Raw genomic sequence first — 122,167 nt, 5'->3', positions numbered from 1 at the left:
ACCTGTTCCTAGCCCTGTGCTCATGCAGCCATTCACTGACTCACTCAACTTACATAACCCGAGTGTCCGGCACGTGCACGGCCACCCACAGGCCCCTGAATCCCGGAGTCGTCTTTTCCCAGACTGTAGGGACCACGCAGCCCTCACCTGGAAAGCTGCTGCCCCGCTCATGCCGGCTCCCTCTTCTGTGATAGAATCCCATCCAAACTAGTGAAGTCTCATAGCTTTCAGGTAAGTTTTCCACCAAGCCACAGAATTTTTCTTCCAAAAGTGAGTGTACATTTTCCTGTGAAACTTGACTCCACAGTCACAAGGCACTAATGTTTCTCAAAAAAATGGAAGAATATTAAATTATGAACACAAGCTCAGATTAAGTAAGGAAACCCACCTAAATTGATATTTTGATACCTGCTACAAATGATGCTAATGAATCAGGTTAAAAAAAAAAACATTTTCAAAAAGCAAAAGGACCCATAGAGATAAAAGCAATGAAATATTTTTTGTTGCTTACATGTCATTACACTCTCTAATCTCTTAAAAGGATACAAAGTATGTAGTACAGAGAATCTAAAAGCAAGGTTAATTTATACCTACAAACACAGGATTTTTTTCATTATTCATGTCAATATTTTGAATTTTCTAATATCTTTGTATATCTAGCAGTCCCTACAGAATATTGCATTATGTCTCCTTTAAATTGATATCATAAAAAGGATGATGGTAAGAAATGTTTTAAGTAAAACTGGTCCATTGGGGTATAGAAGCTTCAATCAATCTAGAGTGTTTTTTAAATGTATATCTTTATTCAAAATGATTTGACGCGCATCTGTAAATATTCTATCCTACATAAGAAGATGCCTCTTTTGTAATCAAGTTAATAATCACTGGTGATTTGGATTTATTTTAAATATTTGATTAAAATTTTTGTTTCTGCCCACATTTCCATTATGAATACCTTCCCTAATGAGACAAATTTATGCTTTTCAGGTTGATTTGAGTATATAACATTCAACTGGAAAGATATTGAATAAATATGTTCTTCCGCATAGGAGAAAAAAGACTATTTATAGCAATAGGACTCCACTGATTTCTGGCAGAACAGGGGAAATATCCCTTCAACCTTTTTCTCAAACAAAATATTATTCAAAATATTTTGAGCAGGTAGAGCATTATGGCTATTTTTATATTGTTGGGCTGAGAATTTCTCCAACATAGGTAATTACCTTTCCAAGGATCAAAATGAAATGAAATATACATTATATAATACCTACATCGATTACAAATGAATATGTTTTTGATGAGGCATTCAAACTGCTAACATTCCCCAATTATCATTCCAAAGTCCTGGACTTCTTGGACTCTCCAGATGCTATGAGCGCAGCGGAGTGCATTTGCCTTGAGGTCTGGAAGAGGATATTCTCCGAGAATAATCTCAAAAACTGCACCATTCTCTGCGCATGTCTCCACACTACAGAGAAATACTCTTCTTTTTCTCTTAACCTTCTCTTCCCAGATGGTCTCATCTGCTTTCATATTAATGTCCGGTTCGCAAAGTGTGTTTTCAGGACTGCAGCATCAGCACCACCTGGGAAATTGTTGGAAATGCAGATTTACACAGTCTGAGTCTAATGAGCCCTCCAGGTGATTCTGATGTGTGATGATGCTTATTCATGTGGCAATTTGACAAAGAAACCCTAAAACTAAGAAAAAGAGAACTATGTTCAGGGACCACTTGTATAATCTTTTAAAGTGTATTTTTAAAAGGCTATCACAAATCATGCAGTAAAGAAACTGCTCAAGTTATTTAGTCCGTCTTCCAGCCTTTTCTTCTGGAGCCTCTGTCAGCATCTCGCAGTCTAGGAAATGCAACACAAGATCATGGGGCTCCTTAGTTCAGCATGATTAAGAGAACTTTCTGTTTGGGTATTTCTTTTTGAGAACTTCCAGATCTGTAACCCCATTTATACATATTTCCTCCCTCTCTTTTCATTCCCTCTGGGACCTCCTGTTCAATGGAAGTCTTCCTCACAGAGGGAGAGATGGTTTTCAGGGCAGCATTGAGAAAGGGGAGTTTGAGTGTATTCTGATTTGGCTCTCTGGTCTCAGGATTCGGAGATGCGTAGTCCATCCCTGCCCTCAGGGGGGGCCACCTAGCAGGGGAGAGCAAGACAGCAAATACCAATTACTGTGCAGTGCCAGAAACGCCCTCGCGGGCACAGAGCAGAAGCCCAGGGCAGGTGACTTGAGACGGGACCTGGTCGCGTTCTGAAGAAGTAACGGAAGTGAGATGGCCTGAGTTGGGGATGACATTCTAGTCAGAAGGAGCAGCCGGCACAGGAGGTACAGGAGCCTGGAAAGGAGAGAGAATGTGCCGAAGAAGCTGCAGCATCCAGTGTGGCTTCCGTAGAGACTTCAAGTGCGTTGAGGGGTGAGGAAGGGCTCCAGGCAGAAGCCAGAGCAGAAAAAGCCTTTCTCATCATGCTGGAATTCCGACTTTAACTTGAAGGAAAGAGGAGCTACTAAATGGTATTAAGCAGAGGAAATAACTTACTTGGATGTTTCAGAAAGGTAAGACTGACCCCATGAAGGGTACTTGAGGCAGGGCGGCCGCGGAAGCAGGCAGTGACCCACTGGGAAGCACGTGTGAGTAGGGTGACAGCAGTGAGGAAGGATATCCGACGGCCAGAACTGGGGATCAGCAGGCTGTTGAGGCTGGGAGTCATCGAGAATGGAGAAGGGAACAATGCAAGAAGCCAGCAAATATTTACTGCGTGCCTCCAACATGCAGGAACCTGCTCTTCTCTTAGACAAACCCCAACACTGAGACACTATGAACTACCTTCCAGCATCTCATCAGAAATGAAGATTAAATTCAAACCAAAATCTTGAGAGCTATTTTCTTAGCTTTAGATACTGTTCCAAATCCCACCAAATTTACTGATCCAGAAAGAAAGTTATGTTAACAGGGATATTTTCATCTTATTTCAACATTAGTAATTTTTCAGCTTAATTTTTCAATGTACACTTGTAGGATTCAGGACAACACAACATATTTATATTCCCAATACATGCAACTCCTTTATATTGTCACAAAAGATTTTTCATTCCTCAGTAAATAATCATTCTAATTTCTTTGTCAAGAGGAAAATGAGTTTAATCAATCCATCAATCAATTTAAAATTTTGAGACTTTTTTTAAGCTGCTGGTTTTGTAAAAGCTTTAAATTGGGACAATAATTTAAATAACTTATGAAGAGAAAGTCCAAAATAAGATATTGTCATACAAGTGAAATTGCATCAAAATCTAATGCAGTGTGTAGATAATTATTGGCTGAGATAAAGAAAATGAATCATCACAATATCTCCATGTAATTTAGTCAGTAAATATGAAACATTAAGGGGGAAAAAAGAAATATATTTAAACTCATTTCATCTATGTAGTATATCATTCTGCTGAAGTCCATCTTTTTGGAAAAGATAAGTGTAATGTAGACAACTTTTATTTAAATTAAGAATGGGCATCAGGCCAAAGCGTCAGAATGCAATATTCCAGCCAAAGATTAAAGACTGAAAGCCAATATGACTTTCAGAGGTATTGACCTACCAACAAACATCAATATCAAACTTTATGGCTTGTATTATTATCTACCTCTTATTGTCCAGTCTCTCCAGGTACCTATGTTGGATGGTTAAGTTCATGGTCAGCTTGGCTAGGTTGTGGTGTCCAGTTGTTTGGTCAAGCAAGCACCAGCCTGATTGCTACTGTGAAGGTATTTTGTGATTTAAATCATTAGTCAGCTGATTGCATCTATGGCTGATCACATCTGCAATTGCCTTTAGCAATTAGAGAAGTTTCATCCAGTCTGTTGAAGGTCTTAAAGGGAGGACTGAGGATTTCAGCAGTAAGAAGGAAGAATTTCCATCTCTACTTCATCCAACCAGCTTCTCCTGCAGAATTCGCTGCCACCTCATTAGAGGTCCCAATTTGCAGCTGTGCTACAGAATGTGGACCTGCCCATTCCCACGGTCGCATCAGCCAATTTCTATAAATCTCATAATATCCTATCAGTTCTATTTCTCTGGAGAACCCTGATTAGTATACTATAGAAAGCTCCCAACCCTTGGTAGACCTGCCCTCGTCCAGGAGTTAAGATTACTGATACATTTAAAAGGGGCTCTACGGCAGGAAGCAGCAGTGTGTTGAGTGGTGAGAGCATGCGATTTAGGGTCACAGAGACGTGGGTTTTAATCTCATCTCCCATACTTCATTCAGTCTGCAAACATTTATTAAATGCTGTTTGTCTGCAAGCTATGTTGGTAGGTACTGAGGCTTCAGAGATAAAATATAAGCATCTAGCCAAGTGACTCTCAACCTGGTGTGATTTTGTCCCCAAAGGGCACTTGGCAATCTGAGGACATTTTTGATCATCACAACTCAAGGAAGGGGGTACTATCGGCATCTAGGGAGTCCAGGGGTGCTGCTGAATATCCCCCAACATGCAAGGAAGAACTTACAGCCCAAATGTCAGTAATTCCGAGGTTGAGAGACCCTGAACATTAGATGTGGGCTTTGTTTGTTTTCAACATTCTGCACACCCGAACCCCAAGCTTCTGTTTCCTCCCCTTTAATTGTGAAAAAGAACTTCCTTATATTATGAGAGAAACTCTGCACTCCATGTAGTACACGGAATATAGCGGACGCTCCAAACATGCCATTTCTCATTTCCCTAGAAAGGCGGCCTGTCATTCTAAATTACTATCTGAGGATATAGTATGTGTGTGTGGAGGGGAGACTGCTGAAAAGGGGTCCTCCTGTGTCTCTGTGACAGGTCTCCCCTTTTTCCAATGCTCTAGCTGGGCCTTGATCACCTCCCTCCCCAAGACACGAGAAGGGTCCTAACTGCTGTGTCTTCACCAATGCCTCTTTCATTGACCCATCCTCTGACCTATTATAGACATCGTTCTGAAATCCTGACTACAACTCCTCGTAGTGTGTCTTCAAAGCCTACGCAAGAGCTAGCTACTTTCTCTTCAAAGCGTTCCCCGGCTCTCCCAAGCTGAACTGACAAATACCACACAACGAGTTGGCATAAGCAACAGGCATTCATTGGCTCACAGTTCTGAGGCTATAGGAAGTCCAAATCAAGGTGCATGGGCAAGACCACGCTTTCTCCTGGTCTTTGGCCTTCTGGTGCTGGCTGCCGGCAATGCTGGGGTTCCTCCACTTTCCTATCACGTGGTGATGTCTTCTTCTTTCTCTTCTAGGTTCCTGCTGACCTCTGGTTTCTGGATCCTCCCCACAGTTTTCTCTATGTCTGAATTTCTTCTGCTTAAAAAGGACTCCAGTAATCTAAGTCAAGACCCAACTTCCTTTAGTCGAGCCACACTCCAACTCAAAATATCTACAAAAAATCCCATCCGCAGGGATTGCCAGCAATAGCTCCCCAGGACCCTGAAGACTCTGGGAAAAAGCATGGCCTTGCTATGCCTTGATGTTAGATTTCTTGCCTCCAGAACTGTGGAGACAATGAATTACTGTTGTCAGGCCGACCAGTCTGTGGTATTAGTCATAGCAGCCTTGGCAAACTATGACAGTCAGTCTGTGAATGTGTTCAGAAAATGTACAAACTGGTGTAGGAAATTAAGACCTGTAAAATGTTAACTTGATTATAAATAATGAAGCCTGTATCAGAAGGTGCTGAAGAGTTCATTTTGGAAAGTGGAAGGGAGCTTTTACTTTATATATTTAAATTTTAAAATTCATTTTAGCTCTGCTTGACAATTGTCCAATTTCATAGCATTTCAAGCTGGACATAATGCCCATTTAATAATACGATGTTCATTTTAGGTCCCAGGGAAATGTTTGGAAAGAACAGTCATGGGATAACACGTTTAAGTGCTGTGTTCTAGCCACACTAACTCCACGCTTTTACACACGGGTGGGTCTGTGCCCACAGACACCTGAATGTGGGCATCTTGCACTCCCACTCTGCCTTGGATGAAACAGTGATTCAAAGAGATAAGTGAGTTGCCCAAGGTCATGCAGCTGGGAAGCATTGGAGCAGAGACTTTACCCTGTCTTCAAACTTTCGGTTCATTCCACTAAAATGTGACAAATACACAGGGGGCTCAGAAGTCCTCCACCTCCAGTGCAAGATATGTAAACAGTGCTTGAACGTGGGGCACTGGGAAAGAGGAGATCTGAGAGTCTAGTCGGTGCTAAACAACAAAGATAGCAGAATTTGTGTCCTTGTTCCCATCCAGATTCTCCCCTCCTGTCCCAACCATTACTTTTCTCTTGATGGCATATTTTTTAAAACTAATTTTGCCAATATAGACTCAGGACACTAAGGAATAGGAACATTATGGGGAAATCTACTGAAGCTTATGACTCCAAGTCACATTTATTATGCAGTTTTGAGACATGCAAGTAAACTATTCTCTGAATATTACAAGGGCCACTGTTACATGCCAGTTTTAAGTACGAAAGTAGTGCTATAACACTTTCCTGCCAGGGCTTTAAAGGAGAAATAGACTTGAAGAAGTGATTGGTCTCCTCAGTATCTGTATCTTCTCCTAATGTGGCCGACATAGGACTGTGGGTCCTATGAAGCCAGCTCAGACCACCCTCAGCTGGGGACACCCTGCCTTTATCTCCTCCCTCATAACAAAAACTACTCTCCACCCCCAAAGAAAGACCAAGTGTCAAATGCATGGCTGTCTCACGACCGTACCAATGGCAGCACTCATGTTCATCAGGGCCCAATAACGACCGTGCAAACTCAGTCTGTAAGGGATCATTGTGGTTTTATGATGCCAAGGAAATGACCCTTCCCCAGCACTGACCACTTGTGGACTCTCAGAGACTTCGAATGGATAGTCACATGTATCAGACAGATGCCTCCAAATTTTAAGTTAATTCAAAGGTCTTTGGAAAAACATGGACTGTCTTAAAAATATTAATTTTGAGATATTAATCTTAAAAAATCAGTCATCATTGCAAACATCTTTGAACTAATATCTTAAGACATTCCAGGTATTTTATCAATGCCGAAAAGTTTCCCAAAGTATCATCTACAGTATGACTACTCAATGAAGAGTTTTGTCAAACAATATTGTGTTTGCTAAAGCCTATATTTGTGTTTTATTTTCCATTTATTTTCATGATTGATGTTGGCATTTTTAAGGTAATAAATGGGTTTCCAGGAATGGAGGCCTAGCTTTAAACACTGAGGATACAGGAAAAAAGTGATTTCTATGAGCTTGATTTTTAACCATCCAGGAACCAATTAGGTCATATGTTGAGGACCACCTGCTCAAGTGAGGCTCAAACATCTGTCCTTGAATTGGTTTCATAACAATTACCTGAGATGGTTGGAATTCAAAAAAAAAAAAAATTTCCCAGGAGCTAGCAGTCAAGGTGGAAGCATTATGACATATGGACGTATGCTACTACTGCACATTTGTACCTAAGGGCCCAGCAAGGAGTTCAGGACTTTCTAGAATAATTTTGCCTTTGTCACAAGAATTGACATCACCAACATGGCCATGCTGAGTCTGAATCTGGCATCAACCTTCTCGTGGACAGTCCTTCATTCCTTGGTAAGCATAGTTTTATGTTTACACTTATCAATAAGCTGCCTTGAGGTTTTAGAGTCATTTTGAAAGTGTTACATCACTACTTTTGTACTTAAAAATAGCATACAGCGTGGCCCCCAAAATATTTAAAGAACGTTTTATTCATAGATCTTGAAACTGCATGATAAATGTTTGAGTTAGAAGCATCAATAGATTTACCCACAATATCCCTATTCGTTAATGTCTTGAGTCTATATTGACAAAATTAGTTAGAAAAAAATATGATATCGGGGAAAAAGTATGGTTGGGGAAAGGAAGGGAGGGCCTGGGATGGGTCCAAGGATGCAGATTATGCTATTTGTTGCTTATGACTGATCTTTTCTTTCCTTGCAGACGCAGATTCAAGTTTCTCCTTGCTTTCACCAGATTTACAAGCATTGCTTTATTAACACCCAAAACAGATACCTAGGAAGGAACAGTAAATTCTCTGCTTATGTCATTAGTTCACATCCAATGTGGCATTCTGTATACACATTACACATTTTTGCCTTAGAAATTATGAGAGGCAGAAGGGACACAGCTTGAGTTTTCAGTTTGCAGGTTGAGCTTGCAGCAGGGGATTTCTAAATAAATCTGACCTGCAAATCACCAAGGAAGAATACAATTGGAAGCCGACAGTGAGACCCACCCAGGGCTAGCCTGGAGCAAAGCTGTGATGTTCAGAACAGGAGGATTTGTTCTTAGGTCACACACCTCCTGCTCTACAATTGCACCTGCTCCCGCAAAGCATGCCTGATGCCCTAACACCTTTTTTTTTTTTGGCCTGACACCACTCTTTCACCAGTTGATCACCTTCCCTGCAGGCACCAATTTTTCAAAACCTTATTTTGACCTCCCTTCCCATTAGCACTGCACACATTTTATCAGGGGCTCTGGACACAGCAGTTCATCTCGGAACAGCGACTTTGACCTGACACTTTCATTTGTTGGGCAGGAGGGAAAGCAGTCCCAAGACAGGCTGGTCATCAGTGACACTGGATGGCCACCTGCCTCACTTGTAGAGAGCAGGGAATAAGCATATATGTAATAAAATTTTCAAGCAATTTATTGATGATCTTCCTATTGAGCAGAACACATGGCTGGGACTGAATGTGTCACCAAATAATTGCACACCTCTTACCTTCTTCTTGCTCATGCCAACCTAGAAAGATAAACGACTAGATTATTTATCTTGATTTGAGAGGCAGCACAATTTAGTATTAAGAGGCAATGAACAGCCTAGACAGGGGAGTCAAGGTGAGATGTAGGGCCCGCTGTTTTCTTAACTGTGACCAAATCATCAAATTTCTCTGTGCTTCAAATTCTTCTGTAAAATGGAAATTTAAAATGTCCCATTTAGTGTTCTAAGAATCACACGGGAAAGGAACTATGAAAGGGCTTTGCAAACAGAAATCCATTAGTTATCACCTGCTTCTGCCTCCAAGATGAATTCATTTTGCACTAACCCATCTACTCCCTCTCCAGAACAACTTACAACATCCATTTGTAAAACAGATGAATTGAACCTGGGGGTGGTGAGAATAAAATGTACTGTCCTCAAGAGACTGGAGCAATAGTTTTGGCCTAGTGAAACCACGCAGAACGCAAGGGGACTGACCACCTACACTGGTCTGAAACTGTTGTGTATGCCAGAAAAGTCATATTCTTTAGACCTCATTCAATATTATTGGGTGGGATCTTTTTATTGTTTCTTTGGCTATGTGACCCACCCATTTGTGGGTGGTACCTTTTGATTAGGTGGTTTCCATAGACATGTGTCTCACTCATTCAAGGTGGGGTTAAGAGTCCTTTAAGAGGGAACCATTTTGGAAAAAGCAGCAGAGTCCAGAGTTAGAGACCTTTGGAAATGCAAAAGGAAAACGCCCCTGGGGAATCCTTATTAAATGAGAGGCCAGGAGAGAAAGTTAGCAGATGTTGCCCTTTGCCTTTCCAGCTGACAGAGGTGCTCTGGACGGTATGAGCCTTTCTAGAGTGGAGGTAACTTCTTCTTAGTGCCTTAAAAAGGACATTTTCACTGCCTTACAACTGTAAACTTGCAACTTAATAAATTCCCTTTTAAAAAGCCATTCCATTTCTGTTATACAGCCTCCTGGCAGCTTTAAGAAAGTAAAACACCACCCTACGTTTATACTTTCAAGAAGTTGTTGAACTGTATGAACAGTGAAGGGTTCACCGAGATGGGTTTGCTTCCAATCAACTGCTCCCTGGCTGCTGAATGCCATGATCGCCAGCATCTTTCCGTGCATGAACCCAGCGGTTCGCCAGGGTGAACAGCATGTCTGGCAGCTGGAGAGTGCCGAGGGAGCCAGCAGGCACGCTGGAAAAGCATTTTTTGAAATCAGGTCTGGTGATTTTAATACTGAGACATTACTCCACAGAGGATATTTTCAAAGGATTCAACGTATCATTAGACGATCGCAAAGGGGAGATTTGTTTCGTCTTGCCCACCGCATGCTCTGTAGAATTTCATCTCCATCGGATGGTCCTTTGGATTCCTGCACAGGATTACGGAGCTGTGTCTAGACTATCTTAGAAATGAGCAAAGATGAAATGATGCACTGCTTAATATTCCTGCCTGGCCAAACTGTGAGCCCAATTCTCTGCTCCCGTAGTGGGAACTGATATAAAAACGATAAAATAAATAAATAAAAATAACCTTCTACAGCACAATATATCCGTTTAAATACTGCGGTTAAATCACATTTCCAGGGGAAAAAAGGCTCCACGTGGCTTCTGCTTGCACAGGGACCTGCTCTCCCGGGAGAAGGACTCTGCTTCCTGGGGGGCCTGGGGGTGGGATGGGACGGCCCCGGGGAGACCCCAGGGAGCCCCGGAGCGCCCTAGGCGAGCCCTGCTTGAACTTTGCACGAGCCTCACCGACTTTTCGGGCGGGGTGAGTCCACGCCCCAGCGATGGGAGCGGCCCGAGCTCGCCCAGGGACACAGGGGTGGACACCGCTTCCGGCCGGGCCCCCGCGTGCGTCGGCGGGACGTCCCGAGAGGCGGGGCCGGTGGACAGAGCGCCCCTGCGTCCGAGCGGCGGCTCCTCCCTCCTCATTAAGGCCATCAACCGCACGCCGTCGCTCCGCGCCCCGCCACGCCCACCTGCGCGGAGGCCCCGCCTATACCCGCCCCGAGCCGGCTCCTCGGCTCCTTCCAATCCGCTACTCCCAATGGCGTGGCCCGGTGCTATCGCGAGACCTCGGCAGTATTCCGAGAGTGTGGCTGGCCATGCGCACTTGCGCAGAAGCGGCTCCTGAGGCCACTGAGGGAGGAAGAAGGTGTGGCGTCCGACGTGCGCGTCCACCTGACCCGGCGCTCCCGCGCGCGCCCAGCAGCCGGAGCTGGGGTTTCCGGGACCCCCGGGCCCTGGCCCGAAGCTTCACAAGCGTGCCCATCCGGCGGACATCAGGGGTCGGCGAGCGCGAGCCCGGGGCCCGCGGCGCCTCGGAGGGCCCGGCCTGGTGCGGTGAGGCCTGAGCGGCTTGGAGCATCCGCTAGGTAGGCGCTGGGGTGACGGGGTCAGGGGTCAGAGGTCGGGGGAGGCCGGGAGGAGGCCAGGACTGGGACTCGGGTTGTCCCTGGCCGGGGAAGCCACAGGGAGGGGAGGGCGTCGCCGCGCGAGCTCTCACCCGTCCCGATCGCGGGGGCGCGGGCCCTGGGAGGGAAAGCGGGTCGCGGGGGGGGGGCCGTGCTCCTTCCCGTCCTGCCCGGGACGCCGGGCCGTGCTGCTCGCCGGGTTAGGGAGCAGCTGCGAGGAGCCGAGCACGAGCGCTCCCGCGAGGCGGAACCGGCCTGCGAGGTAGCGAGGCCGCCCGCCGGCACCGGGTGCTGCACCCCAAAGCCAGAGCCGGCGGGGTGGCCCCGAGGCACGGCCCAGTGCGGAGGGACGCGGCCTCCTCCGGTTTTCGCCGTCCTTAAAGAGCATCCCTCAAGCCCGCGCCCTCCCAAGTGACCGCACCGTCCGGCAGGTGGGAGGCCCAGATGTTGGCTGTTTTCCCACGTGTGCTCAACTTGAAACTTTAGCTGAAAAAGATAAAACCTTTGTAAGTCATTGCAGCAATCTTTATTCCAGTGGATGATGGCAGGAGTGACAGAACTCCATGCATAGAAATGATTCATAAAACCTGGATTGTCACCAAACAGACGATTTGATTTTGACATGACTGAGTTGGACGCAGGGAAGAGGTGAGGGGCCTGGCTCGGTGTGCCTGTGCTGTGACCTGGGGTGGGACCCAGTGCCAGCACCCTGGGGTGGGACCCCGTGCCGGAACCCCAGACCCTGTGCCAGCACCCTGGGGTGGGACCCTATGCCAGCACCCCGGGGGTGAGACCCCGTGCCAGGACCCTGTGCCAGCACCCTGGAGTAGGACCCTGTGCCGGGACCCTGTGCCAGCACCCTGGGGTGGGACCCCATGCCGGGACCCTGTGCCAGCACCCTGGAGTAGGACCCCGTGCCAGCACCCTGGGGTGGGACCCCCTGCCGGGGCCCTATGCCAGCACCTGGGGGTGAGACCCCCTGCCGGGGCCCTATGCCAGCACCTGGGGTGAGACCCCATGCCGGGACCCTGTGCCAGCACCCTGGAGTAGGACCCCGTGCCAGCACCCTGGGATGAGACCCCATGCTGGGACCCTGTGCCAGCACCTTGGAGTAGGACCCCGTGCTGGGACCCCATGCCAGCACCCTGGAGTAGGACCCCGTGCCAGCACCCTGTGCCAGCACCCTGGAGTAGAACCCCGTGCCGGGACCCTGTGCCAGCACCTTGGAGTAGGACCCCGTGCTGGGACCCCATGCCAGCACCCTGGAGTAGGACCCCGTGCCAGCACCCTGTGCCAGCACCCTGGAGTAGAACCCCGTGCCGGGACCCTGTGCCAGCACCTTGGAGTAGGACCCCGTGCCGGGACCCCGTGCCAGCACCCTGGGGTGAGACCCCATGCCGGGACTCTGTGCCAGCACCTTGGAGTAGGACCCCGTGCTGGGACCCCATGCCAGCACCCTGGGGTGGGACCCTGTGCTGGAACCCTACGCCCCTGGAGCAGGGATGGAGCATAGAATGCCTGGGACCAGTGAGCTTACAGGCTGCAGAATAGAATGCTTTACTTGTGAAAATAGTATTACATAGCCCTCTTTTTGCCAGCCTGAAAGAATTGTATTTATAGTATTATCTAACAAATCAGGTATGAAGAACTAGGCCAGAAATATTTGGGGGAACAGAACCTTCTGGTATAAAAGCTTGTGGTGAGGGCCTGTATTTCAGGGTTCAGTGGTGAACTTGCTGTCACCCGGCTGGAGTTGTCTGCTGTGTGCTGCCCCATGCATTTCTCCTGTGTGGCCTCGTGGAAACAGTGTGGCAGGCGCCGCTAATGCCCTTGACAGACCAGCCCCGGCAGGCAGCACTTGTGTGATTCAGGATGTTTATGTCTGTTTAACAAGAGATAATACTTCGGAATTTAAGTTTAATTGGTGTCCATTTGTTGCATTGTCTTGGTAACATTTTATTTATTCTTCTGGCAGTCTGTCTTTGTTTTCTGTGAAACAAAGATACAGGTGAGTTAGTTCTCTGTCTCACTTTGGGCCAGTTACAGGAAGGAATGGTTTCACATCACCTGCAGTCTTCCAGAGTGTGGCTGAGGGAGGCTCCCCCAGAAGAAATGTGAGCACAGTCTTGCTGGGGCATTGGCTGGGAAGTGAGAGGTCTTCATTTGCCTCAATCAAGTGCCATTCGTCAGCTGGCATGGCCCTGGCGTTGGGGCACCACTCCCAGTGCCGTTCCCGCCTGGCCCCCAAGTGGGCCAGTGCCCACAGCTCTGGGGCCCAGAAGGAGGGCCCCGACACAGCTCCCCTGGTCTGGAGGGCTTTCCAGGGAAGACCAGGGCAGCAATCGGCAGAAAAGAGCGAAGGGGCATTTCAGGCAGAAGGCATCCTGCGTTTACATGCAGAGGGTAAGCGTGTGGCCCATGAACAGAGTTGCACATGCCACATGCACCTGACGTTCAAGGTGATGTTCTCAGGGTGTGGTTCATGAGACATGAGGAAAAGTAGGAGAAAGATGCGGAAGGTGATTCGAGATAGAGAATTCTCCAGGACTCAGCCTATTAGTGCCAGTTAACATCACAGTTACAAGCCACTTTGTCCAAGTAATATCTTCTTTAGTTCAAGAGGTTGTCCCTGGAGACTTCCTGGAAGATGGCGGCTTAGTAAGACGCGCGGATCTTAGTTTCTTCTCCAGGACACCTACTAGAGGAGTAGAAACGATACAGAAAGCGCCCAAAGCCACAACAGAGATAAAAAAGACAGCGTACCCCATCCTGGAACGGCTGGCTGGCTGAGAGAAGCAGCTCGGGTGAGATCGCCGAGGCGCGCGGGCCTTACCAGGCGGGGTGGCAAGCGGCCGGAGTTACTCCCTTCCCCCTTCCCGGGCCGGCTGGGAGAATTGGAGAGGTGGTCCCCTGAAACCAAGGCGGCTGGTGCCGACACCACGCGCAGCCCCCGGACCAACTGAGAGAATTGGATCGGAAACCCCCAGGCCGTGGAGAACGGTGACGGGTGCGGGAGGCCCCTTCCAAACCCGTGACTCCCGGGGAACGTGCACTCTCTCGGGCGGGCCGCTGCCGCTGGCGCCCTCCCGCCACGCTTGTTGCCCAGGGCCGACTAGGAAATTCGGACGGGCTCTTTCCCTGGCTGCGGCGACCAGCAACCCTCCCTGCGTTCGGACCCCGGGCCAGCTCAAGCCGCTTCGGCTAGCGAACCCCCAGGACGGCGAGAGTTTTCCAAAGTTTAAGGTCCCACAGCACCTTTTACTGGTGGGCCCCGCAGACAAACGTGTGCCACGAGCGCCACCTACTGGGCAGGATAAGAAAAACAGAACCCAGAGATTTCACAGAAAAATCTTCCAAACTTTTGGATCCAATACCCAGGGAAATCTGTCTAAATGCGCAGACGCCAACAGAAGATAACGGATCACGCTCAAATAATTGAAAATATGGCCCAGTCAAAGGAACAAACCAATAGTTCAAATGAGATACAGGAGCTGAGACAACTAATGCTAAATATACGAACAGAAATGGAAAACCTCTTCAAAAACGAAATCGATAAATTGAGGGAGGACATGAAGAAGACATGGGCTGAACATAAAGAAGAAATAGAAAAACTGAAGAAACAAATCACAGAACTTATGGAAGTGAAGGACAAAGTAGAAAAGATAGAAAAAACAATGGATACCTACAATGATAGATTCAAAGAGACAGAAGATAGAATTAGTGATTTGGAGGATGGAACATCTGAATTCCAAAAAGAAACAGAAACTATCGGGAAAAGAATGGAAAAATTTGAACAGGGTATCCGGGAACTCAAGGACAATATGAACCGCACAAATATACGTGTTGTGGGTGTCCCAGAAGGAGAAGAGAAGGGAAAAGGAGGAGAAAAACTAATGGAAGAAATTTTCACTGAAAATTTCCCAACTCTTATGAAAGACCTAAAATTACAGATCCAAGAAGTGCAGCGCACCCCGAAGAAATTAGACCCAAATAGGCGTTCTCAAAGACACTTACTAGTTAGAATGTCAGAGGTCAAAGAGAAAGAGAGGATCTTGAAAGCAGCAAGAGAAAAACAATCCATCACATACAAGGGAAACCCAATAAGACTATGTGTAGATTTCTCAGCAGAAACCATGGAGGCTAGAAGACAGTGGGATGATATATTTAAATTACTAAAAGAGAAAAACTGCCAACCAAGACTCCTATATCCAGCAAAATTGTCCTTCAAAAATGAGGGAGAAATTAAAACATTCTCAGACAAAAAGTCACTGAGAGAATTTGTGACCAAGAGACCGGCTCTGCAAGAAATACTAAAGGGAGCACTAGAGTCAGAACCGAAAAGACAGAAGAGAGAGGTATGGAGAAGAGTGTAGAAAGAAGGAAAGTCAGATATGATATATATAATACAAAAGGCAAAATGGCAGAGGAAAATATTATCCAAACAGTAATAACACTAAATGTTAATGGACTGAATTCCCCAATCAAAAGACATAGATTGGCAGAATGGATTAAAAAACAGGATCCTTCTATATGCTGTCTACAGGAAACACATCTTAGACCCAAAGATAAACATAGGTTGAAAGTGAAAGGTTGGGAAAAGATATTTCATGCAAATAACAACCAGAAAATAGCAGGAGTGGCTATACTAATATCCAACAAGTTAGACTTCAAATGTAAAACAGTTAAAAGAGACAAAGAAGGACACTATATACTAATAAAAGGAACAATTAAACAAGAAGACATAACAATCATAAATATTTATGCACCGAACCAGAATGCCCCAAAATACGCGAGGAATACACTGCAAACACTGAAAAGGGAAATAGACACAAATACCATAATAGTTGGAGACTTCAATTCCCCACTCTCATCAATGGACAGAACATCTAGACAGAGGATCAATAAAGAAATAGAGAATCTGAATATTACTATAAATGAGCTAGACTTAACAGACATTTATAGGACATTACATCCCACAACAGCAGGATACACCTTTTTCTCAAGTGCTCATGGATCATTCTCAAAGATAGACCATATGCTGGGTCACAAAGCAAGTCTTAACAAATTTAAAAAGATTGAAATCATACACAACACTTTCTCGGATCATAAAGGAATGAAGTTGAAAATCAATAATAGGCAGAATGCCAGAAAATTCACAAATACGTGGAGGCTCAACAACACACTCTTAAACAACGAGTGGGTCAAAGAAGAAATTGCAAGAGAAATTAGTAAATACCTCGAGGCAAATGAAAATGAAAACACAACATATCAAAACTTATGGGATGCAGCAAAGGCAGTGCTAAGAGGGAAATTTATTGCCCTAAATGCCTATATCAGAAAAGAAGAAAAGGCAAAAATGCAGGAATTAACGGTTCAATTGGAAGAACTGGAGAAAGAACAGCAAACTAATCCCAAAGCAAGCAAAAGGAAAGAAATAACAAAGATCAGAGCAGAAATAAATGAAATTGAAAATATGAAAACAGTAGAGAAAATCAATAAGACCAGAAGTTGGTTCTATGAGAAAATCAATAAGATTGATGGGCCCCTATCAAGATTGACAAAAAGAAGAAGAGAGAGGATGCAAATAAATAAGATCAGAAATGGAAGAGGAGACATAACTACTGACCTCACAGAAATAAAGGAGCTAATAACAGGATACTATGAACAACTTTACGCTAATAAATACAACAATTTAGAGGAAATGGACGGGTTCCTGGAAAGACATGAACAACCAACTTTGACTCAAGAAGAAATAGACGACCTCAACAAACCAATCACAAGTAAAGAGATTGAATTAGTTATTCAAAACCTCCCTAAAAAGAAAAGTCCAGGACCAGACGGCTTCACATGTGAATTCTATCAAACATTCCAGAAAGAATTAGTACCTACTCTCCTCAAACTCTTCAACATAATCGAAGTGGAGGGAAAACTACCTAATTCATTCTATGAAGCCAACATCACCCTCATACCAAAACCAGGCAAAGATATTACAAAAAAAGAAAACTACAGACCAATCTCTCTAATGAATACAGATGCAAAAATCCTCAATAAAATTCTAGCAAATCGTATCCAGCAACACATTAAAAGAATTATACATCATGACCAAGTAGGATTCATCCCAGGTATGCAAGGATGGTTCAACATAAGAAAATCAATTAATGTAATACACCATATCAACAAATCAAAGCAGAAAAATCACATGATCATCTCAATTGATGCAGAGAAGGCATTTGACAAGATTCAACATCCTTTCCTGCTGAAAACACTTCAAAAGATAGGAATACAAGGGAACTTCCTTAAAATGATAGAGGGAATATATGAAAAACCCACAGCTAATATCATCCTCAATGGGGAAAAATTGAAAACTTTCCCCCTAAGATCAGGAACAAGACAAGGATGTCCACTATCACCACTATTATTCAACATTGTGTTGGAAGTTCTAGCCAGAGCAATTAGGCAAGAAAAAGAAATACAAGGCATCAAAATTGGAAAGGAAGAAGTAAAACTATCACTGTTTGCAGACGATATGATACTATATGTAGAAAACCCAGAAAAATCCACAACAAAATTACTAGAGCTAATAAATGAGTACAGCAAAGTAGCAGGCTACAAGATCAACATTCAAAAATCTGTAGCTTTTCTATACACTAGTGATGAACAAGCTGAGGTAGAAATCAAGAAACGAATCCCATTTACAATCGCAACTAAAAGAATAAAATACCTAGGAATAAATTTAACCAAAGAGACAAAAAACCTATATAAAGAAAACTACAAAAAACTGTTAAAAGAAATCACAGAAGACCTAAATAGATGGAAGGGCGTACCGTGTTCATGGATTGGAAGACTAAATATAGTTAAGATGTCAATCCTACCTAAATTGATTTACAGATTCAATGCAATACCAATCAAAATCCCAACAACTTATTTTTCAGAAATAGAAAAACCAATAAGCAAATTTATCTGGAAGGGCAGGGTACCCCGAATTGCTAAAAACATCTTGAGGAAAAAAAACGAAGCTGGAGGTCTCGCGATGCCTGACTTTAAGGCATATTATGAAGCCACAGTGGTCAAAACAGCATGGTATTGGCATAAAGATAGATATATCGACCAATGGAATCGAATAGAGTGCTCAGATATAGACCCTCTCATCTATGGACATTTGATCTTTGATAAGGCAGTCAAGCCAACTCACCTGGGACAGAACAGTCTCTTCAATAAATGGTGCCTAGAGAACTGGATATCCATATGCAAAAGAATGAAAGAAGACCCATCTCTCACACCCTATACAAAAGTTAACTCAAAATGGATCAAAGATCTAAACATTAGGTCTAAGACCATAAAACAGTTAGAGGAAAATGTTGGGAGATATCTTATGGATCTTACAACTGGAGGTGGTTTTATGGACCTTAAACCTAAAGCAAGAACACTGAAGAAGGAAATAAATAAATGGGAGCTTCTCAAAATTAAACACTTTTGTGCATCAGAGAACTTCATCAAGAAAGTAGAAAGACAGCCTACACAATGGGAGACAATATTTGGAAATGACATATCAGATAAGGGTCTAGTATCCAGAATTTATAAAGAGATTATTCAACTCAACAACAAAAAGACAGCCAACCCAATTACAAAATGGGAAAAAGACTTAAACAGACACCTACCAGAAGAAGAAATACGGATGGCCAAGAGGCACATGAAGAGATGCTCAATGTCCCTGGCCATTAGAGAAATGCAAATCAAAACCACAATGAGATATCATCTCACACCCACCAGAATGGCCATTATCAACAAAACAGAAAATGACAAGTGCTGGAGAGGATGCGGAGAAAGAGGCACACTTATTCACTGTTGGTGGGAATGTCAAAGGGTGCAACCACTGTGGAAGGCAGTTTGGCGGTTCCTCAAAAAGCTGAATATAGAATTGCCATACGACCCAGCAATACCATTGCTAGGTATCTACTCAAAGGACTTAAGGGCAAAGACACAAACGGACATTTGCACACCAATGTTTATAGCAGCGTTATTTACAATTGCAAAGAGATGGAAACAGCCAAAATCTCCATCAACAGAAGAGTGGCTAAACAAACTGTGGTATATACATACGATGGAATATTATGCAGCTTTAAGACAAGATAAACTTGTGAACCATGTAATAACATGGATGGACCTAGAGAATATTATGCTGAGTGAATCCAGCCAAAAACTAAAGGACAAATACTGTATGGTACCACTGTTGTGAACGGACATTCGAGAATAAACTTGAAATATGTCATTGGTAACAGAGTTCAGCAGGAGTTAGAAACAGGGTAAGACAATGGGTAATTGAAGCTGAAGGGATACAGATTGTGCAACAGGACTAGATACAAAAACTCAAAAATGGACAGCACAATAATACCTAATTGTAAAGTAATCATGTTAAAATACTGAATGAAGCTGCATCTGAGCTATAGGGTTTTTTTTTGTTTTTGTTTGCTTGTTGGTTTGTTTGTTGTTGTTGTTTTTTACTATTACTACTACTTTTATTTCTTTTCTTTATATTGACATTTTATATCTTTTTCTGTTGTGTTGCTAGTTCCTCTAAACTGATGCAAATGTACTAAGAAACAATGATCATGCATCTATGTGATGATGTTAAGAATTACTGAGTGCATATGTAGAATGGTATGATTTCTAAATGTTGTGTTAATTTCTTTTTTTTCTTTCCGTTAAAAAAAAAAAAAAAAAAAAAAAAAAAAAAAAGTAAGACATATAAAATATATCAGAAAGCTACAACTTTTGAGACCTTGCTTCTAGGCATCAGTTCATTTTCATTTATATCAACATTATTTTTAGCAGCATACAGCAGGAAAAAAAATCAATTAATATAAATCTCCTAAAATATACTGTGTTAAAAAAACAATGTTGATATAGGTGATGAGGACCTAGGGCCAAATTTTAGGATGTCAGGCGATCTGAGTCCAAAATTTGTTTCTCAAACAAATGATAAGGAACATCTTTTAAGCTTCCTATATATGTAGAACCAATACCTTCTTACATATATTAGAATTCCCAATTGCTGAAATTTTAGGCATACACTATGCCTAATATGTCAACTGAACAATATTAAATATTTAAATAAGCATAGCAGTGACATGTTATGAAGAATGAAAACCAAAATGTATTTTATTTGAAATATCTGATAAACACTTCTTCAAACTCCAGGAGGAAACTGGACATGGTCTGGTATAATGCAATCCAATTTCATATCAAATTTGTAATTGAATTTTCTAACCTAAAAATGCTATAAAATTACACAGCCAGTTATAGTAGTTTTCCACCTGCTATGGTGTGAAAGTCACATCATTTTCATTTTTGCCTTCCCATTATGAAAGATTGTTAGTGCTAAGAGTTCTATTTTAGGGAGAAATGTGAGGTGAAATAGTAGAGTCAGTTAGTCAATGGACTACCCACAGTTTCATTTGCTATAAAATTGGTAGTGAATCATTCAATTTTCTTGAACTTATGTGCAACTGTCATTTTAACAATAGGTTGTTTGTTGTGTACTTTGTTTTTTTTCCAGATATTTTGAAAAGAGCATTTGTAATTCACACAATGACCCTGTTGTATGCATGATTCCATCGCCTTTCAATGTCCAAACCACAACAGATAATAATTTAAGCCAATAAAGATATTTTCAGTCACCTTAAAAAAAAAAAAAAAAAAAAAAAAAAAAAAAAAAAAACCAATAAGCAAATTTATCTGGAAGGGCAGGGTGCCCCGAATTGCTAAAAACATCTTGAGGAAAAAAAACGAAGCTGGAGGTCTCGCGCTGCCTGACTTTAAGGCATATTATGAAGCCACAGTGGTCAAAACAGCATGGTATTGGCATAAAGATAGATATATCGACCAATGGAATCGAATAGAGTGCTCAGATATAGACCCTCTCATCTATGGACATTTGATCTTTGATAAGGCAGTCAAGCCAACTCACCTGGGACAGAGCAGTCTCTTCAATAAATGGTGCCTAGAGAACTGGATATCCATATGCAAAAGAATGAAAGAAGACCCATCTCTCACACCCTATACAAAAGTTAACTCAAAATGGATCAAAGATCTAAACATTAGGTCTAAGACCATAAAACAGTTAGAGGAAAATGTAGGGAGATATCTTATGGATCTTACAACTGGAGGCGGTTTTATGGACCTTAAACCTAAAGCAAGAGCACTGAAGAAGGAAATCAATAAATGGGAACTCCTCAAAATTAAACACTTTTGTGCATCAAAGAACTTCATCAAGAAAGTAGAAAGACAGCCTTCACAATGGGAGACAATATTTGGAAATGATATATCAGATAAAGGTCTAGTATCCAGAATTTATAAAGAGATTGTTCATCTCAACAACAAAAAGACAGCCAACCCAATTACAAAATGGGAAAAAGACTTGAATAGACACCTCTCAGAAGAGGAAATACGGATGGCCAAGAGGCACATGAAGAGATGCTCAATGTCCCTGGCCATTAGAGAAATGCAAATCAAAACCACAATGAGATATCATCTCACACCCACCAGAATGGCCATTATCAACAAAACAGAAAATGACAAGTGCTGGAGAGGATGCGGAGAAAGAGGCACACTTATCCACTGTTGGTGGGAATGTCAAAGGGTGCAATCACTGTGGAAGGCAGTTTGGCGGTTCCTCAAAAAGCTGAATATAGAATTGCCATACGACCCAGCAATACCATTGCTAGGTATCTACTCAAAGGACTTAAGGGCAAAGACACAAACGGACATTTGCACACCAATGTTTATAGCAGCATTATTTACAATTGCAAAGAGATGGAAACAGCCAAAATCTCCATCAACAGAAGAGTGGCTAAACAAACTGTGGTATATACATACGATGGAATATTATGCAGCTTTAAGACAAGATAAACTTATGAACCATGTAATAACATGGATGGACCTAGAGAATATTATGCTGAGTGAATCCAGCCAAAAACTAAAGGACAAATACTGTATGGTCCCACTGATGTGAACGGACATTCGAGAATAAACTTGAAATATGTCATTGGTAACAGTTCAGCAGGAGTTAGAAACAGGGTAAGACAATGGGTAATTGAAGCTGAAGGGATACAGACTGTGCAACAGGACTAGATACAAAAACTCAAAAATGGACAGCACAATAATACCTAATTGTAAAGTAATCATGTTAAAACACTGAATGAAGCTGCATCTGAGCTATAGGTTTTTGTTTTGTTTTGTTTTGTTTTGTTTTGATTTTACTATTATTACTTTTATTTTTTTCTCTATATTAACATTTTATATCTTTTTCGGTTATGTTGCTAGTTCTTCTAAACCAATGCAAATGTACTAAGAAATGATGATCATGCATCTATGTGATGATGTTAAGAATTAATGATTGCATATGTAGAATGGTATGATCTCTAAATGTTGGGTTAATTTCTTTTTTTCTGTTAATTAAAAAAAAAAAAAAAGAGAAGGGATAATTGGAGCTGAAGGGATACAGACTGTACAACGGGACTGGATATAAAAACTCAGAAATGGGCAGCACAATACTACCCAATTGTAATGCAATTCTGTTAAAACACTGAATGAAGCTGCATGTGAGGTATAGGTTTTTTGTTTTTGTTTTTTTTGTTTTTTTTTCTTTCTATTATTGTTTTAATTCTTATTCTGTTGTCTTTTTATTTCTTTTTCTAAATCGATGCAAATGTACTAAGAAATGATGAATATGCAACTATGTGATGTTATTAAGAATTACTGATTGTACATGTAGATTGGAATGATTTCTAATTGTTTTGTTAATTCTCTTTTTAATTAATAAAAAAAAAAAAGAAAGAAAAAAAAAGAAAAAGAAAAAGAAAAAAAAAAAAAAAAAAAAAGAGGTTGTCCCTGGAAAGAGATCCCTTAGGCTAAGGGTCAACCCAAACCAGATTTTTTTATTCAATTGGATCATGTGACTTTGTTCATGGGAAAACTGGATAAAGGGAGATCCTTCCAGAAATCCTGGTGTGTACATCTCTCCAGATTATCATCCTAATTGATAAATACCTCGGGTTCTGATAGAACTGGATTGGAAGCAAACACTGAAGGAATGTGCAGATGATTAGTGGCAGGCATGCTTCAGAAGGTACCAAGTGGGTTTTATCGGATCAGAATACGGAGTTGAAGGGATGTGTTCTGGTAGGCTGGTGCCTGGGTGCTGAGATCCTTGAGACACACACTCACAGGGCACAGGCCCTCCCACTGCCTTTGCCTCCATGCAGCCCTTCCCCAGCTGCTCTCGACTTTTAGGAAAGGTGGATTCTCATGGGCACCTGGTTATCTCTAGGCATCCACCTAGAGAGCGTGGAAGTCATGCCTGGGTTCTGCCCACACCTGTTGTCATTTAATTGGCTGGCATGCCACCTGGGCAGCAGGATTTTTAAAAGCTACCAGGTACCTCTAACATATGGTGAAGTTTGAGAAGCACTGACCTGGCTCCCCATCCTGCCACACTGGGGAGTGTTCTGTTACTGCAGACGCGAGTGAGAGGCCTCAGGATGAGGAGAAGAGCACCTGCCACTTACTAAATACATACTAAATTTCTGGAGCTGTGGTAAATATGTTAATTATACTGTTTCACTGTCTTGCAGTTTAGCTGCTATTGACCCCCCATTTTAGAGATAAGCAAGCTGGCACAGAGACATTAGGTAATTATTCCAGTGCTGCACAGTTAGTAAATGCCAAAGCCAGAATCTAGGACTCCACGGCTCGCACGCCCTCCATTAAGCCTCACAGTTTTGCAGTTTGAGACCATACAGACAATTGCGTTTGGGCTTTCAGAGTTCCTGATCCATAATTACTACATTATCCATACTATCCTGGGTATGACAGATGCCCTCAGTGGTCCCACCTGCAGCCCCCAGACCCCGCCCTTGGCCTTGCATGGCTCTGCTCAACGAAGAGGTGTAGCTTCTTTCTGCACCTTTTAGCATTGGGCCAGTCTGTGTGCTGAAGCCAGTGGGGCCTTGCTGGTTGTCATGTGACAAGTGCTTTGAGAAGTGCGGGTGTGATTGGGTCCATCTGCTTGTCCTCAGCCCTTGCGAAGAGAATATTCCAGGTGCTGAGCTGCTCCCACAGCCAGCCCTGGCCGTGACAGCAGCCCTCTGCTGACCTGCAGGTCTGGGAGCTGCATGCGGGCTGTTCCCTCAATTTTGGGAGCTGCGCCATGCAGCACGTTCGTGGCTGCGGGAGTAACTTCTCAAGGTTCTAGCACAGGGATCCAACTCTGTGTCCCGACCTGTACTCTGGGAGAGCTCGATGAAGAGCAGCACTTAGGAAATTGGGGGCTGCCTGTGTTCCTCCTCCGGGATAAGGGGGGGATGAGATGCTTGAACAGTAGTGGACTGAAGTCAGAGGTTAATTTCAGCGCCACCCCTGGCTAAGGGAGAGGCTTGCTCATGATGTGAATGTCCCCTGCCTGTGCTGTCCAAGGCAGTAGCCACTGGTCTGTATGGCTCCTAAGTGCCTGAAATGTGGCTGGTGAGACCAACAAGTAGAGTGTATAATTTGGTTTAATCTTGATTAATTAAAATTTAAGTAGCTGCCTGCCATCTTGATGAACTTACCTGACTGTACAGACAGAAATTAATCAGGGTCTGCTATGAGTTGCAGGGCACCATGTCCCTAGGCACAAAATAAGAGTTTGCTGACAAGGAAGTGGGTAGATCTTAGTGAGGTGAGTAGATTTACTTCTTTTGTGGTTATTTGTCGGTTCAGATTTTCTCTGCCTTCGGCTAATTTTGTTCATTTATATGAACCTGTATTATATGAACCTGTATTATATGAACTTAGATTTCCAAGTTCCTGGAATAAAGCTGTTCTTAACATCTATCTTTGCTTTTAAGTCAGTTTCGCTGAAGTATAATCCACATATAATAAAATTCAGCAATTTTAAGTATTCCGTTTGATGAGTTGTGGAATATATACTCTGTTGTAACCCCCCACCACACCCCAACGCTTTCCCCGCTGCCCCACAGCTGTTAATACCACTCCCCTCCCGGCCCCTGGTAACAGTTCATCTGTTTCTGTCATTACGTTTTTGTCTTTTCTCCAATTTGAGATAAAAAGAATCATACACTTGGTGGTTTTTCACATCTGGCTTCTTTCCTTTAGTGAATGATTTAGAAATTCATCCGTGGTTTTGAATCAGTAGGGTGTTTGTTTTTTTAGTATTCTGTTGTAAAACATGTCACAATTTGTTTATCTGTTTATCAGTGGATGGACATTTGGGTTGTTCCCAGCTTTTGGTTTTTATTAATAAAGCTGCTGTGAATATTCAGATTTAAATCTTTTTGTGGATCTGTATTTCTTTTTTCTGCGATAACTACCTAGGAGTGAGATTACTGGGCTGCACAGTAAGTGTGTATTGAACCACCCAAGAAGCTGACAAACTGATTTCCAGTGTGATTCTACTGTGTTGGAACGTTTGGGAGAATGTTCAGTTCTTATTCTCCACACACTCACCATCACTGAGCGTTGTCAGTTTCTTTCACTCTAACCATTCTGGTTGATAATGTATCTCAATGTGTTGTGTGGGTGGAATTGGCATTAATGACTAATGATGTTGAGGATATTTTCATGTGCTTAGTGGCCATTAGTAGATAATTTTTTGGTGATGTGTCTGCTTACAATTTTTGCCCGTGTGTTATAAGGTTATTAGTCTTAGTATTAATAATATAAGAATTTTTTATTTAATCCTTCATCAGGTGTTTATTTTGCTAATATTGTTCCCATCTGTGGCTTGCCTTCTCATTTCCTTGACAGTGTCTTTTGAAGACCCAAAGTATATAGTATATAATTATGATGAAGTTTACCTTTTTTTTTTAGTGTCTGCTTTTTGTGTTCTATTAAAAAAAATTTTGCCTAATCCAAGGTCACTTAGATTTTCTCCTCTGTTTTTTTCCAGGAGTTTTATAGTTTTAGCTTTTATAAATCTCACACATTGCTGATGGGAGTGCCAAATGGTGCAGCTGCTAATAGTTACACTCCTAGAGAAATGAAAACATATGTCAGGGCAAAAACTTGTCCATACAAGTTTTTAGAAGCGTTGTTCATAATGGTTAAAAGAGGAAATGACTAAAATGTCGATCAGCAGACAAATAGTATGTCCACACAGTGGAATATTATTCAGCCATAAAAAGAAATGAAATACCAATACATGCTGTAACAACATGGGTAAACCTTGATAACCTTATACTGTGAAAGAAGCCAGACAGAAAAGATCATATATTTTATGATCACAATTATGTGTAATTTCTACAATAGGCAAATACATAGAGACAGAAAGTAGATGAGTGGTTTCCAGTCTATGGAAGGAGGGGGAATTGGGAGATACGGGGTTTCTTTTTGGGATGATGGAAATATTCTGGAATTAGATTGTGATGATTAGGTTTATAGGTATTCATTATAGCATTCTCCCTACTTTTACATGTGTTGGAAATTTTCTAGAATAAAAAGTCTAAAAAACAGTAGTTGTATTTTAGAGATTTAGAAACAAGAAAAACACTTGTTATATTTATGCATATTTTCATTTCTGATGCTTTTCATTCCTTTATGTATATTTAAATTTCCATATGATATCATTTTTATTCAGTTTAAGGAACTTCCTTTAGGACCTCTTTTGTTGCTCAGACATGGCTTCTCTCTCTCTATGCCCAACTCTGCAAGCAAAACTGTTGTTGTCCCCCTATGTGGAACATGACATCTAGGGATGAAGGCAGCATGAAAGATGACTCCCAGGGATGAGTCATTATCCCTGGCATCTTGGGATCAACAATGCCATCCTGGACAAAAGAGGGGAAAGAAGTGTAACAAATAAGGTATCAGTGGATGGAAGAGTTCAAATAGAGTTGAGAGACTACTCTGGTAGTCACTCTTACACAAGCGTCAGTTAGACATTACTACATATTGTAACTTGCCAAACCCCAACCAAAACCACTCCTGCCAATCCTAAATAATACCTAGGGCATTATATAAGGTTCTACAAAGATTCCATGCACTAGGGTAATTTTCCAGAAACCTACAACCTCTAGATGGGTCCCTGGACCAGATAAATCCTGAAATGCAGAGGGGCCAGTCTCTCCAGAAAATCAACTAGTTCCATCCCTCTATCCCATATTATCGACAACTCCTTCCAACATGAAAAAGTTAGAATGGCTATAGCTCAGATATCCCCAAAGAGTGAGAGAAAGAGCAAAGGTGATGGTGGAATTATACAGAGAATGTCGGGTTTAACAAATGCGTATGAGTGCTGAATCAGTATATTGATATTTCTTTTAGTCTCCAATACCTTAGGGCAGCAAGAAATCAAAACCTAAAATTGTGAAATTGTAACCCATAGCAAACTCTGAAATCTTTTCTACAACTAATTGCTGTGATGTTTTCTAAATAAATTGCGTTTTTGAATATATGTTATTTTTCACAAAAAAAGAAAAAACGAAATAAGGGAGAGTATAATAGAGATGATGAAATTTGAAAAATGCATAAGACTCCTGAATCAGCATATTGGTATTCCTTTCTCTAGTATCTTGGAACAGCTGGAAGAAAAAATGAAAAATCATGGTACTGTAACCCATACCAAATTTTAAAATCTGTTGTGTAACTACTTGTTAGAATGTACTTGGAAATATATTGCTTTTTTGTATATCTGTTATTTTTCACAATAAAAAAGCTTTAAAGAAAAGAACTCCCTTTAATATTTCTCATAACGTAAGTCTGCATGTGATAAATTGTGCTGTCTGTTTTTTTGTCTGAAAATGTCTTTTCTCTGTCTTCATTTTTGCAAGCTTATTTGGGAGGAGTGCGTAAACTGGCGTGAGGGCTAGCCTGGCCAGACGTCCTTGCTTTGGGTCCGTTTTGTGGTGGTGTGCCTTGCTGTGGCTGTGGCTGTCTCTGTGCTTGCTCTGATAGCTTTCATCGAGCTGCTTTGTTCCGTGGGTTTACACTTTGTCAAATATGGAAATTGTTCAGGCATGATGGTTTCAAATATTTTGTATTCCCCTCACAATCCCCCTTCCTTGCTGATGTGCCAATCATATGCATGTTAGACTACTTCTTGACATTTTCCTGTAGTTCTCTGTTGTTTTTCCAGCCTTTTTTTCCTCTCTGTACTTCATTTTTGATGGTTTGATTCCTTCAGTGCTTGCTTTTGAAGGTCTGTTAGGGTGGGTCCAGAACAGCCTGTATTGGAGGACATTTGGAGCCCACCAGCAAGGCAGCTCTGACTTCTGAGACTACATGATGCCTCGTGTGTCAGGGTCTTTGTGCAAACTACGCCCTGCCACGCGTGAGCTCCAGGGGTTGTTCCACCTATACCGGTGCTTCTTCTCTAATGCAGATCGCTAATCTCTCAAGAGACTCAAGGGGCTCCTCTGCACTTCTCCAGAGCCGCTCCTCTATGCAGCTCCCACCTCTCTAGTATTTCCCCCAAACCTCCCACGATCGTCTAAATTCTATTTCCTCAACTCAGAGAGCCCACTGGGCCCTGTCTGAGTTGTCATTCCACGTGCTGAATCCTGGAAGCAAGCTCAGAATAGGTGGACCACCCATCCTGGTTGTCTGGGGTTTGCTGGGTTATGTGACTTTTATTGCTAAAACCAGGAAAATCAGAAAGCGTTGTTTTTCCCTAACCAGGCTAAGGTAGAGCGACTTCCTTGGTTTAACTTCCTTCAGGGATCATTATAACAATTGCTCTGTAGTTATATTCATTCTTCTCTTGAGTCATAAACCAAGTTTTTATTTTTTTTCAAATTTCAGCCATATAATTTTCTAAGATTGCTAAGCAGTTGTTTCTTATAGCCATCTTTTTTGTGTTACGACTTCCTGCTTCTACTTCATGAAATCAGTATACTGTCTACCTAAGGTGGTGATTGTATATTTTTAAAACCTAGCAGATTGCTTCCTTAACTCTTTCCTTGAGTGAAACTTGGTCTTTGTTATTTTGTTGGAGCTCTCAAAATGTTTAGTTGTTGATTGTGAGCTAATGTTTTCAGTTGAGATTCCCTGCTTTGCCTCATTGTCTCTCCTTATGCAGCTGGGGCTTCTGGGCAGGGTCAGAGGCTGCTTCTGGCACTTGTTTTCTGTAGTGTTTAGAGAGAGGGGGATTGGCAAGAACCCTCCATAGACAGAGTTGTTTGTCGCATACTTTTTCTTCTATAGCCTGTTACAACAGATATCTCTCTAGTTTAGCCCCTGCTCCCACCAGAAAGTAGGTACTGCCATCAGTGCATTGCCTTTAGGAGAGGAGGGCAAGTGTCCCCACTGTTACTTCATAATTGTGTGTGCCCTGGACCCACTGGGGCCACCCGCAATCCCACTCCCCGACCTGCCACAGGCCCATCCCCAGGCCCACCTCCAAGTCCACCAAAGGCTCACCCCCAGACCCATTTCCAGGCCCACTTCCAAGCCCACCTCTAGACCCACTTCCAGACCCACGTCCATGCCCACTGCAGGCCTCTAGGCCCCCCTCCATGCCCACCACAAGCCAACCACCACTCCTACGTCCAGGCCCTCTACCATTGAGCCTGAAAGTGGTCATGATGATGTGCCCATCCTTTGTGCTAATACTTTCACACAAGTAATCAGTCACTTACCTTTTCAGTTTGATTCCCTCTGTGTTTTTAAGAATTTCCTCAGATGTTCAGCTTAGATTTCCTTTAGTGGTTTTGTTTTGTTATGCTTTCAACAGGTCTGCATATTCCTGAATTGTTTCTTTAAAACCCATCCCTCATTCCTGCTTCTGTTCTATTCATAGCAGGATAGGTAGGCAAGGGGAGTTGGCGAGGGAACAGTGTAGACTGCTCTTTATACTCAAATTGTCATCAGTAAACACAGCTTATTACCTACACAGAGTTAGAAACCATGATTTGATGTCTGCTTCTTTCGTATCCTCCCCTAAAATGTAGCCCAGTGCTGAGTACTAGTGTGGACTTGTAAATACCCAATTGGGTTTTATTAAAAAATTCAGTTATTGGAAATATTTATTCAGCTGCACATAAAGCCAGATTTTACTGTTTACATACCAACTTTTTTTTCAGCTACGCGGTCATAATAGGCACTAACCATTGTTATGACTATGTATGATTTAATCTCCAAGTTCTGTTTCATGTAGGAATTGGCTATTGTTTTGTGGGAAGTGTAGTTTGGGCCTTTGTATAGGCTGCTTTCAGTCCATTTTCTTCCTTTGAGATGGCCAAACCTTCTTTTCTTTCTGCTTTATGTTATTCCTTCTCTTTCTTCTCTTATTGCCTTTGCCATCTTTTTTTCAAAAATGCAATTTTATTGAGATATATTCACATGCCATATAATTACCCAAAGTATTCAATCAGTAGTTCATAGTATCATCATATAGTTGTGCATTCATCACCACAATCAATTTTTGAACTGAAAATTTTCATTACTCAAAAAAAATGCATACAAGAATGAAAATAAAAATAAAAATGAAAACACTTAAAACATCCCATGTCTCTTATCCGTCCCCCCTCATTATTTGTTTTGTTTTTCTTATTTTTTTACTCATTTGCCCATACATTAGATAAAGGGAGTGTCAGCCACAAGGTTTTCACAATCACACAGTCACACTGTAAAAGCTGTATGTTTATACAATTGTCTTCAAGTATCAAGACTACTGGATTAGAGGTCAGCAACTTCAGATATTTCCTCCTAGCTATTCTCATACACTAAAAACTAAAAAGGAATATCTATAGAATGTGTAAGAATAAACCTCCAGAATTACCTCTCGACTCTATTTGAAATCTCTCAGCCACTGAGACTTTAGTCTCATTTCTCTCTTCCCCCTTTTAGTCAAGAAGGTTTTCTCAGTCCCATGATGCCAGGTCCACGTTCATGCCCAGGAGTCACGTCCCATGTTGCCTGAGAGAGTCACATCCCGTGTGTGTTTGTGTGTGTGTGTGTGTGTGTGTGTCCCATGTTGCCTGAGAGAGTCACATCCCGTGTGTGTTTGTGTGTGTGTGTGTGTGTGTGTGTGTGTGTGTGGTGGGGGGGGAGGATAATGAGTTTACCTCCCGAGTTGGCTGAGAGAGAGGCCATCTGAGCAACAGAAGAGGTTCTCATGGGGTGACTGTTAGGCGTAATTATAAGTGGACTCAGCTTCTTCTTTGCAGGAATAAGTTTCATTAAGCTTTACCCTCTTTTTGCTGGTCGCTGATACCACCTTATTCCCTGCCCAGCTATCCCTCTTACCCTTTTTATCCTCTAATCCTTAAAAAAAATACTTTTTTGTTGTTTCCATTTTTCCTTTTGAAAGAGAAGATATGTTTTCAGGGTTTTTTATGTTTATAAGAGTCAAGTGAAGTTTTAACTCTTTGGTATGATTGTAAAACAAATTTGAAATTCTGTACTGGCTATGTGAATTTGAATGTTACTGATATAGTTCAAATAAATGTCTCCAGTTTATTTGAGAGAGTTCCCTTATAATTATGCTGCTTATTAAATGTATTTTGAGACTTTATTTTAATTTAATACAATGAGCTATCTTAACTAAATGCATCCATTAAAGACCAGTAAGTAAGGCCCATAGACCATATTTGATGTACAAGATTGTGGCCATGTTCACATCTGTGTTTGGCGTATTTGAAAATGATCCATTGCTTTGTTTGTCTTGGACTGTTCTGTGGGATGTGTGTGGACTGTGGGCTTCTGCTGTGGGTCTCAGCTGCTGGCATTTGTATACGAAGTGGAATTTAGTGGAATGCCCACTGTGTTCTTTGTCTTCTAGAGTTCACATCAACCAATCAAGAGAGCGTGACAATGAGCAGCCGACGGAAACGTGCTCCTCCGGTGAAGGTGGACGAAGACAGGCAGCGGCAGCTCTGCTGGAACATGCACGAAGACAGGAGGCACGAGCCCCTGCTGTTCGATGAGGATGTGCAGCTGTGCCTGGGCTCAGGCCCCTGTGCTGCTCAGGACCCTGTCTGCGAGGACAGCGTGAGGGGGGACGCAGCCCACAGAAATAAGAGGCTGTGTTCAGAGGTGGTCAGTGTTTCTGAGCCCACCCAGGGGGAAGAGACCTTGGGTGTTCCCCCCCCACTTGTCAAGTTGGAAATTGCAGTTTCTCCCTATCACCTTGATAACTCTTGGAAAGCATTTCTAGGAGAGTGGACACTGCAGCTTCTTCCTGAACAGAGCTTAGTTGAGCATTTTTCTGAAAGGAGTTTGACATTGATGAGTTCAGAATCCAGCAATCAGTTGCTGGTCTGTGTTCATTCGGAATGTGGAGATGTGGAGAAACCTGTCAGTGTTTGTGGCGGGGGTATCCCAGTGGAATCATCCCTCAGTGCAGATCTGCTGGAAGATTTGGGGTGGCTGCAGAAGAAGCAAAGGATAAAACTGTACCAGAGGCCAGAAGGAAGCCAACTTATCAAGGTACTCTGTTTCTACGGCATCTTCTAAGGCTGTTTGCATTGGCTGTCCATTCTGAAGTTAATGTAGGTGGAAGAAAGGCTTGAAAAGCCAAGAATAACTCTTGTTGCTTAGTTTTTGAGTGTACTTTATTTGGGGCTTTCAAGAACCATTAAAGTGCATTATAACTAATGCATAAGGACTCTTCCTTTCCATCTCTTCTCTCAGTACCTAGTTCTACTCTCTTGCTCGGGCTGTAGTAACCGTTTAACCGTTTTCTTGTTTCCAACCTTGCCTTGTCATGTCCTTTTATCTACCTTGCCTCTGGAATGTTGTAATAAAAATGCAACTTGAATTGTATTCTTTACTGCTTACGGAAATAAGTATAATCTTTGTAATTGGCACGCAAGTGTCTCCTTTGATAGGCCCTTGTCTATTTCTCAAGCCTTTTCATTTAAATTCTGCTTCATATTTGTCCTGAATTGATTTGTTTCTCGCACAGGCCTTGTTTTTCTTTGCATTTTTGCTTTTGCTCTCACTGTCTCTCCACCTGGGTTGTCCCCTTCCCCCCTTCCTGGGTTGCTCCTGGTCATTCTTTTGTGTTCTGCTCAGAGTTCACTTCATCCACAGAGACCTTCCTTAGCCCTTGGGGCGGCATTGTGTGCTGGTTCCCGCAGTGCTGGCTGCACTTGTTGACTGTCGCACAGGCCACTGCTGTGCACTTGTGGGTGAGCACTCTCCCCACCCGCTGGCCCGGGGCTGCACCTGCTACCTACAGGCTTCAGAAAAAGAGTGACAGCACTTATAGTTCATTCTGGGCTCTGCCTTCCCCTGGTCAAGTAACTTCGTGTGAGTCATTTAAAAGCTCGAATCTCAGCTTCTTTTTCCATATGAAATGTAAATAATACCCACTCTTCTTACTTCCTAGGATTGTGTTGAAAATTAGGTAAGATGATATAAATAAATGTACTTTGCAGGGAGATTAATGAGTGAGTCTTCATGCTAAAATTTGAAAGGAAAAGAAATTCTAAAATTAAGTTCACCTTTATTCAATTGAAAACAGTCTTAATTCTCACATTTAAAAGGACTGGTTATGATTTCAGAACAGACAAACAGAAAGAAGGAAATTTAGAAACATTGCGTTGCATTTAGCTCTCCCTGCACGTCAAAATTGTGAGGCCTAGTGTGCCCTGTCTTTACTGAAGGCCAGTGCGGGAATTCCCACCTCACTGTCTGCCTTCGTTCACCTCCCCACTAACCAGGTCCCGACCTATTCCAGTCTGTTTTCCCCAATCCTGATTTTTATAAATATTTAAACATTTATTGCCTTTCTGGTAAGCTGTTTCATCCCAGGTGTATACAAGGCAGGGTACAAATAATAAAATAAAATCATTGCCCGTCGATCCTCTGTGTAATGCCTGTTGGATTATTGTCTTTTCATGAAAAACTGTGAAATCTCTCAGTGGCTACTGATGGGAATCTGGTTCCAGGTCATCTCAGTAAATATGTGGAACTAACCTTCATTGTACATCCACCATTAGAACCTTTTAAGGCGGTTTCATATAGATCAGCTCATTTGGCCTTTCTCAAATGAGAACATTTGGGTCAGAATAAATTTGCCAGTTTATCAAGTTGCTTAGCTCCTAAGCGTCAGTGCTGGTGTCAAACTCAAGTCCTGCACTGCTTCGCCGGACCCAGGGTGCATGGTGGCCGTCGGGGCCTGTTTTCCTCTGCATTTGAGGGGCTCCAGGCCTGACTGTGCCTCAGAACCGCACGTGCGGCACAGCATTCTGGTGGGAGCTGCGCTGTTCGCACACTGCACTGGTGGCACACTGGTGCTGGTGGCACTGACACGTGCCAGGGTTGCGGCCATCGACCTGCAGGTAGAATTAGGGTCTCATCAGATTCTCCCACATTTAGTTCCGGTCGGGGAATGTGTTCCCTGTCACCTTAAATGCTGCACTGCGTACACTGCATGTGGTAGGCACATGCAGTTGTGCGAGGAGTTCACTGTGGACGGTGGAAGTGTGGGGGGAAGGTGGGGGAGGTATCCATTCAGTACTTGTGGGGAAGGGCTGAAGACCTTGAAAAATGGTCATGTCAAAAATGATTTTTCTTGTGTCCTCACGAAGACATAAACTAATTAGAACTATTCCAGTTAAAACTATCTTTATGTTGATCTATCTTTGTAGATTGGAATTTATCTTTTGGAAGCTGGCCTAGCTAAACTAGACTATTTGAGTGATGCAAACTCAAGAATGAAAAAGTTCAATCAGCTCATGAAGAGAGTGATGGAAAAGTTATACAGCTTTATCCCAGGTAATTTTAGAAGTAACTTTACAATTGCTGTTACTTAGGAGTGATTTTTTTTTTCCCTCCTATGCATGACAGCCAGGTACAGCTAATGAAACTGGAATTAAAATTAAACTACTTCCATAAAAATCACTCTTTGAAAACTCATATTTGGCTGAAGTGTCTCGCTGATCTGTTTTGTTGCTGTGCCTTATTTGGTGAATGGTGTGGTGAGCTCATGGTCATGCTCCAGAGATGTTTGAGTTAGTGGGCATGCCGACGGGCGGGGTCTGCGGCTAGAACTGCTGCACGGTGCCTGCACTTTTGCTTGGCCACGAGCAGAGGCTGCTGGCTGACAGGTCAGCTCAGGAGCCCGGCTTCATAAAGACCCATGGGTGGCGCGGTGTCTCGGCAGGCCACAGCCCTGGGTCAGAATGGCGGCTTCAGAGCTGGGGAGAGGGGTTGGGTTGGGGAAGCCCGTGGGCACCGCTGGGAAGACACTCAGCCGCCATGGCCTCGTCATACTAGAATCAGCTCCTGAGCATGGTTAAGCTGTTCCTCTAGTTGGTTCTTTGCAAAGCTTCATAATGCTATTACTAGTAAGTCACTTTGCATGTGAGTGACAAAGTAAGGTTAGTGTCTGGTTTCAGAATTGGGAGGAATGCTTTTAAGCACATTTAGAGTTTTTAAAATTATAAGATACCCTTATTCAGCCTTGTAGAAATGATACAATTGAACTTTTTAAAGTATAAAGTATAAAGAACATGGGAGCACCCGTGTTCTTCTCAGACCCTGGTGCCCAGCAGGCCGCCGCTGCCACCCAGTACTGGTCCTTTCTTAGCCTTATGCATGGACCTCAGAATTTCCTTCCTTAGCATCCTTGGCCACAACTCATGTATGTTTAAGGAAAGCAGACATGATGCCTCAGAGGAAGTAGGATGAGGACCCTTCCCTATTAGATGTGGAAGAATTATGTCTATATCAGGATTTCCTTGCCTTTTAAGATGTAAAAGTGAAATGAAAACCATGAAAGATGTTCACAGCTGGCTCCTAGATGTTTATAAGTGTGCACAGCAGGCACGCGCCGGCTGCTGAGGGCTGTGGGGACTGCAGCCTCGCCTTGCCCTCCCAGACTCTGCAGCCCAGCAGAGCAGGGCCAGGTTTGTGTGTAGGGCTGGTACCAGATGGGCGGTGGTGACTGCAAGTGGCCATGCCCAGCGGTGACAGTACTGTGCAGACATGGCAGAGTGTAGCTCCAGCCAGGGGACACAAGACAACTCATGAGAGAAGCAGCAGTGGGACCCCTTCAAAGGACGGCTGGGTGGGTTTGTGGTCATGAACAGCCAAGCATAGGGCATGCCCAGCTCGAGATGCGAGGCAAGCCCCGAGCTGGGGGAGCACCTGGCCCGGCTCCCGGATGGGAACTGCGTGCAGCTCTGAGAGGGGTCGGGCTGCGTAAGCCTTGTGTTTGCCATTGCATGTGCAGATGCCTTGGAGGAGGAGGAGGAAGGTGTGGAGAGTGAGCCGGAGGGACAGGACATCGATGAGCTCTACTGCTTTGTGCGGCAAGCACATCAGCAGGAAGCCCGCCCTGTCCACGTGGATGTCCAGCACCCTGCGCTGATCCCCGTGCTGAGACCCTACCAGAGAGAGGCGGTCAGCTGGATGCTGCAGCAAGAGCGTTTCAGAAGTGCCCCTGCCAGCGGTGAGGACCAGAGCTGAGTAAGGGGCAGCGGGACTCGGGCTCCCAGGATGGTAGGCAGGTGGGGGAAGTGTGCTACCTGAGAGGACGGGCAGGGCAGGCTGGGTGTCATTTTCTGAGAACTCCCGCAGAAAGGGAGACCCCCGCTTGTCAGTTCCTTTATCCATAGAAGTTTGCACTGGTTCTTCTGGCCAGAAGGAAGGCTGCCTTGTTGGAATTTTAAAACCCACATGGTATGTTGCCCTGCCTTCCCGCTTGGGGGTGATTTTAGACCCTGAGCAGCCAAGGGTCTTGCTAGTCATCTGCAGGGCACTCTTCACAGCTGCAACCGGACGCGGATTTACAAGGGTGGGGCTTGTAAGGGGCTGCTCTGCTTTTCCTAGGTTTGCATTTATTTTCTTTATTCCACAATGTAAGTAGTAAAAGAAAGCGCCTACAGGGAGTTTTCGTGAGAGGCTGATCTTTGGAGCCACGTGTGCCGCCTCTGTCTCACTGCCTTGCGAGGGCCCCAGGTGAGGTCCACGTGGGATTCTGGGCATGGGACCCCGACCCTTCCTCTCGTACAGATTGCTTTTCGTTTAATTGTTATTGTACATTGTGTCTTCCTGTATTCATTCTTTAACATTTTTTATTGTATAATGTAACATATACAAAGCTAAGAAAGAAAAAAGCCATAGTTCTCAAAGCCCTCTCCAACAGGTAGTTACAGGACAGATCCCAGAGTCTGTCACGGGCTACCGTACGATCCTCTCAGATTTCTCCTTCTAGCTGCTCCAGGATTTAAGAGGCTAGAGGGAATAAATATTTTTCTATAATCACCATCAACCCTTTTTTTTGTATATGATAAATAACATATACCAAAAGGCAATAAATTTCAAAGTTCTGATTTCCGAGTTTGGTATGGGTTACAGTTCTACAATTTTAGGTTTTTATTTCTTGCTTCTCTAAGACCCTGAAAGCTAAAAGAAATAATCAGTTTAACAATCAGATTGCTTTTTGTTTGTTTTTTAAATAGTTCAAAGTTTCTTTAATACAGTGTTCAACCTATGTATAACAAACTCAAGTCTGCCTCCAGCACAATGTTAGTATACACTTTTTCCCAGCTTTCACCGTTAACATTTTTACTAAATTTACGTGATCTAGCCACGTAGCTATCCCTCTATCAATCCATTAATTCGTCTCATTTTGGGTACATTTCAAAGTAATTTGTAGTATCAGTTTATATGCCCCTAATTACTTAAGCAGTCACATAATCAACTACAGTTCATTGTTTGTTTTCAGTGCATTTTCATTTGAAGTAAAACTTACGTAAAATGAAATACACAAATATTGAGGTTGTATTTGCTGAGTGTTGGTAAATACTGACCCCTGTGCAGCCCAAACCCCTATAAGATACAGAACTTAGCCTTCACCCCAGATCACTTTCCTTTCAGTCAGTCATTCCTCCTGCCCTCCACAGGCAGCTCTGTCGTGATTGTTTTCCGCCACAGGTGGATTTCGCTAGTTCTTGGGTTTCATGTGAATAGAATCCCACAGTCTGTACTCTTTCATACATATGTAGTATGTGTTATATATTCATATATCATGTAGTTATCCAAAGTGAACAATTGGTGATTCATAGTATCATCACATAACTGTGCAGTTATCATCACAATCGACGTGTGGGTGTGAAAACTAACATATATACAATAAAGCAATAAATTTCAGTGCACAACACAACCATTAGTTGTGGAACAGATTTCAGAGTTTTGTATGGGTTACAAGTCTACAATTTTAGGTTTTTACTTCTAGCTGCTCAAAGATACTGGAGACTAAAAGAAATATCAATATAATGATTCAGCAGTCATACTCATTTGTTAAACCATACCTTTTCTGTGTAACTTCACCATCACCTTTGATCTTTTTCCTTCTCTTCAGGGATATTCGGACTATGGCCATTCTACCTTTTTCATGTTGGAAGGGGCTGTCGGTAATATGAAATAGGAGATGGAGCTAGTTGATGCTCTGGAGAGGCTGGCCCCTCTTCATGCAGATTGCTTTTAATTGATGATAATAACTTACCTGTTTATCCCATGTATTCTGGTTTAAACTGTTTTTATCCCACAAACCTCATGTTTGTTTTAATTTTTTTTTACTGGGTAGGTTGTGTGTTCATAGAATAATCATGCATAAAGCACAGGATCCCCATAACAAACTTTATGTGTTTTAACTTTCCATTTTTGAAAATAAATGCAAATTCATACCAAATATTATTTCTTCCCACTCCCCTCACTCCATACTCTGAATTATTTTTTAAATAAATACCACATGTCTTACTATTTCAATTGCTAATGTTTCAGATCATTTCATTAAATAATATGGGCTCTTTTAAATAAATATAAAAATTATATCATAATGGTTTTTAAGACCCATTAATTATTTAGCAATACCATCAAATCTCCCTGCCTTTCTTTCTCTCCTTTTCTTGCAGTTTGTTTGGACCTGGAACCTAATGACCAAGCATTGCAGTTGGTTGCTGTGTCTTAGGTGTCTTTAGCCCGTGGGTTTTCTCTCCTGACCCCCATCTCCTGCTCTTTTTTTTTCTCTTCTCATTTACTTGTTGAAGAATAGATTTTAAGTTCTAGAGATTTTCCTGCAGACTGGATATATTTTCTCCAAGATGAAATATTATCTCTTTAGTTAACTAGCTTTGTTAAGGTATAATTTACATTTAAGGTCCTGGTTGATGAATTTTGACACTTGTGGGCATCTGTGTAACCAACAGCCCTCTTGAGACACAGACCTGCCCTCTCTGCCCAAACGGCAGCTCTTGGCACGGGTATCCTGAGGCTTGAAATGGGGCTGTTCAAATTGAAATGTGCTCTAGGTTTAAAATACACACTGGATTTCAAGTAGTACCAAATATAAAGAATATAAAATGTCTCACTAATAATATTTTATATTGATTACATGTTGAAATTATGTTTTAGTTATATTGGCTAAATTGAAAATACTATTTAAATTCATTTCATCTGCTTGTTTTTTTAATTATGACAACTACAAAATTTAAACCCCCGGCGTGACTCACACTCTGTCTCCTCCAGAGCGTGTAGACACCGTAGTTGACCGCCCGAGAGAGTGCCCTCAGGAACCCTTCCCAGCACTTCCCTGCCTCAGCCTCTTCACAGGCAGCCAGCATCACTTTGCATTAGTTTAGCCTGTTCATGAAGCGTGGAGTCATGTCACTCCATGTATCCTCCCCCAGCTTCTTTCTACCTGGTGCTTCTTGAGATTCACTCCCACTGCATGTGCCAGTGGTGCATGACTATTGTCTGCAGCCTGGATTTTGTTGGTTAAATCCTCACGTGCCATCTAGCATGTCCTTCTGTCCCTGTGTTCCCATAAATTGGCATATTTTGTCCTTTAACTTTTCCATTTTTCTTACTTCATCTCTTCATGCCTTAAGGAGGCACTAAAGTATTACTTGGTATTACCGCATAGACACACTTCTCATTGGCAGTTGGTTTAAACAAGTTAAAAAGTGAAAAGGGTGGTAGAAGATTCTGGTTGAAACAAACTCAGTACTTTTGTCTTACAGTTTTAGAACTTTTTCCTCAGCTACATAGCCCTTTCCTTCCCCTCCCAGACCCAGAAGAGAGGTCAGGTCTGATTAAGTAAATGTCCACTAGTATTGGTGAGTGATTTAAACACTTCTTGCTAATTTTTGAAGGATTAATACTGTTAAGTGTCTCAGTTTACTAAAGCTGCTGAAATGCAGTATACCAGAAATGAGTTAACTTTTACAGTGGGGATTTATTGATTTACAAATTCACAGTTCTCAGGCCTTGAAAATGTCTAATTTAAGACATCAAGAGAAAGACACCTTCTCTGAGAAAAGGCTGCTGGCATCCGGGGTTCCTCTGTCACATGGGAAGGCTCATGACGATGTCTACTGGCCCTTTTTTTCTCTGCGCTCTTGTCAGATTCTAGCTCTTTCAGTTTCTGTGGTTCCTTGCTTAGCATCTCCAGGTGTTTCTCTCCAAGCTCTCTGGGCTTTTTCTGTCTTTTTCCTCTTCCCAGTGGGCTCCAGTGGAGGACTGAGACCCCCCTTGAATGGGCAGGGTCACATCTCAATGGAAATAGCCTAACCAAAAGTTCTCCCACGGGAAGGAGTGAAAAGAACGTGGTCTTTTCTGGGGTACATAACAGATTCAAGCCAGCACACTCTAGACCCCAAAAAGACATGTTCTTGCCAGATACAAAATATATTCATCCCTCACAATATCACAAAAGCGTTAAATTGTTTCAGTAACAATATTGAGTTCAAAGTCTTATCAAATCAGTCATAGGTGTGGTTTGTCCTAAGGCACAGTTCTTCTCTGGCTGTCAGAACAAGTTAACTGCTTCCAATATAGAAAGGAAGGACAGTCATAGGATAAATGTTCTTATTTCCATAGGGAAAAATCGGAAGGAAAACAAAGGTCAGAAGCCCCAAATGGTTCGAAAATCCCACAGGGCAAACTTCATTAGACTTCCAGGTCTGAAAGTCATCTATGGAATAACGTTTTATCCTTGGGGCTTGAGAGAGTGGCAATCCCACCCTCTCCAAGGGTTTGTGCAGCAGCCCTGTTCCCTTCAAACATTGGGATGAGGATTCTAACATCTCCATGGGGCGAGGACCTTTTTCTCCATTCCACCCTCTTCAAGCATCAAACTGGCAACTGGACTGTCTGCCATCTTCAGAGCACGCTCTCTAGACCCCATTAGAACAGTGGGATGGTAGTCGGCTCTCCCAGTCTCTGGGGAATGTGTTCCACCCTCTTTGAAGCCTGGAGTGGCATCATTCTGGAAGAACAACAGGGTGGCTGAGCGCCTCTCTATCCCCCGGGAATCTGAGATCCCTGGGGTGGTAACTCTCTCCCTGAACAACAGGGCAGAAGGGCCACCCTCTGCAAACTCCAGGGAAAACTCACCCTCTCTGCGTAGATGGGGGGTCCACTCTCCTGGCCCGAGGTGTCTTGGCACTAGAGCTTGACTTCCATGGTTCTGCCTTTGAAGTCATTTTTCCTTCAATCTGTCCCTTTTTCGTCCCCTTTAGTCCAGGTTGGCAGTGGTTCTGTTCATTCGGATCTTGCAAAAACTTGTCAGTATGACATGCAGCTCATAGGAGTTCCTGCCATCCAACAGTAGGACTTTCCACAAATCTTTTCTGGATAGCTCTGTCTCTCATTGGAACGGCATTTGGTTCAATTCTCTGGGGACCTGCTTTCTGGATCTCAGAATTTCCAAACCATCAGTTTCTCATTTCTTTGTACCCACGAGTTCAGTTCTCTCACATTTTGCTATAAGCTGTAGGGAAAAGCTGTATTTACCACATTTGGTTTGGGAATTTAGATATCCAAGCTCACCATGTTCGAATTCAACATGTTACTCTCCTTTATTGTGTAGGAGTTGGTTATATATATGTGTTAGTTTTCTTTTCCTGTTAACCCCTGTAATTTGCTGTACTTTGCTTTTCTGTCTTATTTCTTGCTACTATTTGGAACATATTTGTGTCCACAGCACAGAAAGCTAAAGAATGACAACAAAAGAAAGAAATTAGGCTTTTGCTGTGTGCCTCCAATGTTGGTGTTTTTGGAGTGAGACTTTGAAAGAGTGTGGGTTTCCTGCATCATTTTCCCAGGGTGTCCTGAAATTAACTTATTTTTATATTAATGTGATTATCTTGCAGAAAGGAAAGCAAACAATGAACAAACAAAAACTTGTTCTTTTGATTATGTTTTTCTTTAGAAAATTCCCTGCACTTCTTATGGCGAGAAATTGTTACATGTGAGGGCTTGAAACTCTACTATAATCCATATACAGGCTGGTAAGGCAAAAATTTTATTCATGTATTTGATTTGAAAAAATAAGAAAGAAAACAATTAAACATTACATTATAATTTTATTATAAAAGTTTTGGGAATAATTAAACATAATTAATGAATCAGTGCTATACCCCTTCATAATTTTTACTCAGAGATTCGTGAGGGACACAGAAGAAAGGTAATGTGCCTTTTTCATCATAGAAGAGAGATGATGGGTATTTACCAGCCTCTTGTTTCTGAAAGCTTCGTGGCCAGCTTGGTTCATTTTGATTATCATGAATCCTTCATTCGTGCAGTAGGGATTTGAATGGTTTCGCCCCAGAGTGTAGTCTCCGAACACGCAGACCTTTCTGCGTTTCCCCTCCCTGCGCCTGTCAGGAGCAGTGTGGACTTCATTTGCCTTCCTCTGCGGCTTCCCTGTCTTCCCGCAGCTTCGTCCGTGAGCGCCCCCGGGCCGGGCCTCCGTTGCTGGGCGGGATCTTGGCGGACGAGATGGGTCTGGGGAAGACTGTGGAGGTGTTGGCTCTGATCCTCACGCACACCCGGCCGGACGTCCGACAGGACACCCTCACGCTCCCCGAGGTAAGGGGCTGCGCCCAGGGCAGGCTGCCTGGCGCCCTCACTGGCCTTCACACACGTGTACAGTGGGTGGGTTTTGAGCATTTGGGGGGATTTTTTAAGTGATGTGGCCAACCTGGAAGGGAAGCTCACTTGTCAAGCTTCCTTGTAGTTGGCAGAGAGGACACTTAAGAAGGGACGATTTCCTTCCTCAAATGCTTTGTTGCTTACCACAAGTCTCCATGCTATCACTAAATTTTTCTGAAAGCTAGTTAAAAAAAAAATGGCACACATCTCAGGTATGTGATCTTAGAATGTAATAATCAGAGCTTTGTTAAAGAATGGGTTGCTTGGTAATTAGGTTGCTAGATGAAATAAACTATAGTCCTTGTCCCAAAATGTGTAATTGTGTTTTAAAATAAATTTTAGAGTTTACAAAAAAATATATAAATCTCTGCCGAGGTGAATACAGCTTCATAGCGCTCATTTTCCAAAAATGAAATCTGAAATCACATTAAATCCTGCTGAAATGAGGCTACTAGTTGAGGGTATAACTAGTTACCTGTAGGCCCCATCATGCTCACAGCTTCGGTGATTTTGTGATCCTCTGAGAGGGTTAAGTTTGCAAAATCGATCTGAGTAGGCAATGGAAAAAGTTCCTTTGTAGAAAATTGACTGGAGTTTGTAGTTTTAGCTCTCAATAAATTCTTTCTGGTATTTTCTACTTTGGGGATATTTTAATGCTTAGTATTTTCAGCATTCTTGTCAAGTCAGAGGATTAATTCTAGATTTAAATAAGCTTTGAAATGTTAATTTCAGAAGTTCTACACTAACATTTAACTTAATATGCATGATTTTAAAAAATGATGGCTAGCTATAAAATCTCAAATGAAAAGGTTAGCATAAATAGCGTATTTAGCCCTTTCTTACGTAATTTTTCTTTTACAAATGTTCTGCATCTCCTTAATAGAAGGAGTCTTAATTTTCTTAAGCAATTCAGTGTGGAAAGCAAGACCCTATGTGACTGCCAACTGTTGTTCACATCAGGGAAAAGTGGTGAACTATTTCATTCCATCTCATTCTGGAGAAAATGTGAAAAACACAGAAACCCAGCATATGGAATTTGAACCAAAAGAAAAAATTCAGTGTCCCCGTAAGTATGACATCTCTTAAAGAAATTACTGCTTTATAGTGATGTTTGTTATGGTGCTTTGCAGTGCTTTTTACAGCACTTGTACTATAAAAAGTACAGACTTGTACTTTGTATAAACGGACTTAATGACAAGTCATACTCTCTTAACAAAAGCAAAGATTTCTTCTTTTCTTTGACTCAGTCCTGGCAGCTCTTGCTTGGTCTGTTCTATGTAGTTTTCTTTAGCTTACAGTTTAAATGAGCTTTGTTTATTCTGCATCTCAGTGGCTCAGACCCTGTTAGCAAATGTTTCCCTTCCTGAAGGTGGGATAATTGTGAGGCTTGGTTTGGTTGCTTTTATTTTGAATGATGGTTGGAATGTGAGATTGGCAAATTAGCATCAATAATTCTTCCTTATTACTTTCTTTTCAGTAATTTATTTCTTAGTGGGTTGTGAGAATGTTTTACTAAATATTCTTCAAAATGGCACTGTACAGACAGGATATCTGCAGTAAATCTTTTTCCTCCTTAATAGTGCTCGATGTGGACTAAGTTAGTTGACTTTTACTTTCTTTTAATTTTAATGATTTTGATTGAGTTAGCATGTCCTGTTGCCTTCAGCCTCGCGTGTGATGATACTGACAGCTGTGAAGGAAATGAACGGGAGAAAAGGCGTTTCCATCTTTTCCATCTATAAGTTTGTCCGTGCTGTGTATGGATTCGACGTCCAGAGGCACAGGGCCCTTCTGAAGCGGGTGCTGAAAGGTTTGCTTGTTGAAGGCCTTGTGAAACAGATCAAAGGCCATGGCTTTAATGGGACTTTTGCACTGGGGAAGAATTACAAGGAAGAGGATATATGTGAAAGAATGAGAAAGCAGGTAACAGCATTTCCTGAACACTTATGCATGACGCCTGACCGCGCGTTTGGCAAGAGTTGGTTTTGGTGCTGGGGGGCCACACCGGCTCACAAGCCCACTAGGGAGGCCGCCGATGGCCGGCGCACCCCCACTTCAGTTTTCTCCCCTCAGAATGTGAGCTCACGGAGAGGAGAGGCTCCGTTTTGGTTACCACTAAGTCTACAGAAGATTGCTTGGCACAGCGCAGGCACTCAGTAAATATTTATTGAGTGAATCAGAAGGATCAAATGGTTTAGAGCATAAATTAACTTCTCTGTCCTAATCCTGCTGTTAGCAGTAATCAAAACATTTATTCCAAACCTTAAAATAATTCACAATACTTTAAATTGCGTAGGTCTTTGATGAACATTTTGTAATTCTCATTTTCCCCACATCGCCATCTTGTACAATTTTTATATTTTATTAGAAAACTTCTGTTGGACCAATGCATTTGATTTGCTTTTAAGAAAAGTTTTACAGTGTTTATAAATATAAAGAAAAGTCTGTTACAACCAGTCAAATTGTAGAGCTACCAGTGTGGCTCCCGTGAAAGAGAGGATGGTCACAGGAGTTCATTTACCATGGTGGGGCATCACTCTGTGCTGACCTGTGTCAGGGCAAAGTGCCATGAGCCTCTGCCTGCGGGTATCCTCCTGCCCCCAGAGAGGACGCACAGTCCAGCAGCCAGGGCCTCCGGAGCAGGAGCAGCCCAACAGCCGGGGCCCGGGGAGCATGCACAGCCCAGCAGCCAGGGCCCCCGGAGCAGGAGCAACCCAACAGCCAGGGCCCCGGGAGCACACGCAGCCCAGCAGCCAGGGCCCGGGCCCCAGGAGCACGTATAGTCCAGCAGCCCAACAGCCAGGGCCTGGGGAGCAGGAACAGCCCAGCATCACTTCCACAGGCTTCTGTGGTGCCTGCCCCTGCACCTCCCCAGCCATGGCAGGTTCTCGTTGGCACTCCATAGCCCCTACTCAGCAAGGCTGGGGCGTTGCAGCTATCTCTCTCTAGCTCTCTCTCGCTCTCTCTCTGTCTTTGAGACTGGGGCCAGCAGTTACTGCATTTACAGCCCAGCTGGCACCAACTCAGAGTTGCTGCTCTGTTAACATTTGCAGGAGAGCAGCACAGACAGAAGAGGGAGGGGAAGAGGGAGTTTATTGGCTAGTTGGAGCCACTGTTAGATTACTTTTTACTTTCTTTAAATGCTGTGTTTTAATTCTCAGTAATTTTGCAGTTGCCCTATATTTTGTATTTATGCATGTAAGTTATTAAAGCCCCTTATTATATTAATAAGTATACTATAAATTATAAGTTACTACCAGAATACCAGTAGTTCCCTTTGTCTTTCTCCTCTTAGTTATCTCCAAACCTCCCCTGGACAGTGCTCTTGCTCCCTTTCAGGCTGGATCTGCAGCCTGCGGTGGGGGAGGGGGGTGCTGGGGGAGGCTCTTCGGGCAGGGTGGGACATGATTAGGAGTGAGCCTCTTCAGGGAAAAGGGTGGCAAAGACTGACTGCTGAGAGTTTATGTAAAGCATATCAATAATTTCATAAATTTATCTATATTGAAATAACTATTTTTTAATAGGCAGTTGGGAGTCCAAGGAAAATTCAGAAAGAATCCAGAAAATCAGGGAACAAGGATGCAGATTCTGAATACCTGCCATCGAACACCTCTGACGATGATGACAGTCCTTATTATTATTACTATAAGGCCAGGAGAAATCGCAGTAAATTGAGGAAAAAGCCTGTTCTATTTACAACAAAAGGAGACAGTGAGGCGAGTGTCCATCCCGCTGCCCAAGGCCACTGTCTGGCTCCCAGCGACCCTGCAGTCACTGACGTCGCCGGGTCCAGAAGCCCCCGTGTGGCCACAGCCAGGCAGGAGCCCGAGGCCAAGGCCCACCCTGGCGCTGACCAGCTACCCTCTGCTGTCAAGAGCCCCTTCTGGTCCCCCGACTATCGCTTCGAGTGCGTGTGTGGCAAGCTGGACCAGCTGGACTGCAAGCCGCGCGTCCAGTGCCTGAAGTGTCACCTGTGGCAGCACGCGGCCTGTGTCAACTATGCGGTGGAGGACCTGAAGGTCAAGCCCTTCTACTGCCCCCACTGCCTCGTGGCGATGGATCCCGTGTCTACGGGGGCCACCCTCATCATCTCGCCCAGCTCCATCTGCCACCAGTGGGTGGAGGAGGTCCACAGACACGTGCATGCCTCCTCGCTGCGTGTGCTGGTGAGGGCTGCTGGGGGCAGGTCCCCGTGGGGCTGGGGACGCTGTGCGGGCTGGTGGGGGCTGCTGGGGACAGGTCCCTGCAGGACTGGGTACACTGTATCTGCTGGTGGGGGCATGAAAGTTGCCTTCCCAGGGTAGTTTCCCTTGCTTGCTCTTGCTCTCTTTGCCTAAAATTGAACTCAGTGAGGCAATGAGATAATCACATTAAATCAGAGCTTGACAGGGACAGTGAGAATAAGGCGTGGAAGAGTAAGCTGCTGCTTTTCTGACATCAGAAGTTCAGGAGTTCAACCACTTTGAGTGGAAACTTAGAAATCCAGATGAAGGAGCCTTGGCATGGGCATCCACCTCCTTGGAGAGAAATGCAGCCCAGGGCGGCTGTGATGGTGGCCTCCTCCCACTGCCCTGTGCAGTGCAGGCCTCAGCTAGCTGCTCTGAAAACTGACTTTGCTCACTCATCCTCCCCACTCCCAGCACCTCCTGTGTGCCAGGTGCTGCAGGAAGCTCAGAAAGCAGAGCCCCTCCCAGGCCTGGGGGTCATGCGGGGGAGGGGATGGGGAGGTGCTGCACGTGGCCCTGCCTCCATCCTGCGCCTCAGTGATCACCCAGCATCCACCTTTCAGGTGGCTGCAGACATGGAGGGCCAGAGCGCACCAGGCAGGGTCTTGGCCTTGAGGAGCTCTGTTCTGTGGGAAAGCAGACTCTGGGCTGAGCCTCCTCGCTTGGTTTCTCGTGGGAGGGGTGGGGATGTGACAGCCATTGGCAGGGTTGTGGGAGAAGGGGGAGTCCGTTTTTAGCGCAGTGCCCGAGGCAGAAAGGGCACTACACTTCCTCCTGCCCCCATGCCCTCTGCATGCCATGAGCTGAGACACCCGGAAGTCCTCTTCCCCTTCCCTGCTTGCAGGGACCCTCGCTGTTCTGCAGGACCCACCCCACATCGCTTCTCCCCGAGGTCACCTCCTCAGCCACAGCACTCGAGTTTCCTCGACACTAACCACGCGCGCGATGGTGTGACTTACACGCCTGCGGGCATCCTTCTGGGTGCCCATGTGCTTGGGGGGCGGGATCTGTCCCATGGCCAAGGGGGCCTAGGCAGACAGAGGGCTCCGTAGCGCTTGGATGAGCGAGTCTCGTTTCCCTTCAGTGACCCCTGTGCCCTGTGTCCTAATGGCTGTCCCCAGGTGTATCAGGGTGTGAAGAGAGACGGCTTCTTGCAGCCCCACTTCCTGGCAGAACAGGACATAGTGATCGTCACTTATGATGTGCTCCGCTCAGAGCTCAACTACGTGGGCATCCCGCACAGCAGCAGCGAGGACGGCCGTCGCTTCCGGAACCAGAAGCGTTACATGGCCATCCCCAGCCCCCTGGTCGCTGTGGAGTGGTGGCGCATCTGCCTGGACGAAGCTCAGATGGTCGAGTGTCCTACGGTCAAGGTGACCCTTGGTGGAGTGGAATCACAGTGCGATCCCGGCCCACGCTGGCTCTCCCCCTCCATTTGTTTGTGCTGTGAATTCCACCGCCCTGCGGATCCTTTTCCTACTCCGTGCGGTGCCCCTTCATATCCGAATACACAGTCTGTGTGTGATGCACGTGCAGGTGTACTGTGTCTGGCTTTCTTACCCCTCCTGCCGACTGGGAATCTCATCCCACAGACTCTGACAGCTTTTTGCCAGAGTTGATTTTGGCAGTTTGGTGCCAAAAAGGCTACACGGTAGCAGGACATGGCCTTTGAGAGGAGAGAGTTCTGATTCAGGTTCTGTCTGTCCTGCTCATGCTCGTGTCTCCTTTGGCCGGTCTGCAGCCTGCACTGAGCACCAGCCGGGGCCGAGAGCCATGGTTCGCGCTGGAGGGTGGGACAGTCCAGGGGAGCCTCACTGCTCCCCACACCCACTCCTGAGCCACCGGCCTCTCAAGGGGCCCGTGGGGCTGCAGGGCCCACCTGCTGGGAGGCACCCTGGAATGGGACCCTCGGCTTGCATGTGGACCCTGGCTCCGGCCTCGGGTGCAGCTTGTTGTGGGCTGCTTTCCTGGGTGAGCTTGGACTGACCACTGTGCCCCTCTGGTTCTTTTTATCATGTTTTCTCTCTCTCATTTCATCAGGCTGCAGAAATGGCTCAGCGGTTGAGTGGGATCAACCGGTGGTGCGTGAGTGGGACGCCAGTCCAGAGAGGCTTAGAAGGTGAGGTGTGGCTCCCACACTGTGCTGTGTGCTGTTGAAAACCCCAAGTGTTCCAAGGGAGCGTTGTCCTGTTTCCCTCTCCTGAAGTCCTTGTTAAGTGGTTTATTGGCGACACGTGTGTTTATAATCGGTTCCTAACAGTCGCAAGCATTAGTCTTTGTAAATGGAGTCGTGTGCGTTCGTTCTCATTTCCAAAGCCGAGCAGCTGTGGGCCATCTGAACAGTGTAGACACGAGTCTGAATCGGACTCAGTGGTCTCAAGTGGTAGGTTAAAAACAGATGGAAAAAGAAAAGAAACAGTTTCAGCGTCTGTCTCTGTGAGTCGTGATTCCACATCTTCATAGGCACTGCGCCTTTCCAGTTGTAAGGTCGTGAATTACCCGTAGTGCTGTATCGCCACACAGGCGTGTGCCATTGTACCTTTATCTGGATGGCTTCTTGTCCCCCCACACACACACCCTCCCCAGTGCTGCTGCAGGGATCTCTTCCACGCCACTTACCTTTCACGTCGGACCTACACTGCACCTTTAGAACCTTTTCTCAAGTTGTGCACATTTAAATCTAGAAGGTCAACTAGATGTTGTTTTATATACTAAATTTCCTACAAAGCTGTAATTAAATTGTGGTTATGTTTGAATATCTGTAGTAAATATTCATCCTCAAAACTTACCTTTTTGAAAATTCAAGTTTTCAAATATTGTGTTAGTTTTCAGTAAGGTAAACAGTCATTCTGCCAAAATAAAAATATCAATATCTATTACTCTGACCTGAAAAACAATATATTTTGGGGAGATCATTTTTAGGGGAAAAAAGCCTTATAGGAATATTTTTAAGTAGGTATTTAAAATTGGCATGATTTTAAAAAGTTACATTAAAAAAACAATATCAGGTTCATTTAAAGGCCAAATAATTTAGGGGACTTCCTTCAGATTTGGAAACTCTCAAAATTGTAAATATTTAGGTGTTATCAAGATCTCCCTCAGCTTAAAAGTTAGCTGACAGTATAGAATAAAGAAAAATAGAATTGACGTCTCTTTTTTATCATTTTAATGCTGAAAGAGTGTGAGCTCTGGTTCCTTAGTTCCCTGCGCAGGTTGTTTTAGGTATGGAAGATGGTGGCAGGTGATGTTAGCACTTGGATCCATTCAACAAAGTATTTTCTTTGAGTAATTTTTTAAACAGCTTTATTGAGATATAAATGACATAATGAAACTAAATCTTTATAAAGAAGTGTAAAATTTGAAAAGTTTGACTTGTGTGTGCTTGTGAAACTGTACCATGATCAAGATGCCCTTCTGCAAGTTTCCTCACTCCCCATCCACTTTCCGAACTTTCTGGAATTTTCGTTGATGTTCCCTCTTTGCTGCCATAATAACTGTTAAACAGTGCGATTTATTTACTGTGTGTCTGTTCTTTCCTGGCTGTTGCACTGGGAATCTTGGGCTGCAGTGACTCACGATACTGGATTTGGAAGTGGAGGCTGGACCAATTTCTCCTTGTGCCAGACCAAGGGTTTCGCAGCCGTTGGCCCTGCTGGGATCTCGGCCCAGAGAGCTGTTGTATTGCACAGTCACCCTGTGTGCTGTGGGGAGCTCACAGTTCCCTCCACCACTAGTCACCAGCAGCTCTTATATGGTGGTATCCAAAGTGCCTGCACATCCCACATGTCCCCTGGGGCAAAACTGTATGTCTCCACTCCCAGCCGGGGGGTCAGGAGCCACTGTGCTAGACGGTAAGGGGCAAACCCGACAGCTCGCTGAGCAGCACCACCCAGGAATTTGAGAGTCTCAGGCTGGCTGCACCTTGGGCAAGGAAGTTTGATTTTGTGCAGGTTGAGTTTGAGGTGCCTTTGGAGCCCCAGTGGAGAGGTAGCACAGAGACAGTTGGGTTCATTTGAGCTGAAAATATAAATCTGCGTGCTTCTGCGTTTAGGCAGCTATGTGTGGGTTCTTCAAATGTTGCATAGCTCCAGGAACCTAGTTCAGCCTGGATGTTTGTTGGTCATCTTCAGAATAAACACCATTGGCAGCTCATGGCATCTATTTTTTACATTTACTTGTATTGCTTGCTAAGGGAATATATGCCCACTGTGAATGTTTTCAACAGTACAGAAAAATATTAAGAAAATTACCCTGAGCCATAATCTTTATTTGAGGGTGTAACTGCTGATTGGTCTTTTCTACACGTTTACACACCTGAGCTCAAATCGTATGTGTAGTATTCCTTTTTATTCTTTCCATGTAACAGTGTATCCTAAGCAGTTTTCTTTATGTTAAAATATTTATCATAAACATACGAAAACTGCCTTGGATACAATGCTCCGTAAAGAAAGTATGGAATGTGGGTTTGAACGTGCCTGATGGAGAGAGCCAACAAGGCGAGACCTACAGATGACGACAGAAAACTTGTTCTCTTAGGGGGCACTGTGCTAGTTTACTTAGTTTCTCCTCTGTTTGGGTTGCGTTTCCTCTGAGTGTTGTTGATGTGCACGATTAGATGCATGGGTGCTGTCAGCTCAGACGCCCCAGGCTCGCCGAGATAAAGAGCACTTTCTTTTCTTTTGCCCAGCGGCCTTTGTGTCTCTTGGCTTCACAGCATGGCTCTTTGGTGTTTCTGGATCAAGCATTCTGAATTAAGTAGTTTTCTGGTTTTGACTCCAGTGAAAATTTTAGACTTTAGAATTAAGTACAAGTTTTGTGTAATGGGTCCATAAGCTTCATAACATGCTAACACCCCTGTGGGATGTAAGTTGGCGTGGCATTGGGTCTCAGATCCAGAGCGTGGCGCACGGCGAGCCCTGTGTGCTGAGGGGTGTCTGTGCAGCTCAGATGGCGGAGGCGGCGTGTGGGAAGCCTGCTGGTTCTCGCTTCATGTGCGCTTTCTCTCTCCCTCCCAGACCTCTTTGGGCTGGTGGTCTTCCTGGGTGTGGAGCCTTTCTGTGTCAGACACTGGTGGGCCCGTCTCCTCTACCGGCCATACTGCAGGAGGGACCCTCAGCCACTCTACAGCTTCATCGCCAAGATCCTCTGGCGCTCTGCGAAGAAGGACGTCATCGACCAGGTCAGTAGATGGCCTTGTCCGTGGTGGATGCTGTAGCAAAGAGAGGCCAAACCTGGTGGCAAGTTAAATTCTCTCTCCCCTGCAGATCCAAATCCCGCCGCAGACGGAGGAGATGCACCGGCTCCGCTTCTCCCCGGTGGAGCGCCACTTCTACCACCGCCAGCACGAGGCCTGCTGCCAGGATGCCGTGGCCAAGCTCCGGAAGATTGCCGACTGGGCCCTGAAGCTCAGCAGCCTGGACAGGCGGACCGTCAGCTCCATCCTCTACCCTCTGCTTCGGCTCCGGCAGGCCTGCTGTCACCCGCAGGCCGTCCGTGGGGAGTTCTTGCCCCTCCAGAAGAGGTGCCGTGATCCCTTTCCTCGGGGCTGCTTGTCCTAGAGCACTAACAGATGGCGCCTAAGCACTCAGCTTCCTGGCCCCCCCGAAGTTCCCGTGTCTCCCCCCAGACTCAGGTGCGAGAGCAGAGCTGCCCTGGTGCCTGTGGTGTGCACAGCCGCCGCGGCGTGGCCTTGACCGCCGAGCCTCAGAGGGATGGGCCCGTCAGGTAGCCTGTCTGCCCCTGCGAACCTGGGTTGTTCTGGAGAGCAGACCCGTTCATGTATGCCAGGACTTGCGACAGCTCAATTTTGGTTTTTGTGATTTTTTTTTTCCCCTAGTAACAACTACATTGTAGTAGTATTAAGGAATCCTTCTACTGGAGATTTTTTTTTTAATTAGTAGAAATTTACCAGTTCTTTCAGAAATACAGAGTTTAAATACTTAACTATTTTGATCAGTAATGTAGAAATAACTTCCATGCTAATTAAGTGTGGTTAACACATATTATATCAACAGTTTTTGTCCATCACATTTCTCAAGGTTGTCTATGAATAGTGTGCCCTGTCAGATTTAGTTTTTTTCAACACTTTTAGCAAAGAACATTGGACATTCTCGCAAAGCAGCGCCACCCTCGTGCTCGTGAGAATAATGAGTGGTGTTTTGAGGAAGGTCTTGGTGCATCTCTGTGAACAATTTCCTTATTTCTGTGGCCGAAGCACGCACGGCAGGGGTACAGCCCTTCCGCTGGGAAGAGCATTTGCGGTGCAGCACAGTGCACCCCCGGGCAGGACCGTGCCGGGCAGGCAGGATGCAGGCAGGGCCTTGGAGCCCCATGGATGTTAGGTCTCCTTTTACTTTTCCATTCCCCACCTAAAGAAGCATCATTCAATGTTGTTTCCAGAAGTCGTGGTCATTTCTTTTAGGTCCCTTAAAAATGTTAGACTCTTCCCTGTCTAAAAGGAGTTATTGGAGTTTTCTTAGAATGAGAAGGGAGAATCGTGGAACAGGCTTCAGGGCTGAAACTGCTTTCCCACCGGGTCAGTGTGAAGTTGGTCAGTGCGTGGCACAGGTCCATGGCCAGGGGCGTCCGGGACAGGCCCTTTGCGGGCACTGGCTCATTGCATCAGCCCCTCGTGCAGCCGGGAGTGCCGAGGAGTGCAGGTGCACTGCGGCCCTCCTCTGTCCACAGGGTCTGAGGGACACCACTCGCAGGCCGAGGTACCATCCGGCTCCAGCACCCACAGCCTCTCAGGCCCGCGGTCGGCAGCTCAGGGCGCAGTGAACTGGAGCCGAAGCAGACATTTGCCTATTTCTGGCTGAAGGTTTTTTGCGGGGAGGTTAAAACCTGGTTATTAAATTTTTTTGTAGGGAGATTCTGAGTAAGCTAGGCAGTCGTATTTATGTGCCTCTGAAATAGTCTAAACATGAGCTGCTTTTTTAGAAACAGTATTTCTGGAGTGTAATTGCTTAACAGATTTAATAGAAGAGGAAAAACATTAGTTAAGATACCGAGTGGAATTGCCCTGGCTCAAAATTGACAATTTTAAGGTGACTTTTGTTCTCTTCTTTTCCCTCTCCCTTCTTTCATATCTGTAATTCATTTGGCTGTTTGCTTTGTTTTTTCTTGTGTGACTCTAATCTGATGCAGATTTATCCTCAGAAGAGCTGTAGCTTAGTAGAATTTCTTGTTCTGTTTTGTCAGGTTAATATAAAATACAATAAATGACACTGAAGTTATCAGGGCAGTGGGGGAGACAACCTTACATAGAGGCATTCCTTTGTAGGCATTGATTAAATAAGGCAAGTTATTTTGGGGACGCCTGCCGACTCTTAACTAACCACTCCAAGGCTGGCCGGAAGACTTGGCTCAAAGCATACGTACATTTGGGTAAATAACGAAAAAGAAGATTGTTCTGTAGGACCCCTCGGTGCACAGCAGTGAGATGTGAGAGAGGAAACTGGCTGCTGCACCTTCCTCACTTCAGAACCTTGCTGTTCTCTCCGCCCCCCAGGAAGCACCATGCCTGCCTGTCTCTTCACATGAAGCCTGCTGGGGCGGGGCGGGTGGGGCGTGCAGGATAGTCACACCTGTAGAGTATGGAAAGGTGACATTTAAGCTCTGTTGGCCCTGAACATTGAAATTTTGCAGTTTTATCGAAGGGAAAGTCCATTATAGTTTCATTCAGAGACTTGTAATTGAGCTATCAGTTGGCTTTGGCTGTGTGGTGATGTTTCTCTTGTTGGAACCCCAGCTCTGAAGGAGAATTGCATCATCAAAATTATGTTCGTGGTTTTGAACAGTTCTTTTAAAATTAAAAATATGCCATTTTCATTGCTGCACTCCAGATATGAAAGTCTTTTGTTCTTTTTTGTTGTATTTCTTGGTTCCCACGTCAGAGAGTTAGATTGCCATTAAATATTTTCTTTATAATTGTGTTAAATATATATGTGTGCAGTTCTTCCTCAAACATTGAGGCATTTTTGTCCACAATTTTCTGGTGTCCCAGAAACTAATTTCTTTGTTTTTGAATCAGACAGTGACTTGAGAACTGTTTGTTTTGGCACCCAGTATTATCAAAATACCTTTTGAGGAACTAGAAGAAAATATAAAGAAGAATAAGATTTTGTCTAATTATAGACAAGTAGGAAAATCATGAGGTTATTGATTTATCAGTATACAGCAAATATAAATTTTGCAACAGATTCGTGTAATGCTATGGACTGTTGCAGTAGGGAAATAGTTTTTGATTAAGTAGTTAGGGTTTGACAGCCTTCCTTGGAAGTGGCATTTGAGCTGAAGTTCGGTTCAGGGAGGGTAGTTAAGCTGTGCTGCTGGGTTTCCCAGGCGACCACCCACTCTGTTTCCAGTAGATCACATAGTCCTTTGGGATGATTTTTCTAGTTCCATTCAGCAGTATTGACTAAAGTGGGAAGAGCTCTAAGTGAGCAGGAGCCTCTGAGCTAAAACGCCAGTGATAGAGGCACTGGGGGAGCAAGGTGGGGGCGTCAACCTGCGTGGAAGCTGCACTTCCTCTGAAATAGCACCTGGGCCTCTCCGTGGTGTTGATCCGTCTGCCTTGTCTTCCAGCACCATGACAATGGAGGAGCTGCTGACGTCCCTGCAGAAGAAGTGTGGGACCGAGTGCGAGGAGGCGCATCGGCAGCTGGTCTGCGCGCTCAATGGCCTGGCTGGCATCCACATCCTGAAAGGTAGGCGGGCTGCTCTGGGGGCTCCACGTGCCCCTGGATGCTTGTCCCGAAGAAGGTTGAGTGTGGTAGGCTCCAGCCTCAGGCATTCCCACACGGCACTGATGGTCAGCTTCACAGAGGGCCCTGCACAGAAAGCTTCGAATCCTTAAAGATAAGAACACTAATGAAGATTTGGCTTTATATTTGTTAACATGGTCTATAATTGTGAACAACTGAAAATAACCTAAGTATGTAGAAATGGAAGAGTGTTTAAGTTTGAACATATACATTCTATAGAAGACTGTTCATTTATTTAAAAGGTAATACTTTCTGTAAATCATTCTTTCAACAAATATTTTATTTCTTGTTGTGTACCAGTTATGATCCAGGTGCCAAGAATGATGCAGTAAACAAAATAAGGTCTCTGGTTGTGTGGAACTTAAATCCTTAGGAAGGGAGAGAAATACACATATATGGTGTAGGTGTAGTGTCATGGAAAATATATGTGCTGTGCAGAGTTAAAGAAGGCTAGCAAAGCAATTTCATATTTATTTGTATGGATAAACATTTGTGTGATTGTTTCTTATCTCTCAGGGATCAGTGTCTTCTGTTTCCTGATGTCCAGTGTCATATATTTTGTTTGTTACTTTAATTGTTTCAGGAAGGAGGTTAAATCCATTTTCTGTTGCTTTACTTTGTCCAGAAGCAAAAGTTATGTAATTTTAACAAGGAGTATTTAATAAACACCTTTCCCTATAAATATGAGATTTTTAGAACAGTATTTGTAGGTTCAAGAGTTAAGGTTAAACACATCAAGTAGAGACATGAAAAACAAAATCAAACTTCTGAGGAAGAAAATTTCAGTGTCTGATATAAAAACTATACTTGGTCAGTAGCAGATTAGACACTGCAGTAGAAAATATTATTAAAGTTGAAGACTAGAATTGCTAAACCTTGAAACAGAGAATAAAGATTGAAAAATTTGAAAAGAGCATTGTGAGATTGTGAACTTCAAGTGGTGTATTAAAAATTTTATTGGAGTTCTTGAAGAAAAAGCAAAGACTGGGATGGATGTAGAGGTAAAGAAAATAATAGATAGATATATAATAGCAATGTATTGTGGGATTTATAACACACAAACATAAAATGTCCCACAACAACACTCAGAGGCTGAGAGGAGAGGAATGATATATAATGTTGTAAAGTTTCTGACAGGGTACATGCAGGGTTGTAATATCACACGAAGGTAGCTAATGGAGCTAGAGCTCATGACAGAAAAGAGATAAAATGGAATAATAAAATGTACTAAATTTGAAATAAAGCAGGGAAAAAAAGGGAACAAAGAGCAGATGGAACAAGTGGCTTACGAATGGCAAGATGATGGATTTAAACCCAAGTACATCAGCAATCACATTGGAAGTAAATAGTCTGAACATCACAATTTAAAAGGCTGAGATCGTAAGATTGGGTGAAAAATCAGTTCCCAGCAATACGCTATCTATGAGAAACCCACATGTATTTAAAATCTAAAAGGTTAAATGTAAAAAGTTGGGAAAACATAAACCATTTAACTCCACCCCAAAGAAAGCTGAAGTGACTATATTACTTTCAGGCAAAGTAGATTTCAGAGTAAAGAATATTATCAGAGATAATGAGGGTCATTTTATCACTAAAAAATAACAATTCTACATACTTATACACCTATCAAGATAGCTTCAAAATAAGTATAACAAAAAACTGATAGAACTGCAATGAAAAGTAGACAAATCAACAATTGTATACAGAGAGCCTTGTACCTCTTTCTCAGTTACTGATAGAGCACGTGGACAAAAAGTGAGTAAGGAGATAGAAGACTTGAACAACACTATCAAGCAGACTTTAACCTAATTAACATTTATGGAGCGCTTGAAGAACATATTCTTTTCAAGTACACATGGGACACTTACCAAGATTGGGCATGTGCGGGGTTATATAATAAATTTTAGAAGCTCCAAGTCTTATGAAGTATGTTTTCTGACTATAGTGGCAGTAATTAGGTATTAGTAGCAAAATGATAAGTTTTTGGAAACTAAATGACATACTTTTTAATAAATCTTGGATCAAAGAATAAATCAAAAGGGAGACTAGCAAGTTTTTTTAAAGGGATAAAAATGAAAGCACAGCATATCAAAATTTGTGGGCTGCAGCGAATAAGTAGTTAGAAGGCAATTTATAGCTCTGTACACCTAGTATTTAAAAGGAAGGAAAGCTTCAAATCAGTGACTTCAACTGACACCTTTAGAAACGAGGAAAAGAAGAGCAAATGAAATACAAGCTAACCAAAAGATGGGAAATAGTAAAGACCAATCTGGTATTGAAATTGAAAGCAGTAGAGAAAAACAGTGAAACAAAGATTAATCTTTGAGAAGATCGATAAAATTTATAAACCCCTATATAGAGAGCTCAAGATAAAAGAGAGAAGACACAGATGACCAATATGAGGTATGAGACAGGTGACGCTCCTATAGATTCTACAGATGTTATAAAAGAATATTATAAGCCATTCTATACCAACAATTTGATAACTTAGATGAAATGGACAAATCCTTTAAGACAAACTACAAAGCTTACACAGAAAGAAACGGGAGTTTTTCGTTGGATGGATAGCCCTGTATCTATCCAGTGAAATAGATTTTCTGCTTAAAAACCTTCCCACAAAGAAAATCTCAGTTCCATATGACTTCACTGGTGAATTCTACCAAACATTTAAGGAAGAAATAATATCAAATCTATACAAGCTCTTCAGGAAATTGAAGCAGAAGGAATATTTCTCAATACAAGTTATGAGACAGCATTATGCTGATACCAAAACTAGAAAAAAACGTTTCAGAAAAACGAGACTTCAGACAGACCAACCTTAGTCATGAATATGGGTACAGAACTCTTTTTAAAAAATCAAATGGAACGTTATATAAAAAGAATAATACATTATAACCAAGTGGAATCTATCCCAGGAATGCAAGATTAGTTAAAATCCATTAACATAGTTCACTATATTAAACTAAAAATAAATTGATGCATTCATATCAACTAACGCAGAAAAGCATTTGACAAAATCTTACAAAAATGTACAGGTAATGCCATATTTAATGGTTAAAAACTGAATGCTTTCCTCCTAACATCATGAGGAAGTCCGTTCAAGAATATTCCCTCTCACCACTTCTACTTAAAATTGAGCCTGAAGTTCTCTCCAGAATAGTAAGACAGAAAATGAAAATCATTCAGATTGGTTAGGAAAAATAAAACTTTTTATTCACTGCAATATGATTGATTATCTATGTGGGAAAACCACCTAGAACTCTGAGTTTTGCAAGGTTGCAAGATACAAGGTGACTAAATAAAAATAAATAAAGTTAATTATAACAAGCCAGTCACCGTGGTGTCAAAGAATCTGAAATACGCTTAGGCATATAAGACCTGCACTCCAAAAAGGACAAACTATTGATAAGAAAAATCAGGGATCAAAAAACCAAGTATTGGGGGTGGGAGGTGAAAAAAAAAGGACTCAGTATTATTAAGAAGTCCATTCATTCCAAACTGACCTATTGAGTTCACACAATCTCAATAAAAGTTCCAGCCAGCTATTTCATAGACATAGACAAGCTGATTCAGACATTCATGTGGAAGTGCAGATGACCTAGAATTGCCAAAACAGCTTTGGAAAAGGAAAAACGGTTGAAAGGAGTTACGCTACCTGAGTTAAGCCTCTTACACTGAGCAGCTGCCTACAAGCTCTTCCGTGGAGTAGAGCAGAGCTGGGAGGTATGTGTCACCGCCCGTGAGTTATGGAGACTCAGCATGGAGCACTGGCCTGTGGGCCTGGGGAGGGGCTGCCAGGTTGAGCCTCCGGCCTCCCGCCGCTGCCCTCCCCACAGCTCCCCTCCGCACGTGAGGGAACGTGGACGCGCGGCTAGAAGTCTGGGAGGCTGCAAGTGAGAGCAGCGGCGTTGTGCAGTGGCTGCCACTCTTGCCCTTTCATCCACCTGCTCCCCGGGCAGGTTTTATTACCCGAAGTCAGTAACGGAGAAAACGGCCGTCTTATGTTTTCCTTATCAGCTGGTCAGATGCAGCTCAGGAGGCTTTTTCTGAGCACACCTCCCTTTGGCCCTCCCTCGTGGGTGCTTGGCCTGCTGAGCGGTGCTTGCAGGCCTGCATCTCTCCGATACTCCGATACTCAGCCCTCGCTGTCACCATCCCGCTGCCCTGTTGCTTGCCGCGTGCCCTGAGGTGCTGCCGTCTTGCAGGCAGCTGTCCAGAGCCTGACGTGGTCGGTGCTACACATCCCACTCCCAGGCACAGTGGTACGGGATGGAGAATGAAAGAAGTACGTTGGAAATAATTAGGCCAATTTCGAAATCTGTGTACTGTTTAAAGTATCTAAAGATCATTAAAATTCAGCCTCACATCTGAGAAACGACTCACACCAGAGGTTTCTGAAATGGAACGGCACCGCCATGTCCACTGCCAACCTCCCCTCGTAGCCTTAGCGCTGCCCTTCTCTGGGTTCCCCAGGCAGCAGGGGCATTTCCTCTCAGGGTCGCTGTCACCCTCTCCCTGCTGTGAGATTGCACTTGATAAGGGCAGTGGGCAGAGGCAGGGTCAAGGGTCAGTGTGGGCAGAACACCTGGCCGCCATGTGCAGGCCTCACCGCAGCACGTGCTTTCTGCTGTCCAGAGAGCCCATTAGTGCTGGAGCCGCCTGTTCTAGTTTGCTGGCTGCCAGAATGCAATATACCAGAAACGGAACGGCTTTTAAAAAAGGGAATTTAATAAGTTGCTAGTTTACAGTTCTAAGGCTGAGAAATTGTCCCAATTAAAACAAGTCTATAGAAATATCCAACAAAGGCATCCATCCAGGGAGAGAGATCTTGGTTCAGGAAGGCCAATGAAGTTCAGGGTTTCTCTCTCAAGTGAGAAGGCACATGGCGAACACAGTCACGGTTTCTCTCTCAGCTGGAAGGGCACATGGTGAACACGGCATCATCTCCTAGCTTTCTCTCCTGACTTTCGGTTTCATGAAGCTCCCCAGGAGGCATTTTCCTTCTTCAACTCCTAAGGTCACTGGCTCGTGGACTCTCTGTTCGTGGTGCTGCAGCATTCTCTGCTCTCTCCGAATCTCCTGTTCTCCAAAATGTTTCCTCTTTTATAGGACTCCAATAAACCAATCAAGAAACACCCCAGTGGGTGGAGACATGTCTCCTAATCCAGTTTAACAACCACTCTTGACTAAATCACATTATCCAGGGAGATGATCTGATTACACTTTCAAACATACTATATTGGATAGGGATTATTCTACCTTTATGAAATGGGATTTTGATTAAAACATGGCTTTTCTAAGGGGCATACTTCCTTTCAAACCAGCACACCGCCCATTCTGACTTTAATTGTCATTATAGAACACATCTAGAGAGACTTGCTGCTTTAAGCTTCCTTTCCTTAGCATCCTAGAAAACTGGTATGTTAAACAATACCACTTTTTAAAGTGACATTACCTACGTTAGCCTACGTGGTTTAATCTCTTCCTATGTGGAGGTCAGACTTCTAGTGAAGATCTGATTTTTAAAGGAAATACAAAATTTCAAACTCAAAAGATTTACTTCTATTATCAGCAAATGTATGTGTGATATGCGGCTTATTTTAAGTTTCTCGTTGGAGTAATGAACACAGTCCAATTTAAACATTGTTTTCTGCAGATGTTTTTGGAGAAAATTAACTTGGCAATATCAAATCTGGTAGAGTTGGTTTACTTGGAAATGTTAGTGCCATCCAGTGGGTAAGAAGGGTATTTCCAAATTTGCCTTAAACTTGTATAATTTATAAGTCTGCATATTTTCTGTGTTTTTGTTTTGCTTCAAAAAGTATGTCTGTTTTAATTTGAAAACCTCAGAGTGAATAGTCCAAATTCAGCTGCTCATAGTCTAGTCACTGTACCTCCCGTAAAAAGGATGATAATTATTTAGGTGAATCATTAAATTACCCATCCCTATAAACAATAGTGTAAATATTGATAGAATCCATGTCTTTTGAAAAGCTTTAATCAAAAATCTTGAAGATTACAGAGAATACATGAAATAGTATAATAGAATTAACGCAGTGCCTGGCAGAAAGGACTCAGGAAACAACAGCTGGTGCTTCAGTAGAGCTGTAGTGCACTCTCCTCCCCCCGCAGCTCATTTTCCAGATGAGGCCCAGAGAAATTCAATAATTTGCCACCCCCCCCAATAAAAACAGATAAAAGAGAAGTGATTGTGCAAAAATAATGCATTATTCCTACATCATAACATGATTTTATTATTGTGAAAATAATCTCTGTCATGAAAGTGAATAGACATTGACCGACACTGAAAAACTGTGAGCATGGGTGTTTTAGGAACCTTGTATTAGGTAACTGCTAGAACTACACATGAAGTAACCGTAGAAATACAAGCATATGAGACAATTATGGAGAGAGCATTCCGTCTCTCTCTTCCCTTTTTGGAGCTCGTGTTTCTGCCACTGTTACAGAATAGATTTTCAAAGTAGGTTATGAATTTTCCTCCAGGCAGCAAATGATTTAGGGTCTGTTGTCCAAGCTACTAAGCTTGTCTTGGTCCTTCTGTGATCTGGGCTTCAGCAAGCTATGTAACTGTCTCAGAAGGGCCTGCAGGCTGTGGACCCGGCGTGCAAAACCTGCCCCACCGTTGCAGGGTGCATGGGACTGGTTCTGTTGTAGTTTACTAGCTGCCGAAATGCAGTATACCAGAAACAGAATGACGTTTAAAAGGGGGAATTTAATGAATTGCTAGTTTACAGTTCTAAGGCCGAGAAAATGTCCCATTTACAACAAGTCTATAGAAATGTCCAATCTAAGGCATCCAGGGAAAGATACCTTGGTTCAAGAAGGCCGATGAAGTTCAGGGTTTCTCTTTCAAGTGAGAAGGCACATGGCAAACACAGTCACAGTTTCTCTCTCGGCTGGAAGGACACATGGCGAGTGCAGCCATCATCTGCTAGCTTTCTTTCCTTTGAATGAGCTGCTAATCATGGACAGTAGAAAACAGTATGCGTCTCAGGCCACTTGTGGTGTGTGTGACCAGAATTAGAAAGAATTCCCAAGTTTTTAAGATACAGTTATTAATCGCCAATAAGAACATAACCCACAGAGTAGAGTATATTATTTTTCTGGAAATGATGTATGGATTGATACACTGTCTTAGAGATTTGTTTGTAAATACCACCAACCTCCAGTTACTTCAAATGAATCCTTGTTTCAGACGTCGTTTTACTCCCCAGGCGAGCCTGCCTCAGCAGCGGACCTGTACAGGGAGGTGCTGCGCTCGTCGGAGGAGCACAAGGGGAAGTTCAAGACGGACTCGCTGCAGGTGAGCGTGGTGTCCCGGTGTTGGGCGCGGCCTGGGGGCTGCACAGCCGGCTTTCAGGGTGCTCAGGAAGCCCAGGGTGGGGGTGGACTGAGTGGTGCTCCTGGGAGAGATGCTGGGGATCCATCCCTCGTGTGTGCACAGGCCATGCCCACAGACAGTTTAGGGGTGTTGTCTGCCAGGCTACTGTTAAGGCTGATGAGAGATTGTGTGCCACTGTCCGAGAAAGCACTCGAAGGATGTGTGCTGCAGAGGGGGTCAGCTTGATCACTTCTGTGTTCAAACCTCAATGTACTTATTCCCATGGTTTTCACCAAAAAAAAGAAAATGACTTCTGCTCATTAGTGTAACTAAGTAAAGTAAAACACAGTAAGTGACCTCATTTAGTTTTTAGAGGTCTTTGTGGGATATTTGAATTGTGACTCTTCTCTTCCCCATCTCGGTTCTGCCCAGCAGACTGTCTAAACAAGCTCCCCAGCCAAATGGGGCCTGCAGGCAACAGTGCTTGACCTCAGCACCTGGGGCTCGAGTCCTACTTGAGGCTCCCCTTAGCACTGAGCATTGCCCCCTTGGGACCACCTGCTCACAGGTGCCCAGAAAAAACTAGCAGGCCAGATTATACCAGGCAGGCCCTGGACCTCAGGCAGACTTGCTTGGCTACGGGGAACGGCAGACGTGCCAAGGCGTCTGCTCCTGAACAGAGGAGACTTAGGGGGAGAGTGGGCAGGGACAGGCAGTCCAGTAGGCCTGAGGTCGGGGTGCAGGGCTGAGCAGAGAGCCAGCCTGGTCCTCATTGTGGTGGCTCTGATGAGCCAGGTAGCCTTTGGTCCCCTCGGGAAATGGGGGCAGGGTGAGGGAGGAGGTCCACCTCCTTCCAGGCCCACCTTCCTTCCTGCAGGCAGGGCACAAGCCCCTCTGCAGTGCCTGTGGGTGCGGGCCCTCACCCCACACTAACAGCTGCGTCTGTTAGGGACGCCTCCAGCCAGCTGCAGGCAGCCTCCCAGCAGGGACGCGGTGTGTGTGGGTGCACGATGCAGGGCACAGCTCTCTCCTTCCATCGCACCACAGCCCCTTCCCCTTGCGGCTCTCATGTTCAAGCTGTCCTCCTTAGGTTAGTGCACAGTGACCGTGGATTCTTTTGCCTGACGTGCTTAATGGCCAATTCCTGAGACTCCGGAAGAAAGAGTTTATTACTACACGTGTAGTAGAAGAGCAGACAGCCCAACAGCCCAAAATCTGACTCCCCAAACGGCAGTAATTCGGGTAGTTTTATTAGAGAAAAGGTGGGCAGGGTTTAGGATAGTGAGCACAGTGTCTCCAGATGATGTAATTACAGGTGATCTGATTACTGAACATGTGCAGATTGATTACATGTTTAGTCACCGAGTGTATGAAAGAAAATGGCAGATTGAGGTATAGGTGACTTGTGGGCTAAAGTCTAAGCTGCTGTGCATGTCAGGTGGGCTCACTTAGGTTAAATACAGTTTTGGGCATCAAGATAATTTGGGACTTGGGGTAGGTTAGTTCTGGGTGGACCCAAGACCCTTCATTAACGGCCATTAGGGGCTATCTTTAGTGATTACAAGACTCTAAAGTTGAAAAACTGGATACCTAGGTACAATGAAGGTTATTCAGAAGGTTTTTGCAATCACAGGGGCAGAAGATAAGGGCTGTACAACCATTATCAGAGATTAAGGCAACAGCTGGATTACAATTCAAAGATTTCAGATATTTCCCTATCTACTCCAATATTTCAGAAAGCAAAAAGAAATATTTATATTATAATTCACTAATCAAAATCATCCCTTAAGTCCTGATTTCTTGGTTACACTTATTTGTATCAAACTCTGATCCCTGGGTTCTTGCAGTCTGCATAGATGGGGCATGTATGATGGAACACACATGCCCATGCTACGTTCTCCACCAAGCCAAAGAACATTTAATTCAGGAAAGCTCAGGTTATTCTGAAGTAAGGCCTTTGCTGTAACACTGATGTCCATTTTCTCTGAAAAGGTTGGCCCTTAGTTTGGGGGTCGAGCGGTGTTGGGCTGAGTGGAGCGTATCACCAGCAGGCTGTCCATCGGTCTGCCTCGGCGGCCGTAGTCACTGCCTTTCGCGTGTTTGCAGAGGCTCCATGCCACCCACAACCTGATGGAGCTGCTGGCCGCTGGGCACCCGGGGATCCCACCCACCCTGCGGGACGGCAGGCTGGAAGAAGAGGTGACGCTGTTTCTCTTTCACTCTGGCGGTGAATGTGGCTTTTTTTCTGACTTTATGCCCACGGAGTTGCTATTCCCCATGCATACAGCTATTCCCCATGCATACTCTGCACCCTACTCCCTACTGCCCAGAGCGGCTTCCACCCACTGCCCTGACCACTGTGGTTTTAGGGGCGCAGAGAGTGCCCCCCGCCCCAGGCCACCTTTGCCCTGAGCTCTGCATTTTGTCGCACAGTGACTGCCTTTTGTAGACACAGCTGTTAGCAGCCACCAACTAAGGATGCTGATAAACAACAAGAAAGAAGACAGATCTCCTGGTAATGCTGCAGAAGTTGTAGTTTAACTGTAGAAAAAGAAAAGCTTTGCTTTTTGTCCACCTTTCTGTGTATTATTAAGGTAGTAAAATACCTCAAGTTTTCAGTTGTATTTCTCATGTCCTCTCCGAGAAGTTTCTTTTACAGTAAGGAGTGCCTCTCTTTGGAGACAGTTATAATTTAAATTAATTCACTGTAAATTGTTAGTAGCTTATTATGCTAATTTTCTCCAGCATGTTGGCCTTTTTAAAGATCAAAGATTTAAGGACAATACTCAAAGCAAAAGAATAGATTAAAATATATTGAACCTTTAAATGCGTTTTGCATTTAAGTAAAAAAGACTGAAAGAGTTTGTGTGTATAAGCACAGTCTTTTGTGTCCCTCTTGATGTTAGAAGGGGCTCCTGGAGTCGATTTCACAAGTGAAATCTCTTTCCTAGTTCAGGCCTCCACTTCAGAATATGGGCAGCACGGTCAGTTTAAATGCCTTCAGTGGCAGGAGGCTATAGGGGAAGGCAGTTCTGACCACCAAGGGGTAGAGGCTGACAGTGCTCACTGGAAGACTGTGTCCCGGGGAGAAGGTTTGCACTGCCCAGAGGCGTTTCCAGGGAGGGCCCTGGTCCCTGTGCCTCTCTCTGGAGGCACAGTGTTTCAGAGGCCTGAGCTGGGTGAAATCCCAGACATTCTCTGGGACCACTCCTTTGCCCAGGGGTGGAGTGGCTGCTCCAAGGACACACGTCCTTCAGTGGAACCTGATGAACTGCAGATTCTGGCAGTCTCCTTTGGCTTTTTCCACTGGTAAATGGAAGTGTCACGATTTGCGGTTTAGTAGTCTTTCCAGTTTGCCTCCCACTGCCCTGTAGCCTCTGATCCCTGCTCCCTATTCATTAAGTATTTCCTGGAGCCAGTTAAATATTTCAGTGGAACGGAGGAGAGTGAGCAGTTTTCTAAGTCTTTCTAAAGCAGTGTATATGAGTAAAGGTCCCATTGTCTCTATAGTTTATAAGTTCTGTGATCATCACTGTCTCGAAAAGGGAAGAGAGTTTGCATGTCTAGTTTATTACATGTCCTCAAATGTTTTTATTTTTAAACTGAAGTAATTCCATGACACTGTGCCAACTAAAACTGACAAAACTCTTAAAGGTGTCCTTGCTCTGCCTCGGAATTTGTTCTCCCCCCTCCCCTTGTTGTTTTTTAATTAAGAAGCTAGCTAGATAGAAAACTTGGGGATTTCTCAAATTGTGTGACTTAGCCGTACATTTTATTCTCTTCACTATCCGCCTGACCTTTCACTTGTCTACCAGCATACTTGTAGAGTTTTATGGTAACATCAAGTTAAGTAGCTTTCGCCGTACAAAGCATGTGTAAAGAACGCATCACTCCTGAGATGCGCCAGGGCCTCGTGTTCTCGCCTCGAGTGACCGGCTTCCCCTTCCGCGCAGGCCCAGCAGCTGCGAGAGCACTACATGAGCAAGTGCAACGCCGAAGTGGCCGAGGCCCAGCAGGCGCTGCAGCCCGTGCAGCAGGCCGCACGCGAGCTCCAGAGGAAGGTGGGCCGGGGCCTGCTCGCCCCGAACCTGGGCCTGGGCCTCCGCTCCCCGCAGAGCTCCTGCCCGCGCCCCTCCCCACGGAGCTCCAGCCCCCTCCCCTCCCCTCTCCACGGAGCTCCAGCCCCCTCCCCTCCCCACGGAGCTCCAGCCCCCTCCCCTCCCCTCCCCTCCCCTCTCCACGGAGCTCCTGGCCACACAGGGTGCCAGGCCCCGTGAACAGTTTACCTGCTGTAGGTTGCGTGACTGGTTGGGTGGACAGACGCTTGGACGGACCACTTTAGGGCTGTTCTTCATCTCCTTGCACTCCCCTGGGTCTCCTGCCTCAGGAGGCTGACAGGTGGTCGTGAAGAGGCAAAGGCTCCCATAACCTCTTTGACCTTAGATGCATCGCTGTCCAGAATCTTTCCTTTTAACAAGTTAGAACATTGAAACTACATGCCATTTTTCTTAGGGAATATGTACCATTGGTTATTTATAAAATTTGCTTTTTTTATGAATTAAGTGGTAAAGTCGAAGGAGGTAGGTAGCCAAATACAGTGCCTTTTACTTTTTCAATTTTTTAGTCATTTGTTTCGCCTTTTATTTTTCCTAATTTATTAATTCTTGTCAGCTAAGGGCGAACCTAGTTCCCTTCCACAAAGGTTAGTATGAAAGCTATCCTTACCATACTGTGGAAGAGACCTGTTACCCCTCTGAATCCAGAGGGAGGAGGGGAGCTTTGTTTTGGTGACCACCTTCACTTGGCATCACGCAGGCGCCTCCAGTGACGCGCATTCCTGACGCGGGAGTGCCAGGGCCAGGTGCCTGCTTCACCGAGTTCAGGAGAGGTGCGCGTCTGCTGCGGGGAGCCCTCGTTCTGCCAGCAGCCCTTGGAGAGTAGATCCGTGCTGCCCTTGGGCTCTTTGAGTCACCTTTCCCAGTGTAGTAGCTTCGTGATCAGCTGATGTCTTTCTCTTACAGATTCATGCTAATTCTCCTTGGTGGCTGAATGTGATCCACAGGGCAATAGAATTTGCTATTGATGAGGAGCTTGCCCAGAGAGTGCGAAATGAAATAACCAGCAGCTACAAGCAGCAGACTGACAAGTTATCCATGTCAGAGAAGTAAGAAAATAGTGCAAAATAGAATGCCTAATATTCCCAAATACTCAGATCATTTTGTAGGAAGAGGTGCAGTTGAGTGTCAGAATGCACTTCGGTAATGAGCATCTGGGTTTTACATAATGTTCAGGGTACATTTCAAACAAAAATAATCGGTCTCAGGCTGAAAGAGAAACCTTTTTCTATGTATTAACCATTGTATAATATTCTCTTCTTGGTGCCATCTTTAAAACTCTCTTTAAGGTGTTTCCTCTGTGCCCAGATGCCCATCTTGAAATGATGTCTTTGTGGCTTGGTTGGGTGTCACCAGTGCTGGCTTCAGCAGGGGCTGTGCTTAGGGCCTCTGTCCTTGCCAGAAGGCTCTGGGCCCCAGGCCCTGTCCCCCAGGCAGGGCTCTTGCCACAGCCCTGGGGGGCGTTTGGTCATACCTGGTTTCTCCACCTTTCCTCTCGTCGAACCCCTCCTTCTGGGGTTTAGTGGGTGTGTGGCCCATCCCTGTTGAAGCATAAGCAGTAAATAATTCCTCCCCAGGAACAAATGTCGTTTCCATCAGCCGTGCTGTGGGCGGCTTGGCCCAGGGCAACAGCTGGCATGTGGGCTGTGCGTGCCAGTCGGCCCCATCGGGCCTGCACCAGGCCAGCCTTCCCGGAGAAATCCCACATAAGGATGGAAGAAATTTCGAGTTTTAGTTTACCCCTGAACAGCTTTTCTAAGTACCTGCTCAGACACTGACAGGAAGCACCGTGGCCCCTCATCCTGTTCTTGGGGCGCCTTCCACTGTGCTCACCCTCCTGGGGCCCTTCAGGACGAGCTGTCATGTCAGCGCAGGTGCCTCCCGCCTGGCCGGGAAGCCCTGTCCCGGGTGTTGCACCAGCACTGTGGAATTGACTAGGAAACTGTTTAAAAGATGTAAATCCCCATACTAGCACTTACTCTCTATTGTATTGAGACCCAAGGTCTAAACCGAAACTCAGTGCTCACTAAACAAACGCTCTTTTCAAAAGCTTTAACGCAGATACAAAATAGCAAAGCACATTCCAAAATGTGTGAGGGCAAACATGATAAACAAGATCTTTATCTTACACCAGAGATCCTTCTGGCTTTATTGTCTGATTTTGAATGGGATTCATATGTACGGCAAAAGCCACATGACTCGATTCTGCTTGTTCAGGGATTGTGGGGAGGGCTGTGTGGCTTAGTGACTGAGAGCCAGCGCCTCAAATCCCAGTCCTGTGTTCCCATCCTCAGTTGCACTTAGTGGCTCAGAGATCTGGGGAATACTAGCTACCCTCTTTGTGCCTTAATTTCTTCATCTGAGGAGCCACCATTGTGTTAGTTGGCATTTGTGAAGTGTCTACACAGAATAGTGTCTGTCATTTAGTTTGGTATATAAGAGTTACCTGCTAAATTAGCTTAACTTAGCAGAGGGAATTTTTCCAAAGTCACTTCTTCCCCTAGTCTAAAAGTTAATTTTTGAAGGCCAATTTAAATGTCTGTTATTTTAAGAAATAATAAAAACTTGGTTTCTATTAATATTGACCCAATTTTGTTCAAGTATCTCTGTGCAGATTCTTTTAGAATTTATTTGTTGAGTAGCAATTCTGTGCATAAGCTAAGAAAAGGAGATGACATAGTCATTAGCTTCTGAAAATTAGTTTAATGAGAACAATTTGAGAGATAAGTGTATGTATAAATATTAAACGCAAACTACTAAAATCCAGGATAATGTCAGTAAACTGGACAAATAGAGAAGCAACATGCAGATTTGTGTGGGGAGCAGCAGGGAAAGCCCCAAGAATGAGGGCAGGCTCTTTGTACTTCTGAGCCTTCTTACAGCTTGGAGAGGAGGTAGGGGGCAGTGCAGGAAAGGGTGAAAATATTCTTAGCTTAGAAGGCACACACATCCTCTCTGCGCTTTGCGTTTTCTCATTTTTCATCATTCTAGCCTTTTTTTCTTTTGTAAACCCATACACGCACATACCTCCATTTTTTCTCTGCCCTTTTCCCGCAAGTATAGAATGTTGTTGAGAACAGAGTGTTTGAGTAGAACACCTAACTCTGCCACAAAATCTTTGTACCTTTAGGTAAATTGCCTTAATTTGTTAGGCTTCATCTGTAAATTGACCATTTGGGTAACTATTGAGATTGTACAGGAGAAGTGCTTGGCAGAGTGCCTGGCACATAGTAAAGACTTATTTAAAGACACATACCAATCCACCTTGTGGCAAGGAATTTGACTCTTTGCTATTTTTCTCTTTCTCCTTCATTTCTGTCTTTAAGTTTTATCCTGCAGTCACCTCTCCAGAGAGTGAGGATGTCGGAAGGGTCAGCTGTAGTTGGTCAATATTAGAAAGGAAGACTGGCGGTTGGGGTCTCCAGGGACCTTGGTTTTGGTGTCTTACTGGACACCCCAGCGCTCTTGTGCCTTGAGGACTGTAAATACCAGTTGGGTACAGCTGAGGGAAAGCTTGTGCGAGGGGGACAGGCCCCATGTTGTGTGCATCCCCAAAACACTTTGTAGGCCACCGCTCCCTTAGTTTGCGGAAACTGACCTCTGCTCTCTCTGTGTGGTGTGTGGTGCCTGTGCCGGAATCAGGTTCCGCGACTGCAGAGGCCTCCAGTTCCTGCTCACAACCCAGATGGAAGAGCTCTATAAGTTCCAGAAGCGCGTCAGAGAGGCCGTGCGCAGCTTGGAGGGTCCCCCGTCGCGCACTGCCATCGAGTCTGCCACGGCCTGCCACCTCCGGCCAGCCAGGCTGCCCCTCAACTGGTAGGTCCTGGCCAGGATGCCTCAGGGAGCGACAGGGACGTGGGGCGTCCTTGTCATTTTAATTCGGTCAGAGGGGGAGGCGACGTGTTATGACTCTGGGGAAAAACGACTCTCAAGAACCACTGCTGAAAAGCGTATATTCTTTTTCTAAAATAGCATGTTTGTTGTAAAGAAAAAATGAGGTACAAAATATTCAGACTTTCTTAGAATTACCCACTTTATAGTTGTGAACGTTTTTTGTTGATCTCTTTTCTTTTAGCTGTGCCTTTTGTAAAGCAGATGAATTATTCACAGAGTATGAGTCGAAGCTCTTTTCTCACACGTAAGTTCTCCGATTATTTCCCGTCAGGAAAATGTCACCTTTTATGAGACTTGCTGTTTTGATTTTAAGACTGTGTTTTCCTCTCAGTGTCCTTATATTTTTCCTTCATTAAACCCATCGAGGAAACTTTTGGCATTTGCTCGTTTACCATGCTCAGGTTCACCTGTGCAAAGGCTGCCCCTGAACGTTCGTGCTGTGTCCCAACGGGTAATTAATGAGGGCACTTAGGGCGGTGTGTGTCCCCAGGTCCCAGGTCCCACAGCTCTGCACTCAAGCGGCGTGGACCGGTCACCTGGCTAAGCCTCCTGTGGGAAGGCGCCTGACGCTTGTCGTTCTGGTGCAGGGCGCGTCCTGAGAAGTGAAGCCGCATTAGTGGCCCCTTCTCGTGGGGGATGAAGCTGGTGGGTGCATCTAGCCCTGTGCACGCAGGGTCACCCCTTTTACTAGCCTGGAGATGGAGGAAAGGCTCAGAGTTGGTTGCCTCGAAGAAAGAGGGCTTGGCAGGTCCCTTCTGCTCACAGCGTGGACTTCAGCGTAGCCGCTGGCCGCAGTGGTTTGTGTGTTGTGTTGTGTTGCCCCTGCGAGCGCGAGGGCGGCCTGCAGTTCCTGGTGCTCGGTGCGGCCACAGCGCATTTAGAGCGCCCGGTCCCCACACACCATGGACGCGGCGCCGGAGCTGCTGGCGGGAGGGCGCCGGCCGCCCTGATGGTGGCCGCGTGACAGTGGCTGCCCCACCTGGCTCGGGTCCACCTGCAGGGTCAAAGGGCAGACGGCGATCTTCGAGGAGATGATCGAGGATGAGGAGGGGCTGGTGGACGACCGGGCGCCCACCACCAGCCGGGGGCTCTGGGCCGCTAGCGAGATGGAGCGCGCACTCAAGGCTGTGCTGGCCTTCGCGAGGTCCCACAGGCTGGACGCCGAGTTCATTGAGGAAGGAAGTGCTTCCATGGACCTCTTTGAGGCGTGGAAGAAGGAATACAAGGTACCGTGTTTCTGCGCTTCCCCCCAGTAGTAAAAATTCCCTTTTACAGAAATTTTACTCAATGCTGAAGTTTTGTGCTCCGGTTTTTAAAAATCTGCTTTAGAGTATCATAATTTCTTTCCCTAAAATACAATTATTGTAATGAAGGATTATAAACACAATACTCCAAAAAAAAGAAAAAGGAAATTCTATTTATTAATTTTTTTTTAAATGAAGCTTAATGAAACCTCTTATTCAGCTGTAAATGCAGTTTATTTTCTTCTTAGCTTAATCTTACAGCAGCTATTCTGCAAGAATAGAAGGGGTTTTTGTTTTGTTTTGCTTTTGTTCTGTAATTACAACAGCATAAACAACCTTGCGGACTGGGAACAGCGATACTTTTCAGTCTGTCTGCCTGGAGACGGTCACAATGGATAAAGCACAGAGGCCCATCCTATTTGTACTTTAATAATTCCATCGTATTATCATCTCTGTATTTGAGATTCCAGAATTAATTAATTTTTAATTATCCTTTATATTTTAATTTGTCACTTGTTATCCTTCTTTGCAGGTAAGATTGATGGGAAAATGGAAGGGGTGCTTTCTTTTATCTATAGTGTTATAATTCAGTCTGAAGTTGTTGCTTTCTAAGCAAGATAATCGTTTTTATCCAGAAAGAGAAGCTATGTTGCCTGTCGCCTAAGTTGATACATTTGGTAAATGAGGGTGAGCTGCTGCCCCTTGGTGGGTTCCTCGAGAGGCCGCAGTTCTGCCTGCTGGCGTCCTGGCAGCCCTGGAGGAGGGCAGCTGCACTGCCCGTGGGCTCCTGCAGGAGCACACACATGCCTTCCCCAGGGCTCGGGGCCTCTGCAGGCCGCACCACCGCCGCAGACTACACAGGGGAGAAGCCTCAGGAGCACGTCAGGGAAGGGGGCAAGCCGGAACGTGTGTGCTGGCTGATGCCAGTTCTGTCAAGGCAGAGACAGGCACCAGGGCAGGTGGCTGCACATTGGCATGACTGCAGTGAGTGGGGAAAGGTCAGGTGGGCCACTGGACAGTGTAAGGGTCAGGGTGGGATCACTGTAGACATGTAAATGGTCATGGCAGGTCACTGGCAGGGGCAGGGAGGGGGGCGGTGAGGAAAGGTGTACAGTTGAGAAGGAGCATCTGGTCTCAGGATGGGTCTTGTTCTGTCTCCTAAATGGGGCGGCGGGTAGGGGTTGTTATTTTAGTGTTCTTGTTGACAGGTGGACATGATGTTCTGAATATGTGAAATGCAGAATTGTAAAACAATAAAAGGAAGGAAGAAAGTAGCATTTGCAGCAGCCTAACAGTTGGGCCACAGAAATCTTTGTTCCCACTCAGAAATCTCTGATATTCATCCCTGGAGTTAGAGGGGTGGGTGACCCTGCAGATGACCCCCTTACCAGGGCACTCACTCCTCAGGGCTCCTGTGGTCTTGGGTCTTGACCTGGCGCTGCCCTCCTGGGCTCTTCCTGTCCCGCAGCTGCTGCACGAGTACTGGATGGTGCTGCGCGATCGCGTATCTGCCGTGGACGAGCTGGCCATGGCCACGGAGCGCCTGCGGCTGCGCCACCCCAGGGAGCCCCGGCCCGGTCCCCCGGGCCCCCACATCATCGAGCCGCACGAGGTAGCCCTGCCGAGGGCCCCGGGGCACGTTCACTCCGGGTTTGATCTGTCGACCCAGCAGGGTCTGGCAGCAGCAGCTCTACGCGCGGCCCCCGCTTCGCCCCCCCCCCCCGCCCCTTCCCCGCCCCCTCCCCGCCTTTCGTGCGCGTGCTCTGCTCCTCGGCGCCTTCCGCGTCCAGACCGTGACGTGTCCTGTGACCTCTGCTTCTCAGAGCCAGGAAGATCCTCGAGAACAACCAGAACTTCCCTTTTGCTGCTCCTTTCCTTTTCAATGACGAGCCAATATTAGCAATTTGTCTTCAATAACTCCCCCCCTTGTATCTTGTGGTTAAAAGATAAAACTACTCCTTTTTGCCAAAGGCAAACATTTTTAGTGTAATTTATTTTTATCCTTTATGAGTGTTTTGTGTTTTAAATACCTTTCTATAAAACTGGGAGATTATCTTAATAAACCTAGAGATGATAATATGCTATCTCATTTAACTTCATGAACTCTCAGAAAGGTTTTCTGTGAAACAAATTCATCTTATTTGAGTGTTCCTTTTCTCTGCTGTATTCTACTGTGTGGGGGGTGGGGAATAGGAGGAAGAGTCTTCCCTGGCTTTCATTAAATCACTCTGGCCACATCACCAAATTGTTTAATTTTTTTACCCCCTGGATGTATATTATTGACAAAATGGCGCATTAATAGAATTTGGGTAATTCTTATCAGAGTTCAAGTGTATAGGGAAGCTTCCTATTTAAAAGAACCCTACTCTGAACTCTGTCTTTATAAGGTAAAAACATCTTTCTGAAATACATGATCTAGGATCCATTTCACAAACTTGGATTTTCATGGATAAATGAGTTTTCTTAAGATGGCACATTTGTATCTTGAGGAAGAATTTTGTATTTTTTTAGTAGAATTTAACAATTTCTGAGAGAGAGTAAAGACTTTTTATTATTGTCTTTCCAGGTAGAACAAAACCGTATGAAATTACTAAATGATAAAGCCGTTGCAACATCACAGCTTCAGAAAAAACTTGGGCAGCTTCTTTACCTCACTAACTTGGAGAAGGTATTTTTTTAAAAGATGCTTCTTGCTTGTGTTGTCATAAGGCACTTAGTGTTGGTTATGTGGGTAAGCACGTCAGCTGTGGCTACAGAAGCCACATAGATCACAAAAGGATGTTAAATTTATAGAAAGTATCAGTTACACAGTGATATACCTGCATGCAGCCTGCAAAACAGAAGAATATTTTCTATAAATTTGACAGAAGGATGTTTAATTTATAGAGAGTATCAGTTACGTAGATGAAATACCCAGCATGCAGAATGCAGAAAGGAAGAATATTTTCTATAAATTTAACAAAAGAATGTTAAATTTATAGGAAGTATCAGTTCCATAGGTGAAATTCTTGACCTCAGAATGTAGAAAGGGTGAATGTAAACTGAGACCAGAAATACTGCAGCACTTTCAGGATGAAAACTGTGTTCTGTGACGTATGTGCAGGCATTTGTTCAAGCATTTGCTCGAGCATGGACAGTGTAGAATCCACACTCTGAACCTGAAAATAGGTTTGGAAACTACTAAATCAGAAGACACAGTAATGAAAGGAGACCAGTTATTCCACGTAATTCGCAACACAGTCTCTGAGCTCCTCCTCTGAGCACAGCGAAGTATTATTTTGGGCATTGATAAGTTATTGATGAATATAATTCCATTTTATTCCAAGAATTCATAGTTTGCCTGTTTATACCTTATAACAATGTGCGATAGTCGTTTTTGGATATGGCAGATGAAGGAAAGTAGACTATGCTTGACCCAAAAAACTGGTACAAAATAGATTGATTACGGATCCATTAAATCCCAGTGATCACAGTTTGAGAAGTTGGATGTTTACTTGGTAAAGTAGCATCGTGGTGGGACCATAGACTGAGTTTGGACAGCTCGTGTCTGCATCACGATGCCACCATTTTCCTGGCACATAACTTCACTCAAGTTACCTACCTCTCTTTGCCCCTCCTGTAAATGCTGTCCCTGTATATGGTTGATCATCTTTTAATTCTAGGATGTAATTGATGTTCTCTATAGAGTGTTTTATAAAAAAACTAAAATTCCAAGAATTTAAACACTCCATCAAGAAAAACCTAACGATTTAAGAAAAGGCACTTAATCTAAAAATGAAGGAAAATCAAATTAAGCAGATACCGTTTTCTGCCAGCAAGTAGGCAAAGACTTTTTGAATGATAGTATGTCACAGTGGTTAGCAGGCAGTGAATGGATAACTTTACAGATTACCAATTGAAATGTAAATTGGTATAGCCTTTCCTGAAAGCACTTCAGCAATGTGTATCAACAGTTCTCTATAGTTCATTTCTTTTGACTCAGTAATTCTTGGAAGTTATCCTAGGTTAAATAGAAATTTGGACAATGAATTAGGTATAAGGATGTTTATTACCATGTTATGTGTAATAATAATAAACTAGGGAAACCTAAATATCCAATGAAAAGTAGAATGGTTATATAAATCATGATTTCTTCTTATAAAGGGAATATGATGTAAATATTTAAAAGGGTGTTTTTCCACATTAAAGTGACATGAGAAAATGTTCATGTTAGGACTAGATACTGCCCAGTCAAACCGCTGAAAACCAAAAATAACCTAAAAATTTTAAAAGCAGCTAGAGTTGGGAGAAAGGAAGGCACAATGCTTCCAAACGTGTCCCAGCAGAATGGACTGTTGACTGTGTAGAGAAGCTGTGGAGACCAGTTATACTAGAGCTGCATCTTTAACATTCTGAAGGGAAAAACCTGCCAACTTAGAATTCTATGCCTAGAGAAATCTCTAATTTTTAAGATAGCCTGTATCTAGATGTTTTTGTGTTAATTCTTATTCATTTTGTTTGGAGTTCTCTGAGCTTCTTAAATCTGTCTTTCATCAGTTTTGAACCCCAGAGTTGCTGAATCCATGCATAATTTAGCTTTGCTTTTTAACAACTTAATAAACATCAAAAGGTTAATCAAAAATGATTTTTGAAAAATTTTAACATTAGGTTTGTGAAACCACAGACTTTAAAACATTAGTGTTCTTTACATCTATTCCTTTTTTAAACCTGTCCATTTAGTGATTTTTTTTGAAGCTTTTTCAATTTCTGCAATTAGTTTGAAAGCGATTTTGAAAAGCTTTTATACTTTGATAAAATTTCCAGGCATAGGTAGGTTTTTAAGTTAGTAGTGTTTCTTCTTTCTAGTTAGTTGTTTTGCCTTGTTGAGATGGGAGAATGGATGCTGAGAAGAAGCCAGTGTAATAAGCTACACTAGTAACAAACCAAGTGGACGTGAAAGATCAGCACAGATCTCCTGCACAGTTGTAAGGAATCTTTATTTCAAAATTCCAAATTAAAGGTTCAAAAATTTCTTTGTTGCAAAATCTAGTCTGAAAATAAAATTTAGAAAATTAAACTAAGTTATGGCATACCTTGCTTTTAATTTTGCCTTCTACTACAGGGAAACCTCATTTTACCTTTATTAGTGATCTGTGATCAATGATTGTTGATGTTACTGTTGTCATTGTTTTAGGGTGCCATAAGCTGCATCCATATAAGACAGTGAACTTGATGAGTAAATATGTGAGTTCTGACTGCCCCACTAACCAAATGTTACCCCATCTCTCTCCTATCCTCAGAGCTTCCTTATTCCCTCAGACACAGAAATACCAAAATTAGGCCAATTAATAGCCCTGCAATACCCTCTTTGCTCAAGCGAAGGGAAAAGTCACACATCTCTTGCTTTAAGTCAAAAGCTAGAAATTATTAAGATTAGTGAGGAATGCATGCTGTAAGCTGAGCTAGGCTGAAAGCTAGGCCCTTTGTCAATTAGTCACATTGTGAATGCGAAGTTCTTGAAATTAAAAGTGCTACTCCAGTGAACACCTGAATGATGAGATAATGAAACAGGTTTATTGCTGATGTGGAGAAAGTTTTAGTGATGTGTATAGAAGATCTAACCAGCCCCAACCTTCCCTTAAGCCAAAGCCTAATCCAGAGCAAGGCCCTAACTCTCTACAATTTTTACAAAGGCTGAGAGAGGTGCAGAAGCTGTAGAAGACAATTTTGAAGCTACCAAGAGGTTGGTTTATGAGGTTTAAAGAAAGAAGCTGTCTGCATAACAAAAAGTGCAAGGTGAAGCAGCAAGTACTAATGTAGAAGATGTAGCAAATTATCCAGAAGATTTAGCTAAGATGATTGATAATGGTGGGTACACTAAACAATAGATTTTCAATGTAGATGAAACAGCCTGATATTGGAGGAAGATGCCATCTAGGACCTTTGTAGCCAGAGAGGAGGCAGTGGCTGACTTTGGAGCTTCAAAGGGCAGGCTCAAGCACTCATGGTTCATTCACCAAGATAAATGATATGTTGGGTCACAAAGCAAGTCTCAATAAATTTAAGAAGATTGAAATTATACAGAACACTTTCTCAGCTCATAGTGGAATGAAGTTGGAAATCAATAATAGGTGGAAAGCTGGAAAATTCACAAATTCATGGTAGCTAAACAACACATTCTTAAATAACCAGTGGGTCAAGGAAGAAATTACAAGAGAAATCAGTAAATTTCTTGAGACAACTGAAAATGAAAACACATGGTTCATTGAGAAAATCAATAAAATTGATGGATCATTAGCTAGGTTGACAAAGAAAGATAGGATGCAAATAAGTAAAATCAGAAATGGCAGAGGGGACTTACTACTGACCCCACAGAAATAACGAGGAGATAACGAGGATGCTATGATCAACTATATGCTAAAAAATTAGACAATGTAGATGAAATGGACAACTTCTAGAAAAGCATGAACAACCAGCATTGACTCGACAAGAAATAGAGGGCCTCAATAAACCAATCACAAGTAAAGAATTTGAATCAGTCATCAAAAAGCTCCCCAAAAAGAAAAATCCAGAATCACATGGCTTCACATGTAAATTCTACCAAGCACTCAAGAAAGAATTTGTACCAATCTTACTCAAACTCTTCAAAAAAAATCAAAGAGAAGGGAAAGGTACCTAACTCATCCTATTAAGCCAGCATCACCCAAATACCAATGCCAGACAAAGATACTATAGGGAAAGAAAATTATTAACAAATCTCTTTAATGAATTTAGATGCAAAAATCCTTAACAAGATACTCGCAGATCGAATCCAGCAGCACATTAAAAGAATTATAGACCATTATCAAGTGGAATTTATTCCAGGTATGCAAGGCTGGTTCAACACAAGAAAAGCAATTAGTGTAATACACCACATCAAATCAAAGCAGAAAAAATACATGATCATCTTGATTGATGACAGAGAAGGTACTTGTTAAAACACAACATCCTTTCTTAATGAAAACACTTCAAAGGATAGGAATAGAAGGGAACTTCCTTAAATGAAGGAAATATGTGAAAAGCTGACAGCTAACATCCTACTCAGTGGGGAAAGGCTGAAAGCTTTCCCTCTAAAAACAAGACAGAGACGCCCACTGCCCCCATTGTTAGTCCACTCAGTATTGGGGGTTGTAGCTAGAGCAATTCTGCAAGAACAGGAAATAAAAGGCACACAAACTGGAAAGGAAGAAGTAAAAATGTTCAGCTTTTGCAGACGGCAGGATACTATATGTAGAAAATCCTGAAAATTCTACAGCAAAAACCAATAGAGCTGATAAATGAATACAGGAAAGTGGCAGGGTACTAGATCAACATGCTAAAATCAATTGTTTTTATACACTAGTAATGAGCGGTCTAAGGAGGAAATGAAGAAAAAAATCTCCATTCACAATAGCAACCAAAAAAATATTTAGAAATAAACTTAACCAAGGCCACAGAAGACCTATACACAGAAAACTACAAGTAACTGCTAAAAGAAATCAAAGAAGACAAATAAATGGAAGGACATACTGTGCTCATAGATTGGAAGACAAGATATAGTTAAGACATCAGTTCTGCCAAAGTTGTTGTTCAGATTCAATGCAGTGCCAATTAAAATCCCAAAAACTTATTTTACGGAAATAGAAAAACCAGTAACCAAATTTATTTGGAAGGGCAGTGTGCCCCAAATAGCTAAAAATACCTTGAGCAATAGGATTGAAGTGGGAGTTCTCACACTACCTGACTTTATAGCATATTACAAATACTACAGTGGTCAAAACAGCAATAAATGGTGTTAGAACTGGAAATCCGTATCCAAAAGAATGAAAACCCCTATCTCACACCTTATACAAAAATTAACTCGAAATGGATCAAATACCTACTGATTAGAGCTAAGAACATAAAACTTTTGGAAAAAATGTAAGGAAATATCTTTAAAATCTTCTGATAAGAGGTGGTTTCCTAGACCTTACTCCCAAAGTACAAGCAATGAAAGAAAAAATAAATGACATCTCAAAACTGAACTCCTTTTTGCATTAAAGGACTTTGTCAGGAAAGTAAAAAGGCAGCCTACGCAATGGCAGACAATATTTGGAAACCACATATCAGATAAGAGTTTAATACTCAGAATATACAAAGAAATCCTACAACTCAACAAGAAAAAGTCAGACAATCCAATTAATAAATGGGCAAAAGACATACACAGACACTTTTCTGAAGAGGAAAAACAAATGGCTCAAAAAGATATGAGGGTGCACGGGTAGTTCAGTGGTAGAGTGCTCACCTTTCATGCAGGAGATCCAGGTTCAATTCCCAGATGATGTGCCCCCCCAAAAAAAAGATATGAAAAAATTCTCAACTTCATTTGTTTTTAGGGAAATGCAAATCGAAACCACAATGAGATATCATGTCACACCTACTAGAATGGCCTTTTTTCAAAAAACAAAATTTCAAGTGCTAGAGAGAATGTGGAGAAAGAGGCAGGCACACTTAGTCACTGTTGGTGGGAATGTAGAATGGTACAACCACTCAGGAAGGCAGTTTGGCGGTTCCTCAGGAAGCTAAGTATAGAGTTGCCATATAATCCAGCAGTACCATTGCTACGTATATATTCGGAGGAACTGAAGGCAGGGACACAAATGGACATTTGCGCACCAATGTTTCTAGCAGCAGCATTCACTGTTGCCAAGAGATGGAAATAGCCCACATGTCCATCAATGAACAAGTAGCATATACTTATGATAGAATATTATGCAGCTGTCAGATGGAATAAAGTCATGAAGCATGTAACAATGTGGATGAACCTTGAGGACATTATGTACTGAGTGAAATTAGCCAGAAACAAAAGGACAAGTACTGTATGGTCTCACTAATATGAACCTTAGGGAATCATGGGAGGGTGTATGTAAACGATATAATCAATGTAAACTAGAGTTTATAGTTAACAATAACGCTGTAATCTGTTTCTAGTAAATATAACAAAGGCAATATACCAAAGCAAAACGTGAGTAAAAGGAGAATGTAAGAGAGCAGTATGGGATTCTTGGTGTTAGTGTTGGTGTTTCTGCTTATCATTTTTATTTTATTTTATTTTATTTTTAGATTTTCTCTTTTTTCTTCTTCCTGTTTCTTTGCGGAAGAAATGCCCTCATATGGACTGTGGTGGTGAATGTATAACTAAGTGATTATACCGGGAACCATTGTTTGTTTACTTAGGTTGGATTGTATGGTGTGTGAATAAAGCTGTCTAAAAAATAAACAGAAAGATGCAAGTACTGGAGAGAATGTGGAGGGAGATGTTCTGGTCCCTATCCACTGTTGATAGAGAAGTAGAATGGAGCAGCCCCTCTCGAGGGCAGAGTGATGGTTCCACAGGAGGCTAAGTGTAGGCTTGCCAGATGATCCAGCAAACCCATTATAAGGTAGGCACTTGGAAGAACTGAAAGCAGGGATATGAATGAACATTTGCACACTGGTGTTTAAAGTGGCCGTATTCAGGTGGACAGCGGTGGCTCAGTAGCAGTTCTTGCCTGCCGGGCAGGGATACAGGTTTGATTCCCAGAGCCTGTCCATGTCAAAAAAAAAAAAAAAAAAGAAGTGGCCTTATTCACCATTTGCAGTGGATGGAAGTGGTCTAAGAGTATCCACTGACTAACAGAAGGGCAAACTGTGCTCTGTCCATCCAGTGGAATATTGAGTGACTACAGGAAGGAAAGAAGTTGGTGGCATGCAACCAGGTGAATAGACCTTGAGGGCTGTACATTGAGAGGAATAAGCCAGAAATGAAAAGATAAACATTATAACACCGCACTAATGTGGGCTGACTATGATTTGCAAACTCAGAGAACTGAATTCGAGAGCATAGGTTATCATGGGAAGGTTTACTGTAAAGGTCCCAAATCGGAAGCGCTTACAGCAGGCGCGTCTTTTCCCGAGTTGTAATGGTTATTCCCAAATTCTGAGAAGCTGAGCTTTTTGTGTATAATCTGGTCATTCCCTGGGACCTCATAGTCTATGGGACACCTGAGATTTAGAGCTACAGTTCTGCAACCCTGAAAGTTAGCATTACTCCGTGCAGCAACTGTTAAAAAAGTGAAAAGAGAGAAGACATCAATTGAAGATATGAGTTAAGCAGTTCTGATTAGAACTAAGGTAAATCAGACTAAAGAATGAAGGATGATATTGACTGTGTTTTAAAACTTCACCTTCTGTGTGAGACCAAAGGAAGAGATATTTATTTGGTTCAAATTTATATGTTTTGTAGCACACTGTCTAATTTAACTTGTATGGTCAGTTTATTCAAACACCTTAATTACATGGAACTTTGAATAGGGAGTGAGATCTTATTGGTTTGTACAAGTTAATCTGATGCCCCAATACAACCTGAATAATTTTGGCAGAGAATGAAAAAAGTATTTGCAAAGCCCCCTTGTAGGACTGGGGGGAAATGTGGAAATATTGAACTTTCCACCTCTGGATTTTCTGGTATTCTCGCAAACATTAGAGAATGCTGCGGTAATAGGTTGAGCCCTCGATCTTGGGGTTTGCCGTTATAAAAGTTATTCCTACAGAGAAGAAGCTAAGCCAACTTGCATATATGCTCAAGAGTCACCCCTAGAGAACCTCTTTTGTTGATCAAATATGGCCTCTCTCTTGAAGCCAATTCGGGAGGTAAACCTACTACCTTCCCTCCTACATGGGGCATGACTCCAGGGCTGTCAATGTCCCTGGTAATGTGGGGCATGATTCCAGGGCTGTCAATGTCCCTGGTAACATGGGGCATGACTCCAGGGCTGTCAATGTCCCTGGTAACATGGGGCATGACTCCAGGGCTATCAATGCCCCTGGCAATGTGGGACATGACTCCAGGGCTATCAATGCCCCTGGTAATGCAGGGCATGACTCCAGGGCTATCAATGCCCCTGGTAATGCAGGGCATGACTCCAGGGCTGTCAATGCCCCTGGCAGTGCGGGGCATTGACTCCAGGGCTGTCAATGCCCCTGGCAGTGTGGGGCATGACTCCAGGGCTGTCAATGCCTCTGGCAGTGTGGGGCATGACTCCAGGGCTGTCAATGCCCCTGGCAATGTGGGGCATGACTCCAGGGCTGTAAATGTCCCTTGTAGCATGGGGCATGACTTCCATGGATGAGCCTGGAACCAACATTATGGAAGTGAGAAAACCTTGACAAAAGCTGGAAGAGAAATGAAACAAAATAAGTTTCAGTGGCAGGGAGAGACTTCAAATAGAGTCACGAGGTCATTCCTGAAGTTATTCTTAACCATTACATAGATATGGCTTTTTAGTTTTTAGTATATCAGAATAGATAGAAGGATATACCTTAAACTGTTGAAGTGTAATCCAGTAACCTTGATTCTTGAGGACAATTTGTGTAACTATATAGCTTTCACGGTATGACCATGTGATTGTGAAAACCTGTGGCTGACACTCCTTATAACCAGTGTATGGACAGATGAATAAGAAAGTAAGGGTGAAAAATAAATAATAGGAGGGATGAGAAGTGGAAAACTGCCATAGCACTCCAGCCTTCAGCCACCACCCTGGGCAGTCATTAGCCGTCAACATTGAGGCAAGACCCTCCCCCAGAGCTGGAAGACACCTCGCTGAAGGCACAGGTGATGGGTCACGTGTTTTAGCAATGAAGTATTTTTAATTAAACCATATACATTGTTTGTTTGTTTTTTGGTGGGGGGAGCATAATGCTATTGCACATTTAAAAGACTACAATACTGTACAAGCATAAATTTTATACGTACTGGGAAACCAAAAAATTTGACTGACTTCATGACATTCATTTTATTGTCATAGTGGGACCAAATGCACAGTACAAAGGTATGCCTGTGTACCAAGTAGCATTGTTCCCATTTTTTTTGTTCACTCCTTGAATAAATGTTATTTCGTAAATCCCAAGATTAGTATTAGGTAATATATAAGAGATTTTCAAATTTTTAGGTTATTTTGATTGCAAGCAGCAAATAATGCACTATCAGGTTTTACCTGTAAAAGTATAACTAACATACTTTTTTAATTCCTTTTTTATTGGATAGTCTCAAGACAAAACGTCAGGAGGTATTAATCCAGAACCTTGTCCTATCTGTGCTCGGCAGCTGGGAAAACAGGTGAGATGATAACACATGTCACATGTATTATTATTCACCATTTTCAAGGACGTCTACATACAGCCTTTCTTTCTGCCCTGTTCAGGCAACATCGCTGAGCAGTGTTTTCCTAAGTGACAACTCAAAAATATTTCTAGAATGACTCCATCTATTTCATTTAAGATGCGTCATTTTGAATATTGTTCCAAGTCACAAGATTTTGTCACATAACTAGATTTTGTCTGATTGCACAGAAAGATAACAGCATGTGTCAGTTTGCTTAACAAGGACTTAAAAAGTGGATTGGTTTAGGGGCCCTGTGGCTCAGAACAACACCCAGTTTGTTGCTTTTCTTTGTTTTTCTTCAACAAGTGAAAAAGTTAAACAATTTGTATAAGCAATTAGCACCTACACTGACTGGAAGATTCTCCATCCCTGCCACCAAAGGGGAGCCCGGTCATCCAAGGAGTGCTCCAGCAACTGCCACGAGGAGAGAAACAGGGCAGGGGGGTTGTCAGGCAAGATCTTTCCATTTCTGTAGGTCCCACACCACTTTTCAGATAAACCTCATGAGGTACTGGCCCATCTCGTCTTCTGTATAAGAAGTGATTTAAGCTAAGTTCCTTTAATAAATTGAAAAGACGCTTAGCTAGTGTTCTTCTCAGGTCCAATTCTGTACTTGCTGTCTGAATGCTGAAGGAGTCATTTGCATTTTTCCTGGGCACTGGAGAACAAGGTGGGACAGCCTGGGGTGTCTGTCTCAGTGGAGCAGAACCCAGGGGTGAACGAGAAATCTGAGCAGTGCAGCCTGGCCTTGGGGACTGCAAGGGCTCTGAGGTGGCCAGGTGGCAAGGGAGCGAGTGGTGGCTGCCCTCCCACAGCCTGCGCCTCGCAGGTGGGGCATCGGGGCGTCTGGCTGAGGCCGTGTGTCCTCTTGCAGTGGGCCGTGCTGACCTGCGGGCACTGCTTCTGCAGTGAGTGTGTGTCCATCATGGTGGAGCAGTACAGCGTGGGCTCCCCGCGCAGCGCCATCAGGTGTGCCATCTGCCGCCAGACCACGCCGCACCGGGAGATCTCCTACGTGTTCACCTCGGCCCAGGCGGGCCATGCTGAGGACCTGCCCGTGAAGGTAAGCGGAGGCAGGGCAGTGGGTTGGGGAGCCCCATCCATTGAGTGGGGAGCCCTGTCCACTCACACACGTGGAAGCCTCGGCGTCGCTGCCGGCAGGGAACATCCTGAAGGACCCATCCCACCTCGTCTAGCTTTTCTTAGCCCTGCAAGGATATGAGGCACTGATTAAGGTGAAGATGTACTTTTTAACAGTTTTTCTTTATTCTTTGACCTGCCTTGGGTTCCTGAAAATGGATGGGTGTAAAGCTGAACAGGGGCCATGCTGGTGAGGCTGGGGCAGGGGCGCGGCGAGCTCCTCACCTGCTTGCACCTGCTTGGGCGCAGCCAAGTGCTAGTCTCTTCCCATGCCTCACTCGGAATTTTAGGACAGCCCCTTTAGTCTGAGTTCCAAAGGGGTCATAATTGGGAGAGCTGCCTAAAGGGTGTGTGTGTAAATGAAGAGCCTTGGTGAGATGCTTTTGGTTTTTGTTTTCCTCAAAGGTCCCTTTTTTCCCCAACCAGACTTGGACAATGGACAAACCCATACAGATCAATGCAGGAGGGAGCATGGCCTCGGGGAAGGGTGGAGTTAGGCAGTGCTTAAAAAAGGTTTGCTGGCTCTTCCCGCTGTCACCGAGCCAAACCTGAGGACACCGCCACATTGTTCTCTGGGGTGATGCAGTAAACAGAACCCCAAAGTTGGAGTGCAGCACCGTGTCCCCACCTGCCCCCCACCTCTTGCACTCTGCAGCGTGGCAGTGGTACTGTGTGCTGGGCCTCCGGGCCTCTGGGCTTACATGGGTGGTAGCTGCCCTCCGGGCTGCAGTGTGGCTGGGGAGATGGTCGGAGCCTTCTCCAGTGAGGGTTGCAGTGCTGCCGGAGACAAACAGCTGCCCGCCAGGGAGGGAGGAGAGCCCCGGGCAGTGATGGGAAGACCTCTGGCCATAGGGAGCCTCCCACCCAGAGCATCTGTAGCACACCGGGAGGCTGGGGACCCAGCAGGGCCCGGGTTCTGAAGGCTTGAGAACTATTGTTTTCAGATAAGCATAGCCATGAATTGCTGTGAGCAGGGATGTATCATGATTGGGTTTGGGTATTTTAAAATGCTGCAATGTAGAACACAGACTTTGGAGAGACCAGTGAGCAGGGTGGAGAAGGTGCATGGAGGTTCAGGCATCAAGTGGACAGCACACCATGTCTGGAGTCAAGGTGGGGGTGTAGGCGGTGAGCCAGGCGCCAGCATGGTGTCCAGTAAATGCCAGCAAAGCGTAGAGAGGGGACAGCCGGGCCCCACAAGGCTCAGAGGAACGGACGTTTCTACAGATATGAGAACTGGCAACCTGGAGCCTGCGTGGGGAGCAGCCAGAGCTTCAGCAACCCCCGGGCAGGGAGTGTGGGGGGGGCCAGATCCAGGACCCTCAGGCTCCATTAGAGGGGGGTGGGGAGCTGCCCCTCCCCAGGAGCACCCAAACATGAAAGAGCATGTCCGTCATTCCAGGGCTTGCCCCTAAGGGTCCAGGATGGAAGGGAAGAAGTGGGGCTAGGGAGTAAGAGAAGAAGCTGCCAGGCACTGTGGGTGAGGAGCAGCGAGAGAGGAAGGCTAAGTCCCCCTGTCTGTGAGCCTGGGGTGGGAGCCCAGTGGGAAGAGCTGCTCTCCTCCTCACCTTCCATCAGGGGCGCCTTCCTTATCCCTTCCTTCCTTCTCTGCCTCCTCTTCTGGCCTCCGCCTCCCCAGGCCCACAGATGGTGGTGGCCATGGCCAGGGAGAGGCAGCCGACCCAGCTCTTTCCTCTGGGATAGAACTGCGTCGTGAGCCCCAGACCCAGCAGCGTCCACGTGCTGGACATCCAAGGCCACATCCTGTGCTGTTAGGGTATTGGGCCACTGTTCTGTGTACCATGCGCCAGCTTCTGTTTCCTGTCAGGAAGCTCAGGCCTGAGCAGCGCCCTTGCCATCCCAGCTGCTTCCCGCTGCCTGGCTCTCCCTCTGCGTCTCCTGTGCTGCCCCTGCCCCTGCCCCTGCCACCTGCCGCCTTGCTGACTGTCTGATCTGTGTTCCTGTCGGCCGCTTTCTTGCAGAAGCATCTGTGCTTTGAATTCTCCCACTCTCGCCTCACTCTCTGACTGTCCGAAACTCCCCACTAAATACTCTCATCTCCTACCTTGAAGTTGAAAGGTGATCATGTATAAAATAAAGGTGGCTCTGAGTGAATAATTCAGGGCGTATTTCACATTTTAGCATTATTAGTTCAAACTTCTTAAACCCAGTTTTGTAGATATAATATTATTTACTAGCAAGTCCCTAATCTTGGATAAACAATCCTAAGAAGTAGTTTTTTGTCCAGGGAAGTGTTTTTATTATCTGGAATATCTAGTTCACTCTAAGTCAGGACTCTTGGACATATTGAGCAACATAACATATGTGGTGCCCAATCATATAACTGATCTGCAGATAAAAAGGTCCAGATGGTATCAAAAAAGTATTAAATGGTATTAAACGGTTTTCTAGGGGTCTTTTTTGGAAATAAGAGATTTTGCCATGTAAGGAATCTTATTGAGTGGCCGTAGACATAAAATGGGCCTTAGGATCACAGGTACCCCCTTTGGCAGGTGCCTGGATGTTTAACAGATACAGGAAGGCACCAGGGCAGTATTCCTGAATGACCCTGAGAACCAGCTGGGCAGTTCACAAAGTAAACAAAATTCCCCTTGCAAGTCCTGACAGCGGCTCTCTGCATGGGAAGTTGGCCTCCTGGCAGGGCAGACCCCACGTGGCCTGTCTCTGTGTCTCCAGGTGGCCAGCTTTCAGGCAGAGCCGCTGGCAGTGGAAACCCTGGTCCCGTAATGGAGCCAGTTCTTGCGTCACAAAGTATCTCTGTCTGGAGAGAACACACTGTGTGGTTGCAGCCTCCCATGCACACACTTGCTTCATCCACGGAACTTCAGAGTGTCTGACAACCACTTGGGCTGCTTTTTAAAATAAAAATGTGTTTTGGGGCCCAGCCCCATAAATTCTGATTCAGTTGATCTGGGATATGGGCCAGGAATTGGCATTTTATTTTTAACAAGCAAATTTAGTGATAACAGAAATGTTTTGTACAGCCTTTTTGTAGAGAAAAGGAAATACTGTATCTCTACACTCCGACTCCCAGGAAGTCCTAGCAGTACTCCATGTGGAATTCTCTGGGTATAGACTCCTGGGTGGTGGTTTTTTTGCTTTGTTCTGTTTCTTTCTTTTTTGGTTTTTTGTTAAATTGACTTAAAGGTAACTTCTGAGGTCTGCCTCATACTTTCCAAACATAATTAAAATAAGCATCTCTTTGGGAAAAAAATGATAATAAAATTGACTAAGTTTAAAGAAGGCATAAAATAATTTGGTAAATATAATTCAGAAATGATTATATTTAAATATATTTATCTATGTTTCTAAATGATCCTTGCACATGAATATTAACTAGTAAATTTAGGATGCAATTGTGCATTTTTATTAGAAAAGGACATAAATAAATAATTATAATAAAACACTTTTCTGTTCACTGGCCAAGGTAGCACTTGTCACTCCACGGGGTTAGTGGGCCTAGTATTGAAGGTCACCACACCTCGCAATTAATTGAGCATGCAGTACAGACTTAAAGATGTAGAGTATAAATTACGTTTATGACATTGTCTTTATGAAAAACTTGTACTTTGTGAACTCTAAACTCCATTAAAACATGAGGGAAGGCATTGTCCCTAAAACACGTCTGTTTTATTCACTGCTGTATCCCAGCATCGAGAGCAGAGCCCGGTTTGAAACTGTCAGTATGTGGATGGATGGAGGGGTGGGTGGGTAGACAGATGAATAGATGGATACGTTTGCAATTGTTAACTTATTTCTTTTAAATAATTATGAAAAATGTTAATGTGATCACAGTCTAAATCAGATGAGTGGAGAAACAAATGAATGGTGTTTGCATGTAATACCCTTAAGCGCCTTTGGATCCAAATAGAGTTTTTAACATTTTTGCAATTGCTAACTTATTTCTTTAAAATATTTATGCAAAATGTTAAAAAAGACAGGATCATATTTTTGTGGCATAGCGCAAGTGTAAATTTTCCCTCAATCTAATTAGAGTTCCCACTGAGCTGTGTTCAAGTACAAACATGTGAAGCTTGAAGAACAGAGCACTTGCCCAGGCATGTGCCTGGGAAGAATTCCGACCTCATGAGACCACTCTGCACTGAATTGTATCTGTCAGTGCCGGCAGGGATGTTCAGTGTGGCCAACAGGTGCAGACAGAAATAAAACAATGTTAACTGATATCACTCTGCTGAAGCTGCTGGAGCCACAGGCACATGGAGGGAGTCTGTTCCAAAGAGAAAAGTCCAGGATCAAGCTCATGAACGACAGAAAAAGCCAAGACAGGAAATAACCTTCTCTACTACACAGCAGTTGAAAACATTATTCTTGTTATTTGCAAGTTAAACCTATAGAAAGAAGAGTTTGTTACCTATCACCAAGTACAGTCCCCCTCAGTCGTGTTTCTGATCAAAAAACATCTTTCTCTTTTGGGAAGTAAAAAAGAAAAGCTAAGATAAGTACATTTGTCTTCTTTAAAGTGATGTTCCTTAGTTAGATGAAGTTTTCAAAATGTCTTTACACTCAAGACCTTTGATTCTTATAGTATATTTAATAGATTGCAAAAAGAAAGCCAAGTGATAAAGAAAAGGTGGCCATGTGATCCATGACATTTGAGAAGGGAGTGGCCCCCCTCTGACAAGTGGAGGGTGGCAGAGGGGTGAGGGCAGGCAAGGTCAGTAGAGAGGCAGAAGGCAGCAGAGGACTCGTGGAAGGGACACACTGAGTGGCCATCTCTTGGTTGGTTGCACATCGCTAAGCTTTGCTTCAAACTGTGTCCCAGGAGTCACCTTTATGGTAGAAGTCGTGAAAGACAAACAATGCAGCAATAGCCTTCCAGTCCTAGAGCGTGTTTTTCCTCTCATTTATGTCACAAGTTCAGGTAGCCCTCTGCTGCTGTGATAGAGACTTCATCTGCTATTCCTTTGCCTCCCACCCCAGGTGCGGAGTCTCCTCAGGCAGGGAGTGTGGTGGAGCCGGCCACTGCCCTCTTCCACCTACAATAAACACAAGGCATTTTACTCTTAATCTGGGTACCTTCCCTTTTCCAAATATGACCTAAGGGAGTGAAAAGCCCCATCTCACTCCAGACTCCATTGGGGAAACATATATTCCACTCTGGGGGAGAGAAGGTGGTCACAGGCTAAATCAGATGCTCGTCGATTGCATTATTAGAATTCTTGCAGATGGCAAAGAAACAAAGCTGAGCTTTCTGTCCTTATGACATCTAATGACTTTTAACTCAAAGTTTGGATTCTCAGAATTTTCCACAGAAGCCTGAAGCTGCAGAACTGCCTTATTCCAATCCAGTTTAACTTTGTGATCAAAGTGTGTCCGTTGGCCTGATGGAGTAGACAAGTGGCTGCGGGACATCCTGGTATCTTCATGTGCTGGAAAACCTTGAGGCCCAACTTCTGGAGGAACAGTTGGTCCCTGCTGGCATTGGGTCCTAAGAGGTCTTTGCTAATTTTCATTGTCTTTACTTCCTACCCCAAAGTCTGGGGCTTTTAACTTTGCATTTTATGTTTCAGAAAAGGAAGGAGTTAATGTATTTGTAGCTATGAGACCATGTCTTATTTTGGTTTCGTTAATTAAATCACAACCAAGAAAACAGATGACTTCATAAAGAACATTTGAAATGATTCTGATGTTACAAGGAAGGAAATCTCTTCCTTTTCCTTCATTGGTAGTTGTCATGCTCTTGGCTGCTGCCTAATCTCTGGAACGGGGCCGATGTTCTGTGTTTCTCACATCCTGACCGTCGGGTTCACTGGTGCCTTAAGGAGGCCAGTGAAGTCAGAGAACAGGTATTAAGTCTTCTCTCCAAAACTGTCCTTGGTCATCAATGCTCCAGACATATGAGGGAAAACCAGGCATCGAACCCGAAGTCAGCCTTGCTGTTGGCATATGGGCAAAGTTGAAGGGCCTAAGTGGAAAGATTGGAAATGAGGAAAAGGACAAGAGCTTCAGAGGGCAGGGGTTCTTGTGCAAAATGCAGCTTTATCTATTGGAAGGAACAGTCAGCAGTTCTGTGGGACTTCTGTGATTTGTATTCCAGTGTTCCCTCCTCCCTAATATGTGTCGTTCCAGCTTAACCTTGCATCTCTATCTTTCTGACACAGCTGAAAAATAGATATACTGGACAGGGACCACCAGTTTCCTGTCTTGAGAAGAGTCACAGTTTGTTAACTCTTCCCCAGAGATAGGTGAATGCCCACATTTTCTCATCCACATTTTTCCTGCCTTTTCCAGGATCTTCATCAGCCTTGACTGTGAATAATCCATCCTCTTCTTCCAGTTTCCATCTTTTTGAAACAAAGTGAATGTTTCTTTTCTATAGTAATAACTATGTCTTCTAGACTTTGGCACGTGGGAGTTGCAGTTCATTTGTGTGTTAGAAGTACAGGGAGACATTGGCAAGCAAGAGAAGGTGCTGGTCCCCCCTGGGATAGTGAATGAAGCAGGAGAAGGTGCTCTTTGAGATGGAGAAGGGAGGAGAAGATGCAGGTGCTCCCTGAGATGGAGAAGGGAGAAGATGCAGCTGCTCCCTGAGATGGAGGAGGGAGGAGAAGGTGCAGGTACTCCCTGAGATGGAGAAGGGAGAAGGTGCAGGTGCTCCCTGAGATGGAGAAGGGAGGAGAAGGCTCAGGTGCTCCCTGAGATGGAGAAAGGAGGAGAAGGTGCAGGTGCTCCCTGAGATGGAGAAGGGAGAAGAAGGTGCAGGTGCTCCCTGAGATGGAGAAGGGAAAAGGTGCAGGTGTTCCTTGAGATGGAGGAGGGAGGAGAAGGTGCAGGTGCTCCCTGAGATAGAAAAGGGAGAAGGTGCACGTGCTCCCTGAGATGGAGGAGGGAGAAGGTGCAGGTGCTCCCTGAGATGGAGAAGGGAGGAGAAGATGCAGGTGCTCCCTGAGATGGAGAAAGGAGGAGAAGATGCAGGTGCTCCCTGAGATGGAGAAGGGAGGAGAAGATGCAGGTGCTTCCCGAGAAGGAGAGTGAAGGAGATGGACAGGTGCTCCCTGAGATGGTAAATGAAACATTCAGGCCAAATCAGCAGGATACATGAAGGGTTTTAATGTTTTCTCCCCAATCTGTAATACACATTAGACTGTGTGTGTATCCAGTTCTTGTCTGGTAGATCCACAGTAAATTTTATTGGATGCATGAGCCACTTGAATAATTAGATGTGGATTTACTTGAATGTCAGGGATTTGAGCAACAGGAAAGCATGGGAGGGTTGCCCTGAGGGCTCTCTGTGTCCATTTCCAACTGACACTTCTCTTAAACCCATCATGATCTTTTTAGCCTTGTTTTGAAACCTTGCTTTTCATTTGAAAATTTATAAAGTACAGCAAGTGAGCAAGGTAAAAAAAAAAAAAAAACTCTTGAATAAGGGCCTAATGTTGTAGAAATCTGTGTTTCTAAAGGTTGGAAATAAAAGCACAGGGCGTTTGCCGGCCTCATTAACCTTGCTTAGTCACCTTACCTGTAGCTGTGGATGGGCAGGAGAAGGAAGTCCGTGTTGCTTGACCTGAATGAGAGGGCACCGTTCTCGCCCAGCTGCCTCTGAATACCAGTCCCAAGGATTTCACTACCCAGTACCCAGCACAGAATCCACCTGGAGCCTGCGCTGTGGTGTCGGGTCAGGTCCCTGTCTGCACTGACTGCTCTTGGTAGGGTGGGTGGGAAACAGTACCCAGCACAGAATCCACCTGGAGCCTGCACTGTGGTGTCGGGTCAGGTCCCTGTCTGCACTGACTGCTCTTGGTAGGGTGGGTGGGAAACAGTACCCAGCACAGAATCCACCTGGAGCCTGCGCTGTGGTTTCGGGTCAGGTCCCTGTCTGTGTTGACTGCTCTTGGTAGGGTGGGTGGGAAAGATGTAGCTCGATCACCGGGTCTGATCAGACTGTCATTGACCATTCTGAGGGAATGGAGTTGGAAGATCAAATTGTGTCCTGGTCCCACTTTATGTTCTGATTTGTTTATTCATTTGTTTCACACAGCACTGTGGGGATTGATGATGCTTTAGAAGTGTTTTTTCCATTTATTCAACTGATTGGGTGCCTGCTGTTTACATGGGGCCATGCTTGACTCTGGGTGACCTAGAGGCCGCTCAATCCTTGCCCTCTAGAAATGCATCACTGAGGGAGACATGCACACTGCTGCGGAACGAGTCACCCTTTGTTGTGCTGTGGGAACGCAGGGATGATAGTGAGTTCAGCAGACAACCACTTTCTTACTCAACAGCACAGCAGGTTCAGAAGAGCAGGGGAGGAGGTCCCATCGCGGCCAGTCCCCTGGGGAGACCAGCTGCTCAGGTCAGGGTCGGTGAACGCAGCTTGCAGCCCTGCTTCGTGTCAGAGATGAGGGACACCTGCACTGCCCTAGGGTTCTGTTTTTACACACCCCATAGGGAGGAGAGCCTCAAGCAAGCTTTGTGCAGAGTTTCCACCCTGGCAGTCTTGTTTCCAGTTTGAAGTCTGAGGTATGGTTAGGCTGTTCCATCTCTGGGTAGCGTATTTATTCATGGTTGAGATCTAAAGTATGATCTTGGGCTGCTTGCAGTTTCTGGTTGAAATGGAAACATGAGCAGCTGCCTGCAAACAAGCAGGAGGGAAAACCAGGAGGGGGTGGGCAAGGGCTGGGGAACGACGGCCACCGAGCATGTCCGTGGCTTCCCAGCAACTGCTCTAAGGTGTGATGTGGTCCATAGAAGTCAAGTGGGGTAGAGCACAGTGACAACTGGTAGAAGAAAGCTGTTCTCCTCCGATCAGAATCCCTCATCTTTCTCTTCTGAAAGACCAGTTTAAATGTTAAACAGAAAATTATAGCAAATAGTGAAATCAAGGATTATATGATAAGTTCAGTGTCATCCATCGAGCATTGGGAGGTCGCTGCAAGTGACTGATACAGTGCGTTACTATAGCTGCCTGCTTGAGAGATTGCATTTCACAGTTATGCGGGAGATATACAAGCAGGTGGGAAAACATTTACCACATAAATTGAACACTGATAATATATAAAGAGGTTCCATAAATCAGTGAGAAAGATAACCCAATTTTTAAATATCAGCAAAGGATACAGATAGTTCACAGAAGAGGGTTCTTAAATGGCCAGCAGATGATTGATGTTTGGACTTATTATCAGGGAAATCAGACTGCAAGAAAATTTTATCTTTCATCTATCAGAATGGTAATGTTAACAAGTGTGCAAAAATGCCCTTCTAGTATTTGATGAAAAAACTACCAAAATCCAAATACCTAAAAAATTCGTTTGACCTTAAAGCAACAATTCCACTTTGAGGTGTCTATCAACAAAAATATTTATACATATACCCAAAGCATTAAGTACAAGCATAGTCACAGAAGTGTTGCTTGTAATTGTAAGAAATAAGTGAACTCAACCTTAGTGTATGTATGTTATTGATAAAATATTTAATAAATTATTTTATATATTGTAGAAAACTCTTCAGCCATTAATTGATAAAAATATATAGATCCTACATAGAAAGAAGCGAAGTACAATGTTAAATGAAAGAAGCATTCTACAATATATTTTTTAACAACTGTGGAGTCTGTGTACTTTCTGAGAAGGCCCAGAAATTATAGACTCCAAATTCTTCAATGTATTTAGAGAGAAAAATGTAAAGGGATTTTAATTCTTTATCCTATATACTACTTTTAGCTTTCTTGTCCAATAAGCATATATTGCTTTTTTGTAATTTTTTTTAATTATCAAAAAAATATGAAGTAAGTAGTGAAAAGTGTATTCCCAAGTTACTGGTGATAAAACTAAAATTCAAGGATTTGTGGCAAAACTTGCAAGTAGAAAGAAACCAGAGCTTTTCTGACTTCTTATTCAGAGTTTTTCTGCTACCACATACTGCCTTCTATGTGACATTTTCACATTAGCAATTCTTTTTTCGTAGTGAAAGAAAGACTAGTTTTAAGTTGTCAGGATAGAATTAGGGAAACTAGTTTTTAAATCCTCATGCTAATTTGCTGAGTCTGCATTTATTTCTCTGAAAGTATAGACTTGCAATTACATTTGATAGGTAAAAACAAATAAGTACGAAGGACCCATTTCAGTCTGAGACATCTCATTTAGCAGTAAATTATGAATGGTTATTAAAATAGATTCTTAGAGGCCGTAGATTTTCAACATAGCATCTTATCGTTTGAAACAACATGCTTTTATATGGGTGGAAGGGTTTTAGTTATGCTGTTATTGCACTTGAAAATATTTTCACAAGTGAAGCCATGCAGGAAATTGGATGCTTCTGTCTGAGCTCCTGAGTGAGCAAACATCCTCATCTCACTTTACTCTTCTCTGAGTTCGACTGAAATGGGTCCCTTATAAATACTTCTTTTTTACCTATTAAGTGTAATTGCAAGTCTATAAATTCAGAGACATGAATGCAGACTCAGCATTTTAGTATGAGACTTTAAAAACTATTTTCCCTAATTCTATCTTGACAACTTAAAACTAGTTTCACTTTCTCCCTTATTTTGTTTGTATTTTTGGGCCTCAAGCGTCTCTTCCTGTGAAGTGGGTACAGCTGGCATGGGACGCTTTGCTTCCCCTCTGGTCAGATCTGCCCCCTGGCGTGGCGCCCGGCCGTGGCTGTGCTCCTGTTTATTTCCCGGGAAGACCTGACACCTGGTTGGCGTCTGCCCTGCTGGGCCTGTTGCTTTGCTAGCTCTTCACATTGTATCCTTTCGGCAGCCTTTTGAACTAGGGGTGACTGTCATCCCTGTTTGACAGGTGAGGAGACCAAGGCTGAGGGCATTTAGAGAGATGACAGGAAGGCTGGGACCTCCTGCCTGGTGAATTGCTGGACTGGGGTTTGGACCTGGCGCTCCTCAGAGACCCCCACTCTGTATGTCCCTCACTCCTCCATGCTTTATCCTTTTCCCATTTTCGTACTCAGATGGGCACAGCTGTGGGAGGGGCACACACACCATCGGGCGGGAGGGAGCTCTGGCTGTGTGCCTGATGGCTCTCCCTCCCTAATGTCTCAGGAGTGGGTGAAGGGTTTCTAATACCAGTTCTCATCTAAAGCAAGAGCATTTTGTAGCCATGACACCTAGCCACTTCACCAAAAATCTCGCTGTCAGGGTCGTGGCTCCGTGACTTTCGATGGCTTTCATATCTGCTCCTCCAGTGTAAGCTCCGTGACCACACCTGGAGGCCAGAAAGCTTCCAGCAAACACGGAATAGAAGGGCGAAGACAGAGATGGGCACCTGACAGCTTGTTTCGGCGCGCATGTGGTTTGATAGTAAAGTCTTCTGTGTGGGTTCCCTTTCCACTGAGGTCTAGATTTTATTAGAGTGTGATGTGCTTTCTCCTGTGTTTAAAGGGTAGCCATTCTACAAAAGTGGAAGCCGTGGTCAGGACTCTGATGAGAATCCAGCTTAGAGACCCAGGGGCCAAAGCGCTCGTGTTCTCAACGGTACGGTGGCGTCCCCCCTCCATCTCGGCCCAGACCTGTGTTCTTTCTCATGTCAGTTTATGTGAGAACTGCTCTTTAATGTTTAGTGCTTAACTGTAGCAGAGATTTAGAATGAGTTATCATGACATTTGTCCATGTCTATAGGATAGAATTACTTAGAGAAATTTGATGATACTTCACAAGGCAATTTCTATAGGTACCTCTCGTGTTTTTATTAATTTAATTTCAGAATTTTAATGCATTAAAAATTGGATTCTATAAACTTGGAGTCTCATTTCACAAATGAATTTGGTTGTTTAAGAAACATAAAATTGAAGTAACCTAGCAAATAAAGTAACAAGTAAAAATTCTTATAATTTTCATTTTTGAAAGATACTGTTCTTTGTTTTCTATTTATGTTCCTCTTAAGTCATTTCTCAAAGGCGCTTGTATTTTTAACTCCTTTTAAGCCTGCGTTTGATAAAAAAATACTGTTTCAAGATAGTGCTAAATAATATTAGTGGCACTCTATCTGTCTCTTTCTGTTTTTAATTTAATCCTAAAATAAATTAAATGTTTATTCCCTTTTCAACTCCTTTTTCTATGAAAGGTATGTGTAAATATTGGTTTATTGTTTTATGTGTTCTAGTGGCAAGATGTATTGGATATTATTTCAAAAGCTCTCTCTGACAACAACATGGAATTTGCGCAAATCAGCCGTGTTAAGACGTTTCAGGTTTGACAAGATTTCACTTGTGTTATTTGGAATAGATTCAGTTGCAAATTGAAATTGCTGTAAACAAGATTACTCACATTTATTGTCTTTTGCCATGTAAAACCCTTTAAATAAAAAGGGCTTGCATTTTATGTGTATAAATCATGAGATTAACATTTAAAAGGAAAGCGGAGAAACTGGTTATTTCCGTCTGTTCTGTTGCACTCACAGCAAGACCAGGCTCTGTGCTCTTCCTAAGAGCTTCTGATTTGAGGTCCTGATCTTTCATGTGGGAAAAGATTGCCAGTGATGCCGCTTTTGAATGGACAGGGACCTCGGAATTGGGCTCTAAAGACACTGCCCGCAGTCCGCCGTGTCCTCCGGCACCCAGCACCACCAGGGGCAGCTGGACATTCAGCGCAGCCTTTCCCATCTCGCCTCCCTCGAGGGCATTGCTTCTTGTCATATAGTTTAATTTCATAAGCTCCCGTGTAATCTTGTGATTCCACTAAATGTTATGAAAAACGGGCACTTATGGGTTACTCTTCCTCCAAATTAAAGTCGAGCAACCAGTCTGCATTTCCTAAAATTGTCATTTTACATTTAACTTTACATTTTGCATATAATTATCTTGGTGGTTACAGTTGTTACATGTCACAATGACCTGGACAGTGAACTGAGACATTCTGCTCCGATTTTACCTGATCCCGCCCAAATTAAAATATGCCTTTCTTTTTTAGGAGAACCTTTCAGCATTTAAGCATGATCCCAAAATCAACATATTGCTGCTGCCCCTGCACACAGGTTCGAACGGCCTGACCATCATCGAAGCCACGCACGTCCTCCTGGTGGAGCCCATCCTGAACCCAGCCCACGAGCTGCAGGCCATCGGCCGCGTGCACCGCATCGGGCAGACCAAGTGAGGCCCGCGCCACCCTCCAGCAGGCACTCGCCCCTCATGGTTCTGCCAGTCAGAGCTCCTTTCTAGTGACAGCCTCACTCTCTGAATGCCTTAAGCCTGGTTATATGGCCAAAGGGCAAATCCCCAGCCAATCCCCAGATTCTCCCAGTTCTTTGTCTTTCCACCTTCAAAATCAACCCTGATCACTTCCTCAGAATGTTTGTTAGAAATAGCTAAGTTGGCTGTGCAGTTGAAGATTCCCCTCATGACTTTGAGGCGTTTATTTTTGATTGTCTACAGTAGCCTGTGGTTTTAAGGCACCCTGCAAGCAGGACTGCAAATAGCTCCCTTCACCCTGAGGAAAAGACAAGCCCATGAGCTCTGCCAGGCTCTGAGAGATGATGAGATTTAGTCCAGGGCCCAAAGCAAGCCTGAAACTGATGGTCTAGTGGTGTGTCCCACCTTTATACAATGTTATACGTGGGCACTCACCTTTTCTAAGGCCTCCTGGGTAGCAGATACATCCTGGATATGTCACCTCCATAATAGACATGCATCAGACACTGAGCACCCATTTCATGTCAGGCTGAACACTGAAGATCCAAATGAATAGGACATTCCCTTCCCCAGAGAGGTCACTGTGTGGCAGAAATGACAGTTGATTTAAAATGCCACAGGGGCATGCGGGGAAATGGAAGAGTGGAGTTTCCGTGTGGCAAAAAGGAGGGCAGTGATCAGAGGAAGGCTCTGTCAGGTTGATATTGAAGAATGATCCTTCACACTTGGGCTAGAAAAGGTGCTTGGGCAGCCAAAGAATTGCAGTTTCAAACACCCCGAGGGGAGAGCCCTTGTCTTTGTAGTGCCTCTCCTGCTTTTGGGTCTGCGGGAGTGTAAAGTGAGAAGGGGAGTGGCTGGGGTGAAGGAAGTGTGGACAGCTCTGCACTGCAGCTGGGAGGGAAACTTGTCCATCAAACCTTCAGCAAAGTCTGGGGAAGTAGCCTAGCGCAGTGCCTGCGTGCCCGCTGTGAAGCGCCACTGAGAGTGCTGTGGGTCTCCTTTAGTTGTTGGTGGTTTTGTTGTTTTAAACATCAATTTCTTGTCCTACGAGTGCATTTCTAAACTATAGGTAGACTCGCTCTGATTTAAGACCACAAATCTCGGGGCCACACAGCCCTGCCAGGCAGTCCTACTGCACTTCCCCAGGACAGAGATACTTGCTTGCCAGGGAGGCACCCCAGGCCTTCGTTTCCCCTCCTCCCCACCTCATGCAGGCACAGCAGTGATGGCTCCGAAATGCCTTGTATTTGCATCCCCACCTTCCTGCAACTGATTGTGCTGAGCATTGCTCTCGTACTTGGGATGCCTGCCAGGAGCCGGCATCCTAGCTGTAAGAGGCGTCAACTCAAGGCAGGTGGTAGCAAGTCATCATGCTCTTAAGAGCTGGCAAAACTGCAGGTAGGCAGAGCAGGTGACTGGGCAGAGCAGGTGACTGGGCAGAGCAGGTGACTGGGCAGAGCAGGTGACTGGGCAGAGCGGCCTGGAAGGCCCTGTGGGGAAGGCATCTCGGCCCAGACTTGGAAGTGGTGAGAAAGTCCATCCTGCAGAGATCTGGGGAAGAATTTTCCAGCAGACAGGGTACCTGGTGAGGCCCAGAGTGAGTTAGGGGTCTGTGCCCAAGCCCAGCCTCTGCCCTGGCGAGCCCAGGAAACGGGCAGGAGGTGTGGTCATTGAGCTCTGGGCCCAGGGCCGCTGTGAGGCCAGCTCCCTCTCCAGGCTGCACAGGCGCCTTTGGACAGCTCTGAGCAGAGCAGGAGCTCCAGTTCTCCCAGGCTGGCAAGAACTGTTCTGTGCCTGGGATGGGGAAGAGGAGGTAGCCCAAATGAGAGTGCGGGGGCCAGGACCCTGCTGGGGAGAAGGCAGGGGGCCTGGGCTCTAAAGGGGAGAGGGCAGGGGGCCTGGGCCCTGTGGGGGGTGCAGGGGGCCTGGGCCCTGTGGGGGAGAGGATGTGGGTGTACAGGGGGTCTGGGCCCTGTGGGGGAGAGGATGTGGGGGTACAGGGGGTCTGGGCCCTGTGGGGGAGAGGATGTGGGGGTACAGGGGGCCTGGGCCCTGTGGAGAGAGGGTGTTGGGGGTGCGGAGGGCCTGGACCCTTTGGGTATGGGGGAGAACAAGGGGCCTGGACCCTGTCGGGGAGAGGATATGGGGGAAGAGGGTGTGGGGGGAACGGTTAGACCCCAGGTATGCTTTAATAGGAGAGCCACTGGACATGGGGGCAGAACTCGAGGGTCATGCCAAGGCTTGGCCTGGGCACAGGAAAGAATGAGGTGGGTGGGAGCCGAGCAGGGAAGACTGCAGGGTGGGCAGCAAGCTGAGGGAAGGACGACGCGCAGTTCAGATACGTTTGAGGTGCTTATTGGACATCCAGTTGGAGTTTCTGTAGGCAGCAGGTAACTAAGTCCAGAGTTGTGTGTTTTCTTTTATTGTAGTGGAAGGGGTGTCCCTTCTCTTTCAAAAGCAGCCCACCCTCTCATGTTCTCACACACCCCTCTTGAAATAGCACACAAATCCACCTTTAAGTTAAGATAAAAACCCCACTCCTGTGCATGCCTCTCCCACTCCCAGTCCTCCTGCCTGGGTGGTCTCGGCCCCACAAGCTCACGCAGTGGCTCACCCTCTCGCCAGTGGCCATGGTCCAGGGTTCTTTCCTTCTCTACCCCTGCATGAACGTGTCCAGCCCACAGCTTCCTGTTGCATCTGCCTGGCTGGCGCGAGTGTGTGTCAGGTCGGCGCCAGGTGCCCAGCTCTCTGCACGTGGTTAACGGGCTGAAGGCTTTCCATCCACCGGGCCGTCCTGTCTTAGGATGGGGTGCCAAGGCCAAACGTCTAGGCCTCGTTCTGTCTCTCAAATGATGGTTCCCATCAGCTTGACTCCCAAAGACAGTGCCAGTCTGAGTCTTAGCGCCCACTGGGCAGCCGCAGCCCAGTGCCTTCCTGTCCAGGCTGCACCGCCAGGGCCCACCTGCAGCTCTGCCCACCCCCCTTGCACCCAGCGGCTGCCCCCACATAGCAGCACAGGGGTGTTGAGTGAAGCCAAGCACCCCCCATGTCCTGCCCACAGCCCCACTGGCTTCCCATGGTTAACCAGCATGACCCTCCAGGCCCCACGGATCTGGCCCTGGCCCCCTGGCCTCCACCTCTTCTCTCTGCCCTCACAGGGCTTTGTTCTCCTCCCAGGGGCCCCCACTCTTCCTCTGGTAGCAGCCTCGCCCCAGCCCCCGGGGGTCAGCCTCCTCCCATCCCTGTGGCTTTTACCCATGCCTGAAACCACGTCGTTGGGCCTTGATTCCATCGTCCATGGGCCTCGTCCAGACGTTGGTTCAGGGGGCTGGAGCTGGGCCCATGTGTCCGTTGTCCGTGGGCCTTGTTCGGACGTTGGTTCAGGGAGAAGGTTCCCTTCACGCCTACTGGACCCCCGTGCTGGGTGACCCAAGCAGGCCTCGGTGGACCAGCAGAGAGTGTACCTGAGGTCTGCATGTTACCAACTTGCCTTAAGATGTTTTTAATTTAAAAATGTTGTTTTGTCTTCCAGACCGACTATTGTTCACAGATTTTTAATTAAAGCAACGATAGAAGAAAGAATGCAGGCAATGCTGAAAACTGCCGAGAGGAGGTAGGGCGGTTGGCTGCCCGTGGCTGGGGAGAGTTCTGCCCTGCACTGGGGTTGGAGCGTTCTCCCTAGGTATCTGCTGCGTCTGCCGAGAGACAAGCACCAGCACCTTTTAAGCAGTGAGGACAGTTTGCCTCTTCAGTTTTATCTTGTTGCCCAGTTAATGCTGTGGGCATTCTAAATTTGACTGAAGTTAATTTATTGCTAGGTTTTAATATGCAAGTGTATTTAAACTATCTTACATTTCTCTGCTACACTGCAGTACCTTTAAACGGAATGCTCCTGTGTGTCTGATTAGCCCCGTCTAAGAGACAGTCCAACTCGAACTCGCCTGGTACTTGTGGGTCAGTTCCAGGGGCAGCACAGTGGAGGCCAGGCCAGCGCCACGCCATCCCCTTTGCTCTAGAGCCATAAAACTTCCTAGTACTTAGGCCATATTTTATTTTCTTTGAAACAAATTAAAATGTGAACGAATGCCTTTCTCCTCCCTGCAAGAGAGGTAGGCTTGGAGGACCCCAAGGAACGCTGGTTGCCTTAAAGGCACTGCCCGCACGGGCCCCTTCATAGCGGTGGCACCTCGAAACCAGGCCTGGTTTTCTTCCACCGCGGCTTACGGGAAGGAAGAGGCTGCTGCTGGAGCTTTTCACCCGACATGAAGGCTTTGCTTGGCTAGTGTTGCCTCCATATGTAACAGTCTTCAGTCATTTTACTTAAGCCGCTTAAGTAAAATAGGAACTTGAAGAGCTGCTGACATTCTCTTGACAGAGTAACTGTGGGTAGTAAGAAGGTAAATTATAAGGTGAGAGCCTTCATGGCAGTGGCCGTTGGCAGAGGTTCATTTCTGTGTTTTATTAACTGTGCAAAGAAAGGAAACATAGTTTGACAAAGCTGATAATGTGTGGCCCTCTCCCCTGGTCTGACGAGGTGTGCTTTCGGTCCCGCTGCCTACTTTCTTCTGGGGTTCTCGTGGCCTGGTGTCGGCAGCCCAGGGACAGCCGCATGTCTGGTCTTCTGTCATTGTCGCTGCGCTAAAGTGTTCCTCCATGTTTCTCCCCCCGCCCGCCTGGACACCGCTGCAGCCACACGAGCCCCTCAGGGAAGCACTCGGAGGCCTCCACCTTGACTGTGGCTGACCTGGCCGACCTGTTCACCAAAGAGACTGAGGAGCTTGAATGACGAGCCGCTTCCCCTCCAGCCCCGGTGCCTCGGATGGGCGAGCCCCTACCCCGCCAGCACCACCAGGCCCAGCCCCCACCCCCATCCCCAGGGTGGCCGAGTCCCTGACCCTGCCCGCACCCCCGGGGGGGCAAGTCCCTGCACCTCCAGAGCTACAGGGCGGAGTCGGAAGGAAAGGGGAGAGCAGATGCTGGCCAGCACTGGCCCTGCCTGGATGCAGACTGTTCTCTGGCTGTGCAGTGCCCTGTGAATTACGAGTCCCTTTCAGTCCACCATTTCCAGAGCATTGTACAGGTTTTTAATTTTGCACCTCTAATAAAAACATTGATTTTGTTCCAAAGACTATCTGATGAGGTAATGAATGGAGAAAGGGGATGTGCTCTTTTCTTTTAATGAGATCAGTCTTATAAAGAGTTGGAATAAGAGAGAAAATGAATGAATCTAGTCTGATACGAAGCTGTAGTCAACCCACAGAGCGCTCATTCCAGGAAGGGCCTTTGGTCTTTAGCATGTGATTCACCAATATCTTGTTAATGTTAACTAGATGGTGAATTATATTAACTCCTGGTTATCTGAGTAAGAATAAGACTGTAACTCCATCCATAGTAATTTCATGTAATAAATTAATATTAGGCAGTTACTTCTTTTTTCTGTATCTTGGTACTCAAACTCAAAACACTGAAAACCGGACATTCTCTAAATAGCATTTTTAAATAAATTTACATTTACCTTAAAATTATCTAAACTGCTTTCTATTTTTTATTTTTCTTACTGTTAAGTTTTTACATGTTTTAAGAAAAATTTATCTGTAAATATCACAAATTTTTAATGAATTTGTGTGTTGTCTTTATAACATGAAAGTATGGCAGGGTTTTTAATCATTATTAATATGTTGGATTCTTTTCCTTTCCCATGTTCATGTGCAACTTCCCCACTATTTAAATTTGTGATATGTCTGTTATTTTCTATCCCAGTCATACTTTCCTTAGGCAAGTGTTGGATCTTTTGTGCTCTGATCAGTAAGTAATCGCTAGAGCTGAAACAGAGGCTGCGTCTTCTGTGAAGGGTGGTGGCTGTGAGGTCGCCGGGTTGAAAGGAGCCTGTGTGCCCTGGCCAGGGGCGCGATCAAGCGCTCCCTGTCAGAGGCTTAATCAGCCTCAGGACTCCAGCGCCCCCCAGCACCGTAGTACAAATGCCCCTGGGTTCCAGCTGCCCGGGGCCTTGGCCGTGTCCTCTGGGCGGGACGCAGGCGGGCTCCATGGAGGGCACCCCACACCCTTCAGCAGGAGGGAGATGGGAATTGTTCTTGTATGTGAAATGGAACATAACTATTATTTTTTCAGCCCTTTACATATTATAAAGCGCTTTCCCCTCCATTAACGTGTTGAATTTACCAGTAAGCCTGTGGAGCTGCTGTGATTAATGTCTGATAGACAAGGAAACTGGGAAGGTCGCCCATGGCACAGCCACGTCTCTGCCTGCCCTCGCAGCCTCGGAATCACGCGGCTGGGGGCAGAGAGGCTGGGAGTCAGCGGGGAGTCGGCCCAGTGTTGCTTTCTGTTTGTTCCCTAGTATCCCTTTCTGAGTTAACGTTTTAGGAAAACTATTTGTATGCTTGAATTTTTAAAATATATAGAGAGATATAAATATACTTATCTGTATTAGAGACAAACTGCTCTTATTTCTATAAGATATTAAATAAATATTTTAGTGGAAATTAAAATTTGGGTATTTATTCAATTCCTGAGTCAGAAAATACAGGCTTTTCTTTTTGTTGTTGTTGTTATAAAACTTAATACAAAATAAACCACAAATACAAGTTAAAAATAAAACAGGGCGGGCCACGGTGGCTCAGTAAGCAGAGTTCTCGCCTGCCATGCCAGAGACCTGGGTTCAATTCCTGGGGCCTGCCCATGCAAAAAAGTAATTAATTAAAAAAATAATAATAAAATAAAACTTAACCAGAACTAAATAAGGATATAAAACATTGCAAAGAAAAATTAACAAAGAAAACCTTATCAACTTATTTGAAATTGTTCACCTTTTAAATACATGATCATTTATGTCCTAGACTTAGGGATTTCTATTACATTTAATTAGGCTATGAAATATTAAGTACTATTTTTAATAGGCAACATATGCAAACAGATTCTTAAAGTCAAGCATTAGTAAATACTTGCAATCAAAATCTTTGCATATTTGTTAATAGTAATCACTAGTCCTGAGTATAAAATCCACCTAAAATACCCAAAAACCTCAGCTTCTGAGGTGATGAAAAGAGAAAATTAAAATCTTATTTACATACAACGTTCTGTACACAAATTATTTTTATCAATTTACTATATATATATTAATTTTTTTAGTGTTCTCCTGGTAAGTTTTATTTTGATATGATTTCCAACTTACAGACAAATTGCAGAAGTAGCATAGAGGGCTCCTCAATGCCCAGTACCGAATCTGCCCGCAGTTGCATCTTGCCCCATTTGCTTTATCGTTCTTATTCTCTCTCTGACTGTTTCTTATTGTTAGAGAAGTTCTGGGTTTACAGAACAGTCATGAATAAAATACAGATTCCCCTACCCCACCCTCTGCCGCCACCTTGCACTGGTGTGGGACAATTAACGACAGCACTTTGTTATGTGTACTGTTTTCCTTTGCACAGTAGTAACCAGCATTCACTGAGAGATTCTACATTCTAGGCACTGGGTGAACAATTTACAAGCCTTCCCTCACTTACAACACCCAGTATACAGGTCTATGAAGTATGTCCTGTTTGTTTTTTTTAATTAGAAAAGTTTGTAGTTTTACAGAAAAATCATATTAAAAATACAGCATTTTCATATACCATTTATTGTTGACATTTTGTATTAATGTGTTACCTTTGTTACAGTTGATGAAAGAATATTAAAATAGCACTAGTAACTATAGTCCATAGTTTACATTAGGTATGTTTTTCCTCATATACCACCCTATTATTAATTTTTTCTGTTAGTGTCATGTGTCTGTTATAATTCAGGAAGAAACACTCATAAGTTTGTATTAATAACCCCCATACAACATCCAGAGTGGGGCTCACTGTATTACACAGTCCCAGGCTTTGTCTTCTAATGTTCATCCTAGCGACAGTTGCTGCCCAAAACTCTCCCTTTCAACCGCACTCAAATACATAGTGCCATTAATCACACTCACAAGAACGTGCTATCATCACCACCATCCATTTCCAAACCTTCGCATCAACCTAAATAGAAATTCTGTACAAATTAAGCACAGCTCCCCGTTTTCTACCCCCAATCTAATTCTGGTAATCTATATTCTAGATTATAACTATGCGTTTGCTTATTATAATTGGTTCATATCAGTGAGATTGTACAATATTTTTCTGGCTTATTCCACTTAGCATAATGTCCTCAAGGTTCATCTGTGTTGTATATGTCAGGTCTTCTTTTTTACAACTGAGAAATACTCCATTGTATGTATCTACCACATTTTGTTTATCCATTCATTGGTTGATGGACACTTGGGTTCCTTCTATCTTTTGGCAACTGGGAATAATGTCAGTACGAACATTGGTGTGAACATGTCTGCTGGTGTCTCTGTTTTCATTTCTTCTGGGTATGTATATTCCTAGTAGAGGAATTGCCAAGTCATATAGTAATTCTGTACTTAGCTTCCTGAAAAATGACCAAACTCTCTTCCACAGCAGCTGCACCATTTTGCATTTCCACCAGCAATGATGAGTGTTCCTATCTCTCCACCTCCTCCCCAATACTTGTAATTTCCTGTTTTGTTTTTTTTTTAACAGTAGCCATTCTAGTGGTTGTAAAATATCTCATTGTGGTTTTGATTTGCGTTTCCCTAATAACTAGTTATGTTGCATATCTTTCCATGTGCTTTTTAGCCATTTGTATATCCTCTTTGGAGGAATGTCTGTTTAAGTCATTTGCCTATTTTTTAATTGAGAAGTTTGTCTTTTTCTTGTTGAATTGTAGGATTTTTAAAATATATTCTGATTTTTAAAATATATTCTGGATATTAAACCCTTATTAGATATGTGGTTTCCAAATATTTTCTCCCATTGAATAGGTTGTCTTCTCAATTTTGTGACTAAGTCCTTTAATGCACAAAAGTTTTTAATTTGGAAGAGGTCCCATTTATTCATTTTTTTCTTTTGTTGCTTGGGCTTTGGGTATAAAGTCTAAGAAACCATTGTCTACCAAAAGATATTAAAGATGTTTCCCTACATTTTCTTCTAAGAGTTTTATGATCTTGGCTCTTACGTTTGGGTCTTTGATCCATTTTGTGTTAATGCTCATACCATATAGGGATCCTCTTTCATTCTTTTGCATATTCAGTTCTCCCAGCAGCATCCTTTGTTGAAGAGACTGTTCTTTCCACATTGAGTGGAGTTGACAGTCTTGTTAAAATCAGTGGGCCATCCTACACCCATAATTTCAGAAGTATAATTCACAGAGTGTCTGAATAGCATCATAGTGCAAGGGAAGAAAATTTATGGCAGCTCCTTCCTCACGTCACGAGTTTCATAAGAATAAGGAAATTTGTCCCATACACAGCAGAGAATACTGATGAAATTTTCTAAAGTAGGAACTGTCAATTCTTGTGACTTTATGGGGGTTACATGTACAATAAAAAATTAAAAAAAAATCAATGGGTCTATTTCTGAACTCTCAGTTCTATTCCATTGGTCGATATATCTATCTTTGTGCCAGTAACATGCTGTTTTGACCACTGTAGCTTTGTAATAAGCTTTAAAGTCAGTAAGTGTGAGAACTCCAAGTTTGTTCTCTTTTTTCAAGATGTTTTGGCTATTCAGGGCCCTTACACTCACACTTGGAATATATCACACCATGGCCCTCTCGTCTCTATGGTTCCTAATGAGACACTTGGTCTTATTGAGGATCCGTTATGTGTGACAACTTGCTTTTCTTTTGCTGCTTTCAGAATTCTCTTTATCTTTGGCATTTGACATTCTGATCAGCATATGTCTCGGGATAGGTCTATTTGTTTGGAGTACATAGGTTTCTTGGACATGTGTATCTATGTCTTTCATAGGATTTGGGCAATTTTTGGCCACTAATTCCTCGAATATTCTTTCTGCCCCTTTTCCCTTCTTTTTTCCTTCAGGACACTCATGATACATACATTTGTACACTTAATGTTGTCAGGTGTCACACAGATACCCAAAGTTCCAGGGAATGGCCAGTTATACACAAGGAGCTCAGCATCTCAGAATTTAGGAATAACCATTAAAACTCAGGAATAGACGTGCCTGCTATAAGCGCTTACGATCTAGGGACCTTTACAGTAAACCTTCCCATGATAACCCATGCTCTCAAATTCAATTATCAGAGTTTGTGGAAGTCGGTCCATATTAGTGTGGTGTTACAAAGTTTCTATTTTCATTTCTGGCTTATTTCACTCAACATACCGTCCTCGAGGTCCATTCACCTAATTGCATGCCACCAACTTCTTTCCTTCTTGCAGCCACTTAATATTCCACTGGATGGACAGAGCACAGTTTGCCCTTCTGTTCATCTGTCAGTGTGCCCTTAGACCACCTCCATCTATTGCAGATCGTGAATACGGCCACCTTAAACACCAGTGTGCAACTGTTCATTCATATCCCTGCTTTCAGTTCTTCCAAGTGCATACCTTATAATGGGTTTGCTGGATCATCTGGCAAGCCTACACTTAGCCTCCTGCGGAACCATCACTCTGCCCTCGAGAGGGGCTGCTCCATTCTACTTCTCTATCAACAGTGGACAGGGAACAGAACATCTCCCTCTCCACATTCTCTCCAGTACTTGTATCTTTCTGTTTATTTTTTAGACAGCTTTATTCACACACCATACAATCCAACCTAAGTAAACCATTAGTGATTCCCAATATAAATATGTTATGCATTCACCACCACAATCTATATGAAAACATTTCCATTTCTTCTGCAAAGAAAGAGAAAGACAATGAAGAATAAAAATAAAATGAAAAGGAGAAACAACAAGAATTTCATAGCCTTCTATCTCCTTATAGACTTTTAGCTTTGGCATATGTTACATTGTTACATTTAATGGAAAAGATTACAATGTTACCATTAACTATAGACCCTTGTTTGCATTGATGTATTCTTTCCATACCATCTGTGCTGGTTTGAAAGGATTATGTGCCCCCAAAAAGCCATGTTTGAATCCTGATTCAATCTTACAGGGGCAGCCATTTCTTTTCATCATACTTCAATACTGTAGGGTTGGAATCTTTTCCATCCAACAGAGATGTGACATGTCCAATTGTGGGTGTAACCTTTTGATTAGGCAGAGATATGACTCCACCTATTCCAGGAGGGTCTTGATTAGTTTAGTGGAGTCCTTTAAAAAGAAGGAACATTTTGGATAGAGACCAAACTGACAGAAAGAGCCAAGAGAAACTTCAGTGCCCAAAGCTGACACAGATGCCAACATTGGGGAACAGAGACACAGATGTTTGGAGATGCCTGGAGCCCAGCATGTGTCTCCATGAGATGCTAAGCAAGCCAGAACCTGGAAAGAGCCAAGGGTAGCCAAGAGATAAAAGCCAGCCCCAGAGAAATAATGAGAGGAACCCCCACAGGAACAGAGGCTGAAAGCAATGGAGGCCAGGATCAAGGTACCAGCCACATGACTTCACAGCTGACAGAGGTGTTCCTGACCCATCAACCTTCCAGTTATGGTATATCACATTCCAGCAGCTTGCAAACTAATACACCATCCCATTTTCATTATCTTACAATGTTGACATTCATTTGTTCTCCCTCCTGTGAAAACATTCCTAGATCTGTACATTTAATCACCATCACCATTACTGTCCACTCTAGGTTTCGCTAACAGTCCCAGTCTTTGTCTTCTATTTTTCCTTCTGGTGTCATACATGCCCCTAGCCTTCCTCTTTCAACCGTACTCACATTCATCTTTGTTCAGTGTGTACTTACACCATTGTGCTACCATCAGATATTAGTGTGCTATCCATTTCTGGATCTTTACACAATCAATCCTTTTGAACATCCTGTAAGTCCTTCAGCATCAAATCCCCAAGCTCTACCTTCTTTCTGTCTCCTGATGACCTGTGTTCTCAACTTCAACTCACAAAGTTTGCTTGTTAATGTTCATATTAGTGAAGCCAAACAGTATTTGTCCTTTTGTTTCTGGCTACTTTCAATCAACCTAATGTCCTCAAGGTTAATCCACATTGTTGCATGCATCATGACTTTTCTGTACCCTTCCTGGTAGTCTTCATTTCTACACTCTTCCTCAAAGCTATCCCTCCTGTATTTTCCTATCTGCCTGTATTTAGTATTTTTAGTATTTCTCGTAGAGCAGATCTCTTGTTCACAAACTCTCTCTGTGTCTGTTAATCTGAAAATATTTTAAACTATCCCTCATTTTTGAAGGACAGTTTTGCCAGATATAGAACTCTTGGTTGGCCTTTTTTCTCTCTCAGTACCTTAAATATATCATCCCACTGCCTTCTTGCCTCCATGCTTTCAGCTGAGAAATCCATCCATAATCTTATTGAGCTTTCCTTGTGTGCGATGGATCACTTTTATCTTGCTGCTTTTAGAATTATCTCTTTGTCTTTGATACCTGACAGTGTGATTGGTATGTGTCTCACAGGAGGTCTTTTCAGATATATTCTGTTAGGGGAACATTATCCTCCTTGGATCTATAATTTTATGTCTTTTTTGAGAGACAGGAAATTTTCAGTGATTATTTCCTCCATTATTCTTTCTGCCCCTTTTCCCTTCTTTTCTCCTTCTGGGACACCCATAACATGTATATTCTTTCACTTCCTGTTGTCATTCAGTTCCCTGAGATCCTGCTCATATTTTCCCTATCTGTTCTTTTATGTGTTTGATTTCAGATGTCCTGTCCTCTAGTGCACCAGTCCTTCCTTCTGCCTCTTCAAATATGCCTTATAAGTCTCCATTGTCTTTTTCATCTCTTCTATTGTGCCTCTCACTCCCATAAGTTCTGCCATGTTTTTTCAAGCTTTCAAGTTCTTTTTTATGTTCGACCAATGTCTTTGTTATGTTCTTCATCTCTTTGGCCGTATCTTCCCTCAACTCACTGATTTGATTTTTGAATTGATTTTGCATGCTTGTTTGAACATCTTTAATTAGTTGTTCTAACTTCTGTGTCTCATTTGAAATGTTAGTTTGTTCGTCTAATTGGCCCATATCTTCATGCTTCCTATTATGTCTTATTATTTTTTGCTGGTGTCTAGGCATCTGCTTTCCTTGATTAGTTTATTCTGGAAGCTGTTTTCACCCTTTTCCCTTGGGTTTTCTTGTTGGTTGGCTTTTTACTCTATCTGTTCTCTGGCATTCAGTGCAACTTATTCTAGACTTCTAGCATAGCTTCTATTTAACTAATCAGAATTTTTCAGCTCTTGTTTTCTGGTTCTTAACGTGTCAACATGTAACCTTTTTCTGAGGAAGGTCTCCCCAGATATGTTCAACCCAAATCAGATTTTCCAGACAAGTCAAGCCCAAGTTTCAGGAGGAAGGTGTAATCATTATAAATGTTACCCTGAGAATGAGACCCAGCAGTTTGTCTGACTTTCCCGTGGAGCCTCTAGACTCTGTGTTTTTCCTGTCTAGCCCAGCAAGTGACATTTGCCAGCCCACAGCTCCTCACTGGTGTAAAGTAGTGCAGAGCCTTTAATTCTAAGCAGACTCTGTCCCTGCCAGGGGTGTGATTGAGACAGAAGCTGAGGTATAAGGCAAGTTTAAGTTGCTTCTGTTTTTCAGCCCTTGAGGTCTGAGTTCTCTGCATGAAACCCACACGCCCTCTCTTCTTAAGGAGGAAATGCCCTTTGAGGAATTTTCTCCTTCACTTGACTAGTAACTGTCTCTCAGAGCTATCTTAACCCCACCCTTGCCTGGGTCAACACTGACAATTGAAAATTCCTGAGGCTTTCTCTAATGAACTACTTAGAATAGTTTAAAATAAATCCCTTTTGAGAGCCAGTCTCCAGCCTCCCATTCATCAATCAAGGCCAGAGTTGGAACCCGACTCTATGTGCTCCTTGTCTTGGGTCTCAGTCCTTTTCCTGTATTCTGGGCTTGACAGACTCCAAAAGTCTCTGTTTGTTTGTTTGTTTTCCATCAGTCCTACCTCCTCTCTACCAGGTGAGACCTCAGGGTTCGTTTCCTGCTTGCACTGGGTTTATCTGTGCTCAGAGCTTGTAATCACAAGTCCAAACTTGTTCATTAAAACTGCCACTGGAGCTTGGTTCAGCTACCTTCCCTTGCTCTTAGTAGAGACTGCTTCTGTTTCCTACAGGGAAGTGTCAGCTTCCACAGCTTGGGAAACTTTGAGTTCTGTGCTGTGATCTCAGCCCTTCTACCCATTGCAGACTGGTGTATGACATGTATCCAGTCACTGATGTCCCTGCAACAGACGTTCCAGACACTTCCTGGCTATTTACTAGCAGCTCTGGAGGACTGTCTAAATGCCACACCTCTGTAAGCTGCCATCTTGCCCTGCCTTCATAGGTTTTCTGTTACATCTGTCAACAAAAGAAAACAAAACTGCTCATACTGCAGAATCCCACATTTTATAGACATCTGTTATTTCTTCAAAACAGTAATGGTTATTCTTCCAAACAATTGTTCAAAACGAAGATCGAATCCCCACAGCTTCTTGGCTGCAAACAAATTACTTTTGTTGCCTTTCCCATCATTTTAGACTATTGGAAATAGCACTATTCTTGTAAATAGTTTTTCTTGAACAGGAATGCATGCTGTATTAATGAGCTGTGAGGAAAAATAAGGTGTACCTCACTGCTAGAAGATTTTACATGTTTGGATCTACAAAATTGTTCTGTTCAATGATTGGATAACTGTAGTAAGACCTAAGAGATTATTTATGTGAAATTAAAGTACAAATGCTGAACTCTGAAGCCTTTCCCTCCATGCACAGTTAGCTTTGCTGTATTTACTGCACCTTTATCTCTTCTATTTGTTTGTGACTTGGCAGAAAGGCCCAAGCAGTTAGTTTTAGGGACTGGCCCCTCTCCTGCCACAGTAATAACAGCAAACTAAAAGCTTTAGCATAGAAAGTCAAGACATAATCACAAATACTTAGCAAATAATTATCAAACCTAACAGTACTTATCAAAGTATTTGGGAATTGAATTTAGAAAAGAATTTCCTTAACACAATAAAGACCATACATAAGAAACCCACAACTAACATAGTACCAAATGGTGAAAGAGTGAGGGCTTTTCCCTAAGATCAGAAACAAGAAAAGGATGCTCATTTTTACCACATCTCTTCAATGTAGTGTGAGAAGTTCTAGTCAGTTAGGCATGCCCCCTGTGCCGGTTTGAAACTATTATGTACCCCAGAAAAGCAAGTCCTTTAATCCTCATTCAATATTGCTGGGTGGGAGCTTTTTATTGTTCCCATGGAGATATGGCCCACTCAATTGTGGGTGGTAACTTTTGATTAGGTGGTTTCCATGGAGATGTGTCTCCACCCATTCAAGGTGGGGCTGCTTCCTGGAGTCCTTTAAGAGGGAACCATTTTGGAAAAAGTTTAAGAGCCACCAGAACCAACAGAGTCCACACAACCAGAGACCTTTGGAGAAGAAGAAGGGAACCGCCCCTGGGGGAGCTCCATAAAACAAGAAGCCAGGAGAGAGAGCCAGCAGACGTCACTCCTTTCTAGCTGACAGAGATGCTCTAGACTCGTCGGCCTTCTTGAGTCAAGGTATCTTTCCCTGGATGCTTTAATTTGGACATTTAAATGGCCTTAGAACTGTAAACTTGCAACTTCATAAATTCCCCTTTTTAAAAGCCATTCCAGTTCTGGTGTATCTCATTCTGGCTGCTTTTACAAACTAGAACAACCCCACTGACCCATTTCCTACTGGTATCTTGTGTTTTAACTCTATCAACCATTCTAGCTCTTCTAGAGCCATCATGAGGGGCATTTCCACTTTGTGTCTTTATCCTTGTGGAGCCCTTAGAACAGAATCAAAACTCTTCCACACTTTTGAGACCAGCTCAAATGCCCTTGCTTCCTTAATCCTTCCCCATTCCACTCAGGAAAAACTTATGAGCTACTCCTTATACTTTTCATACACTTTAACTTTTAAGAACTTTGAGATTTTATATGGCACTGCATGCTCAGACTAGCTATATGCCGGCTTCTTCCAGTAGATTGTGACTTTTTAATCCTCCAGGCAACAGCACTGGGCTTTCACACAGTAAACAATTCAGTACAATTTCACAAACACTTATCACAGGTGTTACTGCAGCGCTGAACGTTTACTAAGTTAATTCTGGGGTTTGTCCGGTCACATAACTAATAGTATCTCCTCTGGAAAGCGGGGGAGATGGTCTGTCCACCTCTCCCAGAGGTAAAGTGTGGATCTTATGAGGACTTTCTGTGTGATTTCCTTCCCAGATTCCTGTTCAGGAGCTTTTACCTAAAGTACTTACCTGCCAGATCTCATCCCAAGTCCTTTATTTAAATCTGCTTCAACTCTGAAGCAGAATATTCTGATTCCAAAGAGAAAGCAAGAAGGCGCCATGTCAGAGGACAGGGACGTTAGCTTGCCTCTCCTTGACCCACACTTGTCTCGGGCCCAGGGGGACTCAGGCTCCCGAGGAAACCATTCTCTACCTGGGGGGTTTCTCCATCAGAATCACCTGGAGGGCAAAGGTTGTGGCTGAATTGTGCCCTGAAAAATACCTGCTGATAATAGAGGAGCATATGGGAAAACAAGCTACGGACTGTAACAGTAATATTTTAATATTCTTTCATCAACAGTACAAATGCACCACACCAATGCTAGGGGTCAATAATGAGGGCAGGGGAGGGATACAGGGCATGGGATGTTATGTGATTTCTTTTTTATGTCTATTTTTATTTTTAGAGTAATGAAAACATTCTAAAATTGATTGAAGTGATGACTGCACAACTATGTGATGATTCTGTGAGTCACTGTATACCTTGGATGAGTTATATGGTATATGACTATATCTGAATAAAATTGCATTAAAAAAAGACACGTTCGTGTCCTAAGCTCTGGTCCTGCGAATGTGACCCTATGTACACCCAGTTGTCTTTGAAGATGTGGTTACTTAAATGAGGCCGAGCTAACTTAGGGTGGGCCCTGATCCAGTGTGATGGTGTCCTTATGAGGAGAGGGATTTTGGACATACCAGACACAGAGGAAGGAGGCCACGTGAAGATGGAGGTGCAGATGGGAACGATGCGCCCACAAGCCAAGGGATCCACACATGGCTGGCAACCACCAGAGCTGGAAGAGGTGGAAAGGATCCCCTGGTCCAGCCTCAGGGGAGCTGGCCCTGCTTTCAGACTTCTGTCCTCTAGAAGAAGAGAGGATGCATTCTGTTTCTTCAAGGCACTCCGTTTGTGGTCCTCTGTTACAGCTGCCCAGGAAACTGGCACCGCATGCTAAAACATACACTGCTTAGCCTCCCCCCACTTTGAATTTCTGATGCAGTAAATCTGGGAAAGAGGTGCTTGATGATTCCTAAGATGTTTCTTGGTGATGCAGACTCCATTTGAAAACCCCGTGCAGTTACTCTCTGTGTGCAGGGACTGCAGAGAAATTTGTCAATGGTGTATCTCCATTTGACTGTGAGGACTCAAGGATTATCAGACTTGGAAATGTGCTGTGTCTACAGTCTAGTACCTTGTATGTGACTGAGATAAAAAGGCAGGCTGCATTAGTGTGTCATCCACTTTATGCCATCAAATGAGAAAATATATCCAAGTGTGGGGGCAGCCAATTTACATGGGGTATAGAATGAAGAGCAGGACAAGTGTCCCAGCCTCGGGCCGAGACTTCTGCGGCTTAAGTCATGACTCCTCTTGGGAAAGGCTGCACAGATGTACTCCCACCTTGTCAGGGAGAGGAAACAAGATTCCTTCTCATCCTGGCCACACAGCTGACACTGGCTCTTTAAATACCATTGAAAGAGAACGCTGGCTGTGCCCTAATCATTGGGTATAAATATTTCTGTTAAGATTAGCCAAATAATGTGTGCTCTGGAAACATTGGTGACTCCTGCCACAGACTTGAAATCATCACCTGCTCCAACGACTTCAGACAGGTGCAAACTCCAAGGGAAGTTTTTCCTGACAAAGAACTCCTCAACCTTATAATTATGGGCTCTTCTCCAGCATATTGAGGCAGTTTCTGTCCTCCTTCATAGATATTCTGGACTGAAGGGGCAATATGCTCCATTATGTCCCATGAGGCTGACATTCCCATGACTTCCCCAGGGAGCGCCATTTTGATATCCAAAGGGTTTGAGGCTGTTTGGTCAACCAGTTGTGCGCACTGTGCATGTTTTCTAAGCTTGTTGCAAATCAGCTAATTGCCTGGAAAGCTGATAACAGTCACATACTATCTATGTATAAATCTATTGAAGTAATCATTTGCTTTATTGGTCTGAAATGAAAATGATGCTAAGGAAAATAAAGTGGCGGGAAAAGAATTATCCTCTTTTTGAGTACCTATTATGACAAGCTACTTCCAGGTGCTATAATTCCCCAGAAACCTTCATGCTGGTTTGAATTTTTGGACCCCAGAAAAGCCATGTCCTTTAATCCTCATTAAATATTGCTAGGTGGGACTATTTTGATTATCCAAGTAGATGTGACTTACCCACTGTGGGTGGTAAGTTTTGATGGGTTGATTTCCATGGAGGTGTGTCTCTACCCATTCAAAGTGGGGTTGCTTACTGGAGCCCTTTAGGAGGGAATCATTTTGGAAAGTGCTACAGAGCCCATGCAGCCAGCAACCTTTGGAGATGAAGGAAAACATCCCCGGGGTAGCTTCATGAGCCAAGAATCTTGAGAGAAAGCTAGGAGATGCCACCATGTTCACCATGTACCTTTCCAGTTGAGAGAGAAACCTGAACATCATCGGTCTTCTTGAACCAAGGTATCTTTTCCTGGATGCCTTAGATTGGACATTTCTATAGCCTTGCTTTCATTGGGACATTTTCACAGCCTTAGAACTGTGGACTTGCAACTTAAAAAATTCTTCCTTTTAAAAGCTGTTCTGTTTCTGGTATATTGCATTCCGGCAACTGACAAACTAGAACACCTTCTTTTCAAATGATTCAGTAGCATGGAAAACTCAGTTCTCTTGCTAAGAGCTGCCATTCCTTTAAAAAGGCCTCATGATTTAATGATCTTTCTAGTTCTTCAGAAATATCTAATTCTATCTAAGAATTAGACTAGACACAATCAATTGCTTTTAGAAGCATTGCTTGCAGGAAAATATCCATTGACTTAGTTGTATCAAACCTTTAACATAAAATGATCCCACAGCCACCAATGAAAAACACGGCGGCTACTAAGAAGATACTTGAATTCTTGTCATAAACATATTTGTCACCTAATGCTGAGTGAGTTACCTCACTCACATAGTAATATACTTCTATCTCTTATGATTTCTATGGCTTGGGAACTCGCTAGAGCCTGGTCAGGGGCCTGGGGTCTCCTGTCCTCTGGGTGGTCAGCGGAAGGGCAATGGACATACTGGAGTATTTTGACTTGAGGTTGTTGACCATCTGCCTTACCTGATGAAATGTCAGCTTCGTAAAGGCAGGGTTTTCTATGTTTTGCTTGCACTTCATTACCAGCACCTAGAATAGTACTTAGCAGAGAGTAGATCTTCAATAACTTTTGTTGAATGAATGTTGTCATAATTGGAAATTCTTCCCATTAAAAAGCAACATTTAATAATTTGATTAATTTAACTAATACAAAGAACAATACCTCATGAAATAAATAGGAGGGGCATTATTTAGAAAGAATAAAAATAGACTATTCTGATGCAAGATTTCTAACTTACCTGAAAAATAACTCTGATAATTTATTGTAGATGTTTATCTGACCCCAAAATGATATTTCAAGAAACCAGTCATAGAGATGGTTGTTTTATAGCCAACAGATTAATCTTATATGATCCTGCCTGCCTTGGCCTTAACTCCTTCAGCTTCATCAAACTCACTGAACAAGGAGCCAAAGAAGTACAAAAAAACAACGCTTTCCTGAAAGAACTAGATAATCTCCATTTGCCTCTTTATTATTTCTTTGACTTTTACACTCTGAAGTACAAGCATTAGATGTTCATACATGTCACTCTGCTTTAATTTCATGATGCATGCAAGGGGGTTTCTTTTTTCCATTTCCTGTGTCTCAGCGCTCTTACTCAACATAGACAAATTGTCCAGACTGACTGAAAGCCAGGGGCCTTTCAAAGCTTACTAATAGTAAATAATGTTCAACAAACGGTAATTCTACCCAAGCACTTTATGACTCTTTTCTTCTTATTAAGAGCACAGTTGTGGATTTAGGGCAACTTGAGTACAGACCCCAGGCTGTGCGATATTAAGCCAAATTTTGAACTTTGCTCTTTCCTCATGTGTAGAAATGGAGAAAATGATGTTCCTCGGCAAAGCTTTCTCTCTTTTTTCTTTCCTTCCTCCCTCCCTCCCTCCTTCCTTCCTTCTTCTTTCCTTCCTGGGGCTTATGTAGCAAATTACAACAGACTGGGTGGCTTAAAACAATACCTTATCCATTCACAGTTCCGGAAGCCAGAGGTCTGAAATCGGCTTTACTGGCGCAGATCAAGGTGTGGCAGGGCCATGCTGCCTGCAGAGCCCAGGGAAAGGCCTTCCCTTCCCCCTCCAGCGTCTGGGGCTGCTGGGCGCCTTGGCTCGGGCTGCCTGAGTCCCACCGCTGACCCTGGGGTCACAGGCCTTTCCTTCCCTTCTGGGGAGACTTCCCTCTGCCCCGTCGTGTGGGACACTCTGATGGCACTGCACCCCCGCCCCCCGATAATCCCCGTTCCAAGTCCCTTTAACTTGGTCACATCCGCAAAGACCCTTTCTGGTATAAGGTGGCATTTGTACGTCCCGGGGACTAGGACCTGCATCCTTTGGGGGCCCTGAGTCTCCCTGCCGCCGGTGGAACAGAGGGATGAGTTCGGATACTTATGTGTGAAGGCAAGTAACCTTCCTTTTAGCCCTTGGAAACTTGAGTTAGGAGTGTTTAACAAACAGAACGTCTACTGTTTTTGTCTTAATTTTCCGGCTGCTAAAACAAATATGGTATAATGGGCTGGCTCAGGAATTACTACTCAGGAACTTAGCAGGCCAGGAGACGGCCAGCACTGAGACACCAGCAGAGCCCTTCTCCCCGAGTACGAGCGCTCTGGGGCTGGCCGCCAGCCGTCCTGGGCGCCCCTGGGCATTGCCATGACGTGGGTTGGGGAGAGTGTCCCCTTTCTCCACAGGCTCTGCTGACTCGGCTTCCAGCTTCTTGTGCCTCTCCCTGAGGTGCCTCTGTGAAGCCCCCGGAGCTGCGTTAAGGCCCCCGATTGAGCTGGCCACAGTGGAACAAGCCACCGCACCAAAGGCCCCGTTCACTGCGTGCCCCGCTCTCCGGGATGGGTTGAGAGCAGCACCGGTGTCTCAGGTTCCTAGCTGAGCCCGCCGCACGCTCATCTGCAGATCAGGGAGGAAACATGAACTAAGGATGCTATGATGGTTAAAAACTGTCAGAGAATATGTATAGCCACCTCAATTTTGAGCTTTCGGGTCCTATTTTCAGGTTTCAGATCTTCTATTTTAGAGTTCCTGTAAGGATCGTGAATGTGGAGGGCAGGACGCTCTCTTAGAGCAAGTGTCGGCAATCTTGCGGTGTTCTGTGGACTCTTCAGTTCCCTGGGAGGGTTTGCACCCATGTGTTCTGCTCTCCCCAGCTCTGCGCCTGCCCAGCCCCGTGGGCACAGCGCAGGCCAGCGGGGCTGCCAAGGCTCCTGCTAGGCAGGCTGGGTGCATGGGAAAGTGCCTTGACCTCCGGGTTCCTGGTGGCCACCGGCCAGAGAAGAAGGGGACCCGCGAGCGTCCTGTGACCTGCCCCTCCGCAGGGGCCCGGGAATGGGGGCTGCCCTGTGCCCCGCTGCGAGAGCCTGCGCCCAGACCCCAGTCCCCTGGCCCCCGAGGCTGTGTGGGACCCCCACGCCCTCCGGTCTGTTACCTTGTCCTTCAGGGCACCTGCCCTGGTACCAGGGACACCAAAGCAGACAAGACACACTCTCAGTCCCCAGGGGTCATTCCCGCACTGTTGGTCGCTAATTCACTGAAACCCCAAAATGCTGCAAGGAGGGCGAGGGTGGTACCATCTCCTTTTCTAAATGAGGACACTGAGTGTGAAAAGAGAATTTTCTGAAAAAAGTAAAATCATGACGCGCTTATGGATATAAAACTGCACATGTGGTAAAGATTTCATTTAATTCCTTCAGTGACGGAATGAGCAGATGTTCCAGCTGGTTCAAATAAGGAGTTAAGAAGCCCGAGGTTACTGGCCGAAGGGATGCTAAAATGGATTGCAAACGGAGGCAGTGAGGAAGCTGGGGGAACCTGAGCAGACAGGACACAGGGTTTGTTTCTCCGCTACCTGCACACATGGCGTGCCCGAGAGTCAGAAGTAACTCAAGGAAGGCTGCACGGACATCACCCCAGTCCCCACCAAGGACAAATGCATCTCAGCATGGAGCTCAGAGACGTTCCCTGACCTTCCCCAAGTAGGACCCAGCTGGGACCAAATCCAGCAGTCTATCCAGCTTCGCCTCACCTCGACCACGTGAAATGAAGTCACCAAAAAGAAATTGCCCCTGAGAGTACAGAAGGCAGAGCAGTGGACATAGCGGCGTTTCCCAGTCTGTCCTGCTTTGATTGAAGTGCTCGTCAAAGCAGCCAGTAAGACACGGTGCAGCTGGGCCCGCTGTAGGGCAACGGACCAGGTCTCCCCCGTGCTCCAAAATGAAGCCAGCTGGGGACCTGCTCCACGGCGCGGTGCCTCTCCTTGCAGTTGGGACAACAGCTCGTCCTGGAGTGGAGAGTGCCCATCTGCTTCCACGTCCTGATGAGAAAGGCCATCGGTGCCACTGTGTGAGCACAAACAGAGGTTTCAGTCAGTGACCTGGCTGCCTCAACCGTGGGGGAGAGAAGGGTCAGCCAGGTGGGATCATCATGGGGTACGAGACGGGCACACGTGCGGACCTGGAACAGAGGCCCCTCGGTTGCACATTATGCGTGTGTGCGTGAGCGTTTAAATTTTATTTGATGGCTTGGAATTACTAGGCTAAAAAACGAAGGGCACTCACAAAAATAGATTGCCTACCGCTAACGACCTAAAGAATGGGACAACTCCAAAAGAAACCAATATCCATCTCAGAGT

At 44.2% G+C, this 122,167-nt stretch overlaps 1 protein-coding gene across 4 annotated transcripts; it reads left to right on the top strand.

The window, feature by feature from the left end:
- Positions 1–10,897: 10,897 nt before the first annotated feature.
- SHPRH (SNF2 histone linker PHD RING helicase) lies at positions 10,898–104,218 on the top strand. Of its 4 annotated transcripts, XM_077143400.1 has the most exons (30): positions 10,898–11,137; positions 31,953–32,599; positions 34,768–34,894; positions 36,354–36,572; positions 42,339–42,417; positions 42,847–42,997; positions 44,021–44,126; positions 44,727–44,983; positions 46,585–47,226; positions 48,408–48,659; positions 49,327–49,405; positions 52,302–52,465; positions 52,551–52,807; positions 55,873–55,994; positions 63,287–63,375; positions 65,500–65,592; positions 67,347–67,454; positions 68,415–68,557; positions 71,151–71,324; positions 71,584–71,646; positions 72,403–72,628; positions 74,115–74,258; positions 75,213–75,314; positions 84,711–84,782; positions 85,702–85,890; positions 97,348–97,440; positions 98,069–98,155; positions 98,875–99,053; positions 102,625–102,705; positions 103,782–104,218. In XM_077143400.1, the coding sequence occupies exons 2-30, from the start codon at positions 31,985–31,987 to the stop codon at positions 103,876–103,878; spliced, it is 5,010 nt and encodes a 1,669-aa protein (XP_076999515.1). In that variant the 5' UTR covers positions 10,898–11,137; positions 31,953–31,984; the 3' UTR covers positions 103,879–104,218. The 4 variants fall into 4 exon arrangements, with proteins under 4 accessions (XP_076999515.1, XP_076999512.1, XP_076999513.1 ...); XM_077143398.1 differs by lacking the exons at positions 10,898–11,137; positions 31,953–32,599; positions 34,768–34,894 and adding an exon at positions 36,953–37,081 and having other exon boundaries at positions 36,466–36,572; XM_077143397.1 differs by lacking the exons at positions 10,898–11,137; positions 31,953–32,599; positions 34,768–34,894 and having other exon boundaries at positions 36,426–36,572.
- The last annotated feature ends 17,949 nt before the right edge of the window (positions 104,219–122,167 follow it).

The sequence above is a fragment of the Tamandua tetradactyla genome, chromosome 25, assembly GCF_023851605.1.
Source record: "Tamandua tetradactyla isolate mTamTet1 chromosome 25, mTamTet1.pri, whole genome shotgun sequence".
Classification (NCBI taxonomy): domain Eukaryota; kingdom Metazoa; phylum Chordata; class Mammalia; order Pilosa; family Myrmecophagidae; genus Tamandua; species Tamandua tetradactyla.
Note: the sequence above shows the minus strand (reverse complement) of the source record. Positions and strands in the feature narration are given on the sequence as shown.

What these genes read in the sequence shown, in the direction of transcription:
- SHPRH (XM_077143400.1), top strand. Translation starts at nt 31,985, where the DNA reads ATGAGCAGCCGACGGAAACGTGCTCCTCCGGTGAAGGTGGACGAAGAC. An exon ending in TCGAGTGTCCTACGGTCAAG is followed by an intron (nt 48,660 to 49,326) that starts GTGACCCTTGGT and finishes TCATTTCATCAG; the next exon opens with GCTGCAGAAATGGCTCAGCG. An exon ending in CTGAGGACCTGCCCGTGAAG is followed by an intron (nt 85,891 to 97,347) that starts GTAAGCGGAGGC and finishes CTGTGTTTAAAG; the next exon opens with GGTAGCCATTCTACAAAAGT.